Source organism: Erpetoichthys calabaricus, chromosome 16 (assembly GCF_900747795.2).
Source record: "Erpetoichthys calabaricus chromosome 16, fErpCal1.3, whole genome shotgun sequence".
NCBI lineage: Eukaryota > Metazoa > Chordata > Cladistia > Polypteriformes > Polypteridae > Erpetoichthys > Erpetoichthys calabaricus.
In genome coordinates this window covers 49,596,253-49,740,431 of record NC_041409.2, presented here as the reverse complement: position 1 = coordinate 49,740,431, position 144,179 = coordinate 49,596,253, and the positions used below count along the sequence as shown (strand labels likewise).

The 144,179-nt window shown below is 37.6% G+C and overlaps 2 protein-coding genes and 3 non-coding genes across 5 annotated transcripts; 2 read left to right on the top strand and 3 right to left on the bottom strand.

The window, feature by feature from the left end:
* Positions 1 to 5,588: 5,588 nt before the first annotated feature.
* Positions 5,589 to 5,671, bottom strand: trnal-uaa (transfer RNA leucine (anticodon UAA)). The gene has a single exon. It is a non-coding gene; the product is annotated as a tRNA-Leu (tRNA).
* A 5,066-nt stretch (positions 5,672 to 10,737) lies between these two features.
* Positions 10,738 to 10,820, bottom strand: trnal-uaa (transfer RNA leucine (anticodon UAA)). The gene has a single exon. It is a non-coding gene; the product is annotated as a tRNA-Leu (tRNA).
* Positions 10,821 to 16,730: 5,910 nt separating this feature from the next.
* On the top strand, positions 16,731 to 16,813 carry trnal-uaa (transfer RNA leucine (anticodon UAA)). Its single transcript has one exon. It is a non-coding gene; the product is annotated as a tRNA-Leu (tRNA).
* Positions 16,814 to 31,168: 14,355 nt separating this feature from the next.
* On the bottom strand, positions 31,169 to 105,878 carry cdan1 (codanin 1). The gene is made up of 28 exons (XM_028821585.2): positions 105,746 to 105,878; positions 93,095 to 93,732; positions 89,428 to 89,628; positions 89,148 to 89,341; positions 88,852 to 88,962; positions 84,238 to 84,316; positions 82,361 to 82,481; positions 77,331 to 77,440; positions 71,758 to 71,847; positions 70,104 to 70,179; positions 68,844 to 69,046; positions 65,776 to 65,896; positions 64,701 to 64,844; positions 62,586 to 62,752; positions 61,257 to 61,338; positions 59,914 to 60,003; positions 58,332 to 58,386; positions 46,289 to 46,422; positions 43,665 to 43,768; positions 43,427 to 43,579; positions 42,317 to 42,380; positions 41,190 to 41,268; positions 39,438 to 39,634; positions 35,074 to 35,181; positions 33,840 to 33,903; positions 32,864 to 33,054; positions 32,485 to 32,592; positions 31,169 to 31,958 (listed from the first exon to the last, which is right to left on the bottom strand). Exons 1-28 carry the CDS (start codon positions 105,821 to 105,823, stop codon positions 31,875 to 31,877), a joined length of 3,846 nt encoding a protein of 1,281 aa, XP_028677418.1. The 5' UTR covers positions 105,824 to 105,878; the 3' UTR covers positions 31,169 to 31,874.
* Positions 105,879 to 108,308: 2,430 nt separating this feature from the next.
* On the top strand, positions 108,309 to 128,623 carry LOC114666877 (acyl-coenzyme A thioesterase 1-like). Its single transcript, XM_028821910.2, has 3 exons — positions 108,309 to 109,094; positions 115,167 to 115,369; positions 127,869 to 128,623. The coding sequence occupies exons 1-3, from the start codon at positions 108,533 to 108,535 to the stop codon at positions 128,454 to 128,456; spliced, it is 1,353 nt and encodes a 450-aa protein (XP_028677743.1). The 5' UTR covers positions 108,309 to 108,532; the 3' UTR covers positions 128,457 to 128,623.
* Positions 128,624 to 144,179: the final 15,556 nt, after the last annotated feature.

Sequence of the window (144,179 nt, the reverse complement as noted above, 5' to 3'; positions counted from 1 at the left end):
GCTGGGATTGGCTCCAGCAGACCCCCGTGACCCTATAGTTAGGATATAGCGGGTTGGATAATGGATGGATGGATTATGTAACATCATCAACTATTTAATTCAGCTTTGTACACTGTGTTAGGATATCGCAGGTTGGAGAATGACTGACTGACTGACTGACTGACTGACTATTACAGTATATTGTATTGAGGATTACTTGTGTTCTTTTCTGTGTATTGCTTTGTATTTGCCCCCTTTTTTGACACCCACTGCATGCCTAACCTACCTGGAAAGGGGTCTCTCTTTGACTTGACTTTCCCAAGGTTTCTTCCATTTTTTCCCTACAAGGGTTTTTTTTTGAGATTTAAGGCTTGGGGGCTGTCAAAAGGAAGAGCCTGTTAAAGCTCATTGCAGCACTCCTTGTGTGATTTTGGGCTATACAACAGTAAATTGTATTGTATTGTATTATTGTAAGGGAGTGAGCTGTTCAAGAAATCAGAGACTCTAAATATCAATTTTGTAATTTACGTGTCTACATCGGGGGTTACAGGGAGCTGTGCCAGAAAAATGGGGGTTGGGGGGCAACCCTGAACAGGAGGCTAGTCCACCACAGAGCACCGGTACGGATACTGGACCAGTTTACAGTCACCATTGACCTGACCAGCATGAGACATGGGATGAGAACCCGAGGGAACCCTGGGGGGACATGCAAAGTACACACAAGATAGAGACCAGGTCAGGGATTCAAACCTGTGACACTAAAGATGAAAGACACAATCAGAAATCACTGTGCCATTATACATGGCCACCAGTCAAACCTATATTAATTAACATACAGTATTATGGACTTGTATAATCAAGTGTGGACTAAAACAACATTTTATAATTTTTTGAGAAATTATCACCAGTTTGAATTAGCACTTTTGTGGTAATCTGAAATAAGAAAGGACATATCTGAATTAAAAAAGACAGAAAACTCTGATTAAAATCAGGCATGAGTGGAGGTGCCAGAATTGTCCTGTTTAAATAAAAAAACGCTTTTCATAAACTTTTTTTACAAGATGTTACAGTGACTGGTCTGAGTGTCCATCCCATAATGCTTCAACTCAGGTGGACTGAGCATTCACAGATGTGGGGTGACCTGAATGGAGATCCAGTGTTATCCATAGGGAAAATTTAACAGTGAGTCAAATTGGAGAAAATAACAAGACATGGTGAAGAATTGAACTGGGATCAATTGTCTATGAAGGGCCGTTTTATAAGGGAGTTATCAGGTAAGCCAGGATTTGTGCATCTGTTTGGATTTAAGCATCTGGTAAAGGACTGTCAGTGTCATTTTGTGACCTCAGCAGAGGTCAGAATTCAGCTGCCTTGTGGACTCTTTTTAGTGACATACAGAGGTGTAACATACAGACCTTGCAATACTTGATCTCTTTTCACACTTGTTTTGCTTTACTCAAAGGCATGCTGATATATATGGGACAATTGCTTTTCAGTTAGTCACTTTTCATTAGGCATACTGCACATTTTCAATGAATTCAAAGGGGACCAACAAATTTGTCCACGTCGGTATGTGTTCTTCCTACAGGTTTAAGCGCCGCACTGCCTGTTAGTATTTCAGTGTTTTGGCGACATCTGCTGGCTATTTCATGACACTACAAGCTATGTTCTACTCGCCGGCGGCCGTTCTAGCTGTTTGTTTGGGCGGGATGTTCAGTTCAGCTGCTGTGGCTCGTTGTCTGATCACTCTGGCGCAGCCAGTTTGAATTAAAAGGGCGTCACTCGCTCAACACAAGGCGTAAGTATTTGCTTAACATGCAGTTTTAGTCCTCTGTGTGACAAGTTTTCAACAATATTTACTTTTATATTAAGAAAACATGAAAAAAGCATACTGTTGGCGTACAGGACAGGTGTGGTTGTTCTGATGAAATATCCTAACTTTACAGTTCGTCTTACCCTTAGAAGCTACTCTAACAAAAGTGCTTATTGGTTTAAAAAATAATAACGATATATTTAGAGAAAAGTATGAAAAACAAACATTTATTGTGACAAAATGAGTTATTTGCCGAGATGTTTCATCTACTCACTGGAGTGTTGAGCAGACTTTGACCGAAGGTCGTTAAGACGTGCCGAAGAAAGTCCTTCATTGCCCTTTAGCGTCTTGGACTCTTAGGCTCAGAAGAATTTTATCTGTGATAAATTGGCAGGTATTCTTCCAGTTGATACAGCTGTGTTTACTTTATCTTTGAAAGGATGCCGAAAGATTACCATTACAACAAAAGTGCTTTATACCAACGTTTGTCTACCTGGTTTAAATGATGCAGAGAATCTTTAGGAAGCAGACCCTGATCCTCAGTCTCGCACCATGAATATATTCAATTTTTCATGTTCAGATCATGCTTTTTTTACCTTTTTAAGTAGATGTATACTGTAATGCCTTCATATATATATATATATATATATATATATATATATATATATATAGTGACAGTTTAAGGGTCCCCGTGACCCCTTGAACCCTCAGACACCATGCCAGACACCAGATAAAACTCCAATTATTATTTATTATAATAATAAATGTGCACAAAGCACCCTCCACTCCACTATACTCATATACAATAAATCACTAATCAATACAATAACCACAATCCTCCCACTCCCAGACGCATTGCCACCCTTCCACCCAGCTCAGCTCACTTGTCTGGGGTTTCTCCTAGTCTTTTATAGTCCATGACCCGGAGGTGCTCCCGAACCCCTGTCCATGTGATTTCTTAGCACTTCCGGGTCGGATAAAAAACCACTCTTTCTTCATCCCGGAAGCACGTTGTTCCTTTTGTCCATGTGACCAGGACGCACTTTCAGGTTATAGGGCACGTAGTATTCCCTGAGCCTCCCTACAGCATCTCCTGGTGGTCCCCATGGTATCCAGCAGGGCTGGTTGTAACAACTACAAGGTCCATGAGGCCCTGCTGGAATTCGAGGAACTTCCATGCTGCCGGGAGGGCTCCATCTGGCGGCTTGGAGGTGTTGGCCGGAATATATGGCCGGCCATCCCTCACAATATATATGCGCCAGCCTCTGTTTGAGTCACTCGACCTCTCGCCACGAGTTGCTTAGCTAGCAATTAAGGATGGGCGATATCACTGTTTTTGAAATCGATACCGATACAAGTATTTTATGTGTCAGATTTTTGATACTGATACTGAGTATTTTTTAAAAAAAAACATAGGAATTTGTTTTCAAATGATAGTAGTGTTTATGGGATTAATAAAGTATCTATCTATCTATCTATCTATCTATCTATCTATCTATCTATCTATCTATCTATCTATCTATCTATCTATCTATCTATCTATCTAATGGCTAATATTAATGGGTCAGTCTCTATTTAAATTAACTAATGTCACAACACAGTATAAAGGTCACCATAACAAATTTATTACAAAATATATATTAATAGAATGAACATGGCATGTAATTTTCTAACCTGCTCACTCCAGACTAGGGCTATGGGAGGGTGCCGGAGCCTATCCCAGCTGCCATAAGGTACAAGGCAGGAGCAAACCCTGAACAGGGCGACCATTCATTACAGGGCAAACACACCAAACACACAGTATGACCAAGTTAGCTTTGCCAGTTCACCTAACCTGCGTATCTTTGGATTGTGGGAGGAAACTTACACAGCCACAGGGACAACATGCAAACTCCATTCAGGAAGGATTTGGGTAGCAAAGCATGAACATACAAATGTAATAAAGATAATATTAACTTTTTCATTTTCATAAAGATTTGGTTATTTGTTTAATACATGTAAAACAGGCAATCATTTCACAAATGTACTTAAACTGATCTCCTCAGAACACTAACATTTACAAAAAAATAATATTCCCACATTTGCATTTTCTATTATATTCTGCCCTTCTGTTTTATCGAGAAAGATTTCATCATTGTAGTTTTACATTTAGTTAAGTTTCAAGTTTGTATGTAGAGAAAATAATGCTGACATTTTTACACTTAATCCTATTTTGCCTATGCAGGTGTAAGGCAGGAACAATCACCGGACAGGGCAAGAGCCCATCACACACACACACACCAGGGGCCAATTGAACATCATCAGTCCAACTAACTTGTGTATGTTTGAACTGTGGAAGGAAACAGGCGCTCAATGCAATTTTAACAATACAAATTAAGCAGAAAGATTATATATCTTATTACATTAGATGCGTTACTAATGCAATTAAAATACTTTTAAATCCACTAAACATCTTCTTTCAGAAAGAAAAACTACTTTCAGTGAAAGTTTTCATCTTCAAATGGTGGAGTGGTGGCTCTGAGGCTAGGGAGCTGCACTGGCAATCGGAAGGTTGCCGGTTCGAATCCCATAAAATGCCAATATGGACTCTGCTCTGTTGGGCCCTTAAGCAAGACCTTTAAACTGCAATTGCTAAGCGCTTTGAGTAGTGAGAAAAGCACTATATAAATGCAAAAAATTAAGTTAGGCTTAGCTATTACGTATTTTGGATAGTGTTAAGACTATTTAACATTCTTATTTATGTTTATACTGTAGAGTTACCTGAATAACGTCTCGTGCATCTTTGAAACTCTCCTGCAACCTCCCTTATCTGGCACTGATTGCAGCTAAATTGTCAGGTTTCAGACTTGCATCGCTTTGATGTTTTACAGACATCTTTCTGTTGAACAGGCAGGGTGTTTCTGTCAAAATGTCAATCAAACATGATTGATGACTTGATGGCCCTGCCCCCTTTCCTCTGATTGGTGGATTTAAATGATGTGACCCGCCCCCTCTCCTGTGATTGGAGAATTCCAACCTGTCCCCGCCCAGACCCCACCTTAATCTCACCATCTCCACCTGATTGGTCAGGGTTTGTGTCAAGAGCAATTTGGTGAGTGTTGATCCCGCCCAGTTTAATCCTACCCCACCCTCCTGATTGGTTCAGGGTTTGTGTTAAAAGCAGTTTGATGGATGCTGCCTCTGCATTGCCACCAGTCTGCCAACACCTGTTTGTTGGCTGGCACCCCCTTCCCTGCCCCTTCTCCTGAAGGGCAAGCTGACAGGTTCTGCAGTAAAACAGCCTTTCCCAATCTCACAGAAAAGCATGCTGACTGGGGCTGTGTTCATATCTCAGTGTGTGTAGAGAGAGAGAAAGACAGCGAGCAGGCACGTGCAGACCCTCCTTCACTGAGTAAACAGATGCACGTTTTGTGGTTTTTAACTTTTGAAGGTATTGCGTGTAAAGCACGAGATAACTACTTCAATATAAGACTTTTAAAAATCACACAGAGGTAAATAGTATACAACAATTCCCTTTTAAATCAAAAACTCTATCCTTTGCTTTATAATTTGTAATTATAATTATAATTTATAACAATTAATATAATTATAATTTGTAATTTGTATAAAAAAATCTATCTATCTAAAACAAACCCTTTTCTATCAAATACACCACATTTTAAATAATCAAGTACATTTATGTATATATTTTCAGTTGGGCAAAGGATCCACATTGCGGAAGCATTTCGCTTAACTTTCTAAAGGTGAGAGCTGTACCCAGACACACAGAGTGAACAGGCACACTTGAATAACAAGCTACCAGAAGTGGGGATCGAACCCACGCGGGCATCTGCCCATTGGATCTTAAGTCCAACGCCTTAACCACTCGGCCATTCTGGTGGTTGTAAAAGCTGTTTTAAACACTCTTCACCACTCTGTGAAAACTGTGATAATTTTTTCAGCTCCTTCAAAAACAGGTGGAGATTCATCTTCTCTGTACTTGGACAGCTCACGCAAGAACAGGTTCACACATAGGTCTTTTAACATAAGTTCATATCTTCCTGTTGTAAATGTAAAGCGTTCCTAAAACATGTCAAAGGGCACACACCTGCTTAAAGAACTCACTCTCCTTATTATAAAGAATGCTTTTAAAAAATACCGTTATTTTCGGTGTATATGTACAGTGTATCTGGAAAGTATTCACAGCGCATCACTTTTTCCACATTTTGTTATGTTACAGCCTTGTTCCAAAATGGATCAAATTCATTTTTTTCCTCAGAATTCTACACAGAACACCCCATAATGACAATGTGAAAAAAGTTTACTTGAGATTTTTGCAAATTTATTAAAACTAAAAACATTGAGAAAGCACATGTACATAAGTATTCACAGCCTTTGCCGTGAAGCTCGAAATTGAGCTCAGGTGCGTCCTGTTTCCCCTGATCATCCTTGAGATGTTTCTGAAGCTTAATTGGAGTCCACCTGTGGTAAATTCAGTTGGTTGGACATGATTTGGAAAGGCACACACCTGTCTATATAAGGTCCCACAGTTGACAGTTCATGTCAGAGCACAAACCAAGCATGAACTCAAAGGAATTGTCTGTAGACCTCCGAGACAGGATTGTCTCGAGGCACAAATCTGGGGAAGGTTACAGAAAAATTTCTGCTGCTATGAAGGTCCCAATGAGCACAGTGGCCTCCATCATCCATAAGTGGAAGAAGTTCAAAACCACCAGGACTCTTCCTAGAGCTGGCCGGCCATCTAAACTGAGCGATTGGGGGAGAAGGGCCTTAGTCAGGGAGGTGACCAAGAACCCGATGGTCACTCTGTCAGAGCTCCAGAGGTCCTCTGTGGAGAGAGGAGAACCTTCCAGAAGGACAACCATCTCTGCAGCAATCCACCAATCAGGCCTGTATGGTAGAGTGGCCAGATGGAAGCCACTCCTTAGTAAAAGGCACATGGCAGCCCACCTGGAGTTTGCCAAAAGGCACCTGAAGAACTCTCAGACCATGAGAAAGAAAATTCTCTGGTCTGATGAGACAAAGATTGAACTCTTTGGTGTGAATGCCAGGCGTTATGTTTGGAGGAAACCAGGCACCGCTCATCACCAGGCCAATACCATCCCTACAGTGAAGCATGGTGGTGGCAGCATCATGCTGTGGGGATGTTTTTCAGCGGCAGGGACTGGGAGACTAGTCAGGATAAAGGGATAGATGACTGCAGCAATGTACAGAGACATCCTGGATGAAAACCTGCTCCAGAGTGTTCTTGACCTCAGACTGGGGCGATGGTTCATCTTTCAGCAGGACAACGACCCTAAGCACACAGCCAAGATATCAAAGGAGTACGTTCAGGACAACTCTGTAAATGTCCTTGAGGGGCCCAGCCTGAGCCCAGACTTGAATCCGATTGAATATCTCTGGAGAGAACTTAAAATGGCTGTGCACCGATGCTTCCCATCCAACCTGATGGAGCTTGAGAGATGCTGCAAAGAGGAATGGGTGAAACTGGCCAAGGATAGGTGTGCCAAGCTTGTGGCATCATATTCAAAAAGACTTGAGGCTGTAATTGCTGCCAAAGGTGCATCGACAAAGTACTGAGCAAAGGCTGTGAATACTTATGTACATGTGATTTCTCAGTTTTTTCATTTTTAATAAATTTGCAAAAACCTCAAGTAAACTTTTTTCACATTGTCATTATGGGGTATCTGCAGTGGGTTGGCACCCTGCCCGGGATTTTTCCTGCCTTGTGCCCTGTGTTGGCTGGGATTGGCTCCAGCAGACCCCCGTGGCCCTGTGTTCGGATTCAGCGGGTTGGAAAATGGATGGATGGATGGATTATGGGGTGTTGTGTGTCGAATTCTGAGGAAAAAAATTGATTTAATCCACTTTGGAATAAGGCTGTAACAAAACGAAATGTGGAAAAAGTGATGCGCTGTGAATACTTTCCAAATGCACTGTATGTATATATAAGCGTTCGGCTGGACACCAACCCATTACACAGCTGCTCGCTTAAAACGGGTCAAAGGGCACACATTTGCTTAAAGAAATCACTCTCCTTATTATTAAGTATGCTTTCAAAAAAATACCGCTCTTTTCGGTATACAGTAATCCCTCCTCCATCGCGGGGGTTGCGTTCCAGAGCCACCCGCGAAATAAGAAAATCCGCGAAGTAGAAACCATATATTTATATGGTTATTTTTATATTGTCATGCTTGGGTCACAGATTTGCGCAGAAACACAGGAGGTTGTAGAGAGATAGGAACGTTATTCAAACATTGCAAACAAACATTTGTCTCTTTTTCAAAAGTTTAAACTGTGCTCCATGACAAGACAGAGATGACAGTTCAGTCTCACAATTAAAAGAATGCAAACATATCTTCCTCTTCAAAGGAGCAAATAAATCAATAGGGCTGTTTGCTTTTAAGTATGCGAAGCACCGCGGCACAAAGCTGTTGAAGGCGGCAGCTCACACCCCCTCCGTCAGGAGCAGAGAGAGACAGATAAAAAAATCAATACGTGCCCTTTGAGCTTTTAAGTATGCGAAGCACCGTGCAGCATACTTAAAAGCTGCACACAGAAGGTAGCAACGTGAAGATAATCTTTCAACATTTTTAGACGAGCGTCCGTATCGTCTAGGTGTGCGAACAGCCCCCCTGCTCAATCCCCCTACGTCAGGATCACAGATAGTCAGCGCAAGAGAGAGAGAGAAAAGTAAGTTGGGTAGCTTCTCAGCCATCTGCCAATAGCGTCCCTTGTATGAAATCAACTGGGCAAACCAACTGAGGAAGCATGTACCAGAAATTAAAAGACCCATTGTCCTCAGAAACCCGCGAAGCAGCGAAAAATCCGCGATATATAATTAAATATGCTTACATATAAAATCCGCGATGGAGTGAAGCCGCGAAGGGCGAAGCGCGATATAGCGAGGGATTACTGTATTCAGACTGGTCCATTACTCAGCTTGCCGTTAATACTGAAAGATGACTCCGAATTTTGCCGAAAGACAGAACTTTGTATCTTCAATATCTTATTAGAAAAATGTTTTCTATCTATCTATCTATCTATCTATCTATCTATCTATCTATCTATCTATCTATCTATCTATCTATCTATCTATCTATCTATCTATCTATCTATCTATCTGTCTGTCTGTCTATCTATCTATCTATCTATCTATCTATCTATCTATCTATCTATCTATCTACATGTATGATGATTAATGTACAAATACAATGTTCATATTACTGAAGCAAGCAATATTAGTTTTTTCTGTTACCAAAATAGGTATTCCAATCAATTAAGTTTTTGTCTCGACCAGGCTGTCTGTTTTTATTTACGTCTCTACATAATAATAAGTTTTTATCCATCTTGGCGTAGGGATTGCGCGTGCGTTTTGTTAAAGACTACTTTGTATACAAAGCGTAAGCGGATGTCTGTGTAAAGTGTTTCGGATAGTTACAAATAGCCGATAATGTGCAAGAGTTCTGTCTATCATAAAAATATTTATATTTACATACTTCTATCTATCCAGCTGAACCAGTGATGAAAGGGGGTGACGAGGATTAAAATGTGCAGGGGATTAATTAAGCGCATGAACGATGTGTGTGTTTATTTGTGTATAAGGACGGATGTATAATGGAAAATTTGTTGTGACACATTAATAAAGGTTGTTTTTAAAATGAAAATCTATATATCTATCATATAAATAGATGTTGCAAGCCATTTATTTGCGTATGTACCATTGCAGCGACATCCAGCCAGAGCTGTTATAAGACTCATGGTGGTAAGAGGATTACCCTTGAAACTAATATCAGATCATTTTGTTTGAGTTTCTGCGTGCACTGGAGGGGGAAATGAGGTTTTAAAGAGTGCATGCATTTTGTTTTCTAGACCATAATCCTTTACAATCTAAAACAGCTTCTCAAAGGGCTTCTCCTGATCTGTCCAATCGCAGTAAGTATCATTTTTGGTTTCAGTTTATCGAAGAAACATAGGTTGTATACATAACGTCAGATTTTGTGAAAACGTAGTATTAAGGCAGGGTGTTTCTGTCAAAATGTCAATCAAACATGATTGATGACTTGATGGCCCTGCCCCCTTTCCTCTGATTGGTGGATTTAAATGATGTGACCCGCCCCTTCTCCTGTGATTGGAGAATTCCAACCTGTCCCCGCCCAGACCCCGCCTTAATCTCACCACCTCCACCTGATTGGTCAGGGTTTGTGTCAAGAGCAATTTGATGGGTGTTGATCCCGCCCAGTTTAATCCTACCCCACCCGCCTGATTGGTTCAGGGTTTGTGTTAAAAGCAGTTTGATGGATGCTGCCTCTGCATTGCCACCAGTCTGCCAACACCTGTTTGTTGGCTGGCACCCCCTTCCCTGCCCCTTCTCCTGAAGGGCAAGCTGACAGGTTCTGCAGCAAAACAGCCTTTCCCAATCTCACAGAAAAGCATGCTGACTGGGGTTGTGTTCATGTCTCATTGTGTATTGAGAGAGAGAGAGAGAGAGAGAGCAGGCACGTGCAGACCCTCCTTCGCTGAGTAAACAGACGCACGTTTTGTGGTTTTTAACTTTTGAAGTTAAAGGATTTTAGGTATTGCGTGTAAAGCACGAGATAACTACTTCGATATAAGACTTTTAAAAATCACACAGAGGTAAATAGTATACAACAATTCCCTTTTAAATCAAAAAATCTATCCTTTGCTTTATAATTTGTAATTATAATTATAATTTATAATAGTGAATACAATTATAATTTGTAATTTGTATAAAAAAATCTATCTGTCTATCTAAAACAAACCTTTTCTATCAAATACACCACATTTTAAATAATCAAGTACATTTATGTATGTATTTTCAGTTGGGCAAAGGATCCATATTGCGGAAGCATTTCGATTAACTTTCTAAAGGTGAGAGCTTTACCCAGACACCCAGAGTGAACAGGCATGCTTAAATAACAAGCTACCAGAAGTGGGGATTGAACCCACGCGGGCATCTGCCCATTGGATCTTAAGTCCAACGCCTTAACCACTCGGCCATTCTGGTGGTAGAAAAAGCAGTTTTAAGCACTCTTCACCACTCTGTGAAAGCTGTGATAATTTTTTCAGCTCCTTCAAAAACAGGTGGAGATTCATCTTCTCTGTACTTGGACAGCTCACGCAAGAACAGGTTCACACATAGGTCTTTTAACATAAGTTCATATCTTCCTGTTGCAAATGTAAAGCGTTCCTAAAACATGTGAAAGGGCACACATTTGCTTAAAGAAATCACTCTCCTTATTATAAAGTCTGCTTTCAAAAAAATACAGCTCTTTTCGGTGTACAGTATATTTGTATATAAATAAGCATTCAGACCGGTCCATTACACAGCTTGCCGTTAATACTGAAAGATGAGTCCGAATTTCGCCGAAAGACAGAACTTTGTATCTTCAATATCTTATTAGAAAAATGTTTTCTATCTATCTATCTATCTATCTATCTATCTATCTATCTATCTATCTATCTATCTATCTATCTATCTATCTATCTATCTATCTACATGTATGATGATTAATGTACAAATACAATGTTCATATTACTGAAGCAAGCAATATTAGTTTTTTCTGTTACCAAAATGGGTGTTCCAATCAATGAAGTTTTTGTCTCGACCAGGCTGTCTGTTTTTATTTACGTCTCTAGATTTTAAAAAGTTTTTATCCATCTTGGTGTAGGGATTGCGCGTGCGTTTTGTTAAAGAGTACTTTGTATACAAAGCGTAAGCGGACGTCTGTGTAAAGTGTTTCAGATAGTTACAAATAGCCGATAATGTGCAAGAGTCTGTCTATCATAAAAATATTTATATTTACATGTTTCTATCTATCCAGCTGAACCAGTCATGAAAGGGGGTGACGAGGATTAAAATGTGCAGGGGATTAATTAAGCGCATGAACGATGTGTGTGTTTATTTGTGTATAAGGACGGATGTATAATGGAAAATTTGTTGTGACACATTAGTAAAGGTTGTTTTTAAAATGAAAATCTATATATCTATCATATACAGTACAGTGCATCCAGAAAGTATTCACAGCACATCACTTTTTCCACATTTTGTTATGTTACAGCCTTATTCCAAAATGGATTAAATTCATTTTTTTCCTCAAAATTCTACACACAACACCCCATAATGATAACGTGAAAAAAGTTTACTTGAGATTTTTGCAAATTTATTAAAACTATAAACATTGAGAAAGCACATGTACATAAGTATTCACAGCCTTTGCCGTGAAGCTCAAAATTGAGCTCAGGTGCATCCTGTTTCCCCTGATCATCCTTGAGATGTTTCTGCAGCTTAATTGGAGTCCACCTGTGGTAAATTCAGTTGATTGGACATGATTTGGAAAGGCATACACCTGTCTATATAAGGTCCCACAGTTGACAGTTCATGTCAGAGCACAAACCAAGCGTGAAGTCAAAAGAATTGTCTGTAGACCTCCGAGACAGGATTGTCTCGAGGCACAAATCTGGGGAAGGTTACAGAAAAACTTCTGCTGCTTTGAAGATCCCAATGAGCACAGTGGCCTCCATCATCCGTAAGTGGAAGAAGTTCAAAACCACCAGGACTCTTCCTAGAGCTGGCCGGCCATCTAAACTGAGCGATCGGGAGAGAAGGACCTTAGTCAGGGAGGTGACCAAGAACCCGATGGTCACTGTCAGAACTCCAGAGGTCCTCTGTGGAGAGAGGAGAACCTTCCAGAAGGACAACCATCTCTGCAGCAATCCACCAATCATGCCTGTATGGTAGAGTGGCCAGGCGGAAGCCACTCCTTAGTAAAAGGCACATGGCAGCCTGCCAGGAGTTTGCCAAAAGGCACCTGAAGGACTCTCAGACCATGAGAAAGAAAATTCTCTGGTCTGATGAGACAAAGATTGAACTCTTTGGTGTGAATGCCAGGTGTCACGTTTGGAGGAAACCTGGCACCATCCCTACAGTGAAGCATGGTGGTGGCAGCATCATATTGTGGGGATGTTTTTCAGCGGCAGGAACTGGGAGACTAGTGTGATGGATGGCCAGCGAGAGTTTCCGGCCCTCACCCCCAGGCTGCCAGGAGGAGCTCTCCCGACAGCATGGACGGGCCCCAAATTCCAGCAGGGCCTCATGGACTTTGTAGTTTTTATGCACAGCCCTGCTGGATACCTTGGGGACCACTGGGAGTCGCTGTAGGGAGGCTCTTGGACTCTTATATGCCCTATAACCCGGAAGTCCGTCATAATCCCATGACAGGAAGAAACGACGTGCTCCCGGGTTGAAGATAAGGACTGTTTACCCTGACCCGGAAGGAATAAGGACTTGTGGGTAATGGAACAGAAACACCTCCGGGTCAGGGAGTATAAAAGGACTCTGGGAAAGCCCAGACATTGAGCTGAGCTGGGAGGAAGGGTGGTGAAGTGTCTGGGAGAGGAGGAGTGTTTATTGTACTTGATTATTGATTATTGATATTTGTATGTGTAGTGTGGAGTGGAGGGTGCTTAGTGCACAGTATTATTATAAAAATAAAAAGTCTTGGACTTTTACCTGGTGTTTGGCATACTACCTGAGGGTTCGAGAGGTCGATAACAGCCTCAACTGTTACACTAGTCAGGAGAAAAGGGAAAGATGACTGCAGCAATGTACAGAGACATCCTGGATGAAAACCTGCTCCAGAGCGCTCTTGACCTCAGACCTTCATCTTTCAGCAGGACAACGACCCTAAGCACACAGCCAAGATATCAAAGGAGTGGCTTTAGGACAATTCTGTGAATTATAATAATAATAATTCATTACATTTATATAGCACTTTTCTCAATACTCAAAGCACTATCCACACAGGGAGGAACTGGGAAGTGAACCTACAATCTTCCACAGTCTCCTTACTGCAAAGCAGTAGCACTACCACTGCGCCACCTGTGAATGTCCTTGAGGGGCCCAGCCAGAGCTCAGACTTGAATCCGATTGAACATCTCTGGAGAGATCTTAAAATGGCTGTGCACCGACACTTCCCATCCAACCTGATGGAGCTTGAGAGGTGCTGCAAAGAGGAATGGGCGAAACTGGCCAAGGATAGGTGTGCCAAGCTTGTGACATCATATTCAAAAAGACTTGAGGCTGTAATTGCTGCCAAAGGTGCATCGACAAAGTATTGAGCAAAAGCTGTGAATACTTATGTACATGGGATTTCTCAGTTTTTTCATTTTTAATAAATTTGCATAAACCTCAAGTAAACTTTTTTCATGTTGTCATTATGGTGTGTTGTGTGTAGAATTCTGAGGAAAAAAAAATGAATTTAATCCATTTTGGAATAAGGCTGTAACATAACAAAAGGTGGAAAAAGTGATGCACTGTGAATACTTTCCAGATGCACTGTAATAGATGTTGCAAGCCATTTATTTGCGTATGTACCGTTGCAGCGACATCCAGCCAGAGCTGTTATAAGACTCACGGTGGTGAGAGGATTACCCTTGAAACTAATATAGGATCATTTTGTTTGAGTTTCTGCGTGCACTAGAAGGGGAAATGTGGTTTTAAAGAGTGCATGCATTTTGTTTTCTAGATGACAACCCTTTACAATCTGAAACAGCTTCTCAAAGGGCTTCCCCTGATCTGTCCAATCGCAGTAAGTATCATTTTAGGTTTCAGTTTATCGAAGAAACATAGGTTGTATACATAACATCAGATTTTGTGAAAACATGTCTTTAACTGAGAAGGTCAAACTTTATTTCCAGATCCCAGTCCACCGGGTGTTTTAACGCAACTGCTGGACGGTTCAGAAAATCTATCAATCTACCAAAACTGTCAGAACCTACAACCCACGCAATCACCGCCACCCTCTGACAGCAGCTTTTAGCATTCTCCTCTACCCTCTGAGTTCAGCCTTCGTTCAAGTCTCCTTCACTCTCCTCCGCTATTACCGACGCTCTCTGATTGCAGCCACTGTTCAGCCCTCCTGCAATCTCCTTTGTCATCTATGCCTCACTCCAACTACGGACCTCGGCGTAGAATTCGTTATTCACCCGATATTCCCTTTGGCAGTACAACGAGCGGAGCCGCCAAGAAAGACTGGAGCAGGCACATGTGGCTGTGGACCTTCGCCGGTTCCTGGTTCGAATTGTAGAAGCAGAGTCTCCTATGTACATTTCCATACCTGAATTGAGGTTATATATGATACATATGTATGCTTTTTTACATGGTTCTAACCCAAGATTAAAGGATAGGTTTTATATTCCTTTTTTCTTTAAAATAACATCCATCCATTATCCAACCCACTATATCCTAACTATTGGGTCACAGGGGTCTGCTGGAGCCAATGCCAGCCAACACAGGAAACAAACACATACAAGGGACAATTTAGAATCGCCAATGCACCTAACCTTCATGTCTTTGGACTGTGGGAGGAAACCCACGCAGACAACATGCAAGCTCCACACAGGGAGGACCCAGGAAGCAAACCCGGGTCTCCTAACTGCAAGGCAGCAGTGCTACCCACTGCGCCACCGTGCCACCCCATTAAAATAACATTGATTGCAAATTGTTATATTCTGTGTTCATAACTGCAACCTTCGATTAAATTTAGCTCATGCCTGATAACAGGTATAGCGACAGCAGCAGCAGTAGCAGCACTGACAGCGACAGTGACCGTGAACAGCCTGGAGGGGCTAAAGGTAGGAAAAGACCATCCGGTGAAAACCTTAGACTATTAAAAGAGATGTCTGACAACCTTGAATATTCTATAAAGCCCCCTAAAATCCCCACACCGTCGCGATCTCCTTAAATTTTTCAAGCACCATTCCCAATTATACAACCGGTCAACAATTTTTACATCATTAATAATTTGCTCCAGGTTCTAAATTCTGATGAAATAACCGTCTTGAACACTCTGCTGGAGCTAATGAGGAAAGCCTATTCTGAAGATAGAACATCTTCAGATCCTGGGCCTTCACAACAGCCTAGCGCCCTAGACATGATTGTAAAATCCCCACAACCTTCTATCTCAGGTACAAGTAGATCCCTACTTCAACACTTACCTGCCGACGACTTGACTACATTGAATGGTCCAGTAATACAACCTTCCGCCTCAGGTACAAGTAAAGCCCATCTTCAACACTCGCTTGTTGATGACTTAAAAGCGGCAGATAATTCAATCTTACATCCTCAGACCAGAGCCGGAGTGACTAATCTGCCTGGGGCAAACTTGAGTGTCGACGCTAACTCTCCACAGCCATCTACCTCGCATACGGCGAATCCTTTGTCTCCAGAGCCATCAGTGAGCTCCCTGCAGCCCTCTACCTCTAGATTAAATAATTTGTCTATAACTGAGCATCCAAAATTTAACAATATTTAAACACTGTTTCAGTTTTTCAGAGTTTTTTTCAGAGTTTTTCAGAGGCCTACAAACTTGATTCATTTGCTGAAGTTTATAATCATATACACGAGACCCTTCGGACTAGATCCTTAGGATTCAAAGTGTTCGCAAAACTGTCTAATATTAATAGCAAGCTGTGTAATGGACCGGTCTGAACGCTTATTTATATACACCGAAAAGAGCAGTATTTTTTTGAAAGCAGACTCTATAATAAGGAGAGTGATTTCTTTTAGCAAATGTGTGCCCTTTGACCCGTTTTAAGTGGGCAGCTGTGTAATGGGTCGGTGTCCAGCCAAACGCTTATATATACATACATATACACCGAAAAGAACAGTATTTTTTAAAAGCAGTCTTTATAATAAGAAGAGTGAGTTCTTTAAGCAGGTGTGTGCCCTTTGACACGTTTTACCTTTACAACAGGAAGATATGAACTTATGTTAAAAGACCTATGTGTGAACCTGTTTTTGCTTCAGCTGTCCAAGTATGGAGAAGATGAATCTCCACCTGTTTTTGAAGGAGCTGAAAAAATTATCACAGTTTTCACAGAATGGTGAATAGTGCTTAAAACAGCCTTTTCTACCACCAGAATGGCCGAGTGGTTAAGGCGTTGGACTTAAGATCCAATGGGCAGATGCCCGCGTGGGTTCAATCCCCACTTCTGGTAGCTTGTTATTCATGCATGCCCATTCACTCTGTGTGTCTGGGTAAAGCTCTCGCCTTTAGAAAGTTAAGCGAAACGCTTCCGCAATGTGGATCCTTTGCTCAACTGAAAATACATACATAAATATACTTGATTATTTAAAATGTGGTGTATTTGATAGAAAAAGTTTGAGATAGATAGATAGATTTTTTATACAAATTATAATTATAATCATTATTATAAATTATAATTACAAATTATAAAGCAAAGGATAGATTTTTTTATACATGATTTAAAAGGGAATTGCTGTATACTATTTACCTCTGTTTAATTTTTAAAGTCTTATATCAAAGTAGTTATCTCGTGCTTTACAGGTAATACCTAAAATCCTTTAACTTCAAAAGTTAAAAACCACAAAACGTGCGTCTGTTTACTCAGCGAAGGAGGGTCTGCACGTGCCTGCTCTCTCTGTCTGTCTCACTCGCTCTCTCTCGCTCTCTCTCTCTCGCTCTCTCTCTCGCTCGCTCTCTCTGTCTCCCTCGCTCTCTCTCTCGCTCTCTCTCTCGCTCGCTCTCTCTCTCGCTCGCTCTCTCTGTCTCCCTCGCTCTCTCTCTCTCTCTCTCTCTCTCTCTCTCTCTCTCTCTCTCTCTCTCTCTCTCTCTCTCTCTCTCTCTCTACACACACTGAGACATGAACACAGCCCCAGTCAGCGTGCCTTTCTGTGAGATGAGGAAAGGCTGTTTAACCGCAGAACCTGTCAGCTTGCCCTTCTGCGAGAAGGCTTTCTGTGAGATGAGGAAAGCTGTTTCGTTCAAACTGCGGTTTACAGGGAGCAATTAAAAGCGGTTCTGATAGAAAATGCTTTCCCTGTTTTTTACAAATTATAAAGCAGAGGTTAGATAGATAGACATTTGAATCTCGTGATAATTTTAAAATAATAGATAGATGCAGGGGCATGCTCCAGCACCGTTGAGAGGATATGCAGGAGCGGCTATAAGGGAGACCTGGCCGGCTGGGTATGAGCAGGAACATGTCTGGACATGTCGATCAGGCCTTGGGTTCATGGCAAGGTTGTTCTTTTAATATACAGTAAAGGGCCTCAGGAGAAGGGGCAGGGAAGGGGGTGCCACCCAACAAACAGGTGTTGACAGACTGGGGGCAATGCAGAGGCAGCATCCATCAAACTGCTCTTGACACAAACCCTGACCAATCAGGCGGGTGGGGTGGGATTAAGATGGGCGGGATTAACACCCATCAAACTGCTCTTGACACAAACCCATGAACCAATCAGGCTGGTGGGTTAGGATTAAGGTGGGGTCTGGGTAGGACCAACACCCATCAAACTGCTCTTGACCCAAACTCTGAATCAATCAGGTGGGTGGGGGTGGGATTAAGGCGGGGTCTGGGTATAGGATAGGGGGCACATCATTTAAATCCACCAATCAGAGGAAAGGGGTGGGGTGCATCATTTAAATCCACCAATCAGAGGAAAGGGGTGGGGTGCATCATTTAAATCCACCAATCAGAGGAAAGGGGCATGGCCATCAAGTCATCAATCATCTTTGATTGACATTTTGACAGAAACACCCTGCCTTAATACTACTAGCATGTGTGCTTTTTAACTGTTTAAATGGGTTGATTGTTTTGCCACTATACGACTGATTCTTCTCGCTGATAACTATCGGGCGGCTGTATTGTTTTCCATCTGTAAAAAGTAGCAGCATACAACTAACCTCTCGGTCTGCTATCGGCACACAGTCTGCGCTTGAGCAAGGGCCGTGGGTTCATGGTGCTGTTGCGTCACAGCGCGTCTGCTCATATCAGCACGTGAGCACGGAAAGTGTGTTAAAACATTCTACGGGTTTGGTTTGGTCCGTTTATAGGAGATGGACGTCTGAAGCAGAGCTCCGCTAGCAGCGGCTTTATTTTCCCACGTATTTCATATTATTTAGAGGTATCCTGTATTTAACCCGACCAAGGAACTTCCACTACAATATACAAGCATGAGTAACAAGAAGAAAAGTCAGAAAGAACCGGAAAAGAAACTTAAAGCTGCATCGAAGTCCGGACAGACTTCCGGCCTGAGTGCAGGTGTAAGGTATGGCATCACGGAGACTGACCTGGAACAGGCAGAAGAGTGCGCAGAATTCCTGGGGCCCCGCTCCATTGTATCGTCTCCAGTCGAGAGTGAAAATGGGAGCGAATACGCAAGTGATACAGGTCGCGAGGGATCGCCGATTACTGAGGATCATTCGAGACTAGAAAGGGCTCTGCAGGACGTGCTCTCATCTACTCATCGCGAGCCTGTAACAGGAGCTGCATTTTCACTTGCAGAGCACGAAAGCAGAAGCGAACTGTCCGAACTGAAAGAGATGATCGCTACACAGATAGCTACACAGAAAGAGATGAACACTACACTGGCCACTGCCATGGTTACGGCCATGAAGGAGCTTAAGAAAGATAACACAAATGATCTTAAGAAGGTGGCCACTGAGCTCAAGAAGGATAACAAAGATAAGGAAACGCGTCTATTTGAACGTTTTGACGTGAACTTTAAAGGCATGTTGGAGAAATTAGTGGAACACATTGAAGAAACTAACTCCAAACTGAAAAGGCTTGATGATCATATTAATGACGTTTCAGATCAGCTGGAAGACGTTAAGCAGGGACTCACGGCTCGAGTGGAAACAGCGGAACAAATGGCATCTAACGCCGATGAAAAAGCCACAGCTGCGAACTCGGAATACAAAAAACTTGGAGACAGACTTGCAGCCCTGGAGGATGGGTGCAGAAGAAATAATATAAGAATTGAGGGTATACCTGAGAAACGAGAAAGCTCAAGCCCAGTGAAATTTGCAGTAGAATTACTGTCTAAAATAATTGGAGATGACTTTAAACTCGACAATGAGATAGCCACGGCTTATCGCACAAAGATACCAAGCGCCTTTAAATCTAGGTCTTTTATTGTCCGCTTCGAACGACTAAGATGTAAGCTTGATGTGATGGCACTTCTCAGACACAAGCAAGAGATTATATTCGAAAATAATCTTATTCGTATTTTTCCCGACTTCTCACCATCAACAGCTGCAAAACGCAGATCCTACAACGACATTAAAAGGATGCTACGGGAAGCCGATATCAAATACAGCCTCTTGTATCCTGCCAAACTGAAAGTGGAAGTTCAAGACGGACATTATATTTTCTTCAGCAAAGAAGAAGCTGAAAAAGAATTAAAGAAGCTGTTTCCGACACTTTTTTTGAAAGTTAATTAAAATTAAAGAGCCGTATTCTATCAAGGCACGGGAAAGACCCATGATCTGATCGCTGGATCCATGTTTAAAGAGACTGGTATTATAATTATACATCTCTTATTCTCTTTTTTTTAATTTTTTTTTTTTATCTGGACTTTATATGTTATATGTTTATGTTTTAATCAGAGTTATAGAGTTATAGACGTGAGTGTGAAAATGTGGAAGTGATTAAAGTAGGATTCGTTTTATTTATTTATTTTTTTATTTCTTTTCTTTTTTTTTTATTTTTCTTTTTTTTTTTTTTTTTAATTTATTTATTTATTTTTTTTATTTTACTATACCTTAAAGTAGACTGTTTAACTTCATACCCTTGGTTTAATGCTTGTTCTACTATTTATACAATTACCATTATACTATTACAGTATGAATTACCAGGTTTATCCTGGACTAGTTTTTAAAATCACTCCCAGGGTTGTTTTTTTTTTTTTTTTTTTTTTTTTAACCTTAATATCTTAACTTAAAAGCGCTGAAGATTATTTCAAGATTAAATATTGTTAATGAGAACATTTTCGGCAGATAGTATTAAGGATTTAACTGTAAAAGATATCTCTGTTTTAATTCTGTAACGCCGCTGCAGGGTGGGGTTTGTTTTGTTTTGGACGTGCTCTGTCTCTTCGTATGTCAGAGGACTGGAACATCGCGAAGTGGGGTCTAGCCTCATGTGGGGAGGCAAAATGGGGGGGGGGGGGGGATAAAGGGGGGAGAGAAGGAGAGCAGGTTATATCTAATCTATTCTTATAATCCTTATAATTATAAATATCAATGCAGCAACAGGCTAACATGCAACAACTCCTGGGGAATCTTGAAACTAAGATTAAAACTGCCATATTACCAATTAAAACTATAAAATGACATTAAAAACTCAGAATCAATGTCTCCATGATGGGACAGTTAACTTTGTGAGCTGGAATGTTAAAGGCCTGAATCACGAATTAAAGAGAAAGAAAGTATGCTCTCACCTAACAGGCTTAAACGCTAAAATAGTATTTTTACAGGAGACCCACTTACTAACCAAGGATCAGTTCAGATTACAAAAAGACTGGACTGGCCAAATGTTCCATTCTAGCTTTATAAAGAAAACTAGAGGGGTGGGAATTCTCATACATAGAACAGTTCCATTTGTAGCATCAGAGGTAGTGTCGGACCCTGAAGGGAGATATGTGATGGTCATGGGCAACTTATATAACAGTAAAATGATTTTGATAAATGTTTATGCACCCAATGTTGATGATAAGGAATTCATGCAAAATCTATTTGCATCCATTCCCAGTGTGAACACTCATAAAATTATAATGGCTGGGGACTTTAATTGTGTTTTAAATCCACTCTTAGATAGGACTCCTGTGACAGGGGGGACGACATCTAATACTGCAAAGATAATTACACAGTTTTTAAATGATCACAACTTATCAGACCCCTGGAGGTTTCTTAACCCAAACTCAAGAACATACTCGTTCTACTCACCAGTGCATTATAGCTACTCAAGAATTGATTATTTTTTTATAGATAATAATTTCCTGCCTACAATTAAATCATGCAAATATGACACAATTGTTATCTCTGACCATGCCCCTCTAGTCTTGGAGCTAAAATCAATAAGCCCCTCGTACTCACCTCGCAGATGGCGTCTTAACCCTCTTTTATTGGCAGACGAGAACTGCACAGAATTTATATCCAAACAAATCAGCTTCTTCCTAGAGACAAACACGTCTACAGAGGTTTCTGCAGGAACACTCTGGGAAACTCTAAAGGCCTTCCTAAGAGGCCAGATTATTTCATATCTTTCCCATAGAAATAAATTAGAAACCAAGAAAGTGTCAGAGCTAAGAAATGAAATTACTAGAATAGATGAAGAACAAGCCAGGCGTCCAAGTGAAGCTCTTCACAGGAAAAGGCAGGCCTTGCATACAGAACTTAACATCTTAACAACTAAAGAAACTGAACAACTTATTTATAAGTCTAGACAGCATTACTATGAACACGGAGAAAAAGCTAATAAGCTTTTAGCTCAACAAATTCATAAACAAGAAGTTCACAATGCAATACCAGTAATCACCAACAAGAATGGAGAAGAAATCATCGACCATAATAAAATAATGCACACATTTAGAGATTACTATAAGTCTTTATATTCCACTGAGCCCAAAGAAGACAACACGCAATCTAATGCATTTCTGGATAATTCACAAATACCACAAATAGATGCTTTAAGTGCTGAGGAACTAGATAAACCTCTAACGCTAACAGAATTACTAGACGCTATAAAGTCACTACAAAGCGGGAAATCATCAGGCCCTGATGGTTACCCCGTAGAGTTTTATAAGAAATTCTCCACTCAGCTAGCTCCACTCTTATTGGTAACATTTACAGAAGCTAAAGACCACCAAATACTACCTCAAACATTTCGACAAGCATTAATCACCGTCTTTCCTAAACAAAATAAGGACTTGTTACAATGTGCATCATATAGACCAATTTCACTCCTGAATAATGATGTTAAGATACTCTCAAAAATCCTAGCTAGAAGGATGGAGAAAGTGCTGCCCTCGGTAATATCACAAGATCAAACTGGATTTATTAAAGGCCGACATCTATCTTCAAATCTCCGACGCTTGTTTAATGTTATATATTCACCAGCAAAATCAAACACCCCAGAGATATTACTATCATTAGACGCAGAAAAGGCATTTGACATGATCGAATGGAATTACCTTTTCACTGCATTGGAGAAATTTGGGTTTGGCCCGAATATTTGTGCTTGGATTAAACTACTGTATACCAGTCCAGAAGCTTCAGTTTGTATTAATAAAATTTGCTCAGACTACTTTAAACTAGAACGTGGTACCAGACAAGGATGTCCCTTGTCGCCACTGTTGTTTGCAATCGCTATTGAACCACTGGCGGTTCACTGCCAAAATTCTCATCAGATAAAGGGGATTGTCAGAGAAGGACTGGAACAGAAAATTTCTCTATATGCAGATGATATGGTCTTATATATATCGGACCCAGAAAACACTGTCCCTGCTGTTTTAACAGCACTAACAGAATTTCAAAAGATATCTGGTCTTAGAATTAATCTGAATAAAAGTATACTCTTTCCAGTGAACTCACAAGCATATAATATTAAATTAGACACCCTACCTTTTACCATAGCAGATCAGTTTAAATACCTAGGGGTAAATATCACAAGTAAACATAAAGCTCTTTATCAACAAAATTTTGGCGTCTGTATGGAAAAAATTAAGCAAGACTTGCATAGATGGTCAACCCTTCATCTCACTCTAGCCGGAAGAATTAACATTGTTAAGATGAATATCCTTCCTAAACTTCTCTTTTTATTTCAAAACATTTCAATATATATCAATAAATCGTTTTTTTAAACAGTTAGATTCAATAATAACCTCATTCATTTGGAACTCAAAACACCCACGTATCCGAAGAGCGACCCTACAAAGACCTCAGGCAGAAGGTGGCATGGCTTTACCTAATTTTCAGTTTTATTACTGGGCAGCAAACATACAAGCCATAAAAACCTGGACACAAATAAATGCACATACACAGGCTTGGTCTGCAATAGAAGTAAAATCCTGTAGTACTTCTTTATATTCCCTGCTTTGCTCTCCAATAAATGAAAGTTATCGCAAATATACTAATAACCCAATTGTGCTTTACTCACTCAGAATATGGAACCAAATTAGGAAGCATTTTAAGATGGAAAATCTTTTATCAGTGGCACCTTTGCAAGGGAACCACCTCTTTCAACCTTCGCAAGTATATCCAGTTTTTAATACCTGGAAAAGTTTTGGGATTAAAATGCTCAGAGATCTTTATATAGACAACATATTTACATCTTTTGAACAATTACGTTCAAAATTTAACCTCCCAGCTACACATTTCTTTTACTATCTTCAAATTAGAAATTTTGTTAAACAGAAATTGCCCGATTTCCCCCACCTTGCACCCTCCACAATGCTGGAAAAAATACTGCTCAATTCCGAGGAAACAAACACTATTTCCGCAATATATAAAATCTTATTAGAGTCCCTACCTTTCAAAGATCCAAGAGGACATTGGGAAGAAGATCTCTTAATCAATATATCAGAAAAGGAGTGGAAGGTAGCAAAGCAGAGAATTCACTCGAGTTCTATATGCGCAAAGCATAGAATTATTCAACTAAAAATTATATATCGAGCTCATCTGTCTCGCTTAAAACTGTCCAAAATGTTTCCAGGCCAGGATCCAACCTGCGAGCGCTGCAACCAAGCTCCTGCCTCACTGGGTCACATGTTCTGGGCCTGCACCAAACTAACATCATTTTGGACAAAAATTTTTAAGTGCCTCTCAGACAGCCTTAGTATCACAATCCCTCCTAACCCACTAACAGCTGTGTTTGGTGTCCTTCCAGATGGACTTGAATTGGAGAAGGACAAACAAACGGTGATTGCATTCACTACACTGTTGGCACGCAGACTTATTTTGTTAAATTGGAAGAATCCTAATTCTCCTCTTATAAGTCAGTGGGAAACTGATGTTTTATATTATTTGAAATTGGAAAAAATCAAATTTTCAGTTAGAGGATCTGTACAAAATTTTTTCAAAACTTGGCAGGATTTAATCAATATTATTTTAGAATAAGAGAATTAACTATTATTGTATTTAACTCCCTTCTCCATCTCTTATTTATATAGATATTTACTTCTCCCCTTCTTTTGTCTAATGTTGCCTTATTAAAAAGCTTAAAGAAATTTTCCTTTAGCTAAGCTCTCCTTCTCAGGGATGGGGTTTGATTTGTTTTCAAATTTGTTGGGTTATAAATTGATTTGTTTGTATGGAATGATTACAATAAAATTAATAAAATAAGAATATTAAAAAAAAGAAAAAGGATACAAAAAAAAACAAAAAAAAACATTCTACGCCTTTTTCATGAACCTTGCTACCATATCTTACAGAAAAAAAGTAGTAATCGATATTTTTGAATGGTACCTGATACCAAATGAGTACAGTTTGAGTATTGAAATATTGATTACTGTGGTATCGATCTTCCCATCCCAACTAGCAATACCTGTTTGTTCAGCAGACATTATCATCTAGGTTATTAAAGAGTAACATTTTACGTTTTTGAGAAAGAGATCAGAGCTCCGTGTGTTTTAGAGGGTAGCTGCTGATTGCCAGAGATATGACGGCCACATGCTTTTCTCCCCACATGGGGATGCTCTCCCGTCAGAGCTGAACATGATCAGATACAGTGCCAACGTTGGACGCTGGAGTGTGTATACCAGGTTATGATTAAATGTTCACTTCTATTGGAATGTGGTGTAAAAAAAAAACAGTTATTTACTACAAAGGTATACCGTAGACATAAAAATATCGTCACCTTCTTTTTTACTGTGAAGTTCTGGCAATCACAACTGCCAGTACTTTACCGTAAATGTAACATTATTTTTTTTACAGTGCACTATATTAAATATGCCAATCAATAAACCATTAGAAAATAATGTCAGGATAAAACACCTATACACAGTTTGCATCAGTAAAGGAACAACAACTAATAGCTATCATGTATCATTTAATTATACACATTCAGTGTTTTAGGAAGTTATGGCACATTGTCTGGTGCAGAAGTAAAGTTTGCTTTTGTGGTGTATGGTGTCCTTCAGGTGTGCCAGCTTATCGAATACAACCCACCAAAAAACAGCTTCCATAACCTCAAAAAAACCAATAGCACGCAGTAGAAATACGTCTTCTAACTTTAAGTTTTTTTGCTCCTGTTCAAAGGTATGCGGTTCACCAGGAACAACATGGTAAAAGGGGGCGTGTCCTTATGCAAATATCGTAACTTTGGTGATACTGAAACAGCACTTTACCATTTTACATTTTACAGTTGTTTACCTTCGTTATTTAACAGTTTTACACTGTAAAATTAACAGATTTTTCCAGTGTAAATGTAATGTATCAGTAAACGGTATGTAGCATATTTTGAAGGTAGAAAAACATTGATTTTATATAACTTAGCTGTAAAAAATAATGAAATGTATTGTTTAAGACAAGGGTGCCCAACTCCAGTCCTGGAGGGCCGCAGTGGCTGCAGGTTTTCATGCTAACCCTTTTCTTATTTAGTGATCTGTTTTAGCTGCTAATTAACTTCTTTTGAATTAATTTTAATTGACTTGGTTTTTAAGACATGTGTCCCTGAATTTCTTCATCGTTCCACTGAATTGCTTCATTTCTTTCCTTAAATGGCACCCAAACAGAAGTGAAATGTGGAGTGAGTGAGCCAACAGAAGACCAACTAAGTCAGGGCCTCAAACTCCAACCAATTTCACTCCAACCAGTTGCTTAATGAGGTGCTGAGTCTTGTCGTTAATTAAACTTGTTCTTTAATTCCATGGCTTGTTGCTGCTCTCGTTGTGCAGTAGTTGACATTTCCGAAATTTTGGATTTTTCTCTTTTTTTTAAGAGCAGATCAGCATTCCTGAGACCTTCACCTATTTTCAGATATTGTATGATGGTCACAGTTTGCTGGTCCTGTTTTGGCTCATTTTGTATCTCATTATTGTTTGGCTGCTAATTAAGCAAAAGAAACAATTGAGGGGTCTTCAAGAGCAAGTCAATTAAAATGAATTCAAAAGAAGTTAATTAGCAGCAAAAACAGGTCACTAATAAAGTATCTATCTATCTATCTATCTATCTATCTATCTATCTATCTATCTATCTATCTATCTATCTATCTAATTAATAAAAGGGTTAGAATGAAAACCTGCAACCACTGCGGCCCTCCAGGACTGGAGTTGGGCACCCCTGGTTTAAGATATGCAGGTAATTTTCAATAGAACATAAGGTAACTTTCCTTTTTTTCAGAAAAGGTATTTTACTTTTACCATTTACAGTATTTTTACTGTTAAATTTACTAACATTTTTTACAGTGTACCTTCCGCTTGGCCAGCATTAAATTTTTTTTATTGGTTTTTAAAGTTTGTCCTGTATCACTACTATGTGGGGCAGAGCCGTGGGGGACAGCTAGTCAACTATATATGCTAAAGCTGCTGTTGTATATTCATAACTATAAAGGTTTTGTCTGCACAGAGATTTGTTATGCCTGCATGACTTCAGTGAAAGAGTAACATCTGGCATGGTATGCTCCAGAGGTGTCTTTGTTAAATACAGTCCTTATACTCTTGCTGGAGTCCTGAGAGTCTCTGCGTTCTGTTAATGAAGTGAACCTGAGATCAAGAATTTTTCCCTGTCAGATATGATTTTGGGACACCAGCTGGTTAGGTGAACATAAGGCGTGTTTGTGATATTATGCCATTAAGTTTTTTTTTTTGTATTTTTCCTACTGCAAAAACATTTCCCTCTGGGATAATAAAGTCTGCCTAACCTACCTTAACCTAGAAATGCAGCAGTGTTGATATACTGTACATGCATAATTAAAATTGAATGTTAAACAATTTACTGTACATAAAGTACTGTACAGCACAATACTTTATTATGGCATCCATTTGCTTAAATCCTGTTTTATTTTTATGTAAAATGTGAAATACTTTTAATGTAATGACTATACTCTTTGTGTAATTTCTTCAGCAGTTTTGCATCTTCTGATTCAGTAAGAGTCCACAAGGAAAATTCTGCCTGCATTTAATGTCTTTTGAACCCATGTTCAGGTGAGTGATCAGAAGAGTTTAAGTGAGGACAATCTAGTTGTGCTTCTCAAGGCATACTGTACATTATCCTTTGCACAAACAACTACTTTATGTAGTAATCATATACATTTAATAAGGAGTGACCATTGAACAGTTGTAAAAACACCAGGGAAGAGGTAATGAAAAACTCAAGCATGACTGAATGTGGAGAATTTGGCCATCATTGCTGTTACATGTGTGGACGAAAAAGGCACACTGGAAAGCAGACAGATAATATTTTCTCAATTCACTTTATTTATTCATTCAGAGTCGCAGTAAGTAGAGATTCAAAAGAGTATAACTTATTGCCGCAAAGCTCAATTGAACCCTGATCAGAAGCCAGGAGGGGTTTTTTATACTTCAGCATCTCATGATTAATAAGACAGAAAGAACATCCTTATCAAAACAGTAAAGTTAAACAATATGTCTGTTGAGCTAAGCATTATCTGTGTTTTGGAAGCTAAGCACAGGAGAGACGCCTTTGCATAAACTACATGTACAGTTCTGCAGCCTTGTGACCTTGTCCCTGAAACATTCACTCTGAGAAAGGGAAAACAAGAAACAGCTTACATTTTATTCATCTGGACACTATTTCTCCTGAACCCTGGAATAACATATTTTTGTTAGTTCATAAGCCAAAGCGTCTCTCACTGGCAAGTTACAAAATAGTTATTATAAAGATTCTAATTTACTAAACACACAAAATACATGGTGCTGAGGAGAACATTCTTCTTCTACACATGCATTACCAAATCAATTCAAATTTTATTTTACTTGTCACATACAAATTATACACACAGTACAGTATGTAGTGAAATGCTTGTTGCTTAATTCCAATGATTGTGCCTTTAAGGAAATTAATAAAAGGATAATAACAATAATACACTCCTTTTTAAATATCAAAAATCATTAGTATAATTTTAAATCTGTGAGTCATAAATGATAACTTATTAATGTAAGAGAGTTAATAATAGGACATCATGCTGTCCTAGATTAGTGTTCTGTTTTGTGTATTGTATTTACCCCATTTTTTGACACCCACTGCATGCCCAACCTACGTACAAACGAGTTTCCCTCTCTGAATTGCCCTTCACAAGATTTCTTCGATTTTTTTCCTTACAAGGATATTTTTTGGGAGATTTTTCTTGTTTTCTTAAGGAGTCAAGATGGGGTTGCTGTCAAAAAAAAATAAAGCCCGTTAAAGCCCATTGTGTCACTTCTTGTGCGATTTTGGGCTATACAAAAATAAATTGTTGTTGTTGTAGACACTTTCCTTATTCAAGATGCAGATGCTCCTCCTCAGGCTTTCTGAACTGGACTTTAGGCAGAGTTAGGATTAACCTGAGCACAGCACAGAAAAAAAAAATGTTGTTGGGATAGCCAGTGTCATTAATAATTTTCTTTGCCCAACATTGCTTCGTGTAGATATCCTTGAAGTTTGAGAGTGTACACCCAGTGATGCACTCAGTGAACCTCACCACTCCCACTCTCTGCAGGGCCTTGTGGTCCTACTGCATGTGGTCTCCCTACAAGGCAGTAATGCTAGCTGTCAGGGTACTTTTGATGATGGGTGTGTAGAAGTTCTTAAGTAATTGGGAGGGCAGCCTGAAATCTCAGAGGTGTCTGTGGTGAGAAAAACATTTTTGTGTCTTCTTTACCAAGGTGTTTGTGTGTTTGGACCAGGTTAGGTCCTCTGTGATGTGGGCACAGAGGTTTCTGAAACTATCCACCCTCTCTACATGGATGCTATCAATATTTGGGGGTGGGGTAGTACCTCTGCTGCTTTCTCACAAAATCTACAATCCGCTTCTTTGTTTTACTCACATTCAGGAGTAAACTGTTGTCCTAACACCAGTGTGCTGCCTCTCCACTTAATCCAGATGAGCCTGCTCTTTACTGTTAGATATCAGGCCTATCACAGCTGTGTTATCTCCAACGTTACCACCAAACCTGACAATGATGTTTAAGTCTTGTGCAGCAACGTTGTCATATTTGTTGAAGGAATACAGCAGAGGGCTCAGAGCAAAGCCTATTGGAGTACCTGTGTGGAGAGTGAGCAATGCCAAGGTGTAGCCACCCACTCGAACCACCTGGGGTCTGCCTATCAGGAAGTTAAAAATCCAGCTGTACAGTGAAGTGTTCAGATGCAGGTTCCTGAGCTTGGAGATGAGCTTAGAGGAGATTGTTGTGTTAAGTGCAGAACTACAGGATATAAATAGCATTCACACATAATTCCCTCTCTTGTTCTCCAGATGGGCCAGCATTATATGAAGGATCAAGGTGATAGCGTCCTCTATAGAGTTACTGGAGCAATATGCTAGCTTATGTGGATCTAGTTTCTTTGGCAGAGAAGAACATACAGTTATGTGAATTGTGACAATTGGCACATCAATTTGTTGCTGCTAATGTTATGACAGATGTGATACAAGTTTTTCAAGAAAGAGACAGCATTTTCAAGGGTATTTCTACTGAGCATGAAGCCAGGGACTGGCAAAACACTTAAGATATTTGAAAGCATATTCAAAGCTTCTCTTAAATCAACACTTTCTGGAAAACGTTTCCTTCTTAAGAGCCTGATGGTCAAATCATATCAAAAATGAACAATTTACAACTTAACCAATGAGTTAAAGCAATTGCTCATCCCGAGTACTTTTTCGTAGTAAATAAAACAAAGGCTAAAGACAGATAATGAGATGGACAATTTTAAGTGTGTTCTCTGCTTATATCTTTGCTCTTATACGTTGAAGTTTTTGTAACTGTTTGTATAGCCAATATGACGAGATGCAAATGGGCTCAAACTGGAAGCTAAAGCAGATCAAATATTCTGTATGAAGGTTTTTAATAATAGTAATTAGATGGACAAAGATTTGTATAAAGTAAACCGCTGCTCTCATTAGCTGTTGTTTCAGTATATTGCAGTAGGTTCTTTGATTAGATGATTTGATCGCACAATATGAGGCATTAGCATAGCATGGATTAGATAACTGGGTACAGACATTTTTACAATAATTCTGCACTATTAAAGGAGTTGCCAAAAGTTTCTAAATTTAAAGACTCACACATTTAAACAAAAATGGTGAATGTTAAATCCCTGTGTTTAATAAAAACAGTAAAAAGCTCAATATCAATCTTTATTGTTTAATCTGAATCACTTAGTCTATTATTAGGATATGGATGAAGATCAAATTCTTATAGTTAAAATCAATCTAAAACAATTTATGCAAATCCATTTTCTGCGCCACGCTTTTCCATTTCCAAGGTCGTGAGGCGTCTATTTCAGCTCCCTCTGATGCAAGTCAGGAATGTTTCATTAATATTGGCCAGTGCACTTATTCTCATGATTTTGAGGACTCTTCAGATTTCAACACAAACAGTGGAACATTAAACAGTTTTGTACAAGAGCTTTTATTTCTTTGATTACAAAGTGAAATTTATCTTAAAGGATTTACAAATTTTGATATATACAGTATGTCCAATATGAACTACTCAGAAAAAAACAAGACAGAAACGTGTGAAAAACAGCATCTGAAGGACAGAGGTTAGGTGAAATCCAAATGCAGATCTGTCTAAATTTTTCATGTATTGTGAAATCACCTATATGAATGTTCTATCCAGCTAGATGAAGCAAACCAGATAAATAAGGAGCAGACATTTGTCAGACTACCGCCTTTTAATCCAGTAAACAGTAGACATGCTTTCCTTTTAAAAATAAAGCTGGTGGGAAAAACTTCACAGTGCCTATTATTTTGATACAATTTTAAGGTGCATTATCACTTTTCAATATAGGATGTGCTACCAGACAAGCCCAAAAGATATCCTTTAATATTTTGTATGTGGCTTTTTTAAAGTGACTAACAGTTGACCATGTGCAAATTTAACATAAGGTTCATTGCCATTGCATGAAAAATAAGATTTTGTACCGAGATGTACATGTGACATGCTGAAAAGTGCAAAGGAAAATTTCCACTGAATGGCTATCTGGCATACAATATACAGGAAAGTGCTTTTATTTCAGAGAGTCGTTTGTGAGCAGCTTGCATCTCTTCTGCATGGATACAACAACTTGCAAACTGGAAAGATCGACACTCTTCTCTATCAATTTAGAATGGGTTTTTGAAGTGGTTCCTGCACGGCTTGATCTATTTGTCTGGAAGCCTCTTCAATTTTTACAAGAAACTCCTGTTTATGCACAAAAAAAGACAAGAAAAGAGGCGATCATATTTCAGCATCAATAAAACATATATACTTTCCAAAATAATTTAAAATAAGCTATAAAATGTCCATTGCTGGGCCAAACCTACCTGAAACTCAGTTTTACAACATTCTCAGTTACTGTTTATTTTAGAAGTCTATGGCATGCTTTCATATTATTATATTTACTTAAATGGACATATCTTGATGTGAAAAAACTAAGAACATAAACCCTTGTTTTGTAATATAATTTGAACAGCATATACAGTATTTCATTGGGAACTATTATTATTATTGCTTTTATTTAGCATGTAATAAAAACTGTACTTCTGGGAGTTAAATTTTGCATCAGTTTCATATTAAGGTTAGATATTAAAAAAACACTCAAGTCTGATAATAAAAGTGTGACCACTCAATGTTATCGTGGCTCTAGTAGTAGTATATATTTTAATACATTTGTTTATAACATAAACTAAATGCATAAAGCTTTTTTTATTGCTCTACCATGACTTACCACGGGCCAGGAAAATGACTGCAAAAACTCCAAATGTTGCTTCACTTCTTCTGTTGCCAACAGTTGTTGCTTCTGTAGTTCACACATCAAGAATAAGAAGTGGCCCCTCTGTAAGTGTGTAAAGATGAATCAATTATTCTTAAATGTGGATTACGAATTTTGATGATGAATTATGAAATGTTCATTTAGAAATGACATTGTGTCTCAAACACTATCTGGTTGTACATCAGTTACATGCCGAGTGTTTTAATTAATCACATTCGTATACAGTAGATGAACTACTATAAAATACACAGCAGACATAATCTGCCCACTCAATTGTGAAATCCTAACATATTCTGTCATATATTTTAAAATAAAAACAACAGTGAAAGACTACCTCTGTGCTGCTAGCCTCCAGTATAGAAGCTACATTCTTATTGCTGAAGAGAAGCTGGAAAGGGATAAGAGTGTGGAAGTTTTCTTTCCACAGATTTAGCAACTGCCTCAGAAGCATCCGAGTTGGTGTTTGACTGATGGTCCTCTCATCTGCATGGAGCTCAGAACAGAGCAGAGGGAGCTGGCCTGACACTACAAAACACAAGATATGCACTTCGCACTGAGAACTGAATTTCAGGAACTCCTACAAAACTGTTCTTTACTTTAAAAAACAGTTGACCATCTATTAAATATACACATAGTCTGACATAAATCATTAATTTGTTAGATTTTTGGATTTTCTTGATATAAGCAAAACTATAGACTGACTTCCAAACTGTAATTGTAAACTGCAAGCACCACACACTCCCCATATTTGACAAAGTGTATGATGAACATACAAAAACAGTGTGACAAAACTAGTACTGTACTTGCTACATGCCAAACTACTTTTGAGAAGTGTATGTCTACATTTCAGGGAGATAATGGCCTCGGAATCAGCTTTGCCACATCACTATATGACCTTGTTTTAAGACTCAGTATCTCCTTTCACTAATATTTTAAAAGTTCTTAAAGAAATGATTTTTAAATTTGGATCCCTGATCATTTACCTATTTCTCTTACAAAAACAATCTAATGGTATGTAAAGCAGAGGGGCTTTAAAACAAATATACAAAACGAGTATAAAAGATGGCCTACACCTATAGTTTCTACAGCAGACTATTTAAATGTTTTCACAAAAGCAAAAGTAGACAAACAGTTGCACACTACTGAAAACAAGAATTAAAAAAGGAAAAAGCACCAAGTGCAGTATGAAATGGTCTCAAAATAAAAAGCATTTAGAAGACCACTGATTCATGCAGACAAACTAAACTGAATGTATGCCACCTCAGATCCTTCTTAGAGGTCTATATGAAAAAGATCTCACATTTCCTTACCCAATTCACATGCCAGCATCACAGTACATCGAGCCAACATTTGTTCAGGAACAGGCAAGATAAACTAAATAAAAATAAAACAAGACAGATTTTCTTAATGAGAAAAGACCAATTTTTAGAGACTAAAATGATCTCTTAACTATTTTCTCCTGCAGCTAGTTCTTTCATGTCCAACAAGCAAAGTTAACTAATGTAATGCTGTACTATCAGGCCAATCAAACCATTTTACTACTACTTTATAGGTAATCCAATCCAAAACAGGGAAGTGTGAATTATAACTAGACCTAGAAAGAGAGACTATACAACTCCAGTTCTGAAATTTGTATATGTAGCTGGAAATTAATTTCATTTTTAGTTTCAAAAATCAGTTTTAAAATCCAACCTTTGACACATTAAATTGTAAATATCTTAGCCAGGCGTTACTTTAAGGGATGTGTGTGTGAGTATATTATATATATATATATATATATATATATATATATATATATATATATATATATATATATATATATATATATATATATAAACAAATAAATAAATAAATAAATATCATGTTCACGAAGGTTGCAAAAGGCTGGACTTCCTAAAATTCATCAGACTAATAAAATTAGTGGGGGAAGCACAGACATTAATTATAAGGTGCTCACAAACCTTACTCTGATTTACCGTAACTCTCACTATTTATATCAAGAATAGAAGCTTGTTATTTTAGTATAGTGTTCTTTTAATTGAGTTGTACAACAGAAATTACAGCAGTGACATTGAAATTTCAACAGACTTTGTTTTATGCACCCCTGAACATAAACTGAACAATCCAATGTGATGTGTATATCTACATTTATACAGTATATCTCTGTCACATTTTACCACCCTGAAATGCTGCAACAGAAGTGATTTAAAAAACAATGCTAGGGAATATTTAGTTCATTCAGCAGGATTTTTTGTTGGAAGTGACCACAATAAATCTAGAATATATGTTCTAATTTCATTCAAAGCATTTGTCATGTCACGTTATATATGCTGCAATTAGGACCAGAAATTAAACTAAATGGAACCAGAAATTAACTTTTCATCAGTCTCCAATCACATTATAATAGAAAAAACAAACCTACATTTCTCTAATATTTCCTGCTGTTTTACCTGGGACATAAAAACTGTGGTAGTAGTTGTATGTACCAACAAAAAAGGTAGAATTTCTATAGCAAGTAAAATTGTACCTAGAAAGCTTAATCACCTTTCTGCAGATAAGTGTCCCTCTGATATTATGTAGAAGGTCACGGAGATTCCTGTAATCAACATGTTCGTCTTCTTTCCGTGGGCCCAGAGATACACACAGCACCTCCTGTAAACATTGAAACGCAGGGAGTAATGACATGCAAAATGAAGACAGAAGATTGTACCTTTTTGTCCCTCATTTCTACTGTGGAAGATCGGGTAAATGGTTGTTTCAACTTATGAATTGCAACTCTCTTAAGACTAAGGTTTCATAGAGTAAGTCTAGTATTGTACCAAATAATAAACAATGAAAAATCTACTCAACATTTTTGGTTATGAAATGTGGACAAGGGTTATATTCATCTATTTTCTCAATCTGCCAAATCCATTATAAGGTCACCGAGAAAAATAATTAGAAACTTTCAGATGCACCTAAGCCAGGGTTAAATCCAGAGTCCCTTGATTTAGCAATGGTTTGTGTTCCAAAGGACTGGGCAGATATTGCTGAGTGACCTTCTAACAACATTCTCTTGCTTTTTAAAAATTTTCTTGATCATCCAAGTTGTGTCAATCTTATTTGGTAATTAAAATAGTAAATGCCAAAAACGACAAGATGATGAATCCAAGAACATCTTGTTTTATGTAAATAACAGAGACAGTAGAGATACCAAGAGGCATCTTGGCATAGGCTGACAACTAACGTCTTAATGTGTCATCATTGGCTATATGAAGTTTGCACCATCTCCCAGAGAATGTAACAGGTTCTCATACAAAATGTGATGTTCCGTTACAGCAGTGGCAAGACATAGTCCCACTTCCCTGAAGTTGTCCTATTAGCATTAATAAACAACGGGCCTCCACACTAAGCAATAATTTGGTACACAATGTACAAAAGGAAACAAAAAGGTCACTTGTGTGAAAGGCTGCACTTAAGCCTAGTAATTGTACCATTTCTTGAATCAGAGGATATGATAAAGCACTATGATGTATCTGTACTTAAACTATGATATATCTGTACTTAAACTAGGGTGAAAGCTAGAAACACTTCAAAAAAGTTGTCCTAATGTTTAAGAAGTGGGTAATCCACTCATGTAGTAGTTAGCACTCTTGTACCATGGCTTCACAGCCCTGCGTTCAAATCCTAGCCTGGGCACCACCCATGCAGAGTTTGTACATTGAGTCCATGTTCTCATGAGACTGTCTCTAGCTATGCCATGTGTGTTACAAGAGGTTAAACACCTGCACTGAAAAAACAGGCTGTTTTTATTTAGCATCCTATTGCTATTACAGAAGCAAACCTCAAAACAGCAAAAAGTTTAAGAAAGAAAAAAAAAAAGACACTTCGCACACACAAGCTGCTGTACAGGCAAGTTCAATATCATCAGCAACAAAAGAAAATGAGTCTCTGTCACAACAGGATTATAGGCAAGCTTGTTATATGTTTTTCATTTCTTGACTCTTCAGCTCTGCCCATATGGGTTGGATGGAATGTTCTGAATTGAAGTCCAATGTTAAAAGAAGAGTCAAAGCAAAGTGTATTCCCTTTTTATCATATTATTCAAAATGCTGTTTACAAAACAAGTCTAATAACAAAAGGCAACAAAAAATTATTGGTAATCATCAGAGACCACAACACACTTTTCTAAATCAGTTTTTCTGATCTGCTTTCAGTCACGTCTATTATGTTATGAGTAATGTTAGCTTATAGTGTACTTGCATGTAGTTTGTAATGAAATGTAAGCAACAATGAAGTAAATGTTTCGATATCTTCAGTGTGAAGTCAAATAGGTACACACTGCATCAAAGTCAATTTATTTATAGAGCACATTTAAAACAACATCATTAATGCTATAGGCAAAGTGCTTTATAATAAAATAAACAATAAACACGATATGCTGGATAAAATCAAATTAATCCACTAATGATAAAAAGTCATTAATCAAAGGTTTAGACTGACAACAAACATGTATGTTAAAATCGCCAACAATAAGTACTTTAGCATAGGAGACCATAATATCGATTAAGAGATGAGAAAACTCAGAAACAAACGCATCATTAATTACGGGAGGACTAGAGGTGGGCGGTATGACCAAAATTCTATATCACGGTATTTTTCTAAATTCTGCCGGTTTCACGGTATTAGACGGTATTTTTTTCCCCATGCATGAGTGGATGTTAACCACATTTTCCACTGCAATTACTGCAGTAGACTGGCTAAGAATAACTTATTAGACTGTTATGAGAATTGTACATCGTACAAAAAGACATTTTAATGTGCACACAAGTATTAATCCAGGTTTGCATGGCCCCATAAAGTGATAGTTTTTAAGGGGGTGGCACTAAAGAGAAGGAATCACATTGCATGACAGATGCAGTCAAAATATAGAACCTTTAATTGAACAAATTTTGCAAAAGCTTAAACTATGATTTTGACAACATATTTTCAACCATCCAAAGAGGCATTTAGACTTAGTAAAATATCCAGAGGTGTTTGTCAAAAGTTGGATTGCACTGAACACGTCTTAGAAAAGGAATAAATAGTAAATATTTTTTGTAAACCAACTACACTTTCTGTTAATGTTAACAATCTCTGTCCACTGACACGTTTAAGTGACATTTTAAACAATTTTACCATCATTATGCATAATATTTAAACTAATAAATAACAACAATAAAATACATAATAGTATTACTGATAGCTGCACCATTACTTCAAGGCTTCAAGCCCAGGTGCATTACACAGTATTCACCAAATTAAAATAAAATAAAACAAGTGCAATCTTGGTGATGACATCTTACCAACTGTACCATCATTTAGGCAAACTGCATTAATATGGACCTTGCTTCAAGCTAAGCTACATACATAAATAATAAAAACTGCAACTTGTATTTATAATGCTGTTTGTGGTATAGCCCTATGGAATTATTTTATAATTAAAGTAGAATGTTGTAAACTAAACTTCATCCTAAAATCAATGTTTAATTTACTAGATTTTCTCAAACCCCGTCACAAGTTAATGCAGCACATCAAATACTTTGTGTTAAGTGTTCCCCGACCCAGTCGTTAATCACTATGCTTCTTAAACTGACTTCCTCCGCACTAACAGCAGGCGCCTGCAGCAATCACCGCACAGATAAACGTCTTTGTGAAATTAAAACTAGTTATTAACTTAGCCGACGGAGTGTTCAAAACTTTAAAAATATCTTCGTTATACATGTTTAATTATGCCATCAATTCAGAGTTGCGACCATTTCTGAACGAGTCGCCAGCACATCGCAGGATCAATACAAGTAAAACATACACTTGCAAGTACAAAAACAAGTACAACTTGGCTTGCAGTATTATCCAGTAGTATAGAAACAGTATTTACACATCTGACCTTTTAAAACCAAAGTATCTCCAGGAAACGGACGTGATTCCTTTTTTTTTTCGGCAAAACTTCTTCTGTGTCATTATGTTTAACTTTATCGTCTGCTTCAGTTTCAGAATACTCTCTGTCCATTTTCACCGCACGGCATACCTATGCTACCGCCCACTATTTGGTGGTGTAGCAGTGAAAAAGAGCCCTAGTGCAACAAATCTGTGTTTAGCGGTGTAGCAGTGAAAAAGGTCCCCACGTGAACAGTTTCCCGCTGCGCCACGTTCCGAACGTCGTTTAGGCAATTTAAACCGGTGTTGCGGTATAAGAAAAATCCATATCATAACAAAAATAAAAAAGTTTTCGGTATGAACCGGTATACCGCCCAGCACTAAGGAGGACTATAAACCACAGCATACAGCAAAGAAAAGAGCTATACACTTTGAAAAGTTGCAGTTCAAAGCTACTAAATGGACACCTAGTAAAGCTCTGACACAGAAACAAACTTTTAAAAACAGTGGCAAGTCCACCACACCACAACAAGAGCCAAGGAGAGTTCAAAAATGATGATTATTAATCCATAGCAAGTACACAGGCAAACTACTGCAAAGCAAATTTCAAAAGAGATTTAAACCTCTCAAAAACCTACCGTAAGTTCACAAGACCACAAAACTAAAAACTGGTGAGCACACTCAGATCCGTAACCTTTCAGTTGCCCTGGAGTTTTAATAAGTTTTGTTAAAGAGGTTAATTTTAAATTTGAAAACAGTTTTCCACATATTATATGGAAGGCCACACATGGCACTTAATATAACTTTTTATTTTTTCAAACATTGCTACATGGAAGCTAGTAAAACATGTTGCCAAACTTCATAAACTTATCTAATTCTAGGGATAACTCCAGAATTAGATTTATTATTAGCTAATTATTTTGTCTTTAAATTAACCCAGAAGTGTTGAAATATGTAAACAAAAATATATCTTAGGACAGTGGAAATGAGTATAATCCAATAGCTCTGCTTACCTTTAGGGCAATGATGAGCTTAGATGGGAGTGAAACTTTATGTTCACAACCCACTGGGCAGTCAACCCCATTTTCTTCCTGCTTGCTCATTTGCAAAGTTGAAAACTCTCTAGAGGTCTCAGCTTCGCCATCTCCAGTTGGTCGCTGAGCTTTAACAAGCCGATCATAGGCAGATTTTAGCTCTCGCTTTGTCAAGGCTGTTTAAATAAGGGAAAAAAATTCTCAAAAGTAAACCTGTGACATAATTTCTCTGTACCGATTGTGGTTTCTATGCCTGGACGTATTACTACTACAAAACATCCCGAGACTGAAATCAGAGTGTTTTTTTTTTTTAATAACATAAACCAACTGCAATTACACTTGGCTACTAATAAACAAACATTACTGCAAAGTGCTGCGGTGGGCTGGTGCCCTGCCCAGGGTTTGTTTCCTGCCTTGCGCCCAGTGTTGGCTGGGACTGGCTCCAGCAGACCCCCGTGACCCTGTAGTTAGGATGTAGCGGGTTGGATGATGGATGGATACTGCAAAGTGGTCAAGCTGTGTACAGGGGTTACCTAAGCCACTTAAATTTCTTTCAAAACTCAAGAGTTAAAACTTTGACCCCATCAATATACTATAAGAGAGGTTTTGACACAAATTTTAACTTGGAGTTTTCAGTATATTTTCACATTTAGCCAATAACAGCACCATCTTGTCTTTCACTGCTTGATTATACTCAATCGCTGTGTACTACATTGAAGGCTGACAGGAAAAACAGTCAAAGGGATAAAAGCCAGCACAGGCAGACTATTGCACAGGCCCTTCTTTCTCATCCAAGGGCACAGCATGACAACAGCAACAAAAAAACATTACTGCACTGTTTGAAGCCAATAAGCACTAAAAAAGAAATGCCTGTGGATGAATTAAAGAAGACGTGTAAGACATTGAAAGGTTTCATGAATACAATGACACCCTAACCAAAGTTTTATATTTTGCACATATGTAAGACATCAACACTTTCTTTTGATGGAATCAGCAATTTTAAAAATATGACAATAAATGCAGCAGACACATTAAGGACAGGCAACTTTGGTACACATTCAGACTATAACATTTCTCTCTTTATGCCTTCTCCAAATCTAAGCAGATGGTTCTCTACTCTACTCAGATATGAAGCATAAAAATAAAGATTTTCAAAAACATAATTACACAGTGCTTCTTTCTGTCTTGGAATTACTTAAGGAAATTTAAGAACTTTAAACAGTCATTGGAGTTACAAATAAATTGTGTGAATTCTACTCCTCCTGTAGCTTTTAGCTCCTGCAAACAAAAAAATTATTAAAAAATGCTTTAAAATACAAAGAAGTTAATTTGTATTTTTAATTATAGTGCCTGTATGTTGTAATCTGCCTCCTTTAATTTTCTCTTTAAATTTCCAGAAAAAGGGAAAACAGAAAAAAAGTTAATTTAGTACATACTACACTACAATATGTGTCCTACAATATGTATTATTAAGAAGCTGCTACATTGAAGATATTTTTACGGAAAGCTATTTCTCAAAAACATATGGGGAGTAAGCACTCAAAAAATTGGACACTCACAGGTAAACATTTTTGTTTTCTGAAAAAAAGACTGCATTAAATAACCAAACATTAATGCTTATTGGAATAAAAATTGACAATAACAAAAATTACTTGCTAAAGTAATCAAGTTTAATTTTGGAGTATTAATTTTAGTTTTACACTAGGAGTTCACATATTAAATATTACTCACCTATAATGTTTGCTGCAAGCCAGGTGCAAGCTTTCTCTGTGGCCATGCGTATAGCAATATCTTGAGCGGTCTTCAGGACCTAGCGCAGGTTGAAGCAGTGAGAATCAGCACTCTGGTTGTAACAGACTACAGGACATCTAAATGGCATATCATTATGGCAGTCTGACCTTAAATATTATGAAAAAAAGGACAGGATTTTCCTGAGAAGCCTCCCGAATATCTACTGACACACTATATCTACACCCCAATAAAATACCTAAAATCCAACATTTTACTGTACTGTATATCCTTTTATGTCTGCTTTTTATTTTGTCAGAACAGGTCATATACCTCAAGTTAAAGATGTTCGGGCCCAGCCAGTACTTGGATAGGAGACCAACCAGGAAAAACCTTGGACTGCTGCTAGAATAAGTGTTGGTGAGCCCAGCAAGGAGTGCTTACCCTGTGGTTTGAACATAGATCCCAATGCTCCAGAGCAGTGATGGGGACACTGTGCTGTAAAAATGGTGCAGTCCTTCGGATGAGATGTCATGACTCTCTGTGGTTGTTAAGTGTAGTCAATATGGCCTCTTAATTCCCTGTGTCTGACTGGCTATCTCTCACCCCTTCACCATCTTAACACCTAATGTGTGGTGAGCACACTGGCACAAAATGGCTGCCGCTGCATCATCTAGCTGGACGCTGCATATTAGTGGTGGTTGAAGTGCTTCCCCACTAACTGTTTAAAGCACTTTGAGTACGTTGAAAACCGCTACATAAATGTAATGAATTAATCTTTATTATTATATTATTCAGTACAGGCTCAGAGCACTTGTTTTACTGTTAAACATTAAATCACTTACAAACATGAACATATACATTATAATAAAAACAGTGAAATCTAATGGTCATAATTTGATTAACAAAAATCATGACAATACATTAACAACATAATCATAAAAGCAGCATACCAGTGAATGCCACATTTTCCCTTGATACCATTCTAAATTTCATGACATTAAATTATTCTCGTTATTGATCAACAGTAAATCTATGTTGACTGCTAAACATGGCTGGTTTCCCCCACATTTATGCTGAGATATCAGTTTATATTATTAAATTCAAAGAGGAAAAAAACAATGGCTTACCGCTGCTGAAGTCTCTTCAGGCAGCAGGACTTTCACCGCTTCAGGAGCTCTTAGAATGCAAAACCTGACAGGAAGGAAACAAGGACGTCAACTTTTTTTTATTTCTAGTAAGCTGAGATGAATGTGTTATCTATTTATAAACTTCAGAAGGTAAAGACTTGGACAAAAATGCAATCAAATATGTTTTTATAATAACAGTAAAATGAAGACTAAGAGTTCAGACAATATTTGCATCATATTATTGCAGACAAGGTAAATCAAAAACTTACAGAAGAAATGGCACAACTATAATGCAAATGATAACTACATATATCCCCACACAAATATTCTTAGACCTGGTCAGTGTAATTCAAGAGCCTATCCCATCAGCATTGGGGGAAAGGCAAAAATCAGCCTTGAATTCAGAAAATTGTGGCTATCGTAAACAGTACTGATAAATCTGTCCTACTAGTAACTGCCTGATGATGCATTAAAATAATTGTTTAATTAAAACCAAGTTGTGCTAGGTAATTTCAACTGGGAAAAAAATAAATCTTGCAAACAATATTTGTACCAGCTGCAATAAATTTCTGGTGTGTGTGTGTATGTTTTACAGACCTTCTGTGAAAAGCCAAAATTTTCCCCTGGGGACAAATAAAGTTCTATCTTTTTCTACCTCAAAAAAATTAATTAAGCAAACACAGACATAATATACATGTGCCATAGTGATTTGAAGCTTCCAAGTGCTTTCTAAATTTTAAAGCCAGATTGAAAACATTCTCTTTATACATGTAATGTAAAGATGGCAGGTTTATCAAGTACTGTAAATGACGTAAGTAAATACAATTAACCAAGGTATACTAACATGAGACAAATAAGTCTCAACAGCAACTATTGGACCTTAGCTAATTATCCTGTGACTCCCGTTTACTTAAATGTTAGTTTAGTGTGCTGTTAAATTATTTTCAATGTCAGGCATTCTGTAAATATCATATATATACAGAAAATTAACAAAATTGAAAGGATATCTCAATTATACAAACTATCTTCAAATAAAGGACTACACTGTGCCAAGGCAAGTGCAATATTCTTCTAACTATAGAAAACATTGAAATATAAGTATGCCCATACTCCTTGCCAAATGCCAGTGCTTGTTTTCCTCCATCACAAAGCTGGGCACAAACTGCATCCAAAAGCTTGTTCTTTAAGTGCTCTCCATCATCTCTTAGCTTTTCTTTCATAATGGCTTCACCAGACTGAACAGTATCAGCCACTAGTGTTGCTCTACAAAAGACAGGCAAACATGTACAAATTGGTTTACTACATGGACAGATACGAATAACTAAATTTTAATCAACAGACTACTTACTTGATATGCTTAACACAGTTTGAACCAACTCTCTCTGCCACAAACTCCACTGTCCGACGCAAGGATGGTGGCTGATTGTGGAAGAAAGCTTGTTCCAAATCGATCTGAAATGCAGAAAAATAAATGGTAATTAAAGAAAAGTAAATATAAAAACACCAACAGTTTTAATTATTATGAAAGCAGTAGACATTGTGTTTCAATGGTTTAGTGAAGTGGAAGTAGGTTAATGAAAAGCAAGCAGGCAGACATCTTGAAAATTTGTTACTAAAAGATTATACTGGATCAGTTTGACATGCCAATCTAAGTAATGTCTTCTAGCAGGTCTCACACAATTAGTATGAGAAATCTTGAGCAAACTACTTAAAATTTCTTATTACTACTACATAAGCAATAGGAACAGCAGAATAGCAATACATGATCAAGAAGGACTAAGCACCCTTGTATTAGTAACAGATACAACTTCATTTAGAAGAGGATGTAGCAGCAATAAACTCCACCAAACATATCCTACAGCTGCTCAACAGACTTGCATAACATTTATGAGGAATTTTAGACCCCTTTCCCTTACTAAACTGCTTTACTCCATGGATATTTATATGATATTTCTGGAATGAACAATTCTCTTTGCTTCATGTCACAGACCCTGAAGTTGACATTCTTGAAAACAATTTTCTTCAGTTTAAGCCATCCTGTTGTTGATTTACTTTGTGTCATTGTCTTCCTGCATTACCCAATGTGTATTAAGCTTCAAGTGACATTCTACTTTCTTTACAAAATGTTGAATTCATTGACCTGTTTATCATAGCAGGATGTCCAGGCCATGAGGCATCAAAGCAGCTCCAGGTGTTTTTTTCCCCCTCAGCTCCAAACATGGGGCTCAACCTGTGTCTCATCTGTTTACAGAACATTATTGCAAAACACCTGTTGAACCTTCTGCATACATTTTGCAAAATGGGGATGTGCAGCAGTGTTTCTTTTGAAGAGCATTATTTTTCTCCATTTTGTCCTTTCATGAACACCATTATTGTTCAAGCATTTTTAGTACAGTGGAAATATAAAAGATTTTGACAAGTCCTAGTGATGTTTTTTTCACTTCCTCCTGAACTCTTGCTATGACATGGCATGATGACCCCCTCCAAAATGAGTAGCAACAAATACTTAATTTTGGCCATTGGTAGAAAATGTATCTTATGGTGAAGTGATGAACACCCAGGCCAGTGTCATTTGCACTTCAGAAGAGACACCTGAAGCTAAGGGTGTACTTGGGTAAAATTAGGACTTGGAAAGTATTTGGATGGGAGACCAATCAGGAAAGCTAGGGGTTCCTGCTGGGAGTGTTATTTGTGATGCCAGCTGAGGATGCTTATCCTGTGTTCTATGTGTAGATTCCCAAAGACCCAGTACAGTGATGGAGACACTGTGCTGAAAAAATGTGCTGGCCTTTGCAAGAGATGTAAAACCAACATTCTGATGCACTGTGGTCATTAAAAATCCCTGGACATCTTTCGAAAAGACAAGTGTGTTCCCTAATGTCCTGGCTTAACTGCATATCACTGCATCGTCCACTCTAGTCCCCTAATCATTCTCTGTTCTTTAGTGACTTTCCAGGTACTAAGTGGTGAAGTGGTGAAATATATAATGAGTGATATAATATAATGTGATATAATATAATATATAATGATATATATATGGGTTTATTCTACACACTGTTGGTGGTTGAAGTGGCTCCCCACTATCTAAATAATGAAGTCTGAGAAGGTTAGAAAAGTGCTGTATAAATGTAATTACTTTTTTTGCTAAAGACCTGTTTATTTGATGTGGGCATTATTCATGCAAAGATTTTTTTTTTGATAACAGCAGACTTTATAAGTAGTCAAATGTCATGTTTCTTTTTTTATAGGGCACATTACCTCATAACTCTTCACCAATCTCATTTTTCATTGGAACACCTGCCCCATTTAGCTTTGGAAAGTTAGCCTCAAGATTCACATACTTTTTCCTCACCTACACTGAGAATGTTTAAGTGATGTATGCAGTTATGACTAACAGAATTATAATTGCGTGCTATTAGTTTAAGCACCTCATGTTTGTTGTTCACTGTTAATTAGCTGAAGATTAGATCATGTTTATAGGAATATTTAATGCAGAGATCCAGGTAATTCTAAAAGATTTATAAATTCATTTAAATTTTCAAGTATGTTCTTCTGCAGCAACACATTTATGCAATTTAAACCAGAGACTTATTAACCATACTGATAAAATAATCTGCTCATGTTGTAAAAAATATTGAATGTACAGATTTAAAAATGTTTAACAATGAAATTATATTACTAACAATTTTGGTGAAAGTGACAGTTTAACACTACTGCAAGGAAGGTATGACACTAAAATAGAATGCACAATAGTGAGCTTATAAACGGCAATACTGGTAATCGCATACACACTGACAATTGAACTAAGCTGTAAATGCACATATCACGACTGTATTCTCTGCTCCAAAAGACTGATTGAAATGTAAATTTGAAACAAAGAGCAAAAGAATTACATATGAATGTCACATTTTGTCTACATATGAGATGCAAGTTGAATGAGGACTAAGTTCTGTTTAGAGAAGTAGGTCCTACCTGCAGTTTTTGCTGAGACAGAGAGATACACGGCACAAAGGGTTCAGCAGCTGTAGGCGTTATTTTGCGAATTAGCCCTCCATTCTTTGATGAACTGCCAGCTACAAATGCAGCAAGTAGTTTACGGAATTCACCTATTATAAAATTAAGCAAAATCAAAACAGAAAGGAAGAAAGTAAATAAGTAAAATGATTTTAGAAACAAACCTTAGACGACAAGGTCCAAGGTTACCTATCTGACATCATTCCTCCTAATTTCAATTTGATTCTATATCCATCCCACTGCCCATCCATCCATCCATTTTCCAACCCGCTGAATCTGAACACAGGGTCACGGGGGTCTTCTGGAGCCAATCCCAGCCAACACAGGGCACAAGGCAGGAACCAATCCCGGGCAGGGTGCCAACCCACCGCAGGACACACACAAACACACCAAGCACACACTAGGGCCAATTTAGAATCGCCAATCCACCGAACCAACATGTCTTTGGAATGTGGGAGGAAACCGGGGCGCCCGGAGGAAACCCACGCAGACACGGGGAGAACATGCAAACTCCACGCAGGGAGGACCCGGGAAGCGAACTCGGGTCCCCAGATCTCCCAACTGCGAGGCAGCAGCGCTACCCACTGTGCCACCGTGCCGCCCTCCCACTGCCCAATGACTATAAATTATTTTTCATTTTTGGATGTACAGAAGTGTATATGACTAGAAAAATCAACTCAAAAGGCAACTTTGTTACATAATTACGTCATGCACAGTGGGTTTACTTCATACATGTATACATACATATATAAGCCAATGATTTACTTCTTATAAATTAAAATGTATAAAATATCTATCAAATGAGACAGAGGAGGTACAGGGTGTCCGAAAAATTAACACATATTATAAATTACAGTAACAGTAAAGTTGGTACTCTAATAATAAGGACAGGATTTACACACCAGAATTCATCATAAGAATAAGCTTAACAACAGTTTGTACAAATTCAATTATTGTTACAGTCTACATTCAGTGTAGCCAATAAGAGGTGTTAGCCTTAAACATTTTGAAGGAAAAAGAAGTTTGATGCAAGTTTAAAGCTATTCAGTACACACTAACTGCTTTCCAATAAGCAGAACAGCACAATGTTACCAGTAATTTAATATCTTCCTTTAACATTATGCTGTAAATAGAAGCACAACAGGCAGCAACAGAAATGGCATGCATTTCAAAACACAATACATCCTGGTATTACTTAATATTGTATTTTCTGTTCTGTTTGGATGGTGTCAATTTTCTCTACTCAAGTTATTATACTGAGATGAACTAATAGCTCTTTCTTCAGAATAGCCAGCTCTTGATGGTCTTAGGTATCCTTATATGCAAAATTTATTCTTTTCACACCAAAAGCTACCATTTCCACATGTCTTAGTTGACCATCTTCTCAGTCTCACCTCCTCCACCTAGACTACACTGCAACTCTTGGCCAGGTCATTTCTATTCATTTGCTACATACATAAAAATGACAGTAGTATGATTGGCCATATATTTTCTTCATGCTAATGCTTTCTCTCAAATTTGTAGTTTTTATTCCTCCCCTGCCTTAAAATTTGACACCTGATTAATATCACCTCAGTTACAACCCTGTTTCTAAAAAAAAAAAAAAAAATAAAATAAAAATTGCCAACACTTTGTAAAATGCAATAAAAATAGAATGAGATGATTTGCAAATCATGTAAACCCTATGTTTAATTAAAAATTGTATAAAGACAACATATCAAATTTTGTAAGTGTGGTTTTTTTAATATATCCTCATTTTAAATTTGATGCCAGCAACATATCTTAAAAAAGCTGGGACAGGATCATGTTTACCACTGTGTTGCATTACCTCTTCTTTTAACAACACACTGTTTGGGAACTGAGGGGGCCAATTGGTATAGTTTTGAAAGAGAAATGCTGTCCCTTTCTTGCCTCATTTCCAATTTCAGCTGCTCAAAAATTTGGGGTCTTCTTTGTCATATTTTCATTTCACAATGTGCCAAATGTTTTTAATGGGTGACAGGTCTGGATGGCAGGCAGGTCACCTGGAGTCTCTCACTACTGAGCCATGCTGTTGTAATACGTGCTGAATGCGGGTTGGCATTGCCTTGCCAAGCAAGGCCTTCCCTGAAAAGATGTTGTCTGGGTGGCAGAATATGTTGCTCCAAAACATGTATATTTTCTTCAGCATTAATGGTGCCTTCCCAGATGCACAAACTACCCATTTCTTTTGTAAAAATACACCCCATACCAATACATTTTCAAGCTTTTAAACAGTGCAATGATAGGATACGGTGTTCATGATTTCTAAAAACTATTTCAAATTTTGATTTGTCAAACCATAGGACAGTTTTCCAATTTTGTCTCATTTCATTTTAGAGTTTGAAGCCAGAGAAGGTGGCAGTGTTTCTAGATCATATTTATATACTGTACATTTTTTTTCTTTGCATTGTAGAGTTTTAACTTGGATTGGTGGATGCAGCAACAATCTGTGTTCATAAGCAATAGTTTTTGGAACTGTTTCTGAGCCCATGCAGTGATTTACCACTGCAGAATCGTGTCTGGTCTTAATGAAGTGCCACCTGAGGACCTAAAGATCGTGGCCATCAAATTTTGGTTTTCTGCCTTGTCCCTCATGTAAAAAAATTTCTCTGTATAAAGCAGATTCTCTCTGCGTTTCTTTTTCTTCTCCATTTATCTGTATCCGCCTATTAAACTCATCAATTTATTTATTTTTTTTTACTATTTTTAAGTTTTATTTCGTTGGCCATGCTCTCTTTCTCAGGGGTAGGGGTTGATTTGTTTTCAATCCTATTTTTTTGTAAAAATTGATCTATTTGTATGGAATGATTACAATAAAATCAATTATAAAGAAAATAGATTTCTTTGGACTCCCTGAATCTTTTAATGATATTATGTGCCGTAGATGATGAAATACCCAAATTCTTTGCAATTTTATATTAAGGAACATTATTTTTAAATCGTTGCACTATTTGTTCGCACACTCTTTCACTGAGTAGTGTACTCCTCTGCATCTTCACTTCTGAGAGACTCTGCCTCTCTGGGATGCTTTTTTCATATCCAATCATGTTACTGACCTATTGCCAAGTAACCAAATTTGTTATGAGATGTTCCACCAGGTGTTTATTAGCATTACACAACTTTTGCAGCCTTTTGTTATCCCATCCAAACTTTTTTTGAAACAACTGTATCAAACTGAATCAAATTCAAAATGGACATATATTTTTCATAAAACAAAATTTCTCAGTTTCAACATTTGACATGTTGTCTTTATTTTATTTTCAATTAAATATATGGTTTACTTAATTTGCAAATCACCACATTCTGCTTTTATTTACATTTTACACACAACCCAACTTTTTTGGAAGTAGGATTATATTTTAAGCTTCATCAGCCTCATCCTATAACCATTCAACATGCAAACCTGTCATACAGCTAAGGCAAACGTTTCCTTTTAAAAAGTCAGAATGGAACAACTTACATGCAGATCACACTCTTCTTACCACCACCGAACCTGCACCTCCATTCACACTCCACATAATATTTCCACATGATTTTCAATATGTGAATAAAGTCTAGAGATAGTTCCCTCATTCTTGTCCACACTTCACATGGTGTCACTCAGCACTGGGTGTTAAGATCAATTATCTTTATTCTTTATAGGCTGGCATAAGGAGATGAAATGTCAATACCATTAGCACAATATTACTTTTCATTTGTATACTGAATTTATCAGTTTAAGTAAATTATACGTTCCAATTACATAATTAACAAACCCATTTACTCAATTAAATCGGTGGATGAATAGTAATTAGTTTTTAATTTAAAAATTTAACTTTAAGAATAGGGCGGCACGGTTTCCTCCCACAGTCAAAAGACATGCAGGTTAGGTCAATTGGCGATTCTAAATTGGCCCTAGTGTGTGCTTGGTGTGTGTGTGTGCCCTGCGTTGGGTTGGTGCCCTGCCCGGAATTGGTTCCCTGCCTTACGCCCTGTGTTGGCTAGGATTGGCTCCAGCGGGTTGGAAAATGGATAGATGGAACTTTAAGAATAGTAAAGAAATAGGGAATACTGTTGACTGAATATGTCTGAATATTAATTTGGCTAAATTGAACTATTAAGACATTATCTTTGACCCAGACTTAACCCTCAGTATTCATATTTTGTGTTTTCCAAAATTTGCATTTTCTACCTTGAAAATACTGGAAAATCATGTCTGGTTTTTAAACATTTGGGCCTTAGACAGCTAGTTTATTAATTTGTGTTTTGTAATGTTTAAGCTCAGGCTACTTGAATTTATGATGGAGAAAAGCAAGGTGGCAAAATCCCAGATGGAAGAGCAGAAAAATCTTTATGTAACAAATAGAATTAACCAGTGCCCAAACCAGGAAGTGCATTAGTTTATATTACATCTCTTATCATCTATGCAAAATACTCTTCTCTTTAAAACTCTTCCCAACATTACCTAATGTTGATCACTTGACTGAAACTGGCCATCATAACTTTACAGCTTGTGCAGGTGTTTCCATCATTTTACTGAAACTTATTCATTAAACAATGACACACTTTAAGTCAAAGCCAGAAAGAGCGATATATGGAATACTGGGCCGGTCAAATGGGTGTTAATCTCAAGGTTGAAATCTTAAGCTACTGTTCTTGACCTTCATTAGGCCACAGCCATGTCGCTGCATGCAAAAGAAAGTTTAGCATTAAAGCCATCTTTTCATTATGCTTAATAACAAGAGCTAGACTTTTACTTATCACTGTGTAAAATTAATTTTATATTAGTTAGAAATACCAGAAATTGTACACTTACGCCTCTATAGCTAACACAACACACTGCATCAAGAAGCACGGTTATAACAACAACTGTATGACTCAACGTCCTAAAAATGTATTCAGTGGCCTCTAATTATTTTGAGAGCTAATTTTAAAATCTTCCTTCACACATATAAAGCCATAATTGCTTTCCAACCAGACCCTCACCCTCAAACTCCTCTCTTGCCTCATAGAACTAATTAGAACCTATATATAACATATATTAAGTTATTCTTTCAAAACTACCATATTGCACATACATTTGTGTTGTTCAGCTCATACATAAAGTACAAAGCAAATCTGTCCAATGGCACACCTATCTCAGGGCATACATTGTTGAAAGATACAGCCCTCCTTAAACATGCATGGGATAAAGAGCACTTGTTAAAGAGGCAGAGCCTTTAACTTTCAAGCATGCAACCTAGGGAACAATCTGTCTAGTACTATTGCAGAATCCCTTAAATCAATGATAAGATCTCATTATTTTAGCATAGCACATTCTTGTTATGGTTGTTGTTGAGGTTGCTTTATATTGTTCTTGTATTGCTTTTTAATTAAGTGTAGTAATTGCTTTTGATTTTCCATTACATATGTGTTACCATCTTCTTTCCCTTCTCAGTGCCCCTTAGTAACACTTGGTCTGTCTTGAGGTACACTTCCACATAAGTATATGCCTACATAACAGAAAGCACTTGAGGTAGAACAGCTGGAATTTTGACTTTAAACCACTCTGAATATTTCAGTTAACAGTTTTGTATATTTGAGAGGTATGACAAAAATGTTTTGAGCCGAAACTTGAAAGAGTTGTACTATGGTGTTGATTTTTTACGTGGTCAAACAATGCTCCTTTGGAGATTCATAGGACAATAGAGCAAGGGCCTGTCCTGGCTGCATGGAGAGAGAGGAAATAAAAATCAACACTAGTAATGGGTGGCATAATCTGTACCTGTACCTATGCATAAGTTTATTCCAAAACCAAATGTATTCAGTTAATCTTCCAAAACTGCCATATTGCCCAAACATTTGTGTTGTTCAGCTCATATAAGAAATACAAAGCAAATAGGACCAATGATACAACATGTAATAAGCTAACAAAAGCACAAAATTGCAGAGATGGCACAGTTAATGGGCTTGCAAAACATTCTAAAAATGAACCATGAACCACTAAATTTGTGTCCTTCATTCTGTTTTTGAACCTAAGAAATTTTCATTATCGTAACAACTAAAATGTGATAAATGTGTCATTTGTACTGGAGTCCTCACTAAGTGTTATTAACCAGCTAATGTCTCAGCAAGTGTCACAAATATGAAAATGTAATATTTTGATAAAACTTGTTTTAAAAGTGTGTTATTATAAAATGAGAAATAAAGAGTCTGTGTAAATGAAAATATATTCATTTTTATTCTCACTAATTATTGTGTCAATTTTGTTAAAAGTGTTTTATTTTTTCAAAAGATGGATTAGTCGTATATGAAAATGGTCAGATTAATCAGTAGGCCATAATGATCATATTATTTTCTATAAACCCTATGCTGAAATTCTCCCAAACATGTAAAATTCCTCCAATTCCTTACTACACAATATCAATGATACCACTTTATTAAGGTATATATTTATACTAGCAATAAACTTTAATGTACAGTAATCCCTCCTCCATCGCGGGGGTTGCGTTCCAGAGCCACCCGCGAAATAAGAAAATCCGCGAAGTAGAAACCATATGTTTATATGGTTATTTTTATATTGTCATGCTTGGGTCACAGATTTGCGCAGAAACACAGGAGGTTGTAGAGAGACAGGAACATTATTCAAACACTGCAAACAAACATTTGTCTCTTTTTCAAAAGTTTAAACTGTGCTCCATGACAAGACAGAGATGACAGTTCCGTCTCACAATTAAAAGAATGCAAACATATTTTCCTCTTCAAAGGAGTGCGCGTCAGGAGCAGAGTCTGTCGGAAAGACAGAGGAAAGCAAACAAATCAATAGGGCTGTTTGCTTTTAAGTATGCGAAGCACTGCGGCACAAAGCTGTTGAAGGTGGCAGCTCACACCCCCTCCATCAGGAGCAGGAAGAGTGAGAGAGAGAGAGAGACAGAGTTTGTTTTTCAATCAATACGTGCCCTTCGAGCTTTTAAGTATGCGAAGCACCGTGCAGCATGTCGTTTCTGGAAGCAGCTGCACAAAAGATAGCAACGTGAAGATAATCTTTCAGCATTTTTAGACGAGCGTCCTTATCGTCTAGGTGTGCGAACAGCCCCCCTGCTCAATCCCCCTACGTCAGGATCAGAGAAAGTCAGCGCAAGAGAGACAGAAAAGTAAGCCGGGTAGCTTCTCAGCCATCTGCCAATAGCGTCCCTTGTATGAAATCAACTGGTCAAACCAACTGAGGAAGCATGTACCAGAAATTAAAAGACCCATTGTCCGCAGAAATCCGCGAACCAGCAAAAAATCCGCGATATATATTTAAATATGCTTACATATAAAATCCGCGATGGAGTGAAGCCGCGAAAGGCGAAGCGCGATATAGCGAGGGATTACTGTATTCATCAGTTGCATGTGCATTAAGGTTCATCATGTTTTACTCATAAAACTAAATCTTCCACATCTTTCCCCCTTACATAGTGCTAATTCCATTGTACGCGATATGACAATAATTAGCCAGCTACTAAACAGTAGCTGTGCAAGCAAAACACAATGCTTTATTTGAGTAGCATAGAAAAGATCTGTAAAAGTTATAAAAGTGTTCACTATATGTAAAATGAATACATTTCCTCAGTTTCATTAGTGCTGTGCTCCCACCTTTCCCTGGTCAAATGTTAGATTTTTGCTTTTTGTATTTTTATGGAATATAAAAAGACCATCTGTTAAGCACTCCACAGAGTTTCGGGTTCCATATTTTAGCCATACACTTTATGCTCAACATGGAGTTGAGTTGGCTCTCTCTCCTTGTCAATACCCATCTTGGTTTACTGTGTAATCAAGTATCCTATCTCCTCGGAGTACTACCTTTCATGGTCCACAACAGTAAAATCTAGAGCGTCCAACCTGAGACACTTAATTAAAATGCAGTGGGAATATGGCATGGAATTGAGAACAATCTAGTTTTATATTTAATGTGGTACTCATGCACTTTAATCTTTAATAATCTGCTCTTTGGTATTGCTGACAACCCCATGTTCTTTCCTTTGTGACACTGTTGAGGCACATCGACTCTTGGGGATGTTTTTACTATTCCCTCCTCTTGTTTTTTTCTTCTGTTTGCAACTTAAATCTGCTGTTAAAGCTTTTAAAGTCTCACAATCATTTCCGGCTGCTTTCCATCCAATCAATAATCATTTTTATAGTTCTTTACTCTCATCTTTGCAATCTGTGGTAGTTATGTACTTCATCCATTATGTTGGCACAACCTTTTTTCTGCACCCCTCCCCTACTGGAAATGTTCTTAAGAATATCCATTCTGACTTTAAAATCATTACCTTAAATTTCAGCCCTCACAAGAAGATGCCTATTGCCAGTCCGACTCTATTCTGAAAACATTTCCAGGCATATGTCTTTTGCTCTTCCACCATTCATCTTTCTGTCTGCTATTTTAGCCACCCACATCCTGCTTCACAAATTTTTTCTACTGCTCTGTTCTGTCTTGTCTATGTACAGTTACTATAAAGACACTAGCCAGGTTTCCATTCAAGGAGTTTTTGCAAAAAAATATTTAGCGCTTCAAATTTTTTTACCGATATAGCTGATGGAAATGCTAATTATCGATAAAATGTTGTACATGTCGACATAATATTTTTCCGTTTAACTTTAACGCATAAATTCCATATGATACTTCAGATGTCGCAAAAACTACATTGGAAACACTTTTTGTCGGAAAAAAGGGCTTTAACGCAAATAAATGTGTCACATTTTCATCACGTGCAATCAAAACGAGAATGGCGGAGCGGTTCGCATGGTCTGATGAAGAGAGTTTTTTTTTTGATTAAACGTCGTTATTTTGTATTAATTCAAATTAACAGTTTTAATTAAAAACCTTAAGGGAAGCAGGTTACAGTACTAATTCAGTTGTTATCGCACTGAGAAGGGATGTTGAAAGGTAGGCTCACCTGTACAGATCCGATGCTGCAAACACAGCTGCATCATGGGCACTTCCAGGAGTGCCAACGCAATGCACCTGTCATCAACAAGGGCCTGGAGAACAATAGATGGCCACCCTTTGTGATTAATGTAATCGCGGTAGCCTTCCGTCGGGGGAAGAATAGGCACATGCGTGCCATCCAACGCACCGTAAATCTGTGGCACAAGATGCACCAAGGAATTGCGGTATGCAATTTCATTGGCCTCCGCTACAGTCGGAAGTCTGATATAACGCCGCATTAATTTTTCTTTAATAGCGGTGCACACAGCATATACACATCGATGGACGGTAGTTTTACTAACCCCGAAAGTTTCTCCAACTACTCTATATTCGGCGCAGGTTGCCAGCTTGTAAAGGGCGATGGCAATCCGCTTTTGGGTTGGAACCGGTGGTCGGTGGCAACCTGTGATGGGCGCAACATCAGGACTGATGAATCCACACAACATCTCAAACGTCGGCCGTGTCATTCTAAAATGTTGCAGCCCGAGACTTTCTGTGAAGTGTCTCTCCACCACCTCCTCCCAGAAGGTCTTATTCCGTCGTCTCTCCCATACCCGTGGGTTTCGTCGCACTGGGGTACTTTCTTCGAGCTCTAGGGCTATCAGACAAGCAACTGCTTCATTCTGCTGTCGTCTTCGGATATTATGTACAATTCCAATTATTTGTGAAACTGAAATAACAGTAAGCTGGCAAATTTCAAAAAACTGTCTGAATAATCTCTCCATTTCTTTGTTTCTTTGTTTAGTGGAGGGGGTGTAACGTGGAAAACAAAAGGTAGATAATTTGCGACATACACAAAATTATGTATGGAAACGGCTCAAGGGCAGATTTTTTTCGCGATACAACAAAACTTATGCGACAGTTCGTTTTGGGGGGGATGACATCATCACGCACACCATTTTATCGATAAAAAGCCAGTTTGATGGAAACAGGCTGGAGACAGCAAATTTCACACATTTTTTTTACGTATATTCTGTTTGTCGATAACAAAACGTCGCAAAAAACTGGATGGAAACTTAGCTAGTCTTAGCCTCTCAATGCAAATTTGATGACTCCTTCTTCAAAATGGCAGTTTTCACAGTGTGCCATATACTGTAGGTTGCTCCTCTCTGGTTGACTTGCTTAGGCTTCACTAGCTTCATATTCCCGTTCCTTACTTTAACAGGGCAGGGTGCCAAATTTGTCTTTATTTATTGTATTTATGTTAACTGTATATTGCTTATTGACTTTTAAGACTATTATGATTAAAATAAAGCGTGTCTGGGTTTACAGGTACAGCACATACTGTATCTTTAAAAAGTACATTAGAAACTTTTCATCACCCCATTTATATGGCATAATGCTCCTTTATTTTTTATACTATGTTTAGAATAAGTATATTCTGCTCTGAGCTGAAAAATACATCGAATTGAAGATTTTCAAAACCAGTTAATCTACTTCATGGTCATGAGCAACTGTAGACTATAATGAGAGCATTAGGCACAAGACAGGAAACAACAACATAAGGCACACCAGTCCACTGCAGGGCACTCACACTGAACCACTTAACACTGTAATCCTTGAAACATGGGAACTAAAGTACTTAGAAAAAAGTGACACATACAAAGGAACTTACAAAGACCACAGCAAGGACAATGGATCTATGAATCAGCAATGCTAAACACTTTGCCATCCAGCATTCAACATGTCACCCAATTACAAGAACTTCCCTACCTTCCTTTGCCAAAAAAATATCAAAGATTACACATTAAAAGTTATGATTATTGCAAACAAACATTATACTCATTTCCAAAGAACCTTGGCTTGTCGTGTTATTTTGCATATTTAATAGCAATTTAAACTTAGGGTATTTCTTGAAGGGAATCTATTCCTTACTTCAACAACACCCTGTTTAAAAAAATTACTCTTCATTTAGTGTCCCCTAATTTATCCATACATTTTCAATTTTAAAAAGACAAATTGAGGTAGTTTTGCTATCACAATGTTTCAGATTTAAAAAAATGTTTAGAGATCCCCTATTAGCTTTTCCTTCTTCAGATACTATACTTAATAAACTGGCAGTGCCATCTTAAAACTTAGCTAAAAAACCAAGGTGCATTACTAAGTGAAACAACTCAACTTGAAAACTAGAGGACATTTGTCAGGTGCTGTCTTTACTCAAAGTTCTGCTACATTTTGACTGTGTCTTCAACAGTGTTAGCTATTTCTCCCTTGTTCTAGTTTTTTCTACACATTTCAGTGGTTTGCTAACTATGTACACATCCAGGTTAATAATGTATAGCAGAAAGATGGATCCCAGAACTAATAACTAAAGTGCACCACTAAAGAAAAATCACTCCATGCAACACAATCTTTATTGTTTACATTCTGACCTGAATCCAATCAGACACATTCTCTTGAATACCAGGCACATCTATCATTTTTTTTTTTAAAGAATCCTGATAAATAATGTCTTTAAAATTCAAATACACGTACTGAATAGCTCTGCTTATATTAACAGTATACTTGTCAAACATATTTCTAGCAGATGGCACCAACATTTTGTAAGCAGGTGTGGCTTAAAATAATCTAATTTGTCTGTATTCCTAATGCTGCTTAGTGTTAGATATTTGAATATTTTTGTTTTATTTAAACAAACAAATTCAGCTACCTTCCTGCTTATCCATGTGCATCCATACTACAAACCGGTATATAACTACAAAGATTTTGTTTTATATGGGTAAAATCAGACCTAGCATATTTGCAGTTACAAAAAACATTAGGTGAAAAGGATGGGATACATTGCAGAATTTAAATAGGAAAGCTTTGGAAAAAACTAAATACATATTAGTATTTAAATCTGCCTAGTTTCTGGTTAATTCTGATTTTTACTATCTATAATCTGAGCAGAACTGCTGAAAAAATGCAAAAGACAAAAACACGTTACCTCTATAATCCTATCAGTTAATTCTTTTGACAAACTGCAGAGCACTATTTAAAAAAATGACAAATGACTAGCAGTTCAGTTATCACTTTCAGAACAGTTTAAACTTTATGTGTTATACTCACTAAGAAATGGACAGCAGGTATAAAGGAGTTGTTGATCCACCAAAGGAAGAGAATCCTACAAGCCAAAAAGTGAGAAATGAGAAAAGTAACACGATCCTAAATGATTCCTCAGTCTGTTTCCCTATACAGTATACTCTTTGATATAACAGAAGTGATCATATTAGATGGCTGCTTTTTTGAATCACTTCCATAATATTCCTTTAAAACTGCTCCAAGTTCCTAATTGACCCTGGTTTTGAACTACAAATGTTACAGTTCAAATTACACAGTTAAGTTGTTAATCAAGATTTAAACTTATGTCAACTGATTAAAAAAATTAGAAAATGAGAAATATAATAATCAATAACTAACCAACATCATTCTTGGAATAAAACATTTAACAACTTGAATCTAAAACTTACATTTTAAAAAAAATAATTCAGGAGAAAAAAGTGCTTGTAACATTTTTTATAAGAATTTTTTTCAATTTGCATAAACTACATTTTGCTCATTTAAAAACATAAGAGAACATTTTATGGAAAACAATCTAAAATCTCAGGTAAAGGCAATCTAAAACCAGCATTTAGAATTAATAAAGGTTTTTGAACATGAATTATCCCCATTTGAATGTGTGCATGATTAGGTGCTGTGATTGGGTGGTACCCCCATTTTGGCTTATTCCTGTCTTGCATCAGATGCTGCTAAAACAGTTTCTGGCTCCCAGCACACCTAAACTCAATTAAGCATAGATAATATGACAAAATGCAACACTTAGCGATCAAACTGATACCAGAACTCCAAAAATGTAATAGCACTACCAAGTACTATTGGATGGTACACCGGTACAAAAAAAAGTACTGAAATACTACATTTTTGAAATGGTACTATACCACCATTATGCAAAACAAGTAATCATATTACATGAACTGAAATTCAGTGCAGGAGCTGCACACGCAAGTAAGAGAGTAGATAAAAAGACAGAAGGATTTGCATACTTCAGGCTAAAGCAGGTGACAGACTGTACAGGGAAGTTAGTTAAGTCAGGGAGAGACTAAAAGAATAAGGCTCTCACACCGTCTTAAATCTTAGGGTGGAGTCTTGGACGTTGGGCAGTAGTAGTGGGGATGGTGAGTCAGGAGTGCTCAGTGCTGCATCTAACTCACCAGTGATTTCAATTACTATTACATATACCTGTGTTGTTCTTCCTTGCCCGTCAGTGGTTGCTACAATATTTTAAATAAATGAAATGCAACTCTATTCAGTTACTAGAGTCAGTGCTCAGTTAGTGAAAACTTTATTTTTGGGGGTGAGGCTTTGGGTTATGGTTGGCCTTAGGATTGGGGTTATGAGACAAAAACATTAATAGCATTTTATTTTGTAAAAATAAAAAATTATCCGATATATTCTTCAGTATCATTTTGGTACCACTACTGAGTTGAAAATTTTATTATCGATCCAACACTAGTACCAAGTGAAAGTCAAATTGAAGGCTATGACATTTCTCAGATGATTAAAAAATGACAGTTAAAAAAAAAAAAAAAAAATTGTTCCTGCAAATAAAATATTAAGACAATTAAACGACAGTAGTATAGTCAGTGCATACCAAGCCTTGGATGTGAACTGCAGTGTCCCTGCTGTGAACAAGGTCTGTGAAATCACTGCCAAAGAACAGGTCTTCTGGCACAGCTGGAATCTATACCAAAAACATTATCAAAGCGGAGATTATTTTTTTTTAATAATTTACAGTGGTACACAGTCATCTGATATGGATGTGCTTCACAAACTGTGCTGGTTTTAAAGCATTTTATATCCATCATGATTAAACTGAACAATGTGACTATTTTTTTCTTATTATTTTCCATATAACTTTTACAATTGCTCCAAATGTTCCAAAACAGCTGTAACAAATATAACACATAAATCAAACATCAATGAGGATTAAGAGGTAAAGTTATCTAGATGAAAGTGTAATTATATAGCCATACAATTAAAATGATTGTTCTCATCTATAAATTGCTTGACAAAACTATAAACTTACTATTAAATCTATAACCCCAATTGAATGCTATAGCTATGAAGGGCTGATTTTGACAAAGACAAAATGCAGAAATGGTCTTCTGGAGAGATCAGAGTGAAGATCCCAGGATTAAGGTACTGCTGTTAACTAGTAGCCAGGCAAGGTAGTTTTGGCATTTAATGGTGATGCCTATGGATTCTTTGCAAGGACCACTGTGAGAAGACTCACTTCAGGCTGGAGAGATTATACATCTCAGCAGGTCTTTGGAACACTTGGGGATTACCTAAATATAACCAAAGAATAGCCGTAGACTAAATCTGGAGATAGTAAAGCCTGGTCTGTCCTGTTTAGCCTTACCATCATGCTCCTTAAATAAAACAAGAAAAAATATAGGAGAAATGTACTGTTAAACAATTAAGTAAATTTTATATAGTGAATATTTCTGAGAAATATTTATACTTGAAAAACACAAGAGACCATTTTTCCACCATAAGTACAAGATATGTCTAAAATTAAAATGTAAATACTTTTTAAATTGAAATTGATATACATATTGCTAAATAACATTCAATAATACTTTGAAAAGTAAAGGCAAAACACACAAGAATGTGCATTTATGGTTTATAGCATCATGTTAAACTGACCACCATCTTATGATAGCTTATAGGTACAGAAATTAAACAAATGTTTACACACATTCTAATTAATTAATTGCCATAACAAAATTGCTATGCATGATCGATGTCCGGAGACTACCAAAGGTATCAAGGACACCACACAGCCTGTCTAATGAAGATTCCAAAAATGCATTATGTATCCTGCATGACTCTCCACAGTTAACATTCACTACGGGTGTCATTCATATCAATAAATGTGTACAATGAGAAACATAAATGGATACAATACAAAGATAATAAAATCATACAAACCTGAAAAAGCCATCCTAAAACAGCCACAAGTAGTAGTTTGTTCAAGAAACACGTTTCTCTGTCTCTTCCCAGTAAATTGCTCCTATTTAAAGTAAATATATGATATTAGTTATTTATTATGTACCAAAAAAATTCCAGCCCAACCTATGATGCCTTCCTTTTTTGAACTTGAACCTTAGTTAAGCTGTTGTTGCTGTGGTTTTTGTTTCTCCCGACTTTTGTTATGGGTATGTAAACCAATACAGTGGCATAAAAGCCAACCAATGTACTACAGTATATTTATTAAGTACTAGTCATTAAAACCCGTTACAATAACGGGCGCTAGAACAGTAGTGCATAAACATTAGTAGGAACAGTCTATATTAAATGGCAAGGGACTCTGACCTCATTCTTTTTGTTGGTCGTATTTTTCTTTGTCTTTCAGCCTTTCTTTTGTTGATGTTTACTTGCTGAGCTGACCGTTCTTTGTGAGCTGCCGCCGTGTATTGTGTCTTTAATTTTCTGTGACAGTAATACTGTCTTGTACGTCCGCTGGCTTGTACGTCCGTAATATACCTTTAATTTTCTCTGGCAGTAATACAGGCGTTCGTGTCGGTAATATGCCTTTAACTTTCTCTGACAGTAATATCGCGCATCGCACTGTGCCCTGCGCATGCGCACTTCACCAGAAGACACACACACACACGGACACCTGGACGCACACAAGGATTTTATTAAAGAGGATAGTAACTATACTAATATTTGAAGTCTCATAAGTTGAGATTTGTTTAAGTGATCAAACATTTTCTGGGATTTTCTACTACAAATTTATATAAATTCAGAGCTCTGTAGTAATTAAAATCCTGTAATACCAACATAATTTCCATTTCCGTTTAAAGACTTTTGCATAAACATAATTTTAAGTATGTTATAGCTATCATTAATAAAGGATATAAGACATAACCTTGTAAATAGCAAGTATAAGTGTGACTACAGTTGCAGACAGAGCAAAGAAAATGTAGTTTGAAACAGTCACATATTTCTTACAAAACAATAAATGTTGTGTGTACATGCTGGCGCCCTTTTGAATGCAAGGCATATACCACTGATTATGACACAGTATTTGCGGTGGTACACCTAACGTTTTTAAAGTAAAGTAAAACAATAGTTCAGAATATAATCAGAAAGTTGTCATCATCAATTCTGCTCTGTAAAAATTGTTACTCTTTTTAACAAATAGCACATTATGATGTTTTTCTACTAATACAGTATAGCAAATATTACAAAGCAGTGAAAACCAACTCCAAGTTCAACTTGAATTAAATGAAAATAAACAGGGAGAAACATAACCTGTAGATCTGCAGCAGTAGTTTGAATACTCTTCTATAATAAGAGAGAAATGGAGATATATAATCTATCATTGAAAGAAGCTCAACAATCCAAGGAACTGTCAACACTAGCCGCCTCCTCTTCACAGCATTCAGCAGAACCTCACAGATGTTGACCACTGGCAAAGTCTGTGGGCAGAATAAACAAACAGTCATATTTTTGAAGCAACCATATATGAAGTTAAGCATGCAAGCAAATATACTTTGATTCATGCTAGAATTCTGAAACTTGCCAACAACAATGTGATCATCAACTGAAACAAAATATGACAGACATCTAAAGTGCATACATTTAAAGGCAAGAAGACGGTGCATCTTAATTTGTGTTATTTTTACCAAAGGCTGCTGATTGGTTCAGACACTAGGCAGACACTAAATCATCCTGATTAAAAACATATAAACTTGAGGTTATTTGATCTCCTAATTTGGAAGCCCAGCTTGACTCTGTACGGATGTGTTAAAATAGTGCATTAAAAGAATAACAGAGTGCACTGGGACAGTCTTTATCATTATAGTGGAGTGGTGGCTCAGTGGCTAAGGATCTGGGCTGGTATCTGGAAGGCTGTTAGTTCAAATCCAGTTACTGCCAGAAGGGATCCTGTTCCATTGGGTCATTGAGCATGGCCCTTCACCTGAAAATAAGTGAAGGGATGCCATACAATGACTTATCCCTAAAGGTCACGTGAAAAGACAATTTCCCAGCTGCGATTAAAAAAAACAAATCAAAATCAGATATTCAATTAGGTGATTTCTCTTTGGGTATAGCACACTCTTACGTGTGCTAAAAGAAGTCTAAAAAACTTTGCAAATTAAATCCTGCATGGTCACTCTTCAGAAATTAATAAGAATCCATTGTACTTGGTTACAACTGAATTGAGTACACTAAATCAGCAGGATTCAAATCGATACTATTCTGTGTGAAAGAAGACTATGATACAGATTGCAGTAATTTACACTATAGTCATATCAGGATGAGATGCTACCTTTTTATATTGTAAATTCACCTAATCTTAAAGTACTTTTTGATTCTGCCAGCAGGAAAAAATGATAAACATTCAGATTCTTATAGTAGGTTGTCATGAACTCTTTATGGAGTGGCACAGTACTATTTTTATCTCTCTCTCTCTCGTTCAGTCACTCAGAAGCACAAGTCTATTCAAAATAGTTAGACACAATCTCAAAATATTGGCCAAAGCTATGTGTCTTTGTTACCTTGGCTGTGTGCAATTCTTCATTAGAAAATTTCTGAGTCCAAAGATTAAATGTGGTTAGTATAAATTCACCTTACGTGCAGTTCTTTGGCTACTTTTCAAATACACTATATAAGAATCTTACAAATATAACCCTCGTACAACAGTCTGCAAAAAGATTTTGTTTGCTTTTAAATCAGACAGCTCTTTACATTTAGCTAAGCCCAATTCCTATACTTGATTCTTTTGCTCTCCTTTGGCACTACTAAATTTTCTTTAAGTGCAGTTTACATAACTGACAGTGACTCCTGTTGGCTATATTCTACACTTGTAAGATTTCATAGAAAGCTTAACTTTTTCATCAAAAGAAGTGCCTAACTGCTTCTTGCCAGAGTATTTGCTTTATACAGTTCAAAAAAGATATAGTACCTGCCTTACACTAAGTAGACCACCCAGCTGGATATTACTAGTGAAATATTTGTCTAGACTTACAACTGTGACACAAACACCATAATGCATTACATAATATGTACTGGGGAATATGGTAGGTATCATGTCTTTTCAAATTCACAAGTTTTCAAAGAAGCATCTGCAGCTCATGTAGGTTTAGTGAGGGAGTAGTCATGTAGCAGAAGTTGGAATGGTTTAACAGCTTTCCCCACTACTTTCCTGCCTGACTGCATGAAATGCCAAAACAAATTGGCATTACACTAACCAGTTAAATGAGCCTTTTCAAGCATAAAATATATGTTTGTCCCATACACACACACACACACACACACACACACATCCTGTTCTCTAACAAAAAAGTGCCAGTAAACAATGCCCACATGTGAAATGTAATCAAAACAGCAATATAATACATTACAGTAGATAGACAGTCATACCTTGCTACGAACTAAAACAGCAGCTTCCTGAATGTCTTTAGCTGGCCGTTCCCCTGTTTGGTAGGGCAGAAAGGTAAGAAAACCTAAGAATTTTGCCAGGAGACGAACAGTCAGTAGCACTGAGGAAAACCGCTGCTTCTCTCCCTGCAATATGCGACAGTGACAAAGAATAACAAATGTATTACTCTGCTAAATATCAATTACAATGTAGTACAACACATATTATGCCAAAACATCTCATAATTAGATTAAAACATCAGTGTGACTTTTTTCAGTTGCTAGACATTCCTCAGAGTTATCTAGCTGTTTAGATGGCTGAATGTAGAACAGGGTGGCACGGTGGAGCAGTGGTAGCACTGCTGCCTCGCAGTAAGGACACCTGGATTCACTTCCTGGGTCCTCCCTGCGTGGAGTTTGCATGTTCTCCCTGTGTCTGCGTGGGTTTCCTCTTGGTGCTCCGGTTTCCTCCCACAGTCCAAAGACATGCAGGTTAGGTGGATTGGCGATTCTAAATTGGCCCTAGTGTGTGTGCTTGGTGTATGTGTCCTGTGGTGGGTTGGCACCCTGCCCGGAATTGGTTCCTGCCTTGCGCCCTGTGTTGGCTGGGATTGGCTCCAGCAGAGCCCCGTGAATTGGGTTGGAAAATGGATGGACTGATGGATGGATGGATGAATGTAGAACAATCCATATTTATGTACTGTATGTGACATTTCCTTAAGTTCTGATCTATTTAAAACATGCCTCTTCATTACTGTTATATTTATTGACTCATCAACAAATTTGATTTTTTGATTTTTAAATAATCTTGTCAAATAAATTTTGCTTATCACATTACCAGTTTTTTTTTTTATTAAAAGCAAAACTCCTCAGATTTTTTTTTCTAGTTTTTACATATGCTTTTGTTGCAGAGTGAATGGCTTTTCCGTTAAAAAAAAAATTTGGGGTTTATGAAGTTCATACTATTAATGCTGATGCTAAATATTAAGTATGTTATATGGTGATCTTCAATATAAAGAAATTACAGATTAAGCAGTTTCCTTGTTTAACAACAAAAAAAAAAAATACAAACTCCAACCTGTTGCTCTACATCACCCTCTCCTTCTTCTTTAGTGTTGTCTATCCCTATGATATCACTGGAGTCTAGCTGCAGGATCTGTTGGCATAAGTTGTCCATCAAGTGTTGGTTGAGCTGGAAACTGAAAATATTTGAAAGTATATGAAAAGATTTGAGTTAACAAAAAAACTCCTGATCATTACGAAATGTCTATTTGGTTCTGTTTCCTAGCAAATGGTTTCTTAAGCATTTTTTCCCTTAACACAATCTCTCTCTCTCTCACACACACACACGCATGCGCACACACGCACTGTATGCAGCAAACAATGGAAAATTAATACACAAACAAATTTGTCAGTACATTGTTTCTTCATTTTTCCTTTTTCAGAAAGCATTTCTTTTTAATGTCTATAACTTTGAATCATAGGATACTAGACAAAGCCCGTTTCGACAACATAAGATGAAACGGGCACGAGTTTGTGTCAGCAGTGTATGAAGAACAAATGATAAGTAACGAAGAAATTGTTTTGTAATGATTGTAGTCCGCTTTACTCATTACTGTACAGGCTTGTACTGTTAGTTGATGAATTTTCCAGGCCTATAGTATAATATTGAATGATGAATGTTCCAGTACAATATGGAATAGTAATAAGTATAAGCACCACAAACCTGATATAGGTGTATTGAATGAATGCGTAATTGAATCAGAATGCATAATTAGGCCTCAAGCTGTAGTCGAAATCGCCTTTCAGGCCTCTAGAGCTTTAATCGAAGTCGCCTTTCTCTTTGAATTTTTGCGGCCGTAAATCCACCGCCTGCCGCGATGTTGGGGTTGGATGTCGGTCTCTTAAGGTTTTTCGGGCAGCTGCGCAGAAGGCGACTGTGCATTCGGCTTTGGACGGACGTGAATGAGTGAGTGAGGAGGCAGGCAAATTATGTATTAAGATAAAGCAGGCGTGGCACATGAACATTTTCATTTAGAGGTAAAATAAGACCAAGGCATGGTTATTGTCTGATGAGAATTGATGTAATAGACCAGTTGGTGTATTACGATAAATATTAATGTTTACAAAGGGTCTTATGCTGGGAAATTGTCCCACAGCAACATCCCAAATATATGCAATCAACCTCTAATTTGTGTGTCAGTTTGTGTCATTGGCATTCATTTATTTTTTGTAAAATATGATTCTTGAATACACCATTATTGTAAACAGCATGAAGCTTATACATAATGTGTCGATTATAACTTAACTTTATATTTTTCCCAATTGAACGTTAACCTAAGCAATTTTGGGCAAATGTCTGAAAAACAACCATGGTTTAGTGTTCTACATACTTGACAGTCCTAGGTCACAGTCTGCACAAATGACCATTTGGAATACAATTATTGCACCCATATGTCCTCCTTAAAACTTTTACCACTGTCTTATATGCAATTACTTATTTAGGTAGAAATATTTAAGCGACCGTAATGTGAAATGTTATTTTTCTTTGCAACTAAAGTGCATTAAGAAATTCTACTGGGACTTTCCTACAACAACATACCTTTAAAATACTGCCCTGTGGCTGATTTCTTTTTATTAGTCAGGTCAGAAGTTTTCGTAATTTTTAATAATTCTTGTTTGTGTTTAAGTGGGATTGTTGATGTTGTTTGTTATAACACTTTTGTATTTCTTGAGCCTCAGTAAAAGTTAAACTAAAGGAATGCTCCTCTCAAAAATGATATATATTTTATTCATATGTTACATTCTCCATGTAGTTTGTAGTGATGATCGAGAATAAAAATTTTTAATCTCAAGCTTTCATGCGGGGCAGAGAAAAAATGTTTATGATATAATAGAAGCCAACAGTGATCAATAATGTACAATGGCCAACAATTTGAAAAACATCCATGATAAAAGAAACAAAAATCTTGCATTACTTGTCATATCAATTCCTATGCTCAAAAAGTGCAAAAAGCATGTATTTTTGCTAAAATATTGTTAAATTGTTACTTAAGGGAAAAAAAAAAATCAGAGCAGAATATAAATAGGAAATGCATTCCCATAATACTTTGCCTTTGAATTGAAGATCTGCTCTACTTTTCATTTACTGGTAAAGAGTCCCGTCTTCAATTTTCTTTTACCCATGGATGTTTTTCACATTTTTTGCCATCGTAGAGTTTCTCAACATTGGGTTCTATTATATCATAAACATTTTTCTCTTTGTTATGCAGGAAAACAAGATTAAAAAAAAATCTCAGCCATCACTGCAAACTACATGGCTTAAGTAACATACAAAATAAATATAATTTTTATGTGGAATCCCTTGGGACAAATAAAGTACTATCCATATATCATATTAAGAAAAGTAAATGTTAGATCAAAATCTTCTACATACACTGTTGAAATTAACACCATATTTATTCACACAAACCCCTGAGTAGTTTAGTTTATTTAGGTTTCAATCTAGACAGATAAAACTTCACTTGTCCCTAGGGAACTGGCTTTTTACAGAAGCTCTTTAAATACATAAATAAATACACACACACATTATGGTCTGAATATACACACCAGAATGACTAAAAAGCAAGAAAATTAAAAAAAAGAAATAAAACTGACTTGGCTGTCACAGTTCCAGTGAAGCAGGCCAAAATTCAGATGCAAAAATAAATCATGATTACAACCATGACATTACCTGCAACTTCACTTCAAAATCGTGCATAAAAACATACTCTCTGGAGTTTGTATTTTTACTACAAATTTACAAAAAAAAAAAATCATTTTTAACATGTAGTTGTTCCTACCCCAGATCACATGAAATCTTTATTTGCAAAAAAAAAAAAAAAAAAAAAAAAAACCCCCAAAACTCAAAATGGGATAAAGTGAATTAATAAATAGGTTATATTTGAACATGTAAACTATATTTTAGTACGTCATGTGAAAAATTTGCTTAGACAGCAGTTTGAGAAAGAAAAAGAAATCCCCAAGCACAGTACCACTTAAAAAGTATAATCATTTGTTACTATTAATTTAATTGAATCAGCATTTGTTATAACTGTAAAGTGCTGCAGCCAAGTACATTATGAGATATTATTCTTGTAACTATACCTGCCAGCAGACAGGAGAAAATCTCTGAAAAATTCTTGGTGCCCTTGGAAGGAAGGTGGCGGGCAAGGGCCAGTGATGCTCTGAGACTGTATGAATCGCTCCTGCAGTCTTTTCAGTCGACTCAAGTTATCTGTTCCCAGCATGCCTAACACATCAAGGTCAGAAGCATCTCCAGATCGTGAAGAGTGGGGACTCTTACACAACTTTATATTAAAAAAGAAAAAGAAAAATACAAGTTAAAATGGGTAAAAGCACAGGTAATATGATTATAAAGTAAAAAAATATATGTTAGATTTAATAAATGACAAACAGACCAAGAGTCCCACTGACTAAAGGTCTGTTAGTCACTAATATGTTTGTTTTAATTGTTAACTACTAGCAATTTCCAACATCAGTGTGAGCAATTTAGAAAGAAGTACAGGACCAAATAATCTCCTTCAATATTATGACTAACACCCACACTAAAAATTAGTCCACATGATTTTGCAACTACTTCTTTTACAACAAAAGCACTATCAGCACAGCTGTACCGATCTACTAAAAAATGAAAATATGAAACACAGTGGCTTAAATTGTGTTTATTTCTCGGAGAAGTCATGATGCAAGTATACAGTTTCAAATCATGTTTTGTCAGTTATAGATTTATGGAATCCCAGAGCATACCACAGGAGCATTTCACACCAACATGCTTTCTTGTATTGGAAGGCCTTTATTTACAATGCACTGAATTTATTGCAGGTCTTCAGAGATCAAATTTACAGTTTTTCCTATCGTTTTGTAGAATAAAAATAAACATAAGTATTTTGTTAAAACAAAAACCATCAGTGGCTCTTAATCTGTTAACATCCCAGAAAATGTATAAAATCATGACGTAAAATGTATGCTTACATATCCTATAGTGCAGGTGATGCTCCAATCGTTATGCTTTAAAATTTGAGCAAAACTTATGATACTTTCTTTTTACTACTTGCAGTATGATATACTGATATAAAATGCTCAATTACTGGGACTAGCCCTTTGTTTTATATGCTGCCATTTAGAAATTTCATTTGTAAAAAAAATACTATTCATTTTCATTCATATTCAAATTACGCTTAACTATAATAATTAATAATGCCAAATTAATATACTTCAGTTATTTTATCTCATTGATCGCCTTACTAAAGTAAAAATTACACATCCCTTAAATAAAAAATACCTTTCTTGAGTTGCAATTCCAAAAGCAGCAAAACAATACTGATAATGAAGCAGATTACTAACCTGTAGAAGCTGTTTTTGAAAAAGTCGAGCAAAGTGGCAGTGGTTACCAGCAGCATTAAGTTGGCTCACCATCACCCTGAACAAGAATGTTGGAGAGAAAAGTTACAAGGATATATCAAGTAGCTGCACTAGTAGTAAGCATACCAAGATGAATGGGGAAATGGAGGCTAAAAAAAATCTCACATAATAGTACATTAAAATGTTGAATTATTATTCTACAGTAGCTGTTAAGAAAATGCAAAAATGTAGCAATGATCTGTTACAAATAATGGAATTTTTCTATGATATTAAGGATAAAAAAGTCATTACCCTTAACAGACGGACAACATTCTCACTTCAGGAAACAATATATACAAATCGTTTTTTAAATAAGACAACACTCAGTGGTGAGGGATGGGATGTATGTTCCTAAGAAAAAGATGCAATGGGATATGTTTGCATGCTTGTAGATATAAACAAAAAGTATAACTAGTTTATGACAATGCACCTGGAACCAATAAATGTAATATTTTTGCATAGTATATGGTATGAAAAGCAAGTTATTTTCTTAAGCAAGTAAGTAACTCAAAACAGCAGTGGAATTTACACATACAACAATCTTCAACCTTTGTTTCTGTCTAACACATCTGCTAAATGCAATTAGCTATGAAAACGTATTAGATACTACTTACAATGTCAGTCCTAAAGCAAAAGCACAGCTTGGAGATGCATTTTAACATGAACAATTTAAATGTTTAAGCCAGTGTTCCTTAATCTTATACTTAACTTTTAAAAAATAAAAACAATGTTTTACAGTTACCTAAATAATGAAAACAAAAGGTAATTGAAAACATTGACTATTTTTTTTTTTTATTTGTTTTAAAATATTGGATGATTTACTATAGTTTGACATAGAGTATAAAAGGAAGAGGTCTGGTGCAAAGCATACCTGTGACAGATCTAAACATACAAGATACAAGAAACTGAAATTACATCCTTAGGAATGACATGTAAATCCACTGGCAGAAGATGAACTAAAGTTTGTACCCAAATTAATAAGAACCGATTAGACATAGTAAAAATCATGTCCAAGCACTATGAAATTTCAAAACAAGACACACCCGTTTTCAAAGATCAAGACCTAATTAAGACTATGCAGTTCAAATGGTTTGGCTTTTAGATGAACCGGAGTTCTTCTTCATTCTATGTTTGCTCAGCAAAGTGCACAGCAGTGAACGCCGAGGCAGACCCAGGGACAGGCTAAAAGGATTTCATCTCTGTTGGGCCTTGGAGCACCTGGTAATTCTCCTGAACAAATTGGAAACTTTTGATGAGGGTTACAGATGTGCTTCCACTGTGATCTCAAACAGAAAAAAACAATCTAGAAAATGATTAAACTATTAATAAAAACCATGTTTTTACTTCTTTATGAAACTGGTATTCTACATAGAGAATTTCTTTAAGAGAATTTAAGATTAAAAATGATATATAGTAAATGGTGATGGTTTTAGATTAAAATTAAGAATGAAAACCTAAAATTGCCCAGAGGTTTAAAAATGCCAATAGCCCAAAATATGATGACCAAAAAGATTCTTAAGACAATGCCATATTTACATAAGAATACAACAATCAGCCTCATTAGACTGATAATCTAAAAAAAATCTTAACTACCTACCTAATTCTGCTCCCAAGTGCACGGTCAAACTCCCAACCAGGTTCTTTGTGATAGTCTTCCCATTCTCTCAGAAGCTCATAGAAGATATCTCTAAAGCACATAAAACAGAAGAAATACATTTTATTATAACATCTTTGACAATAAATTAGTGTATTTTAAGTGTTTAAAATGGTTTAAATATTTTTATAAAACTGTAGTTTTAAACAGACGATATGCAAGATTATTCACCCATTTAAAAAAAAATAATCAAAAACTTAAAATCACTTAAAGGGGAATAGTCAAGGCAGCGGTTACAGGATGGGTTGGCCATGCACGGAATATCTCACACAGCCTTGTCCACTGTTGAGATGTTCGCTCAATACTAATCCAGTAACATTACTGGGGATGTCATGATACCATAACCTTTGTATTCAAAACCAATATCTGTGAAATTTCACAATACTTGATACCTATTCAAAGCCATGGCAAAAACAAAGTCACTTTCACTGGCTTTTTAATTAAGCATGGACAATATTGTGCCTTTTTCTGTAACAGAATGTAAAATATATAAATACTAATAGTAACAGCAAATTTAAAATACTGCCAAATCAATCAAGTAGTTGTCCAGCTATGATGTACATAAACTACTATTGGCATTCATAAATATCAAATTACAATGCAAGACTTAAGTTTAATTTACGATAGATATGGAGAGTCCTCAAACGTCACAGCAAAATTGAGAGGATGTCATGATAAAGCCAATAAAAAAATGGTTTCATTGTGGACTACCTTATTTATCTTTGTATGTGCATTTCTATTTATCCCCTGACATTTTCTGTCCTGTAACTGAATAACATTCCTTCAAATCAATACTAAAAATAAATAGTCAAATATTATTATATACATACTGATGAATTAGTGAAATAATTCATGACATTTTCATTTAAACAAACTCTACAAACCTGCTTTTTTAACAATATAATTTTAAAATCTGTTTTTTTCAGAGAATACCTCTAACTAGATTTGTAACATTTACTATTGCAAGTAAAAATCCAACAAATTCTGTCCTCTGCATCTTGTTCTGTTACACCCATCACCTGCATGTCCTCCCTCACCACATCCATAAACCTTCTCTTCCTCTTTTCCTCTTCCCTGGTAGCTCTATCTTTAACATCCTTCTCCCAATATATACTCAACATCTCTCCTCTGCACATGTCCAAACCAAGGTTATTATAGTTTTGCCTTTTTGTATTAGTTTTTATTTCTATATTTTTTCTGACCTTACTTGGAAATTCAGTTTAGTTTTCCTTCATCGTGTATTTTTAGTTTTAGTTTAGTTTTCATTTTACAAAGACTTTTCTATTTTATTTTTATATATATTAGTTTCAGTTTTAGTTATAGTAATTATAGTATGGTTAAAGAGCTACTATGGAGTTTAATTTTTGTGTCACAATAAGATAGAACTATACACTTAATGGGTTTGGATATAATATTTTATTTAATTTAGTGGAAGCTTACTACACAACACACTTTACTATTCGGTTTTGTTTTTGTCTGATAAAAACAAGTACAGTATAATCAAAACCAGGTACTGAATATGAACAATTTTACACAATTTTATAATTTTTAAAATATTTTCTATGTCATTTGTGCTGAACAAATCTGTGCTGACTGTTGGCACTTTTTTTCTTTCCTTTCAATGCCCAGAATGGGTCAATCTGTAACGAAAACTAGGTGAATTTTAAGGTTTTAGGGTTTTTTACTCTAAATGTCTACAGCACACAACATATCCTGCTCCAACGACAATGTGCTTATAATGAATGCCTTCAATATTGCATTCAAAAATCTCAAACACTGGGCTTTGTTATTTTCTACCATTCATATTGATCTCTGATTCCATCTCATGGAACAAACAATTTATAGACAGAATTTTGCACCTGCAGGCCTGAAAAGATATAAAAAAAATAAAAAGAGATTCTACTATGTTCTGATAGGTGTGACCATAAAAATCACGGGGGTTAAGGAAGAACAGGGGTCTTAGGCTTGAATGAGTGTGCAGACCCCACATAGCTGTATTGAGGGAAACAAAGAAAAACAAGCATGTAGTGTGAAGGTTAATAGCAGTGAGACTTGAATAACCCACCCATAAGAACAGTAAACCCATAATGAGCAGAGCAATAACAAGTAATAAGAGTATGGACAGGCACAAAATGGCAGAGACAGCATCTGAGACTAAAAACAATTTATACATTATCTAAACCTGTTTATCCAGAGCAGGATCACAGGAACCTGGAGCCTACCCCAGCAGGTTTGGATGTAAGGCAGGAAAAATCCCTGGTATGCAATATGTATGATATGGCTGATGTTAAGAACAAAAAGAATATGATGTTACAACTATCTGTTTTGAGAGACAGAAACATTGAAAAAATGGGGACAGATATTTTAAAGAATAATTCTGCTACTGGATTATTTTCACAATATCAGGTATTTTGAGCTGTGAATATGAACAAAAAAATAAAATTAATAAATTTAGAATAAATACAAAAACAAATTAATATGTTTAGCTTTTCACCACTTAGCAGACTCTCTTCCCCCACTTACCTGTAGTTCAAGAGAGATATTGCCAACTCAGGAATTTTACAAGGTTTGTATTGCTTCATTGTTAAACAACATTTTTAAAGCAAAAGTGGTTGGTCAGCAACAATATGCTGATCTTGTATGATGACCTTGTCAGTCTCTCGATCAGTTCCATTTTATTTTCAAAAATCGGGAGTGGTCTCCCCAGACTTTCTCGTGTACTCAGATATGGGGATGGATATTTGAGGAGTAAACCGGAAGACAAGGATTATATTATGTACATTAAAGAAACCATCAACAACAAATCAAATAAAATTAATAATATATTGAACAATTATTATAAAAGTAAAGTTGAATAAATCGAGAGAGTATGTGTTCAGGTAAAGTACAACTTCCGGGTGATGGATTTGGCCCAAAAGTTAATACACACCTACAATTCTGGTATAACAACCACATGCCAAATTTCATCCATCTATCTAGTTGCGTTTTTGCGATGTCGTGTTTATACACACACACACACACACACACACACAGACATAATTCCAAAAAACGTTATTTTTGGACTCTAACACGTCAAGATTTATCAAAATGTTGAGGTCGAATTTTTTTTCATGATTACTATACTTTCTCTATACTTTGTATATTTATGTGTGAAGTGGCAGGTGAATTACTGTCAACAAAAAGCAGGCACCTGAGAAATAAACTGAAACGTTACACACTCGTGATTTTTCTGTCCATACGGTAAAGTTTTTGTTAAGCAGCACCTTCCGATTTCAGGCGTTTTAATTACATCTTGATATACAACAAGTGCAAAGAAAGGCGACACGTAAATCGCTATGTTAACAGCCGTCACCAGCCACCGATCACTGGATGAATACGTGCGGGCGGCTTGTGGTGGATGGCTTTCAGTTTTAGAGTTAAATGTTATAAGAGTTAAAAACTAAAAGCAAGAAAATTAATTCAAAAGCAAAAACTTAAGTTATGTTTAGTAAATTATTATTTTATTTCAGTTAGTCTTTCCAGCTACTTTAATAGTTTCATTTAGTTTTAGTTTTTCATTTCAGTTTTGTTAATTATTTTATTTCAGTTTACGAAAATGTTTTTTTAATAATATTTTCAGTTTTGATTTTAGTTTTCGTTAACTATAATAACCTTGGTCCAAACCAACGCAATCTCGCCTCTCTGACTTTGTCTCCAAACCGTCCAACTTGAGCTGACCTTCTAATGTACTCATTTCTAATCCTATCCATCCTCGTCACACCCAGTGCAAATCTTAGCATCTTTAACTCTGCCACCTCCAGCTCTGTCTCCTGATTTCTGGTCAGTGCCACCGTAAGTAAGCTGTTTTGTCTGTACTGAAATAACTACGTGTCTCTGCAATGCGCTTCTGTTAATGAATCATATATTGTATTACTAGAGAGATGTGCTTCAAAGCATTGTAACACTAAATAAATTGTAGCTCATTTATCGGCCGTGAACACAAGTCAAATTTCCTCCGATATCCCACAGTCCTATAAGCATTATTAAGGATGCATGTGAGGTTTTCTTCTGAGATCATAAACCGTTTATTGCAATTAGAAACTGGAAGGATGCTTGCATGGACATTATCATGACTGTATAGGTTACAGTAATTAAACACAATTAATCTTGCCATCAGCTAGTTAATTACAACTCACAACTAACTGATCATGTCATGCACTCACAAAGCACGTACAAAAAGCCTAGGTGTCTGATTTTTTTTCCTCAAATGCAAAGCATTTCCAGACATGACTTCTGGTGTTTTTCTTTTTGATATGTGTTAAAGCAGTGCTATAGTAATGTCAGTCATTTTAATGAGTAGTTTTTACTTACACCTTTATTACATAATATTGTGCCTGCAGATGTAATTTGTTTACTTGTAGACACTCATCTTTGCAATACTTACTTTCACTCAGTACTACCAATTCTGTTAAAAAAAATTTGTTCTGTTACATTTTCAGCATTTTGGTATTGATTTGGTAATGGAGTATCTGTTCTGGTGACATGCCTATACAGTACATCACCAGTCTGCTCCTCTCTGGCAATTAATATAAAAATGGCTACTTTTTCATGCTGTAATTTTTAAAAATTATCCCACATGAAACAGCACTTTCACTATAAGAAACAGAAAAATGTGACTGTTACCCATTTAAGTGGATTATTACTAGAATTTTTACAAAATTAGTGCGTCTCCTCTTTTGAGGCACTCAAGCCTGTCATTAAATGATAATAATAAAAACAAAGATGCCATACTGTACATGGGCCTTTCTTAATAGAGTCTTGGTCCCTCCCTGCTAATGAGGATTATGAACTTACTCATTCCTTATATCATACTAGTGTAATCATGAATGGCCACTCATTCCTAACTTTAAACTTTCTCTGTTACAAAAAAGGAGAAAATATTTATAAATTTTATCAATACGATTTTCAGATCCAAAAGTCACACACCAAAAAGGTAGACATTTGAAAGTGGTTTCACATTATGGCTCCTTATACAGCTTCTAAATGCCCAGCAGCTAGAAACTGCCTTATTATTAATTTTTGTGTAAATTGTGTTAATACATAATCTCTTGAAATCCACACAGCAAAAGAAAGGTTCAGCTATTCGTCTAATAGACAATTATAAATACAATTCAGAGCTTCAGACTTGAACAGCTCAACAACCACATTTCTCTAACTCCACATGAATTCTTTTATTAATATACGAAATGCCCAACACAGAGCTAAACCATCTATCAGTATAACATTCCTCTGCTCCGACACACAGAACCCTTACTGAATGGAAAGGCAACTTTGGGCTAAACTTTGTATTCTAACTGCTATAAGCATTCATCACTCAATTGACTGAACCGGTTTCTTATGGAGATATTTTTCCCTTTTTTTTTTCAAAATTCTTGTGTGTGGTTGAGTAGGATAATTATTGTTTGTTATAATATTACTATATTTCTCTCGCTTCTGTAAAAGCTAAATGTTCCCTGAGAACATCTCTTTCTAAGTACCTTTGCTTCTTGAAGGTATGAAATGCCTTATCACTGGAAAAATTGGAGCGGTTGTCAGTTGCTGGTTGGAAAGAAACAGACTGTATCGTTGATGGCACCAAGAGTGACACCTGGAACAGAAAAAAAAAAAATGTTGCTGACTTCAACAGTTATTATCCACCATTATACGTATGTGTTAACTGTTATATATACTGGAAAAACCACCTTAAGCACTCAATTTTTTTATTATATTGCTGTTTTATATTGCTGTTAATTGAGGCTCTGGATATTTAATGATACTTTTCACTTGCCTTACCCTTTAACAGACTACATAAATACCAGCTTACTAAACAGGTTGAAACTACCCAAAAACACTTTTATATGAAGGTTTTCAATAAGGATTTGAATCATATACAATACAAACATTTTTAAATTGTACATCAGTGGTACAATCCCAATTCCTAAAAGAATGCAATGATTTGAAAATCTCATAAATCCATATTTTATTTACAATAGAACACAGAAAACATATCAAATGTTGAAAGCGAGACATTTTACTATTTCACGAAAAATATTAGCTCATTTTGAATTTGATGGCAGCAACATGTCAAAAAAAAAGTAGGAATGGGACAACAAAAAGCTGGAAAAGTGAGTGGTACTAAAATAAAACACCTGGAGTATCATTTTGCAACTAATTAGGTTAATTGGTAACAGGTCAGGAACATGACTGGGTATTAAAAAGAGCATAGTAGAGAGGCAGAGTCTCTCAGAAGTAAAGATGGGCAGAGGTTCACCAGTCTGCAAAAAACAGTGTCCACAAATTATGGAACAATTTCAGAAGAATGTTCCTTAATGTAAAATTGTGAAGACTTTGAATATCTCATTATCTACAGTACAAAACATCATCAAAAAATTCAGAGAATCTGGAGAAATCTCTGTGCGCATAGGACAAGGCTGAAAATCAACAATGAATGCTGGTTATTTTCAGGTCCTCAGGTGGCAAAGCATTAAAAACAGCCCTGATTCTCACATGGAAATCACTGCATGGGCTCAGGAACACTTCCAGAAATCAGTGTGTGAAAACAGTTCACCATGCCATCCACAAATGCAGGTTAAACCTCTGTCATGCAAAGAAAAAGCCATATGTGAACATGATCTAGAAACGCAGCCGTCTTCTCTGGGCCAAAGCTCATTTAAAATTGACTGCGGTAAAGTGGAAAACTGTTCTGTTGTCAGACAAATCAAAATTTGTAAAACATGGACGCCGTGGCCTCTGGAATAAAGATGAGAGGGACCATCCAGCTTGTTATCAGTACTCAGTTCAAAAGCCTGCCATCTCCGATGATATGGGAGTGCATTAGTGCCTATGGAATGGGCAGCTTGCATATCTGGAAAGGCACCATCAATGCTGAAAAGTATATGCAGGTTTTAGAACAACTTATTTTCCCATCCAGATGACTTCTTTTTCAGGGAAGGCCTTGCATATTTCAACAAGACAATGTTAAACTGAATAATGCATCTATTGCACAACAGCATAGCTTAGTAGTAAAAGTCTGGGTGCTGAACTAGCCCGCCTGCAGTCCACACCTTTCACCATTTGAAAACATTTGGTGCATAATGAAATGAAAAATACGACAAAGACGACACAGGACTGTTGAAAAGCTAGAACGCTATATCAGACAAGAATGTGACAACTCTCTGCTCCCAAATTTCCAGCAACTGGTCTCTTCAGTTCCCAGATGTTTTACGGACTGTTATTATATTGTTGCCATCAAATTCAAAATGAGCTAATATTTTTCATGAAATAGTAAAATGGCTCACTTTCAACATTTGATATGTTTTCTGTGTGCTATTGTGCATAAAATATAGATGTATAAGATTTGCAAATCATTGCATTCTATTTTTATTTACATTTTACACAGTGTCCCAACTTTTTTGGAATTGGGGTTGTAGGTTTTTAAATTAAATACAATACAAAATAGAAAAAAGTAATGAAAGCAAAGGGGTGCACCTCATAACTACTTTCCATTAAATACAGTAAAAAACTAAAATTATATTAGTTGGTGTGAAAGAATAATTTTACAGCAACATAGCATTCATCTTTAAGAATTAGCATAAAGGGTTAATAAATGTCAGAAATGAGATAAAGATCAAGTGAACAACAAAATGTACACTGAAATATAAGAATTGACTTAGGAAAAATACTGAGATGGTCAAGTAAATAAAGAATGTACCAGAAGAAAGGTTGAGGTAATATACAAAATGTACTGAAGGAGGACTAAGAAAGCAGCTGATGTCCTATACACTAGAATGGACAGTTGTCATATGCACAGAAATTTTAAGGGTGGTGGCTCATCTCAAAAGGTATAAGAAGAACCAAAATATAATATAATAGACTTTTATTTTATATAAATCAATAGGGTGTAAACCAATGAACCAACCAGAGTAAAATGTATGCATTGATTGACACTGTGTGTAAATTCAACAGTTTATAAAATGAACCTCTTATTCTTTATTTCTCTGACCATTATGTAACAGAACGGATTTTGAAGAATGCTCCCTCCAAGGCATTTTGCTAAGGAGTAAGTAAAAGATACAATTAACAGCTTTTCTTCTGCCTAAATTTCGACCACATTGGTGGGAATGCTGCAAATGGTAATGATACTGTCTGAAATGTCCCGAGCAAGTGACAGTACTACAGAATCATCACATAACTCAAGTTTCAAAGACAGCAACTTAGCATTCCTATTACTAAATGACCCAATACGTGTTTCCTTGACCTAAGAAAGATATGAAATTCAAGTTATTTTCTAATTCATCAAATACAGAAAAGATCATTTGTGTTTTATTTAGAAGCTATTTCAGTCATGATTCAGTATTTCTAGTGTGCTGATAATTTAAAATGCTGACCCTAAATTCATTACTAGAAATAACCTTAGAACTTCTCATCTTAAGTCTTTACACTAACCTCCAGTAAAATTTTAGATCAAAAATCCAATCCTTAAAAGTGATTCAGAACCTTGGAAAGCAACAGTTACTAATGCAACACATAAGTAACATATTATAATGTTATTAGACTTTGAATTCATTTGTGGGACTTAAAGGATAGGTTCTGTATTTTTCAAGTCCAAGTTATTTCATTACAAACATGGTATAAATACATTTTCCACACAAAATGATGTTCTGAAGTTAAGCACTTTGTATAAATAAAAAAACATCTCGCTAGCACTGGTGCTTTACAATAGACTATGGAACACGGAGTATAAGCTTAAACTTAGCAAATACATCCATTTTTCAAGTCAAGGCATTTGTAGAGTAATGACACGAGCCTTTCATGTTTCCAACGCATGTTTGTGACAACAAAAGGGATCTGGAAACAATCATTATCTCATATTCCTGGTACTAGATTTGTACTCGCTTGTGCAAATTCTCACATAAATATGAAGTAAACCAAAAGAAAACCAATCACACGGCATGAAATGTTGGCAGTGATTTGGTCTATTAACAACAGCAACAACATTTATTTATATAGCACGTTTTCATACAAATGATGTAGCTCAAAGTGCTTCTTTACAAGACGAAGAAAGGGAAAAAAGACAAAATAAATAAGAAAATAGAATTAGGGAACACTAATTAACATAGAATAAAAGTAAGGTCCGATGGCCAGGGAGGTCAGAAAAGAAAAAAAAAAACTCCAGACGGCTGGAGAAAAAAAAAATCTGCAGGGATTCCTAGGCCACGAGACCACCCAGCCCCCTCTAGGCATTCTACCTAATGTAAATGACCTCACAATCAGTCCTCATTGTATTCAGGGTTCACATGGAAAAACCTGATGATGATGACCTTCAGGGTGGGTGAAAAACTGTTGTGCAGAAGGACTAAGCGCTGAGCAAACAGGCACAGTTGTTCTTCTTTTAAAATGGTGGAATGTCACAATATTGGTGTCTTTTGTTCAAACAGCTGTCTTGGCTTAAAAAATGTACACATTTGGTAAGTTTTTAAGCTTTTCCTCCATGCCCCACAGCTTACAATGTAAAACGCCAGTGTGGGCAACATATATTTTTTTTAAATTTATGGAAAGCGGTTAACTTTAGAACACAATTTCTCATGGCAAATGCATATATAGTATGTTTGTGAAGAAGTAAGTTTGACGTGAAAATACCAAGCTTATGCTTTAAATATGTCACGTAACAAACTGTAAAATATCTGAACAGAAGGAGAGTGGGCCGTTGGCTTAAGTCAACATATCAGTCTATGTCTTTACTTAATACAACCATGGACCCCAGGAAATTTATTATCTTCAGGAATGCTGTTGACTGAAGTTTCTCTTTCTATCTTGTTTCTGTCTACTAACCCCACCTCACCCAATAAAATACTACAAACTAAAATTTTTTTTATCTGATGCACATTCAAAATATCTCAAAATCAAAGATCACAGACAAAATAAATTAATATCAGAGTGGTCAGTAAATTCTAAATTAACATGTACACCACGTTTTGACTGATCTTTTTTATTTCATGGTTACATTTTGAATTTATATATACATTTACATAAACCAATTCGATAAGGGTCTTCCCAAATCCCTAAACTAGATTAACTGAATTTGAAAAAGTTATTTCACTGTGGCTATCATACTTATACAGCACATTTACAGTGTACTTTTAAAAAAGCATAGTTATTTTTTGAAGATTTGGTTTTTTACTTTATATCAGAATTAATTCATTAACCTGATTAATTAGGTTAATGGGGCATTTATTTTATGTTTGACACACCTAAAATAAAAGACACATAAGCAAAATAGTATTTGAATAATTTTTTTTGTGACAAATAGGAAACAATAATTCATGCAGTACTGTTCAATTTAAAAAGTCTTTTCAAATGAAATAACAGGAAAGTTAAAAGAAATAATATTGACAGCTCCTGCTTTACTCTTTCATTGTGAAGTGCTAGTAAAAGCATTTAAAAATGTAAAGACAATAGAACAATACACAATTATTAGTCTTTGAGAAAAGTTATAAAAGAGATGCACAAAGCGAATAAAGCTTGCTACCTTAGCAATACTTTTCTCATGTGCAGCAAGCAGCTGGTCCCGCAGGCTGGGAGCAAAACAGCCAATCCTCTCATTATCTGCAAGCAGGCGTAGCGTACACTTGTCAAGGTAAGCAAGTACCCTAAAGGAAAAAAAAAGAAAGGTAAATTTAGCATGGGCATTGGAAAATGTGAAATTATTTTAAAAACTAAAAGCTACAGTATGTACAGAAGAGTGGCAGTTTTAGAACACAAAAATACACCTTTACAAAACACTGTATTTTAGTTTAGGTAGAACACTTAAAACTAACTGAAATGTTTTACACAACTTTTGCACACTATCTTGCTTGCACTTTTCCATCTTTTTGGAGAACAGTCTGTACAAAATTTATATCTGTTTTTATTAATCTGTTTTAGCTTATGGTTTTACAATAATCATTGTATGTATATACATGTAATCAAAAATATAAAACATGGGAACATTTACAGCTGTACACTTTGAAATCTGCAAAAAGAGTAGGGATATATAATTATAAATTGAATACATCTGATTAGTGCTACTCCATACTTAAGAGGTTAACTGCACTTGGGGAAACAATAGAATATGCACTACCGGCTACCCTAGTTATCTCTTTCATAAAGAAATGTGAACAGAAACACATACAAAAATGTGACTTCTGTTGTTTACGCCATGTGCTCAGTTCTGTTCCAAAGTAGTAAGTGAGTGTAGAATTTAAACAAGAACAACATTCTCAAATCGAATAAAGTAATCATTTATCAAAAGGAATGATTAACCATACCAGTAATGACTTTTAATTGGTGCTAACTTTTTGACTTATGCATTTTTCAAAAAATCTTTCCATATTAATTATTTTTGCTCATAATAAAGAAACTACCGGTACATATTTACTACTAATGATACATATTGATTCTCCAACTAGATATATCCATCCATCTATTTTCCAACCCGCTGAATCCGAACACAGGGTCACGGGGTCTGCTGGAGCCAATCCCAGCCAACACAGGGCACAAGGCAGGAAACAATCCTGGGCAGGGTGCCAACCCACCACAGGACACACACAAACACACCCACACACCAAGCACACACTAGGGCCAATTTAGAATCACCAATCCACCTAACCTGCATGTCTTTGGACTGTGGGAGGAAACCGGAGCGCCCGGAGGAAACCCACGCAGACACGGGGAGAACATGCAAACTCCACACAGGGAGGACCCGGGTTCGCTTCCCGGGTCCCCAGGTCTCCCAACTGCGAGGCAGCAGCGCTACCCACTGCGCCACCGTGCCGCCCACACTAGATATATTGTTTACATCAAAGTCACTATTAAGCCTTATGGCAGAAGTTGCTTGCACAGCTCTCAATATTTCTTAATAAGAAGATATTGAATGATTTACAAATACCAGTTAATCAGAGATATCTCCCAATTATGGCAGTTAGCTGTGAGTAAAATTAAAAGATAGACAGATCGACAGCATGGAACTATCACTTGTCTGCTCATGTTGTGCACATGGGTGATGTTTTCTTAATGTCTTACTGTAAAAAAGTTTCTCAGAGACTCATTTTTAGTTTTTGAGATTCTTTGTAATTAATACTGAGAAAATATTTTATTTACCCAAACATTTAACAGTTTTATTAACCAGGGACAATAAACTATATTTAAACTAAGAAAATATATGTTTTTTTGTTGGATTTCTGCAAAATTTATGTTTATCCACTTTCTATATTTCCTTAGCATAAAGCATACTCTAGAAATACATAATGATGGTAAAAATGTGTCAAAATATGTGCTGTGGGGGAAAATGTATTTCTGCTCAGTGTATTTGCATTTAAAATATGAATCAATTTACTACTATAAAAAAGGCATAATATTTATACTTACTCAAAATTGGTTTGCAGGACCTTTACAGCAAAATATACACAGTTGTGCACACTCCTAAAAAATGGTGTTTCAAGGACATCTAAATATAAAGCAAAAGTTCAAATATGACTTATCATGCTGAATTTCTAAATTATAACAGGGATAATCTCTTACGTTTATTATAAAGGCAGCATCTATTCTATGTGGGTATTTTAATTTAACAAAGACTTAAACTTAGGCAATAGTAGGTTATTTGCAGCAGTAAAATGTAACTTATTAGAAGTTTTAAAATTAGTATTACCATTACAGTAAAAATTTTAAAAGCCACAAAAAAAAAATTATGAACCTAGTCATCATAATATTGTTACCTCTGAGAGTTAAGAATTAAAATTTCCTCAGCATTGTTTTTAACTTTTAGTTTAAAATATCAACCATGTCTAATAATGACTGTGAGAACAAAAAGTTGTTATAAAAGCTTGCATTAAAAATGGAAGTGAGTGTGATTTAAACATTTGCTCTACCAGTAAAAACAACATGTTTTGAAATTTAATATTCCAGAAGAATTTAAGTGTAAATTCTGAATACAAATTTGTTTACCTTCATTTTTTTCATATTTTACACTGTAAAATTAAACAACCACACAAAATTCATGGCTTTTTTTTAATTTACTGCATTTCTAATATTCTCTAAAGAAAAAAGAATATGTTGTCTTTGCCTATGGTAGTAAGACTAGCTATGTTATATGGGTTGGAGATGGTGGTACTGAATAGAAAGCAGAAAACAGAGCTGGAGGTAGCAGAGTTAAAGATGCTAAGATTTGCACTGGGTATGACGAAGACAGATAGGATTAGAAATGAGTACATTAGAGGGTCAGCTCAAGTTGGACGGTTGGGAGACAAAGTCAGAGAGGCGAGATTGCGTTGGTTTGGACATGTGCAGAGGAGAGATGCTGATGCTGAGAAGGATGCTAAGGATAGAGCTGCCAGGCAAAAAGGAAAAGAGGTAGGCCTAAGAGTAGGTTTATGGATGTGTTGAGAGAGGACATGCAGGTGAAGGGTGTAACAGAACAAGATGCAGAGGACAGAAAGATATGGAAGAACATGATCCGTTGTGGCAACCCATAATGGGAGCAGCCAAAAGAAGAAGACCCTGTCTAGGGCTACATCTGGTCTTGCTAATGCAGGTAGGCATTGGCCCTGGACCAACAATTAAATTGACTGGGCTTTAGAGTGTAATTCTTTTCAATATGAACTCCTCACTGAGTATCTGCCACAATATAAAACTAAATACATGTTAATATAAAATAAGATTTTTTTCTCCCCTATTAAATTATTATGATTTATGAACTACTGTATAACGAACCATGATTTTTTATTTAACAAGGACTGGAGTGAGACAGGGAGGGGACCTATTTAACTGATGGCGTAACTTCCATAAACCAGTTAGTTTATGAACTATGTTCTTTTCATTTGTTGGACTGTTGCCTTTAGGATGTGATATACTTTAAAATGTCAAAAAAGAACCACAGTACAACCACAGTAGCCATTCTATATGATTTAAGGATAGTTTCAAACATTGAAGAATATGTAACAGTACTTTTAATGTGTTGTCCCTCACAACAGACTCTTCATCAAATACTCAACTATTTGCTTCATATATAACTGAGCTTAGATATAGGACATAGGACTGTATGTATTGTTGAGTACGTTTCTGAACAAAAACAATGAATGGGATATTGATGTTCGTTGGGAGAAACAACAAGAAACTAACTGGTAGCTTCATAAGAGGCAGTTTCAAAAGTGTTAAAAAAGCTAAAGATAGGTAAAGCAATAGGCACAAAAACAATACAGTGTACTCTGAAATGTTGAAGGCAGCTGGAGGTTCAGATGTAGAAGAGGTGACAAACCCCTGTGTATGGAACTAGGATTCCTGCAGAATGGAAAAAGTGGGCTCATTCTAGTATATTAAGGAAATGGTGATTCATCAGAGTGTAGGTTATATCGAGTGATCAAGTTTTTGGAGGTGGTAATAAAGAGAGTGCTTGAGAAAATAATTAGGATTCAGGTGCCTCTTTATGAAGTAAAGTTTGATTTCATGTTAGGCAAATTCAGGAAAAGCATCAGGTGAGAGGAATAAAGTTACATTATGCATGTATGCAGACCTGGACAGTATTTGACAGAGCATGATGACTGGGGCAGCTGGCATAGGTATGCCTGGTGCATTGTGGGACGAGCACATATTTTAAAAGCTTGTCTTAGTGGCATGCACATCAAAGCAGTAATTATTGTGACCAGATTTCTTTTCAATAAATAAGCCCATCCTGACAAATGCTTTCATGTAAAACAAATCTTTATTAATTTTTCTAATTAAAAAATTCAATCAATTAAAACTACTAATAGTTTGAATTCAACTACTAGGTGAACTAATTTTAAGGTATTTCAGGGCTGTTATTTCTCTACCATAATAGCAAAAAAAAAAAAATACAAAAGCATACTATTTCAATAAATAAATCTGTCACTTCAGTTGATGAGCCTTTTTTCATAAAATTTGAAAATTTTATGGATTAGATTAATACCAGCTAGACCACTATTTTAGGTCTCTTTAGGGCATTCCCAGGAAAAAGGGGATTCCTGGTCACTCTATCTATTCATCTATTAATCTTTAACTTTTTTTAAACCATATGAAGATATCAGCTTGATCAAACAAGACAGAATTCTGTCAAGAGCACCCAGAAGTTCAACTACACTCTGTTGAAGGTATGGATTGTCATAAGTGCAGGCACAAAAGGTTTATTGGAGTGAAGTGTATTCAGCAAGTGGCGAGTACACCAGTTACTGGTAGAAAGTGGGACAGAGGGGTGCAGAATGCAGATATAATATGCGAAAACCAATATATTAATAGTTTAGCTGTTTTTGATAAAGTATAGAAAATTCTGCTACCTAGATGAGATTTTGAGCACATGTGGTTTTACTGGGCAGTGTGGCAATAACAGAAAGGAAGAAATTCCAGAAGCCATTCCTAGTTTGGTTTTGAAACATGCCTCATTCTCATGTATAAAAATTGTATGTATAGTAATATGCGTCATGAGATTAAGATATCTATGAAGGCAGAAACACAGCTGGAAAGAAAAGACAAAAACAAAATCAGGAGATGGATATGCAGAGTATTATGGAGTGAAAGGAAAATAAAGGCTAAACTGATTGTAAATCTTGGTGTTGAGGTAGTAGTTGCTGTGCTGAAGAGAAAGACTAAGGTAAAGTGGAAGAGGATTAAGTGTACTATTGATGGGTGAACTGAAGATGACATGGATGGAGGTGATGGTGAATAACAGAAGAAATATGGGCCTCATCCCAATGAATCCCACAGAAAAACAAAAGGTAGTTTGCAACAGGACAACCTGGGTAAACCCTGAGAATGTCTGTTAAACTGATGATGATATTTGATAATTCAGAATGACAATGACCAACTGTGCATCTCATCTCCATTTTATATGTGCTTTTTTTCACACCTTTCAAATCTGAAGAAAACATGAAAATGTCTAACATTTAAATGTTAACCATTGTAAAAGATAGCCCGGCCACAGACAGACACGACACCAGATGTCCACAACACACACGGTTTATTTACAATGACAATTTACACAGTCCAGTTCCACAAACTCACACAACTACTCAGTCCTTTCCTTCAGCCGCCTCCACTTCTCTCTTTCAAGCTCCGTCCTTTTCCACCTGACTCTCCGAATGGAGTGATCTGGCCCCTTTTATAACGAACCCAGATCTGCTCCAGGTGCTCCAGATGATCTCCCTGCAGCACTTCCTGGTGTGGCGGAAGTGCTGCATGGGCACCCGGAAGTACTCTGGGTGTACCTGCTTCCTGGTTTGGCTGCACTTCTGTCCTCCAGGGCTTCAGGACTGTCCAGGCGCCTGCTGGTGGCGGCCACGGGTCCCGACAGGGTTGGGCTTCCCAGCTCCATCTCCATGGCCCTGATGGAATCCAGGGAGGCTGCCCTCTTACGCCCAGGGAAAAACAGTGCCCCTCTTGTGGCCTGACCTTCTTCCAGGGGTCCCAGTTGGGCAAGATCCCTGGTCGTCTGCCACACCATAAACGGAGGCAATGATGACTGTTCTAGAATTCATTCTTCTTTTCAATTGCTAATGGGTTGAAGATTATGCCAGATAATTGCCGAGTGTTCTTTTTGGCTAAGAGTATAATTAATTATACAGATTATCACATTTAGAATTTTGAGCCCACATAAACCAATTTGGGGTGAAAAGGTTCTGAGTTTATCCCAACAGTACTGGCTGCAAGGTGCAAACCTACCCTGGGTGTGAAGCTAGTCTATTAAGGAGCTCACAAACACATACTTCCACTTAGCCAATTGTATGGGATAAGAAAAAAGCAGCACTGCTGATGAAAAACACATTGAAATTTTGTTCTAACCATATGCATATGTTGCCCATGGTAATAGCTAAAAACTTCCTTTGCCACAATAGCAACTTAAAACAACTCTGTTATTAAACAAATAAGATAAAATAGTAGAGGATATGCTCCAGGCTACCACTTTAATTAGATAACATAAATAAAAGGAAATGGTTAGCAGCATTAAAATATAAAATAACCCAATGTACTGCTGACCTTTGTAAAGATCCGTTTTTCCATTTTCATCATCTAAGATACCACAACTCCGTGATGTCAACAACTGCAGCACAAAGAAGAGCTCCAAAAAGACATTTGGCACCAAATTTTCTACAACAGTAAAAAAAAAAAAAAAAAAAAAAAAAAAAAAAAAAAATCACAGTGTAAAAATGTAGGCTTTATAAAAAATAAATAGAGTGTGAACATAATACTAGAATTTAAACATGTGGACCTAACAGAAAGAATGTCATTAGGTGAACTACACAACTGTCTCCCAAACAAATTTGAAAATGTACCTGAGATGCAGACACAGTACAGTTGTGCCAAAATGTCCAGCTGCTGTGCATAAGAGACCTTATTAACATCAGCCAGGATACAAGCAGAATCCCCTGGAATGCTGGGCCTCATTCTGCTACACCCAAGTTTTGTGGGAGTTGTTGGGTCAAGTACAGTAGTCACAGGAACACTAATTTGTTGTGCCATCTTTGATCTAGAAAAAGTAACAATGAGTACATCATATCACATGAATTATGTTGAGGAATAACCAATTGCTACAGATTAAAAAAAAAAATTCACCTTTCTCTTCTCAACATCTCCCGCTCTTCTTGCAGCCCCATGGGCACCACACAATCTGACACAGAAACTAATGAATCTGCATTTTCTTCAGCCACAGACCTCTGACTCACAGGTGTTGAAGTAAAGCATGTTTTGGGTTTGGAGAATGACCGCTCCACACTGACAGGAGTGGGATTGATTCTCCGAGATGGTTTTGTCCTGCTGTAAACCAAAGAAACAGAGTAAAGGACTCAAAGTTTTAACAATTAAAAAGATAATCTAATATTTTGTGGGATGCTGGCAGATCCTGCCTGGCCTGCAAAAGCCACTTCAAATTCTTCTTCCACATCTGGGCTAAAAGCAAACAATTTTAGTACAAAAAAAATCATTCCTATTTACAGTCAAACACAACGCCAGAAAATACCATGCAAGAACTGGACATTGTAGAAATGCAGTCACAGTTGACTATATAGTAACTGAGTAATCTATTGATTATTTTAACAATAATTCAATTACTAGTGTAAAAACAAAGAAAATCTATACATTAAATTAACAACAAGACATCTCATTTTAAGTTCTCCAAATACTTTACAGGAAAAATATAAATAAAGAAGCCTTAAAAATTGATAAAAAAAATAAATATTTATATATTTAAAAGGCTAAATTAAATCTCTAAAAAAAGTACCAACAAGCACTTTCAATTCAAATGGTGTGCCTTCTTAAAATGTGACTGTTTGAACCACCATGCGGTACAAACTAAATCATAATGAAAAACTAGAACAACACAGTACTTTTATACAGGATGATAATTGTTTTTTTTTTTTTTTTTTAAGTTCTGCTTCCTGAGAAATTTGTGCCGATTATTATAAACAGCTTAACACAAGCTAAACACAAATATAATACTCAAACTGACCGTACGATGTAGGAATTGAGAGAAACATGAAATTAACTTTTATTAAATTTAGTGTTTTAATAGCTTAATGATGCAGACACAATGCATTAGTTCAATTGGGCTAAACATTTCAGTGTCCAAAAATAGCTGGCCAACACTGATGGATTCCATTCAAATCTTCTGGTTAAACCTTTCAACATGTTTGTCACGGACTGTACCAAAATCACAGGGGAAGGAAATGATTCTTTAGCAACATTTTGCACTTCATGGTTTTGTATGCTGGAAGCAAGTTGCCAATAAGCTGGATGCAGTCTTCCCAATTCCTAGCAACACCCTTGATTACCTTCCATATGATTTCCTACAGCCCCAATAGCAGAAATTCAAACTGCTTGACACTGATATGTTTGATTTGTGGACGAATAAAAATGCCTCTCTTAGTCTTGGCATTGGTTATTCATGGAAACATCCATCTCATACATTGAAATCGTTCACCCTTTTTCTTTATTGCTTTCATAAAATTTGTCATCACTCAAAAATATCACTTTTCTATATTGGAACCAAATGCTTATGGAGCAGACAGTTGTTATAAATGGAATGAGCCTCTTTAGCTTGTCCATCTCATTCACACATGAAACAGTACTTCTTGCATCTGAGCCGAATTCCTAGTAGTGGTGTCACTACTTTTATATCACTACGAATGTTCCAGTTGTAGTTGTTGAACTGCATATGTATACTTATGAGAGAAAATCACAAAAATTGAGGAATTCAATAAGACAGTACATGCCAGTAAAATTTAAGGGTGATTTTCGTAATCAGCACACCAATATCCATAAGATACACCAAAGTGTTTAGGAAGAAAAGTTTTCATTGTACAGAGAAATTGGTGTATTAAAACTCCACAAAAAGTTAATATTTTTTAATATTCAAAACTCTATAACACAAAAGCCATTTAAAAGGATTAACTAGAAAAATAATTTGTATGGATGGTGTATGTGCCCTTTAAAAAGTGCTCTCCTCGGATTTTGCTAACCTCAAGTGCAACCAAAGACAATAAAAATAATTCATTATAAAAGTATAACAGCATTATTTTGAGGTGGTCAACTTTTAGAGAAGTTCAAGGCTCTTATTAAGGAAAGTGACCAAATTAAAGTCCTCCAGGGTTAAACGTGCACAACGTTAGGATACAATGTTCCCTACAACAGACCAGAAGTGTTAGGAGGGTGTCAAATTAACACAAATGTCAAGAACAGATTTGTTCAGGAGGGTGAGAATTGGAAAGCAACATGTTTTAGGTTTCTACCACAGCATGGTATTCTCATGGTAACGCGCTTCGCTCTAAAACACACAAGCCCTTCGTTTTGTCTTATCTGGTCATCCTGTTGACCCTCCTGCTCTTCACTTATGCCAAAGCATAGAATTTAGGACGAAAATGTACATTTAACATGTGAAGCTATATAAAAAGATTGAAGTGATTTCAAAATAACAATAAAATGAATGACAGATTGCACTGAAATGTTTAGAGCAGCAGACCACAAAACCATGGTTACACATGGTACAGTGTAACTTTATTCATTTTTTTGTTTTTACATCAGCCTACGTATCAACACACACTGTTACAATGAACTAAACAGACTTGTCTTATGGATCATTTTGAATATTTTAAAATATTGTGTGTGGCAAGATTTGTATTTGGTTGCTAAAATTTAAGATGGTTTGTTGTTATTTTCCAATGTACAGTATGTTTTGTCATAATGATGCTCCCCTGGTTTTCTGTGCTACCTTTTCAATTAACATTTGGAGATCCCACAAGGTCAGAAAGACAGGTTAAGTTGTGATCATCGCAGTACTGTTTTCTCATTACAAACTGATTGTAGAAGAGCTCAAAACCCTTGTGTAGTGAATATTCATAACTTTTGTTGTAGCTTTAGACAACCTGAAACAATCCGATTAGTTGCTGGGTACTTGGAAAGTAATGAGTAGGTGTTGTTGTCTTTTTTCCACAGCATAAACATTTGAGAAAACTACAGATTTATAGGCTTGATTTACCTTTTTTGTTAGCCTAGAATGCATTCATAGATACATGTAAAGAGCTAGTACCTACATTTTTCAAAGTGTTTCATATTGTTTAAACAAGTAAAATGAAATTCTTTTGCAGATAATTGGAAATATCTACACAGTCAATTTAACATTTGACAGAATTTCAACTAATAGTGTCATAAGTTGTATTAGTTTAACAGTTTAGAACAACTATACATAGTTAGACGTTCGCCATAGCTCACCCCATGGTGTTAGCCAAGTGTTGGTGCCCTTTTAGATACTGCTGCACAGCTGTTGTTCTATGATGATAAGCCAAATTGTTTAAAACGCATCAGCAAACAAAAGCATTTTCCTTTATCTGTAATGTGAAATGCTCCTAAACCATTACATTGGGTTGCTTGTTTGCAGTGACTCCACCATGCCTTCTTTGCCTCCTGCATATTACCAATTACCCAAAAAAACTGTCTTTTGTTAAGGATTTTTTTGAGTTAATGGAGTAACACAATTATAAAACAGAACCTTCTATTTTAAGCACAATATTAAAAAAAATACACAATTCTGTAAAAATTCCTCAAAGGCAGCAACTTTGATCATTATAAGAAAGAATGCTCTCCATTTTTTCTATTTTCTAACTGGTTAATATAGTCCATTACATTTTGATTTTCTAAAATAAATTATACAGAAAATTATTTTTTATAAGGAACAATCTTACAGCACAGAATGCAATTTTACAGATTAATTTAATACTTCAATACTTACCCTGCTGAAACAGAAGCAGTCAAAATTGGTGGAAAATCATCCAGATTGTTGAGATTTAATGGAGAGTCAGTACATATTTCAGAGGTTTCTGTCCTGATTCTCCTTCCACCTCCAGCCAAAGGACTCTCCCATTTGGAATGTTCATTGTCCTGGTTCCGGGATGGGGGACGGCCTCCTCCGTTACACGAGGGACCACTCCTCCTTCGCCCTCGCCGCTGTCCATGATGAAGATCTGGAGAGGTCGTCAAGAACTCCCCCAGACTATTACGTTGTGCAGATCGTTTTTCTGGATAAGACCGATGCATGGGACTTGTTGTAAAACTAGGGCTGCTAAAAAATGTGATTCCACTCAAAGACTGGGACCCAGGAGTTTCAACCTCTGCTTCTGGTGAACTACAAGGAACAGGTGAAAACAACTGCACCCGGCTGGCCCCTCTGGATGGAGTCGAACTACTCTGAGGAGCCCCACCACGCTCAACAGTGGTTCGCAAGCTCTTGGAATTTGGAGTTTTAGCTGGCGTGGGTGGCCCATGAGAAAGAATCTGGCTTGTTTGCTCTCTAAGAAAGTTGAGTAGACACGGAACAAACTCTTTGAGCTGCAAGCCACTACTGGCCAATCCAACAATGCCCCCATCATCCTATTATAAAAAAACAAAACGAAAAAAATTAAGTATTTTAGAATATAATACATTGTAAACCCGTCTTCATGCCACAAATGAGGTAAGCAAGACAGGTAAGGATAACAAAGGGACATTTAGTACTCTACTACAGAAGTGCAGGATTCTTTAGATCACATATGTATACATACAATTTCAAGAGAAGTGGTTGAATACCAAGGCAAGTTTGGTTAATCATTTCATAGTGTCATTACAGACTTTAGAAAGGCGGAGTGCTTGCCAAACCAACTGCACTTCAAGAGACAAGAAATAACATGACATGTGCCTGTTACCTAGCAACAAGATCAGAGAAGAGGTCAGAAACTAACACCAAGGCCTGCCATTACCCGTTTTATGTTACAAATATCATATCTGGACAGAAATCTAAAAGGTTATAAAAGAACAAATTCATAATAAAATCATATTCATTAAAAAATGCAAACAGAGTACTAGGGTCTGCTAAAATTTAAACCACTGAGGTGAATGAAAAAAATATGGAATACTATTTACATAATAATATCTCCATATTAATACTAAACCTTTGAAAAATCTTTTGTATTTTTTCATTACCCTGTACTCATTAATATATTCTGTAGTAACATCCATCTATCTATTCCCGGTACATGCAGCTTAGGGTGCAATCCAGCCCATCAAAGATCACACTTGCAGACACACTGGGACTCACTCATTTCCAGTTTATTTAAAGTTGTCAAAGAACCTAAAAGGTATACCTGTGAGAAAAGCTGGAGTACCCAAAGAAAAACAGTAAAATTCCACACAGGAAGGAACTAGTCTAAGTGCTTTATGGCATGAGCACTAACCACTGAAAAAGTACTTCTGCTCTGACAGAGGCAACACTGGTGGAGTGATTTATTTTAAAAACTGTTGAATATAAATCAAGGGACATTATGCTTAGGCTATATAATGCACTAGTGAGACCACATCTGGAGTGCAGTGTGCAGCTCTGGACACCATGTTACAAGAAAGACAGAAAAGCACTTGAAGCTATGCAGACATGAGCAACCAGGATGATTGTGGAACTGAATAAAATGTCATATTGTGACAGGCTTAGAGAATTAAACCTATTTACACAAGGAGACTGCATTGTGTGTGTACTTTGCAATAGACCAGGATTCTCTACTAAGCTTTTCCTCACATTGCATCTGAAACCATGAATTGGATTATTTGGGTTTTAGAGTAGATTTATGTGCATTATACAAGCCTCATACATGAGTCCCAAACCTCAGAAACAACTATGTGAAGACACTTTTGAGTCCAAATACATTGATTTTCACAAAAAAATATCAGACAGGCTTCTACTCAGCAGTACACAATCTAATCCTTTTGTTTTATTTTCTTTTCTTTCTCCTCTAGTCCTCCTAAGTGAGTGTTTTCCTTCTCTCCCAACTCCGACTCCTGGGGCAATGTGAAGGGTTTTCTTTTATACTCAACACAGGAGTACTTCTGGTGCCCAAACAAATGTCTCTAGGAAGCACTTCCGGTTCAAGTGGAACCACCCTGCAACAGGGCATTCATCTCCTGTTAGCTCCTTCTAGCGGCCCCTGTGGAACCCAACAGGGCAGCCCTATGGGACCACAATTCCCTTGCTGCCCTGTGGGAGTACATGCAGAAGATCACCACAAGTGATCTGGCTGGCACTCAGTGTATGGGGGAACAAGCTGCTCATAGGAGGCAGTCTCTGACTGCCCCACATTTCTTCTGGCCTCCCGACCAAGACAGGGACTGCTACCTATCCAGGTCCCAAAGTATTTGGAAAAAAAAAATCAATTTACTAAGTCTTTAACTCCCCCCCCCCCCCCCCCCCAAGTATACAAAGGTGTGAGGATCCCTCAGATGTTGTCAACAAAAGGGGTGGCACTTTATGCAAAATATCACACTTTATGCAAGTATGGGATAGTCATGTGCATAAAACTTGACTTTTTTAAAAATTAATTCAACTTAACTGTGTATAAGGAATACACGTGGGAATACCATGTTTTGAGGATTTGAAAAGTATTAATTGTGATCAAGAGTAACATAAAATGAATGAGTAATGACAATAATCCATGAGACAGATTATACTTCTTTTGAAAGAAAATAATTTATGTTGAAATAATGCAATCAGATTAACTGTGGTAGTGTGACAGCTAACAGATTAAAGTCACTGTAACTAGAAAAATGTACATAATTCCAGAATACATCATTATTTTAAGTTAAAGTAATTTAAAATAGGTACATAAAGTGAACATCCCCTATAGTTAATTATTTTAAGTGCAAGTTATCAAACCATTATGCTGGGCTCCCAGCCACGTAAGGGACTCGCATCTATTGCTGCTGGGATGCCAGTCCAACTGCACTAGCTGCCACAGTGCCCCACTATGCCCACCTCCTGGACATGGGCATAGACTATCTATTGACCATCTGTTATACTGGCATCCTGGACAGGTAAGGGTACAGGATTTGTCCCAGCTTGGACGCCGGCCCATTCATCACTAAATATATATGATGTTGGTGCCCAGAAGGAAGGATGGGCATCCTGACTGGGATAACGGAAGGTTTCATTCCTGGCCATTAAGACATAATAGGAGGACCAGGATAACAGCTTGCCAGGAGCAGGTCATTCCCTCATACAGCATGTGGCAGTGTTCTTCTGAGCTAAACCAGATTAGGACACCCGCAAGGTTGCATGGAAAATGGAGTCTGGAAACGCAACTCTGTTAGAGTTTAGGGACAGCCAGATATCACTGTCCTGGTTTCCACATGACACAGAGTTGCTCCAGTAGAACTTAAAAAGGGACATGGAGCATTTCCGGGGTTGATTTTAAAAGAAAACCCACTGCTTCATTTGTGTTGAGTCAGATTCGGGAGGCAGCAGGCAACAGTCTGGAAGGAGTAAGTAGAATTGTGATTGGTATATTTCTTGTGAAGAAGGTGTTGGGGCTTAATAAAATTTCTTTATTGGAGCTGAAAGTGTAATTGGGACTTCTTTTGTCTGTGGCTTGGAGCTCAGGGGCTCCCTTTGTGGTTACAATAAGTATATACTGTATATATACTCAATATTTAAGAAAAATCAATATGCAGCAGGTGTGGGGCAAAATATGCAGAAGCAAGGACAGAAGAGGAGTTTAGAACATGTGGGGTTAACGCTGCTGTTTGCAAATGGTTGGGTTTTACCCAGGATGACAGTTCAAGAAGCACAACATCAAAATATAAAACATGCTAGTGCATATGAAGAGTCCATTGTGGCACAGGCAGCGCTTGCAAAATGACCTCCTGCTTCCCAGGCAAAACAGGTGCCTGCTAAGCAAAGCTACATATAATGTTTGCTGTTCCACTTTATACTGTATATGTGAAACACAGTTTCAACTACTCAGATTAGTCCCCAAAATTTCTTGTACTTTGTCAGTGATCAGATAACATTAACAACTAATTCAGATCACATCAGAAGAGAAACAACTGTGCAGCGTAAGCCCTCTGTCTATTTCAAATACTGTTTATTGTTTTTTTTTTTGGTGAATTATATAATGCTCATTAATCAGCTTTGGGGTAAACTGCATTATTGGCAATTTTATTTTCATTTTGAGCTTTTATTTAGCTACTGAACTTAGCTTCCTAATTACAATAAAGGATATTTAAGGTATAGTGCATTCACTTTGCATTATCTACTCTATACAGTGGTGTGAAAAACTATTTGCCCCCTTCCTGATTTCTTATTCTTTTGCATGTTTGTCACACAAAATATTTCCGATCATCAAACACATTTAACCATTAGTCAAATATAACACAAGTAAACACAAAATGCAGTTTTTAAATGATGGTTTTTATTATTTAGGGAGAAAAAAAATCCAAACCTACATGGCCCTGTGTGAAAAAGTAATTGCCCCCTTGTTAAAAAATAACCTAACTGTGGTGTATCACACCTGAGTTCAATTTCCGTAGCCACCCCCAGGCCTGATTACTGCCACACCTGTTTCAATCAAGAAATCACTTAAATAGGAGCTGCCTGACACAGAGAAGTAGACCAAAAGCACCTCAAAAGCTAGACATCATGCCAAGATCCAAAGAAATTCAGGAACAAATGAGAACAGAAGTAATTGAGATCTATCAGTCTGGTAAAGGTTATAAAGCCATTTCTAAAGCTTTGGGACTCCAGCGAACCACAGTGAGAGCCATTATTCACAAATGGCAAAAACATGGAACAGTGGTGAACCTTCCCAGGAGTGGCCGGCCGACCAAAATTACCCCAAGAGCGCAGAGACGACTCATCCGAGAGGTCACAAAAGACCCCAGGACAACGTCTAAAGAACTGCAGGCCTCACTTGCCTCAATTAAGGTCAGTGTTCACGACTCCACCATAAGAAAGAGACTGGGCAAAAACGGCCTGCATGGCAGATTTCCAAGACGCAAACCACTGTTAAGCAAAAAGAACATTAGGGCTCGTTTCAATTTTGCTAAGAAACATCTCAATGATTGCCAAGACTTTTGGGAAAATACCTTGTGGACTGATGAGACAAAAGTTGAACTTTTTGGAAGGCAAATGTCCCGTTACATCTGGCGTAAAAGGAACACAGCATTTCAGAAAAAGAACATCATACCAACAGTAAAATATGGTGGTGGTAGTGTGATGGTCTGGGGTTGTTTTGCTGCTTCAGGACCTGGAAGGCTTGCTGTGATAGATGGAACCATGAATTCTACTGTCTACCAAAAAATCCTGAAGGAGAATGTCCGGCCATCTGTTCGTCAACTCAAGCTGAAGCGATCTTGGGTGCTGCAACAGGACAATGACCCAAAACACACCAGCAAATTCACCTCTGAATGGCTGAAGAAAAACAAAATGAAGACTTTGGAGTGGCCTAGTCAAAGTCCTGACCTGAATCCAATTGAGATGCTATGGCATGACCTTAAAAAGGCGGTTCATGCTAGAAAACCCTCAAATAAAGCTGAATTACAACAATTTTGCAAAGATGAGTGGGCCAAAATTCCTCCAGAGCGCTGTAAAAGACTCATTGCAAGTTATCGCAAACGCTTGATTGCAGTTATTGCTGCTAAGGGTGGCACAACCAGTTATTAGGTTCAGGGGGCAATTACTTTTTCACACAGGGCCATGTAGGTTTGGATTTTTTTTTCTCCCTAAATAATAAAAACCACCATTTACATACTGCATTTTGTGTTTACTTGTGTTATATTTGACTAATGGTTAAATGTGTTTGATGATCAGAAACATTTTGTGTGACAAACATGCAAAAGAATAAGAAATCAGGAAGGGGGCAAATAGTTTTTCACACCACTGTATATACAGTAGACCCCAGCGAAGTCACAGTTCAGGGTTCACGGCCTCAGTCGTTCGCACATTTTTCCTTAGAACCTAACTAATAATTGTTAGCGGAAACTGCAAATATCCTCCGCAATTTTTTATGGCTTTTTTCGTGGCAATACTGCACTGTAGAGAGAACAGGAAGCAACCGTGGAGGAAAACGCAGCTTGGGTTGGTGAAAGTAGCCAATCTGAGAGCATTGTACTCTACTAGAATTTCAAACTTTAACTCCCAGCAGTTCCTGCAGTGGCTTTGATTGGTCTTCTGCTGAGGGTGCAGGGGCTGTTGGGGTCAAAGGATGTCAGCGCGGCTTTTAAAAAGGGGGCCAGTGACCAAAAGAAAAAAAAAAGTTTTTGTAAGTTGTGTTTCAAGGTCATGCCTCTGTGCCTGCCTTCTGTTGGCTTACCTGTACTGTAGTTATTCATTTTGTCCTGGATTGTTTCGTGGTTCGGGGACTGGATTGTCTGCCGTCTGTCTGTGTACATGAGGACTGTAAGTGGATTCATTGCTATCCTGCGAAGAAAGGAGCACCCCTAAACCTGTCCACCCGTCTTCACCATTTCAGGAACTACCAGTAGGACTATCTTTACATTTCCATTCAATATACGGATATCTGGACTATCTATTTTCATCATTACATTTTATCCGTTGCCGTTTTTCGTGATTTAATGTGTGTGTTTTGTTGGTGCTTTGTTGTATTTAATGTACAATAGTCGTAAGGGGAACAGGGGTGGTATCGTTGTTTTCAATTATTTCATTTGTTTTCATTACATTCTTTATTTGCTGTTTGATTACCGGTTTGCTTTGTTTTTGTCTCTGTTTGCTGAGTGCGTGCGGGTCGGGTCAAGGCTGGGTGTGTCCCTGGAATCTCCACCACAAAAATAAATAAATCACCATCTTCTCGACGGTGTGAATCTTAGCGGCACCGGACTGCTACAGCTTTATTAATTTCTCCTTCCTGCTAATTGACTGCTGCCCTGTGACGCATCTCCAGCTGAGTGTTTTTCATTCTGTTCTTCTTAATCCTTAAACTGCAACAACCGGCTATAGTCGTTTCCAAGTGCCATTTACCAGCAAGCAGGAGCAGAGTGTATTCGGTGACGTACATTCATTGAACGCCACAACTAGCTATTGTCGGTTCCCAGTGCAATTTACCAGCACGCCAGAGCTGATCAGTCAGTGCCGTACATTCGTTGAGCAGCCAACTCATTACCACTGCCGCCCCCTACAGCATCACTGTCCCTGGGATTCAGCCGCTGCACTAGACTCGCCTGCAAGCATCAGCGCTTACCTCTGTGCTTGCGTGCAGCCAGTTCAAGAGCAGTTGGCTCGGTGATTTACTGAATTTCATCAATGGCATCAGTTGCACCTTGTACATATTGTTCCAGTAGTTTTTTTTTTTTTAATAGTTTTTACAGTTCATTAGCAGTGTGTAAAATGATCAGTGTTGCAGTAATTGTGATGCTCTTTGCATGAAAAAAATGTGTTCCATTAAAATTACACTTTTTCTTTGTGAATCGTGACGTTTACTTAAAAAGTGCAGCAAAAAAGTATTTGGCGTCCAGGAATGCATTAACCCTATGGCAGTTTAAGGGTTAAAGCCCAAAGATGCTGTCGAAACGCCTTGCACCTTCTAAGTTCTGGTAATGAAAACGCGCTTGCATGAATTACAGTACATATAGCGGTAACATCACTATTTTACATTTTAGCACTGTGGGAGACATAGCAGTACAGTACTGTACAGTATACGGGTTTACCTTTACATTCTTTTTTTAGGTAATGTATTAAGCGGAGATTGAAATGAAATTCAAGTGTTTTGGGGGCATATTTAGGGTTTAAACTATAAAAATAGGCATTTTTTTAACCACATCCATAACTTTCGGTTTTTCACAATTCGCGGGTGTTCTAGGAACGTAACCCCTGCGAAATTCATGGGTGAACCGTATATAAAATCCTAAGCCTAAAAGTGCAAAGATTTTATGTGACATTTTTGTGTCATGGTTTTTGTCACACTTTAAATCAGGCTTATTTTAAAACCTACATATATATGTTTGATATCATTCTTTTCAGAATTTATCGAACTTTAATGTGATGTTGTTAGATTTTCAGATTCTTATTCAGAAGAGACAAGACTTTGTGCCAAGAGATTTAACCACGCTCGGGGCTGGAAATGAAAGACAAAGAGTAGGACAGCTGCTGTACAGGCTTTTAAATGTTCAAAGCACCGCACGAGATGCAGATCACTCGGCAGCAGCAGCAATCCAGCAGCTGATGGAGCAAAGAGGAGGTTTTTTAAAAAAAAAAACCTATTTGTTTCCCATTGTATCACCATTTAATAGGGAGTTTCAGAGGAGCGACCGTGTCTCCATGGGGTGTGTTCAGCCCCCCTCTTCACAACATGAGTGGCAAAAACGGGGTTGGCGAGCGAAGTGAGCAGGTGGTGAACCCCCTAGTTAATTATAAATATGTAAAGCTAGTGATCTCTGAATCCGATACAATTTAAGGCAATTGTATTAGAAACAACACCATTGGCGCCTAACAGGTGCATTCATGTCTATAGACAAAAAAATAATAAGTTTAACCCACGATACCACTTACCCTCTCAGAACCAAGTCAACAATCTAACTGACTTGATTTACAAGGAAAGGGATGAGAGAATGGCATAGATAAAAGGACCGTGGTGCTAGCTTGAAATGTCATAATGAAAATAATGGATGCAACACAAGAATATGATGATTTTGAAGTGTTATGAAGGGCAAGTGAATAGGGTGTGGGTATGTACTATTTTTTGCCATGGCAGTGATGTATGCTAAAAACAGTTTCTGAGGCCAGTCAAGGCTGGTTGCTACATGATCGCGTGTTCCTTGTTACAGAATAGGAAGAGGAAGAGAAGGAGCTGCACCTACCAAATGACGAACCACCTCATGATCCCAAATTAGGACCCGAGCGCAGCCATGCAATGTGTGACAGCTCAGCACCACACTAGCTTGAATGGAGAGGAACAGTGTGAGGTTTTTTATAGTGGCCTGAGATTTCCTTGCAAGTTGGAGGACCTGCTTGCCGGGCAGGATACAGCTTAATGTCATACCCAGGACAGAGCAATTGCAGGTAAAGAGTCTTGCTCAAGTGCAATCACTTCTGGCACTTACGGGATTCGAACCAGCAACCTTTTGATTCCCAGCGCAGATCTCTAGCCTCAGAGCTACCACTTCACCCACATACAGAATATATTAAATCTAAATCTGTAACCGAGGTCGATATTTTAACATCTTCAGTGAGAAATAATTCCTTCTTGTAACAATATTTTAAAGGAGCAGAAAATATCAAAAGCTTGCGGCAAGGCGTAGACATTCAGCACAATGTCAGTTGACAACATTAAACATTTCATAGTGGACTGTTTAGTAAAATATTGATAGATTTATCCCATCACTGTAGTGAATATGTTTTTTTAGGAAAAACTTGGATATTTTTTTTACTCAGTTTACTGAATTGTTAAATGAAAACTATTTGCGAACACATTTAGAAAAATGTATTGTCAGTGGTGATGCTAATTTAAAAAATGTCATTTTTTTAATGTTATTTAATACTAGGTAAATAAACTGCCTCAATTAATTGTTTTTTATTATTTTATTCCTTACCTGTTCTAAAGAATCAAGTGACTAAGTTAAGTGGCCATTCATACTGTCCTTTCAAAAATCATCACATTGTCACGCCACACCCATTATAAAGAACTGATTTTGTCTCAGCTTTACTAAAGCTTACAGTAAGTATTTACACTGCCAGCAATATACCTCAGGAATCTTTTCCCTGTTTAGAAAGATAATTATTGTTTTATTAACAATATATTTGCTTTCCACTTTTCATTCTTAATAATATTCACATGAGAAATATGTTTGGAAGGAAAAAAAACATTTACAGTTTTTTTTATTGTATGGCCATTGTTATTTGTATGGTTCTGCAGTCATTACAGTAGCAATCGTCTTCCTGGGTTCAAGTATGATAATATTTTTCTTATTTGGGTCCTCACGTTAAATTGTTTCAGATCCCCTGCCATAGAGAATCAAGGAGCCAAAAAGCTGATAAGAGCAATGGATGTAAAATACGAGTTGTCTAAACACAAACACAGTAGTACTTCCTATGCTGGTGAATGTTATACAAGAAATAACGCGTATTTATCATATAGACAGTTACAGGTGAGAAAAAACATTAATATACAAATAAAAAATCTGGAACCATTACAAATGATGTAAATCATAAAACAATATATTTATAATAAACATGTCAACGTGTATTATGTTATGTGATTAGGCTGTTAATGTTTCACGGGCTTTGTCATTGCTTAAGTAAAAATGACTTGCAGACACAGATACCAGATATTGAATACAATTTAAGCTGACTGCTTCTTTGGGGCACAGCTATTCATGAAATTATTACATTTTGAATAAAAAAAAAAGTTTACTAATATTTCATATTATAATTTGTAACAGAGTATACCAGGTTTTTGACTGTATGAACGTGTGTGTATGGTGCTGATCATCGATCTTTATGGTACTTTGGGAGCATTTTGAGAAATACTGAATGTCAGATTTTGGTTCAAAACAATCACAGTATCAATTTAAGTTCATATAGTGCAGCCCTGCCTACAATATAATAATTATAATAATAATATGATGATAAAGGAGTGGTGTCTATACAAGAAGGTGAGGCATAAGTGAGTGAGCTGGATCTTGCTTGTCCACCACACAAAAGCAGAGTCTCATAAGTAGACAGGAGTCAAATCTGTTAGAACGTTACTGTTTCTGTTCAAATTTCCTGCACCACACAGTGCCCTTTGTAAGTACTCAGCCAGTGACCAAAACTGATATTTCTGCAGTACAAACAAAGAGGTTGAATAATGAATATGAAAGTATAAGATGATTTGGTTTCTGTGCCAAGCTCACATACATGCTGGAGCATTTTTAAAATTATTCCAGTGTTTTGCGACTTATCCACTATGTCAGCCAGTCAGATTTTTCCGAATCCAGTTTGTGCTGAAGCCTAGCCCAGCTACCATAAGAGGCAAGGCAGGGAACAAACCTGCAGAGGGTATCAGTCCATCACAGAGCAAACACACACCCAGTACACACTATGGCCAATTTAGGATCGCCAATCATCTAACCTAAATCTGAGAACTGTCCAAGTACCTTTAACAAAAAGCTATAACAATAAAGCAATGCATATAAGTAAAATAAAAGACATACAATTTTAAAACTAATAACCATTACATCAGAAAGTAAGTTACATTACATTATTTCTTGGAATGTGATTTAAAACAGTACTTGATTCTGCCTCACAAAATAGCAGAACAGTGTTGTGAGAATGACAGCCTGGAGCTGCTGTCCACATTAAACAAATCATTGCTGCCTTGCCTTCAGTTCAGACAAGAGAACAATAGAACAAACTGGGTATGTGCAGACAGAAGCTGTGTCCTAATGCACTGAGTCCTCAGGTACCAATGTCACTTGAGATTTTTGCTTCAATCATTTTATCACTCAGGGGCCAGTACCTGTGAGACTCTGTTACCCATCATTTAAGTGAACATGTAGTTAATTGTTTGTTTCTACACTTGTATGATTAGACATGAATTCCCATTGTTTGTTAAGATTTTCAATGGTTTCAATAGACTTGAACAAAATACACAGTATATATTTATATATTGTGCACAAGGGATTGCTAGTTCACTTAACATGTTTTTCTTTCTTGTTTCTCTCCGAATTATCATCAGTCAGGCAGTGTAGTCATTAAGGCTTTGGACTTTAAACCCTGAGGCTGTGGGTTCAAATCCCGCCACTGACACTGTGTGACCATATGCAAGTCATTTCACCTGCCCGTGCTCCAACTGGAAAAACAAAATAAGTAACCAGTTTTATCTCAAATATTGCAAGTCGCCTTGATGATGATCGTACAAAAGTTAATTAGCGTTCTCTCTATTAAGACAGATATTGGCACTGCTGTTTGTTAATTCTTATATGCTCTATTAAGACAGATATTGGCACTGCTGTTTGTTAATTCTTATATGTGTCATATTCCCCTAAGAACTGTACTTGCCACACGTGAAATGCTTGCTGGACTACGTGTACAGTTCCGAGTTGAAGGCAGCAAGGTAGCAGCTCTGCGCATGCGTGACAGACATTAACAGTATTTTCTTTTTCCTACACACAGCTCGTCTATACTGTAGTATAACGGCTTATTATACGTTTGGGTAGTTTTCGCTGGCGTCACCTAACAGCGTCAACTACTGCGTATTAATGTAGTCGCTTCTGAAATACCAGTAGAAGTACTATTACGCTGCTCGAACAGACATTACAGCTTCGATATGCCTGCTGTATATTTTGGAAGATATCAATAACTGAAAAACACACCCGTAAATAGTTATCTTTAGAACATGAATACACAAACACTTATTGCTGTTTTAACACCTTTCGCATACTCAGCCCTTCAGAAAATCGAAACCTTCTGATGTCCCGCACACCGCCCTCTGTGATTAAAGTGACATTTCAAACTTTTTTGCCATTTTATCTTCTCCCCCTCCTATGCCGATAACAGGCCGTTCCTGCACGTGACGATAAACCAAAAGGTCAGCTGTAGATTTCGTAGTAATGAGTTCAACGGATTAACACCGAGACAGTCGCTGTCACTAACCTGTGCATTTCGAATCCACTGTACAATCCGGCTTGGCGGGTCCTTCTCCCGCAGCACCGATTCCAAAAGAGCCGCCATTCTGCGCGGCCCACACTGAGCACGCGCGACGACACGCAGATGGCGGGAGGGGAAGAACGTGCGCGGTCACGGGGCTGCGGGAGCGCGTGCTGTTGGAAATTACGGAGTAGCGGGTAAAAAAATGAAACGTGCTCGATCTAAACATCATAAAACTCCTTCTCGTTTACTACTTAACTTTTTGTTAATAACTAACTATTATGAAGTGATAGCATTAAAAAAATCATCCAACGAGAAATGTCACATATCACAGTATGCGTTTTGTATATGGCACACCTAGCACTGACTTGACACATACCGAACCCCTTATTGACCACATGGTATAATCATTACGCCATTGATGCCAGTATCATGATGTGAAAACCCCTTTGAAATGAAGTTGCTTAACTGCATAATCTATCACTATGCAAAGAGTGTTGTTGTGTACAATAGTGTGCCCGGACTGACAACCTGTTCTGGGTTGTTTTCGCACTTTGAGCTACTGCTGCTACCAACACAGGCTCCAATCCTGCCTCATTACACTGTATTATGCAGGCTAATAATGTGTATATAACTCTAAACGAGCCTAGTAATTGTGAATGTGAATATATAAGTAAGAGTGTCCAGAGATCAACTGGCATCCCATCTAAAGGCTGGTAACTGTCTTGTAGCTAAAGTAAACTCTGAATCCTCATCATCTTGAATTAGATAACAGACTGTGGATGGGCGGATGGATGGCTATGTCACCAGGTAATGGAAAAAGTGGCTTTGGAAAATGGATGCTTGGAATTTCCCATATATGAACAGTGCATATTGTCAGGGTATTGCCAGCTTAAAGCTGCTGCATCTTCACTTATAGTATCTAAAAGAGTCACATACAACAAAACTGTTTTATTTATCCAGAAACAAGTGAGTGATTATTTATAGGATCTCACTTTGTGGCCTAAAACAAAGTAACCTGAAATGCAAGCCATTGTGAAACTCCACAATTCAAGCCACTTACTGCTGAGAATCTCTCTCAGTTTATGTCTGCCATTGCCCTTCTTCTGGTCAGAACAATGAAAATAAATTCTAAGTAAAGTGCTTTGTATTTCTGTTGTCAAAGATTTATTTTTTAAATTAATAAATTAGTGTAAGGCTTAGTCCTAGCTTTAATTTCTTTTTTTGAGCCATATTGCACTTTGGTTAATGAGGTCCCTAATTAAACATTGTCAATTTTAATTGTACTCTTTATTAGTACTAAGATTAGAGGTGATAATATGTCCTGGTTTCTAAATCTGACCTTTCCTTATTGGATGTGCTTGTAGATCAGTGCATTTCCATGTCTCAAAAGTCTTCATGATGGGGGAGGTAAGTGCCATTAGTTTGTAGTCATTAGATGAAGAAGCATTTGCCTTCTTTGGGACTGGAACAATACATGATGTTTTCCATTGCAGCAACACTTTCTGGAACTTTAGTGACAGGCTGAAAAAAGTAACAGAGGATATCACAATGGTGGTCAGCATGTATTTGAGTCTCTTGTGACAGACCACTTGCAGATTGTATATCGCACAAACACTGCATTGGAAGATGCAGTTATCTCTCTGCTCCACAAGACTGGACAAAGCTGGCAGACTGGGAAGATTACGTTATTTTGTTTCTCCAGTACCTTCAAAACTATCCAGCACCATCCCTGTTGATTGGTAAACATATTAGCCTATGGTGTCCTCGATAATGGACTACCTGTTGGCCAGTCGACAGTTTCTGGGGATCAAAGATTTTGTGTCTGGTAAGCATGCCAGCAACACTGGAGTACCACAAGTAACAGTCCTGTCTCCTTTTCTCTTCACACTGCACAACTTGTGCTTCAAATATAACATAAGATCGTGTCACTTGCAGAATTTCTCAGATGTTTCTGCATTAGTGGGGTGTACTGGCAATAGGGAAGAGGCTTTTTTACCTTGAAATTAACCTCTACCCGCTTTTTAATTGATCTAACCGTACTTACAAATTGACCACTGGAGGGCACTAAACTTCTATGTAGGTAAACGTGATAAAATAGACACTAGTGATTTAGGCAAGTGGCTGAGTTTCAGGCGTTATCCACTTTAAGTATTCCAGTTATTGGGGGGTTCAAATCCCACCACTGGACTTCTATGTGGTCCTGAGTAAGTGGATTAAATGTATGTTAATGTGCAAATATTCTAACACTCCACAATTGATTCGAGTGGGTGGGAAAAATGTGTACAGACTGCTGTCACTGTCCTGCTCCACTGACAGATTGAGGAGATCGTTCCTCCCCCAAACTATGCGACTCTTCAGTTCCACCCGGGGGGGTAAACGTTAACATTTAACATTATACAAAGTCATTGTCTTTTTCTCACCAGCATTATTATCATTCTTTAATTTAATATTATTTATTGTATCAGTATGCTGCTGCTGAAAAATGTGAATTTCCCATTGGGATTAATAAAGTATCTATCTATCTATCTATCTATCTATCTATCTATCTATCTATCTAGTCATGAACTTGTAAAGTGTCCTTCGACGGTATTTAGCATAACAGTCGGTATACGAAAAATAAGTCGTTCAGACCAGCAGCTTTGGCACATTGCTTTTTCGTTTGTGAGTCAGATGAAATCGATTCCGTAGGGGAGTTCGGTTGAATCTTTGCTCTACTGTATTTGCCTGGATTGTTGACTCCGCCCCTGTCATTCTTGGAATGTCCACGCAGTGCTCCTAAACTTAACCAACATGATCGCGTTCAGATATTCCGCAGGCGCGACTGTCTGCCGTTTGGTTTCTCTCGCTTCTCCCTGCACTTTAGCTCGGCTCAGCTCCACATCGGTGCGCGTTGGTGTGAGTCCCCGAGTTGCTCTGGCTGACGAGCGCGTGCACATCACAGTCAGTGGACTGAGCCCCTCACAGGAGGTCACCCTGCGGGCTCTGGTGACAAGTGACGATGACACGCTGTTTGAATCTTGCGCTCAGTACCGAGCCTCCCAGGAGGGGGCGCTCGACCTGTCCAGAGATCACTCCCTAGGGGGATCCTACAACGGGATCGAGGAGATGGGGCTGCTGTGGAGCCTAATGCCTGCCTCCATGGAGATGCCCCACCGGCGGATTTTCCACAGAGACCCAATGAGAGGCCCGCAGCTGCTGGAGTTCATCGTCCATGCCGGCTTGTCGAATCGTGGTAGCATTCCGGGGTCGGTGCTGGCTAGGAGCTGCTGCAAAAGGTGGTTCTGCAGTCCTGGAGTGACGAGGACACGGATCCGGGAGGGTCGTGTGCGGGGCAGCTTGTTTCTGCCACCCAGTGAGTTAAAGTGTTTCGCAAGGTTTATGTAGCAAATTGACAAGTGAAATGTTAACTACAACTCCTTGTTATCCGAACACAAGAAGCATCGCCTTAGAATAACTGGATATTATGGAAATAACTAAATTACTTTAATGCATCATGTTGACTATATAGTGGAAGTAGTGCTTATTGTTAGATGCAGGACACGATTAATTAGAGCTCATGTGTGGTACATTCACTGCGAGGTTTATTTATTTAGCTGGTATTGGTGTTTCATTCCCAGTGACTTACAAATCACTAGTGTATCATAAAATTGTTTTCATGTCATTTCACTGAAGTCCTGGAGATTTAAGTCATTAACCACTTTATAATTACAGTATGTGACAGGAGGTATGTTTAAACTAGGAAACAATTTATAAATTGATGAATTACAGATAGATTAAAATACTACTGACATTTTAAGCCACCTGAAGCTCATGTCCAGTTATCTCAGAATATTTCCTTTACATTTTAAAATATAAAATTCTTAGAAATCTCAAATGCATTTCAGGATTTCTCAAGTACATTTTCAGATATCTCAAAATAAATTCTTCTGCATTTCAGGATATCTGAAATACATTTTGAACAATGGTTGCAATCAGAAATATTCAGCATCCCAAAGATTGTAAGGATTTACCAATGAACATTTTTTCAAGGAGCTAAATTTTGCTTTGGACAACTTCTTTATTAGTTATATTATACATAAAATCAACAAAGAAAGTGTATGATGTAGAATCTGTGAGTAACAGCATATTTTATTAATACAGCCATGTCACAATTATTCAAACTTATATAACATTGCTGTTTTTAAAACCTTCTGCTAGTTTTTATGGCTTAAAGTAGAGTTAAAACAAAATTAAGCCTTTGGGAATTCCATAATTATCCTTAATTGTCTTCAATTTTGATGCCCATATAAGCCCCACCCATGAAAGTGTTGAAGGTGAGCAGCAATCATGTGTAAGACTAAGGAGCTTTCACAAAAACTGAGAGAGGACCTGAAGGGCATCTGGTATAAGGAGATCTCCCAAAAATTGAACATTCCAAGAGGTATGGAAAATAAAAAGTCATTATATTCATGTATTAATAGATATAAAACTTATAAGCATTAAACTTAGTGTGACCTTTAACACAAATTAGGTATGACAAGCAAACAGTTAAAGAAAGGTATATGCTATATTTCTTATTTAATTGAGCTCAAAAGTGAAACCACCAATATTTGATTAACCCAGAAGGACGGCGAAGGGGGAGAATGATGAATGGAGACAGCCCGAGATGGGAGCAAGGGGGGCACCTGAAAGTTGAAAGCTGGCCAGAAAATAAGCAAAGCAAGAGGTGAGGGTGAATCTCAAAACATGGTGGTTTCCATAAAAAGATAATAAAAAAGCCAGCTGCAGAAGGGAGTCAGAAACAGCAGCGAATGAAAGGTCTTGGGTGAGGTCAGGATGATAAGAAATGATTATATAAACTGTAACTTTTGGCTTGCTCGGGGCTCAGCTCAGTTTGGCCTAATTTGGTTGAGTCCGCGTTATTGTTTTATTGCAATAAAGCTAATTACTCTGTTGGCCTATCCTTCGACTCCTAGAGCCTTCTGTCAAAGTGAGAATCTGCGGCGTATTTTACACTTCCACAGTGGCACCATTGGGAGCATTATAAGGAAGTTTAAAAGTTATGGCACATCTGCAAACATGCCTGGCTGAGGGAGAAAGCGTAAAATTTCATCAAGAGCCCTGAACAACTTAGTCAGGGCAACTAAGAACCCCCCCATGTATTACTTCAAAACACCTACTGGATCACCACATGAAGGCCAGGGCAAGTGATTTGATGAAAACTATAATATAAGACAAGCACTGAATAAACAAGGACTTCATGGCCGCACTCCAAGATGCACTTCAGTCTTGACCACGAAGAACATCAAAGGTCAACTAGAATATGCCAGGAGAAATTTGGATAGGCCTGCAGAGTTTTGGAAACAGTTTTATGAACTGAGGAAACTGAATTGGAACATTTTGGATACATTGACCAGCGTTATGTCTGGTGTGAGAAAAGCCAGGCTTTTGAACAAAAGAATACCATCCCCACGGTCAAGCATGGAGGTTGGCCATTGATGATGTGGATATTTTTTTCTGCTGCAGGAACTGGCAATTTTGAGCATGTAACCTACATCATAGACTCCCAGAAATACCTGGCCATTTTAAAGTGGAATGTGATGCCTTCTGTTCAGAAATTAAATCTTGATAATTGGACTTTTTAGGAAGACAGTGATCCCAAGCACATGTCCAAGTTAACAAAAGCTTGGATGAGAAATAGATCCTGGAATGCCCTGGAGTGGCCTTCTCAGTCCCTAGATTTAAATCCCAAAGAAGGCAGTTGCAGAATGGAAGCCATCAAACATCAATGAGCTGGAATCTTTTGCACGTGAAGAATGGGCAAAGATTCCAACACAGAGGTGTAAGAAGCTTGTCAGCACTTACCAAAACAGTTATTAGAACTTAGAAGTGCTAAAGGATGCTCCACAAAGTACTGAAGCTGTAGGTTGAACAATAGTGCACTTACACATTTATAAAAAGAGTTATATTTTTCATTTGAACTCAAACTTAAGTCAATTTATGTTACAAAATAACCTCGGTTCACATCACTATAAATACCTTATGAGGTGAGGTTATGAATATTTCTGATTGCAACTGCATCTCAAATTAACCTTTGTTGCATTTTAAGATATATGCCTACAGACTTATTTTAAGACACCCTGAAATGCATTTAAGATATCTCAAAATGCACAGAAGCTTACTTTTGAGATATTTTGAATTGCATTTCAAATATCTGAAAATGGACTGGAAGCTATTTTGAAATATGTAAGGCAAGCTGACTTAACATTTAATATTTCAAAATGAATCTTAGATATCTTGAAATGCAGTTTACGTTTTAAGATATCAGAAACTTGATTCCAGATTCTCAAAATGTTTCTTTACATTTTAAGATATCTGCAATAGATTTTGAGATATTTCAAATACATTTCAAGATATCTTAAATACATTTCAAATATTTACTTAAACTGTAAAATTTCCTATTCTTTCAGTTAGACTGCCTGTTTTAAGATATCTTTGATATATATGAAATACATTTAAAATATCTTATAATACCTTACTGTCCATTTTCAAATATGCATAAAATCTTGCTCGTTTTGCAATTTCTCAAGTTAATTTCAAGATATCAGAAAGCTGACAGACAGTCCCATTGAAACCATAAGCAAATGTACATGGAGTCATTTTGAGATAATTTGATTTTATTTCAGATATCTCAGCATGCCTACAGACCTACTTTAAGATATCCTACCATCTACATTTGGTGTCTCAAAATGCATGTGAGTTTAGTTCAAGATATCATGAATTGCATTTGAAATATATATTTCAACATAACTTGAAATTTATGTGAGATATTTTAAAATGCATTTAACATATCTTAAAATAGAAATGTTTTTGGTATCTTTATGAGATATCGTAATTGTATTTCCAGATACCTTGACATGCACTTTGAAGTTTCTCTAAATGTTAATTTAGCTTAACATAAGCTCCAGATCGATTGTTATATTTATGACAATGATCATATTATTTCTTCTGTAATGGCTGTGCATCTGGATCAGTTAGATGAGGTATCATCTAATCTTTTTCAGATGGCAGTAGAAAACTTACTCCACGTGAATGGACATTAGTTTTAAATAATAATACAAATGTTTGTTTAGCTACAGTCAATGGCAGTTTCATTTATGTCCTATTGGGTGCAGGGTTTGCTCTTACATGCTGGACAGAGAATGAGTAGCGCTAGTTCAGTTCAAACTATTACATAGTTTTTGCACAGTTCTAAGTGTTTGTCCGAGCTTGTCTTCTACATTGTACTTCTGTAGGTCAGATTTAATTTTTTTTTTACTGATCACTTCTCTGTTTTGATTCTCTCCATAACTGCACATTTACTGCAGTCAATATGTGACCAGGCAACCTGAAAATGTACTCATTTTGTAGCATAGATATAATGTTTTGGTAGTATGTAACACTAATCCGGATCCAGGATAGTGTAAAAGTACTTAGCAAATCAGTGGTCTGGGCTTAGCAAACATCCCATTGATATAAGGTGGGATTTCACCTAAGCTTTTAAAGGTATCAGTGCTTGATGTTGGCAGAGCATTTAAAAGCAGATATAACCAGAATGGTGCAGGTGGCACAGTCCAGATCCAGGACCTGATCCTGGTCTGTTTGGAGTTGGCATGTCCTCCCCTTGTCCAAGATGGTTTTCCTCCAGTATCTTCAAGACCAGTATGTTGAGCTAATTGATAACACTAAAAAGAGTGAGTGCAAGTGTGTGTGAGCTTATATGGGGGGCTTAGTAGTGGGGTTAGTGGTGTCCTTGTGTTTGGTGCTGCTGGGCTTTTCTCCAACGCCAGGAAGTTTAAAAGTAAATTGGGTTCGATAACACTGGTCTGCACCAAAATCCCACCTCACAAAAAATTGTTTCTCCACCTTTTCTCTAATGTTTCCTTGAGACATCGGATTCAGTGAAAGCACAGTTTGGAAAAGAATGTTTTGTTTTATGGCAAAAGTATTTTTAGTGCTTGGAATATTATTTGAAGTATATTTTGAGCTGAAAAAATGTCAGTCTTCCTTTTTCTTAATGTTGGTAGAAAGATTTGCTACACTTTTTTGCTCTTAATCAGTCAGTCAGTCAGTCAGTCATTCTCCAACCCGCTATATCCTAACACAGGGTCACGGGGGTCTGCTAGAGCCAATCTCAGCCAACACAGGGCGCAAGGCAGGAACCAATTTCGGGCAGTGCACCAACCCACTGCAGTGCTCTTAATCAGTATTTTTTTTTTCTCTCTTCTTATTCCTTCACAATATCTTGGAATGAATATTTAGAAAGTTAGAAAGATAACTTTTTGTTTTCTGGAAGAGTGAAAGTTGTTGTTAAAATGGTTTTTACAGAAATATTTCCCGCCTAGCACTTGTGTGCAACATGTCTTTAAAAGTCCATTTCCTACACTGTTAGTTGGATTTTTTTCCTCCAGATCACAAGAGCAGTCTGTGATGAACATGGGAAGAGATTAGACAAGAACTTTGTTCAAATGAGAGACGTTACAGTGGAAAGTGGAGTGAGTCTATGTTAGCAAACATCCACCATGAAACACCTTCATAATATTATAAAAAAAAAAACAAGTGTCTATTGTTGTAATTGTATTTAAAACAATTACATGTGTAATTTATCATTTTTTCAACTGAAAAAAATTCATTTGAAAAATATATTATTTTTTCTCTTAATTGTAAATTTTCATATGTCAAAAATTGGATATATTACAATAATTCTTTTGCCAGATTTGGACCCCCACATCTATAAAAAAACCCCTAGGCTTTTTGACAGGAGTGATTTTTTTTTTTGCAGCATAATGGATGGATGGGTAAAAGCTTCAAAAAAATTTGATCACACACCATGCATTGTGAGAATATTCAAATGATCTATCTAGAAAACATAAATATGAGATGTAAAAATAATTTACTTGAAAACATAAAATGCATATTTAATGAGGTTCTTGCACAAGGAGATGTGACATGTATCTCCTTCAGACTTAACTGGGAGTACAGTTAGCTGTTCTAGTAGACATCATTATACAAAGCAAGAGATTGAAGCAAAGCCAGCAGTCGTATTGTGTGTTAGCAGGCCAAGGATAAAAGACATGTGTCCTCTTGTTGTGCTTCCTGGACACATACTGGAAAACTCTTAAGACAAAATGGGCCTGGGTCTAAAAATTGGAGAGCTCTGATAGTGATAAAATGACTTATTTATTTATTTATTTATTTATTTATAGATGTATTATTTTAATAGGCAGTTAAATAGCTGAACACTGATTGACATTTTACAATTTCTGACTGTAGATTAGTTCTTGTCAGGAAGCACTAATACACTATTAATGGACCTCAAAATGCCTTTTAAGAGTCTTGATACCTTGAGTTTTTTTTCAAACCTTTCTTTTATGGTCTATCACTATTTTCTTTCTTCTTTTCTCAGATGAAGGCCCCTTCCCAGGGGTGATAGACATGTATGATGATGATGGTGGACTGACAGAGCACAGAGCCAGTCTTTTGGCAAGCAGAGGGTTTGCCACTTTGGCACTGCCATATGTCCGCTTTGAGGACCTCCCAGAGTCGATTGCAGATGTCAGGTTCGAATACTTTGAACAGGCTGCAAGCTTACTAATTCATCATCCGAAGGTACAATTTTGTGGGTCCTGCAAGTGGGGCTTTCTCCTCATGATTATTTTTTTTGCACTTCTAATGAGAGCTTGATTACTTGTTGTGGAATTCACTCATTCAGTGACACCATATTTTTAAATGTAGAAAGGTAGAGATTTGAGCTTTCTACAATGATTCTTTATGTAAGTGTCTGCAGATGATTTTAGCTGTCATTAAATAAAATAAGAAGTGTCTGACTCAATTCACTCTACTTAGAAAAGAACAGCTTTACAAGTTATAAGTGAATTACTTCTTATAACATGATAGCACCCAATGCTCCTGATTATTTAATTCTGAAATGTTCTGAAAGTTACTTTGTCAGTGTGCTTATTCTGAGACATCTACACTTTACTTCGTGTTTTATTCAATAGAGACATATAGTAGATCCAGAAAGTCTTCAGCCCCCTTTGCTTTCTTCACATGCTGTTTTGTTGAAGCCTTGTTGTAAAATCATTGAAATTCACATAAAATGAGCTTCACACATTTGGATTTGGGGATTGTTTGCCATTCTTTCCTGCAGATCCTCTCAAGACCTGTCAATTTGGATGGAGACTGTCAATACATTTATTTCCTGGTCTCTTCAGAGATGTTCAATAGGGTTCAATTTAGGGATGTGGATGGGCAACTCAAGGATATTTCCAGGGTTGTCTCTAAGTTAGTCCTGTGTTGTTATGGCTTTGTGCTTAGGTTCATTATCCTGTTGGAAGTTGTATCTTTGGCCTTGTCTGAGTTTCAGAGAACTCTAGAGCAGATTTTCCTTAAGGACATCTCTGTACTTTGGTCTGTTCAGCTTTCCCTCAACACTGTCTAGTCTCCCAGTCCATGCCGCTGAAAAATAACACCACACTATGAATGATGCTGCCACCACCATGCTTCACCATTGGAATAGTATTGCCCAGCTGATAAGTGCTGCCTGGTTTCCTCCAGGCATGGTGCTAATCTTGGTTTCATCAGACCCGAGAATCTTGAATCTCATAGACTGGGAGTCCTTCAGGTGTTTTTTTGCAGCTTCCAAGTGGGCTTCCATATGTCTCTTAGTGAGAAGAAACTTCAATTTAGCCACTCTGCAATGAAACTCAGGTCGGTGGAGTGTTGCATTGATGGTTGTCCATTTGGAAGTTTCTCCCATCTCCACACAGGTTTTCTCCAGAATGACCATCAAGATCTTGGGTACATTTTCCTTGACTACAAAATTTGGCCTGGTGGCCAGCTCTATAGAGAAAGAGTCGTGGTTGTTCCAAGCATCTTCTATTTAAAAATTATGAAGTCCACTTTGCTCTGGGGAACCTTCAACACTGCAGAATGTGTTGTAGTGTTCCCAAGAACTGTGCCTCAACATAGTCCCATCTCAGAACTCTGCAGGATATTCCTTTGACCTCATATCTTGGTTTTTGCCAAGCTGTGGGACCTCCTTTAGACAGGTGTGTGACTTTCCTATTCAGCGCAATCAATTCAATTAACCATAAGTGGACTCCAAAATCTCAATGATGGTGAAGAGAAAGGGATGCATTCAAGCTAAATTTCCAGGGTCATAGCAAAGGGTTTGAATACTCAATGATATATTTAAGCTTTTTTATTTTTAAGAAATGTACAGAAGTTCCAGAAATCATGTTTTTGCTTTGTCATTCTTTTTTATTCAATGTTGCTTGATAAGGGAATATTTTGAATTTAAACAATTTTATCATAAAGCCATAGCATAACATTGTGAAAAAGTGAACCTGAATACTCTTATGAATCCACCGTGTGCTCATTTATGGTGCACACTGTCACAAGGCACTTTAAAAAACACACAAGAATACAATTTAAGGTAACAAAATTACAAACATAGCACTGTTGCACATCAAACCCTGCAAATGTCTGTTGTCGAGCCAGTTTCAACTTTTGAACCATTTTTTGCTTTATTTCTTTTCCTGGGGTCATTGCTTCATGTTTGCTTATGCATTTTCACCATGATTTTTATATGATCCTTGTTTTTACTTTTGGCATAGTTTTTGACTATCATCACAAAAGTGTAGTGACATTTTCCTCTTTGTCATGTTTACATGTTCTTCTGCCACATTTCTCACATTTCTACCTTGCTACTGTCACGCCTTTGGTGGCACATATGCTTGCATGTTTGACTAAAGGGAAATTACAGAAATACTGATCCATGACACAGATATAATATTTGTCTCCATCACTATTTATGGTCGCTCAGCTCTTTATTCAGGCTTATATTCTCTGCAACACACTGTTGGTCAGGTGCTGTGCAGCTGTGATCAAACCTATCTAACACATGTCAAGTGCTGCTGTCCAGCTTGTATTCTCTCCCTTTCTATATCCACACTGCTTCTCAGCTGCCTCACATTTAGTTCAATGCACTTGTTCCAGTCTCCAAGTCCATGCATAACTGTGCTCCTTAACTTCCTCTGATCTCTTTGCTCTCCTTAGTTACTGTTCCTATTCACTCCTTATGAGCAGAACATGTATATTTGTGACTTTTTGTTCCAAAGGTTGTGGAATAAGCTTTCCATGACCATCCAAGCTGCTCTCGTCCTCCTGATGTTCAGATGTCTCCTTAATACCCACATCTTCACAATGCACATCAAGATTTTTGAAGATATATGTCTCTTCTTCCCATTGTCTTTTCAGGTGGTGACAACCCTGTCCACCTTTAACCAACTCTGCTTTTTCATGTTGCTATTCACAAAGGTGACAGGTGTAAAAGGCACTATATAGGCGCCCGACCCAGCACTGAGTGACTCAGAGGCACGTATAAAAACAAAGAATCTTTATTTTTCTTCACCTGTGGGGCACGTCTTCCCTGTGGACCCCACAGACACAACACAGTCACAAAACAGACCAACACCACAACACACTCTTTTTCTGTAAGCTTCGTCCTCCTCCTCCCGACTCTGGTCATTGAGTGGTGGTTGCTAGCCCCTTTTATAGTCCACCCGGAAGTGCTCCAGGTGGCTGACTGCTGAGTTACGGTTGCACTTCCGGGTGTGGCGATTAAACTGCCCATAAGGGCTCAGGAGTTCCAGCTGCAGCACCCCCTGGCGATGCCTGCGGGACCCAACAGGGCTGCACCCAACTCCAATCCCCATGGAGCCCTGGGGGAAACCAAATCACTGCTCCAACCCAGGGGGCTGCCATCTAGCGTCCAGAGGGAGGTATTGCACAGTCCATGGCTGCTCCCCCAGAACATATAGTGAAGGGGCATCCCGGCCAAGCATGGACCCCGGCCATTTGCCACACAGGAAATTTTTCAAATAAAGGAATGGGGGAAGAGGCATTTGCCAGAAAACAAGCAAAGATTTATAGCCAGGAAGTCAATAAACCATCTATGCATCAAGCCAAAATGAAAAACCCATACTTGTAGTCAAAAATACATGGATCAGAAGTCTTTTACCAGAAACTCCTAACTAAATAAACACACACTATTCTTTCCTTATTTTTATGCAAACTTAGATAGGAAGAAAATGTTTGGTAAGAACTTAATACTATTGACCCTGGAAGTGTATCCCAAACACTTATGAGTTGTTTATCTAACAATACCATAACAAAACCAACAAAATGGCAGTGGAACAAAATTCAAGATGACTTCCAAAAAGTCTCTTAAATAGTTATAAATGTTCTATAATACTTTTCTAGAATGATAGTAACCACACAAATGAGTTCTGTAACCTCTAAGACCTATATTTACATAAAACATAAAGCAAAAATAGGTCTCAAGTGTGCACAATTCTTCTTCTCCTTCTTCCGGCTACTCCCGTTAGGGGTTGCCACAGCGGATCATCCTCTACCATATCTTTCTGTCCTCTGCATCTTGTTCCCTTACACCCATAACTTGCATGTCCTCTTTCACCACATCCATAAACCTTCTCTTAGGCCTTCCTCTTTTCCTCTTCCCTGGCAGCTCTATCCTTAGCATCCTTCTCCCAATATACTCAGCATCTCTCCTCTGCACATGTCCAAACCAAGCAATCTCTCCTCTCTGACTTTGTCTCCTAACCGTCCAACTTGAGCTGACCCTCTAATGTACTCATTTCTAATCCTATCCATCTTCGTCAAGCCCAGTGTAAATCTTAGCATCTTTAACTCTGCTACCTCCAGTTCTGTCTCCTGCTTTCTGGTCAGTGCCACCGTCTCCAACCCATATAACATAGCTGGTCTCACTACCGTCCTGTAGACCTTCTCTTTCACTCTTGCTGATACCCGTCTGTCACAAATCACTCCTGACACTCTTCTCCACCCATTCCACCCTGCCTGCACTCTCTTTTTCACCTCTCTTCCACAATCCCCATTACTCTGTACTGATGATCCCAAGTATTTAAACTTATCCACCTTTGTCAATTCTACTCCCTGCATCCTCACCATTCCACTGACCTCCCTCTCATTTACATACATGTATTCTGTCTTGTTCCTACTGACATTCATTCCTTTCCTCTCTAAAGCATATCTCCACCACTCCAGGGTCTCCTCAAGCTGCTCCCTACTCTTGCTGCAGATCACAATGTCATCACCAGACATCATATTCCACAGGGACTCCTGTCTAATCTCGTCTGTCAACCTGTCCATCACCATTACAAATAAGAAAGGGCTCAGAGACATATCCCTGATGTATTCCCACCTCTACCTTGAATGCATCCGTCACTTCTACCACGGACCTCACCACGGTCACACTTCCCTCGTACGTATCCTGTACAACTCTTGTGTACTTCTCTGCCACTCCTGACTTCTTCATACAATACCACAGCTCCTCTCGAGGCACCCAGTCATATGCTTTCTCCAGGTCCACAAAGACGCAATGCAACTCCTTCTGGTTTTCTCTATACTTCTCCATCAACATCCTCAGAGTAAACATCACATCTGTGGTGCTCTTTCTTGGCATGAAACCATACTGCTGCTCACTAATCATCACCTCACTTCTTAACCTAGCTCCCACTACTCTTTCCCATAACTTCATGCTGTGGCTCATCAATTTTATCCCCCTGTAGTTATTACAGTCCTGCACATCCCCCTTATTCTTAAATATTGGCACCAGTACACTTCTTCTCCACTCCTCAGGAATCCTCTCACATTCCAAGATTCCATTAAACAATCTGGTTAAAAACTCCACTGCCAACTCTTCTAAACACCTCCATGCTTCCACAGGTATGTCATCTGGACCAACAGCCTTTCCATTTTTCATCCTCTTAATAGCTGTCCTTACTTCCTCCTTGCTAATCCATTGCACTTCCTGATTCACTATCTCCACATCATCCAACCTCTTCTCTCTCTCGTTCTCTTCATTCATTCATCAGCCTCTCAAAGTACTCTTTCCATCTGCTCAACACACTCTTCTCGCTTGTGAGTACGTTTCCATCTTTATCCTTTATCACCCTAACCTGCTGTACATCTTTCCCAGCTCAGTCCCTCTGTCTAGCCAATCGGTACAGGTCCTTTTCTTCCTGCTTAGTGTCCAATCTCTCATACAACTCGTCATACACCATTTCTTTAGCCTTCGCCACCACTCTCATCACCTTGCGCCTTAACTCCTTGTACTCTTGTCTACTTTCTGCATCTCTCTGACTATCCCACTTCTTCTTTGCCATCTTCTTCCTCTGTATACTCTTCTGTACTTCCCCATTCCACCACCAGGTTTCCTTTTCCTCCTTCCTCTGTCCAGATGTCACGCCAAACACTCTTCTTGCTGTCACCCTTACTACTTCTGCTGTAGTTTCCCAACTGTCTGGCAACACTTCACTACCACCCAGTGCCTGTCTTACCTTCTCCCTAAACACAACCTTGCAGTCTTTTTCAAATTCCACCATTTGATCCTTGGCTTTGCCCTCACTTTCTTCCTCTTCTTGATCTCCAACGTCATCATACAGACCACCATCCTATGCTGCTTAACTACACTTTCCCCTGCCACCACTTTACAGTCTTCAATCTCCTTCAGATTGACTTTTCTGCATAGGATGTAATCTACCTGTGTGCATCTTCCTCCACTCTTGCATATAACCTTATGTTCCTCCCTCTTCTTAAAATACGTATCCACAGCCATGTCCATCCTTTTGGCAAAATCCACTATCATCTGACCTTCTTCAATCCTCTCCTTGACACCATACCTACCCATCACCTCCTCATCTCCTCTGTTCCCTTCACCAACATGTCCATTGAAATCTGCTCCAATCACCACTTTCTGTCCCTTGGGTACACTGTTCATCACTTCATCCAAATCACTCCAAAAATCTTCTTTCTCCTCCATCGCACACCCAACTTGTGGGGCATATGCACTAACAACATTCATCATCACACCCCCAATTTCCAACTTCATAATTATTACTCAGTCTGACACTCTTTTCGCCTCCAAAACATTCTTGACATACTGTTCCTTCAGAATAACCCCTACGCCATTTCTCCTTCCATCCACACCATGATAGAATAATTTGAATCCACCTCTGATCCACTTGGCCTTACTCCCCTTCCATTTAGTCTCTTGCACACACAATATATCAACCTTCCTTCTCTCCATCATATCTGCTAACTCTCTCCCCTTACCAGCAATACTGCCAACATTCAAAGTTCCTACCCTCAGTTCCACTCTCATTATTTTCCTTCTCTCCTCCTACCTCCGGACACATCTCCCCTGTCTTCTTCTCCTTCTTCTTCGGCTTCTTTGGCCAACAATAGCCCAATTTCTGCCAGCACCCTGTTGGCTAACAGTACTGGTGGCGGTCGTTGTTAACCCGGGGCTCGACCGATCCGGTATGGAAATTTGTATTGTTGTCCGCATATTGATTTGGCAAAATTTTACACCGGATGCCCTTCCTGATGTAACCCTCCCCATTTATCCGGGCTTGGGACTGGCAAAAAGAAACACACTGGTTTGTGCATCCCCTGTGGCTGGGTTGTCTCAAGTGTGCACAATAAAGGAAAAAATAATACCAGTCATAACAGCTGCTAGATTAGCATCACATTTCAAGATTTTACTACTTGTATTACCTTAAATGTCATTCTCACTTGACAAACACTGAGATGTGTATATTCACATTGAGTTTACTAGCATACTGTTGTCTGCTGAATCAAGATTTTTAGTAGTTGGTAAAGACTCAGCAAAGATGTATTGATATTTCAAACAAACACTAAACTCCAGTGATTTCGGAAGAGCTATATTCTATCCTCAAAAATGTTTCCTAAGTTCATTTATAACAGTTTTGAAGCCACATAATGCATGTAAACAAAAGTCAATTTATATATTTAAAGTAAGCACTCACAATGTTCAAATCTGTTTGTTACACTCCGATTGCCTTGATTATTATCATCTTGGACCCTATCAAAAGTAGTAATGATCACAGTTGGTTTGCAACTAGCTATTTCTGGACTCTTAGATATGACTACAGCATTTACCGTCACCAGCCTTAAGTCTTTCGACAAAAGAGAAACAATAAATGATCAGGGCTGCTGGGCCTTCTGCTGGTATAAGAGTTCCTTCTAAATTTTCTCAAGATAGAGTTTGACTGAACAAAAGTTCAGTTCTGTTTGATTGGGGCAGCAGTTTACGGGGCTCATTGTAATTCTGAAAGGCCTGTCACACAAACATGTCCAATCACTGCTCCACCAATTTTACAAGAAATTAGGTCCGTGTTTCTTCATTATGTTTTATGTGAACACCATTTGTAGCTTTTTTTCCTTTTTAATAAATGTACTTTAAAACACATCAATGTTCTAAGTCAAATAAATATTTTTCATTTGGTTTTCAGCAAAAACAAGCTTGGAGGAGTGCAAAGGCACAGAAGGCAATGCTTTCAAAATAGACGACCCCATGACCAATCAAAGTCTTACTATAAAATCCAAAGAATGGTCAAAAAACAGATTAAATGGTGGCAAAAACCCAATAATCAAGAAGAATCAAAAAAAGTAATAGAACACAGAAGAACTCACCGTACTGCAAGAGCATCCACAGTGAACCACAAGGAACTGTGGGTCTTCAACAGCCTTTATAGGGCTGAGGATAGTCACTTACAATAATGAGCAGGTGGCCCTGCATCTTGGGGGACCACCCACAAAACAAAAGAAACAAAAAAAGATACATAGAAACTGAATGACCAACAATATTAACATGAACATAGGAATGAAAAATAAACAAATATGACATAAAAATGGAACTCAGGATGAAATATAGCAATTCTTTTTGTTGTTTTTCAAATATTATTTTTCATGTTATAATTCTTGCCACTCACAAAGAGCAGACAGAGGTGCAGGCCTCAGAGAACAATGGGAAGCCAGACCTTCTATTGTCCCAATAAACAAAGAAAAGGTTGTTTAATATTTAAAAAAAATTATTAAAGAAGTCAAAGAATATGCACAAAAAGGAAATGCAGAAATAAAGAGCAAAAATAGATTTTACCTAAAAGGTAAACCTAAAGCAAACAAAATCAATCCAGAAACAATAAACAGTACCTTAGAGCAAGTAATGGTGGAAGCTGCAAAGGATCAGAACATTTAAAGACAGGAGTCTGCAACAAAAAATGCAATACCAAATCTGCAGTGAGAAGTGTGTTTTTTCTTTTTAAATATTAGATTGGATTAGGTTAGATTAGATTAGATACATTTTATTAAACCCATGGGGAAATTCAGAGTTTGGGACAGTCATCATCAGGTGGGCCCACACTCTTAGGCACTACATAAAGAGAACAGGGTAGAAAACAATTGAAATGAATGCATAAAATAATATACTGCAAAATGATAAAATAATAAGGAACACAATATTAACAAAAATCATATTACATAAATACACAAAAATCAAAACAGTATTCATAACATAATATGAAAATTAATATTTAAAAAACAAAATAGTTAAACAAACAAAGAACATCCTTGAACCAGGGAATAGTCCCCAGATGAAATATAATGCTGGATCTCCAATATTCAAGATTCAGTAAAGTGTGTAGCATTAAATAAGAGGAACATCTCAGAAATGTCAGGTTTAAAAGATATTTTAATTACTACTAAAATGAAGTTGTGTCTCTGCATTACGGGCAGGTGGGGCCTAAGCAAATTAAATAAGTACTAAATCTGCCTCAATATTTTACCTTCATGAATTACATTCAATAATTTTAGATATTGTTATAATGCATAGCAAACTCAATTTAGTAGTCATGATTTTCCTATTTATGAAGCCCTTGGACCCTTAGTGTTCTCTCCATACCTTTGCTCAGGTGTGTGCAACTGTAGCATCATTTTTTCAGGTCCATTTTGAGGCTTGAATGCTGGAGCCCTTTCAAGTGGCTCTGTTATATTTAAGCCAGGTTTCCTCTCTTGGCTTATGTGTAAATTCCTTTTTTATGTCTTTTTTGTTCAGTTTTAATTTAGCGATCACCATCATTTATGTCAGTATTGTATATTATTTGGTAATACTTTAGATTAGGTGTCCATAATTATGCTATACACAACATGTAATTACCGATATAATTACAGAGTAACTAGATGTTATTACCTTGTACTTACTGTGTAATACAGTGTAACACTATAATTAAGGACTCAAGTTAGTAATTGTTTTTCCACAATTTTTCTAAGGAAGTTTATATATTGTTACCAGTTATACAAGTAATTACTTGGTAAGTACAGCATAATTATCCATCCATCCATCCATTTTCCAACCCGCTGAATCCGAACACAGGGTCACGGGGGTCTGCTGGAGCCAATCCCAGCCAACACAGGGCACAAGGCAGGAACCAATCCCGGGCAGGGTGCCAACCCACCGCAGGACACACACAAACACACCCACACACCAAGCACACACTAGGGCCAATTTAGAATTGCCAATCCACCTAACCTGCATGTCTTTGGACTGTGGGAGGAAACCAGAGCACCTGGAGGAAACCCACGCAGACACGGGGAGAACATGCAAACTCCACGCAGGAAGGACCCGGGAAGTGAACCCGGGTCCCCAGGTCTCCCAACTGCGAGGCAGCAGCGCTACCCACTGCGCCACCGTGCCGCCCACAGCATAATTATGGACACTTAATTTAAAGTGATACCTTTGTGTCTAATTATGTATTCTATGACAAGTTTATAACTTGGTTTCTATGTCCATAGTTTTCTTCTGCTATTTTCCTGTGTTTAATGGGTGGAACCCCAAGAGGCAGGGCCACCAATACCTCACCACAAGGAACCTCCCTTTCAGTCTTTAAAGACAAGCTGGGATGTGGAGTTTCTTGCAGTTCATTGAATGTGATTTGGTGGAGTGTTGGATCTTCTCTGTGAGTTTTGATTTATTTGTTTGGTGACTGGTTTTGTCAATTGTTTTGCATCTGTTTAAAAATTTTGATTAAGAATTTTATTTTGGAGTTGTTTGCATTCAGATTACTTGTTTAACAAATCACTTTGCTTCTTTTTTGCTCTTTAGTGCATTTGGGCATATTTTTCTTTTTTTTGTAAATAAGTCCTTTTTCAGATTGATTATTTTTTTACCAAGCCAGGGGTTTATGGTATCCCCCTCTTTTACAGGGTATTTTGATTCTAATTTGGGACTTTGCTTATATATTTTTGAACTTTTAAAGCTGATGCCCAGTTGGATCAGTGTAGGCTACAGCCAGCTAGTTGAGTAGCCACTCAGACTGTAGAGGTGTGTGAAAGAAGCGCTTCACCAGCGCTGACCCGACACAGACTGACACCAGAGGCACGTGTATAAATAAAAGAAAACATTTATTTTTCTTTCTTTAGCTGGGGGCCCACATCTTTCCCATGTCCCTCAGCTCTAACACAGTCCCAAAAGCACAAGCACACCAAAACACAAATCAAATGCAGAAATCCTCCACTCCTCCCAGGCAGCTTTGTCCTCCTCCTCCAAACTCTGTCGCCCGGAGTGGTGGCTACTGGCTTCTTATATAGTCCATGCGAATGTGCTTCTGGTGGTAATTAGCCTAAAAAGGCTGCACTTCTAGGTATGGCTGCATCACAACCCAGATGGGCTTGTTAAGCCATTCAACTCCCCCTCGCGGTGGCTGCGGAGCCCAACAGGCATGAGCACCAGTGTTCCATGATTGTGGGCTGCCACCAAGTGTTCCGGGGAACATAATACGCCTCCCATGGCGATTCAGTGCCAAAGGGGCATCCCGGCCCGGCATGGGTCCTGGCCATCTGCCACAGGGGTAAACCTTTTCTGGGCAGACTATTTTGAACCCTGGCCTTTTTGTAGTAATATTATTTCTTCTCACACAACACAGTCACTGATTGACTTTTGTGACAAATTTAAAAGGTGTGCAATTTTGCACATCTGTCTCTTTTGTAGTTTTCATCATTATTGTGATTCGGATCAACTACTTATGTACAATACAATTTAGAATTCTGCCCATTAAACAAAAATTGTAAATCCCTTAAAATTCATTTATGTTTCAGTTTTCAGTGTTGAGTACTTGATGATAATATTTAATTTTGTTCATTGGTGGTTGTACTGTATAATAATGTGCTGATAGATCTTCATTTTGAGATTTTTTTACAGCATTATTGAGCTGACACATTACAATCATAGGTACCTGTAACTTAGTGTCTCTCCCTTGCTTCCTTACTCAAGTTTTACTGGAGGCTGTCTATTTCCTGGGCTGTCTTACAATCCTATTGCTGCTGCTCTGATCTTCCATAACTCTTTCCACGAGGCCCCAATGATATTTTCGCTTCCACAGCCCCTACCTGCTCATTCACACCATTGACTACACCTCACTCCACTTACTTGAAGACAAAGGCAACGCCATCTGCAATTGCTTTCTTCAATTCAATCAGCCGATCCAAGCCAGGATCCTTCCCGTGACTCGCTAGTAGCCATGTGCCGAGGACAATGAATTTAAACAGAGGTGTGAGTTTCATTGGTTCTAATGTTTAAGTGCTTTCTGTCGCCCACTCTCTTTATCTCTTTTACACACACATGCATACATACATACATCCGTAGTCACAAACACCACCTCTGCATAATGTCTCAGGATAGCTCTAAGATTTATTAAAGTGTCTCTCTCTTCCAGATAGATGTGATCCAAACAAAATTTTCATTTAGAAAATACCACTGCCAAAATATGCTGGATGTTCTTGTCTTAAATATCCAACCATTTTCTGTAACCGCTGCCTTATACACAACAGAGTTGCCAAGATTCATTCAGAAGAGTACCTGACATTTGAACCAGCTCTGGATGTGATGCCAGTTTGTCATAGGGCTCAGATACACACTCACTGATAGTGGGATGGAAACTTACCAATTTATAAAACTGCATGTTTTAGACTCTCCCTGTTTTACAATTTAATATGCCAAAAATAATAAGAATGTAGAAACTTATGTTAACTTTAGTATTTTTTCTTTTTTGTGTCTCACTTGCATTTTTCTTATTTCATGAGATTCAAATCAATCTTTAGAAGTAATTGATTTTGAAATAGTCATGATTTCATTAGTAAAATGAATCAAATATATAACAAATATTAAATGTTTGTGTGTCGCTTAGTAATTTATTTATTTTTTCAGGTGTTGAATTCTGGCGTGGCAGCAATTGGAACTGGCAAAGGTGGCGAGCTGGCCTTAGCCATGGTCACATTTCTCCCCCAGGTGGTGGCTGCGATTAGCATATCTGGCTGTCATGCTGTTACTGGAGGAGAGCTGAGATACCAAGGTCACATCCTACCAGGAGTTGGCTACACAGCTAGTCGTATCCGACTACTTCCCTCTGGGATACTGGATCTGTCAGAAACCTTGAATGATCCCTGTGATCAGGTGTACCAGAGTAGTCGAATCCCTATTGAAACAGCAGATGGACATTTCTTGTTTGTGGTAGGAGAAGATGACAAGAGGTGGAAGAGCCCATTGTATGCTGCTGCTGCAGTCCACACATTGGACCTTCATGCACGCAACAACTATCAAGTACTAACTTACCCAGGAGCTGGGCATCGCATTGATCCTCCTTGGTGTCCTTTTGCTCACACAGTCCTGGATCCAGTGCTTAGAATTCCAGTAATGGAAGGAGGGCAATCTGCTCCACACAGTCATGCCCAGGCTCACTCCTGGCAACAGATCCTGGAGTTTCTTCATTGCCACTTGGTGGCAAAACAATCTTGAGACAAATGTCCAAAATCAGTGACCCTAAAATTAAGGGATAAAAGCATAAGTGGACTTTAAAACTAGGCTGATTCATGTGATGAAGAGTTTTGGGAGTTTTGTAAATGAAGGAAAGTGTCAGTATCAGTAACAAATACAGTTTCCCGCCCTGTTTATATGCATTTTAACACATGCTGTTTTCTTATTTGACAGATGCTATCGGGGCCTGGAAGTTAGAAGTCATTTGAGATGCTGGTGTCCAATTCTATTTTATTAATTTTTTGTAATAAATGGAGGTTGATGGTATTTGCACATGTTTACAACAATAATGCACTAACAGTGAATTATTAAACCATAGAACATTTATATACATAAACACCCACTAAAACAGAAGGGATATCAGTGATTAGACAAATCATGGCAATAAAAGGTCTTTAAATATTATCAATGAGATATAGCAGGTTTGACGATGAAGGAAATGAAAACAAAAAGTACTATTAGTTGCATTCCTGGAGATAATAAACCTCTGGGGTGACCCAAAGTTGATATTAACCGTCAAAAGTTACAGTTCCATTTGACGGGCCATCTCGCTTCTGTGGTTTCCGCAATATCATAATCACATGCAGAAAACTAATAAGTAATAGAGCCTAAATTCTAGAATGTAATCCTCCAAACTACTGACTATTTAGGATGTTTGTCCGCCACATCAGAGGAAAAACAAATTGAAGCTGTGTCACATACCGTGTTCAAATATTTGTTGCTGTTGCACATCAGGCTATCAAAGTTTGCCCTGCAAGTCATGCATGAAAATAGAACCTGCACAAATTCCTCTAGGCTTTTCTCAGAGAGCTTCAGAATAGCCTTTCTGTTTGTTTTCTTCACCTACATTGTTATCAGATGCCACATCTCATTAACAGCAGGTGCAAGGCAAGGCGTTGACAAAATAATTTTTCTCTGTGTTCTTTCTGTGCTCCTATATGTACAATATACTATCTCCCTATCATTTCTGAAATTGTGGTAGGCAATTGAGATTGATTTCAGTTGATCTCCACATTTCCGTCTTTCTTGTCTGTTTGATGGAAATATGTTTCTGGGTTACCAAAAGGGATTCATGCCATATGTTCAAAATCCAAGGCAGTGCAAGGGAACGACTGGGGAATGTCAGGCTCCCACATGCCAATTAGTATACCCTGGATGATCAATAATGTCATTGTCAATTCAAAACTTTAGTTACACAAATCACTGAGAGTCCCCTTTCATATTAAATAAAGTCAATGATGGTGCCTGTTCTTTCCTTGTGGATTTTAATTTTATTCCTGTGTTGGTAAGCCTTGTGTTTATTCTGCCTGGTCATTTTTATGAAGGTACCATTTTATTTACTTCAATATTAGTTTATTTGATACTATTCTGTATTTATTTTCATTGTATATGATATCAGATCACCTTACATAGTCTTTGATTTGAGAAACTTCCCTTCTGTCAAGTGTCTAAAGGTTTTGTTATTCCCTATTGCACACAAATCCTTTTTTAGTAAACAGAAAAGCTGTGCCTTTAACTTGAACTTAGACTAAGTTTTCTATAAATAAACTAGAAATACACTTTTTATAAAATTTCTGAACCTGCATTTTCCTTTACAAGTTGATTGGGAGTAAAAGACCACCCTAGCAGCATAGAGTGTAAGGCAGGAACCAACTGTGTGTTGTGATTTGGGTAAATTAAAAGATGAATTACTTTGCAAATACATTTTTATCACTAGTTTTAAGTTTTGGGGTTTTCAATCATGGAGATTATTAAGGTGTTGCTTTCACAAATCTAAAATTAAAATTTACAGAACTCTTTTTTTTTGTTTTAGGTTTTGATTTTTCCATAGTGGTGTTTTGGTTGGAGTTTGGGTGCTGCCATTTTGTGATGCCGTTGTCAAGACGCGCTGATCTAGGGGTGTGTCACGTGACAGTATAAATTCTAACATCAGAATACCAGTGGTATCTTAGAGAGTTGGATCTTTCTAAAAGAATTCTTTGCACAAGTGATTTGATTTTCATACTTCAGCTACTGATATTTTTGCTTCATTTTCAATCTAGTCTTTTATAATGATTACAAATGTGTAATAAAATGAGTAGGCTTAATATCTAGCATGTAGGTGAATACATATTTTGTATGTCTTTATTTATAAAATTTGCCTTATCCATATTACTAAACGAGAATGGTAAACCAGATATGGACGCAGGGACATGGGCCATGGACGCAAAAGACGTAGTGCACAGGCGCCACACAAAGCCCCCCTCCAAGCAACGGAAAATAAGAAATGAGGCGCCGGGCCCATAGCACACAAAAAAAAGGAGTTAGACGCAGGCGCCACACAAACCCTTGGCACACAGTGCCATACAAAGCCCATAGCACACGAAACGGGACGCACACAAAAAAGAGGCTTCAGACCCACGACACACAAAGCCCCCCTCCACTAACAGAAATAAGAAATGAGGCAACGCGCTCCTAGCACACCAAAAACAAACGAGTCAGACGCAAGCGCCACATAGCACATGAAACGGTACGCACACAAAAAAGAGGATTCAGACCCACAACACACAAAAAAATAACAGAAATAAAAAATGAGGCAACGCGCCCCTAGCCCCCCTGCCCAGAGTAAAATGAGAAAGACTACGAACCGTCTGACATGCCGCACGCAGGATAAAGCGAGGTCAGAAGGAAATTCACATTCTCCAGCAGCAGCATACTGATACAATAAATAATATTCAATTAAAGAAAGATAATAATGCAGGTGAAAAACAGACAGTAACTTTGTATAATAATGTTAAATGTTAACGTTTACACCCCCACGTGGAATTGAACAGTCGAATAGTTTGGGGGAGGAACGATCTCCTCAATCTGTCTGTGGAGCAGGACAGTGACAGCAGTCTATCGCTGAAGCTGCTCTTCTGTCTGGAAAGTGATCAATAAATAAAAATAGAAAAATTAAAGTAAAAAAGCACACATACACATATGCCACACAAAGCCCATACCCCACTCGCACCAGAGCAAAACGGGAAAGACTACGAACCGTCAGAGTAGGAAACAAAGTAAAACGTCATAAAGAGGTTAAAGAACAGGGACAAACACATAGAGAGCAGGTTACAGAACAAAGCCACCCTGCCCAGAGTAAAACGAGAAAGACTACGAACCGTCTGACATGCCGCAAGCAGGATAAAGCGAGGTCAGAAATAAAACACAGAGTAGATAGATAGATAGATAGATAGATAGATAGATAGATAGATAGATAGATAGATAGATAGATAGATAGATAGATAGATAGATAGATAGATAGATACTTTATTAATCCCAATGGGAAATTCACATTCTCCAGCAGCAGCATACTGATACAATAAATAAGATTAAATTAAAGAAAGATAATAATGCAGGTGAAAAACAGACAATAACTTTGTATAATAATGTTAAATGTTAACGTTTACACCCCCGCGTGGAATTGAACAGTCGCATAGTTTGGGGGAGGAACGATCTCCTCAATCTGTCTGTGGAGCAGGACAGTGACAGCAGTCTGTCGCTGAAGCTGCTCTTCTGTCTGGAAAGTGATCAATAAATAAAAATAGAAAAATAAAAGTAGAAAAGCACACATTCACATACAGTCATACACGGAGCTGCTGGAAACGAAGTAAAACTTTATAAAGGGATTAAAGAACGGGGACAAACACATGGAGAGCGAGTTACAGATGATGAAAACTGAAATGCAACAGCTTCAAAAAAACCTAGGCACGAAACACATGCACACTGAGATACAGAATATAAAGGCAGAAACAACGACAGTTAAATGTCCACACCACACAGCGCAGGCGGACCCGTACTCAACAATGCACCGCATAATAGTACGGACGGAGCTCCATTTTAACAGACATGGGCGAACGCTGCCCAGTGGGCATGGGTTCAAAACGCCGGGGGTAGGCGAGCAGGGGGCAGAGCCCCCTTGTACTTCTATAATGCTTAACGGGAAGAAAATTGTGCAACCAGTTGTGGCTTTAATACATTTATGACCCTACTAGATCAGATAACATGACATTATGTTATTTATAATGAAATGATGAAATTTTTAATAGTAGTTCAAGAGTAATGGATGTATCAGCAGTTTTGCTCTGTAACCGTTGACCATATTTTGGCCCACTCAGCAATAAAGCTGACTGTAAAGAATTTGGCTAATTTGTCCTGCTCCTTTTCTTCCTTTAGTTATCTTTGAAGAGGGTTTTATTTGGCTGAAACTGTTAATGGATTAGAGTAGTGTCTGCTACTTCACTGTTCCTCTATACCACCAGTGTAATTAGTGACCTGAGACTGATACAGGTTTGCTGATTGGTTTGCACTTTGCACATGAAATATGCAGCAATTTCCAGTGTTGAAAATGCTGTTTGGAAAGCATTCATCCCAATGAACTAAAAGTCATTAGTGGTTTACCCCCCAGAGGTCAATAATGTGCATTTAAAATGTCTCCCAATGTTCTGTCTGAGGTGTGTTGGAGAAAATTGCAGTACTACTTCTCAGTGCTTGAATTGGACTCCAGTTTAGGTCCAGGACATGATGATCTCTTGGTAGCCTGCTGTTAGGAACTGTGTATTTATTTGTACAAATCAGGTGTTCTTACACTTGGGTTGGGGTTTTACTTTCTTTTTTCTAATTTTCCACCACTGTTTCAAGAGCTGCTCTCATTAGGATAGCTATTCTTGCTGTTAGTGGCATGTCCTCAGAGGTTGTGACCATTAACTGATGAAACAACTGGTTTAAAACACCATGGAAAGAATGAGTTCCTATCTCAGTTTGTGGACAAGTATTAAATACCTGCATCCTCATCTAGTGATCATGCTTGTTTACTTCAGTAACTTGTGTTTCTGCAGGAGTGGCAAATGTAATTTGTGTTTGTACCCTCTTAAGGACCTCATCAATGATTGGGTCTTGCCCTTTCTATAATTTTAACAGGAAAGGTTGTATCTCCACATGCCTAACATTGAATTAGATGGCTAGATGTTTATAACTGAGCTCCTCACTCACAGTTGTTTATTCTCCTGACTCTTACTCTTTGAGAGAGTGAATTGATGGATTGTGTTATTGTTCAGTGAGTAGAACTCAACAAGTTTGTTTTACTCTTGCTTTACTCTTGCACACTCAGAACCTATTCATTTAAACATTGATTATGAGTAAGGCTGCAAAGCATATCACTCATCAGTACCTTTACATAGGGACTCACTATCATAATCATGAACAACACACAGGTGTCTCTGGATGTAACCTAGACCTAAAGACTACCTTGGTCCCCGGTAATAACCTAGAAACATGGAGGCGGATACCACTTGGTTAATTTCAGTTAACATCCAACAATGTGCAGCTCCCATTGTGAGATTCTCAATTGCGGACATCTCTCCTCAGCATGCTAACGCAGTGAGAAAGAATGTGGCAAATCTCCTCACACCAGTTGCTATGTGTCAACTTTATTACTTCAATTATTCCCAAGATATGCAAGAAATATAGGCAAAGATGTGTCATTCCTTTGAAATTAAAGAATACTTTATGTAAAGACTTGGAAACTGAAGATTACCAGCATAGAAAACATTAGCATTAAAGGTGGTGTGTCATTCTAGGCAGCTTGTTTAGATTCTGCAATCGGGCTAATGTGTTTTTTATTGTCCAAATGGATAGTGTCTTCTCTGATGGAATGGAGTTTATCAAGTGTCTCAGAGTAGGAAAACAGTTCTAACTGGCTCAAAAATCTCAGGGTGAATCAAATTTGGTCAAACTCTTAGGAGTAAAAGCATTTGATCAGTTTTCCTAACTTAGGAAACTACTCCTAAATCCTGGTAATGGACTCATAATAATATTTCATTTTGGCAGAGCAAACTTTACTGTAGTAGCCAACATATTTACCCTGATGATATGCGGTGCTGGATGGGTGATTGACAGCAAATTTCACACAAGTACAGTGAGCTCTGCATTTCATAAACCCCTGAAACTTTCACATTACACTTAAAGCCTAGAAGTGTTCAAGAAGACAGGTAAAGACTCCTGGAGCATTAGATAAAAAGAGCCTCAAGGAAGATAAAGGAGTGGGAATATCACCGAGACAGAAAGAAATGGCACACAACTCTGGAGGACAATCGGGAACACTGCAGGAGTGAACATAACTACAGTAGGAGTGCAGGAATAGCTACGGCTAGTTTCAGTAACTTACTTTACGAGGTGTTTCCCTTCTCACATAACCACATGAAGGTGATTCTCCTGAAAGTACGGCTGTGGATCATTCATTGATAAATAAATGTACACGTTATCAGGCTTAACTCTTATTCAGTGTGTGTGGGTCTCACACTTTCTATCTCAGTGTTCGTTACAATATTATTAATTATTTGCAAAGTTTAAACAATTGTGTGCAGCTTAGTACAGTGCCCTACCTTATTATGTTTTCCTTCTTCTTTTTCTCCTTCTACTATTATTATTATTATTATTATCTTTGTGGTGAAGCCTCAGCGTTAGTGTAGCTGCGTTTGTTCAAAATTACCAAAGTTCTGCAGCTTTTAGTTTACTTTATAGATTAATTCAGGCAATAGTACAACGCTTTTCCAAATAAATCCACAATACAATATACTATATTCTTTTTTAAAAGTTTAAGTAAAATTTAAAGCAAAACAGTTCACACAAAAATAGAGAAATAAAAGATTTTACAAAGAAAAGAAAAGCTCTTGATTAAGGAAATTTTTGTTCAAGGATTACTTATCATGTTTCATATTTCTTTAAGTTTGGTCATACAGTTCATATGAAAAGTGGTAAGCACAATCATAAAACTGTATTCCAATGCTCTATTTATAAACTAATCTACCCATACATGCTAGCAGTGAGACTATTTTCTAACAGACAGTTTTACAGATATAGCAAAGAAAGTTCTATTTCATGACTTCATAATTTACAGGGGGTAAAAGACTATACCATATTGTAAGTAACTATGACAAAATGGCATTCTTTTGAAATTAGATGTGAATTTAACACTAACATTAACGCTGTAAAATTGATTCTTACAGTTAGTATTAGAAAACTAAAAAACATCATCTTTCATGTTAATTTCGTTCATTCTCAGCCATGGCCTGAGGCTGGGACTGGGATGCTTCTTAAATAGTTCTTATGTCCTCTGGGATAGAACACATTCTTATACTTCTTCACTCCTCAGGCATCCTCTCACTTTCCAAGATTCCATTAAACAATCTGGTTAAAAACTCCACTGCCATCTCTTCTAAACACCTCCATGCTTCCACAGGTATGTCATCTGGACTAACAGCCTTTCCATTCTTCATCCTCTTCATAGATGTCCTTACTTCCTCCTTGCTAATCCATTGCACTTCCTGATTCACCATCTCCACATCATCCAACCTCTTCTCTCTCTCGTTCTCTTCATTCATCAGCCTCTCAAAGTACTCTTTCCATCTGCTCAACACACTCTCCTTGCTTGTGAGTACGTTTCCATCTTTATCCTTTATCACCCTAACCTGCTGCACATTTTTCCCAGCTCAGTCCCTCTGTCTAGCCAATCGCTACAGGTCCTTTCCGTCCTGCTTAGTGTCCAACCTGTCATACAACTCATCATACACCATTTCTTTAGCCTTCACCACCTCTCTCTTCACCTTGCACCTTATCTCCTTGTACTCTTGTCTACTTTCTACATCACTCTGGCTATCCCACTTCTTCTTTGCCATCCTCTTCCTCTGTATACTCTCCTGTATTTCCTCATTCCACCATCAGGTTTCCTTTTCCTCCTTCCTTTTTCCAGATGTCACGCCAAGCACCCTTCTTGCTGTCACCCTTACTACATCTTCTGTAGTTTCCCAACTGTTTGATATCTCTTCACTGCCACCCAGTGCCTGTCTCACCTCCTCCCTAAACTCAACCTTGCAGTCTTCCTTTTTCAACTTCCACCATTTGATCCTTGGCTCTGCCCTCACTCTCTTCCTCTTCTTGATCTCCAACGTCATCCTACAGACTACCATCCTATGCTGCTTAACTACACTTTCCCCTGCTGCCACTTTGCAGTCTTCAATCTCGTTCAGATCAACTCTTCTGCATAGGATGTAATCTACCTGTATACATCTTCCTCCACTCTTGTACGTCACCTTATGTTCCTCCCTCTTTTTAAAGTATGTATACACCACAACCATGTCCATCCTTTTGGCAAAATCCACTATCCTCTGACCTTCTTCATTCCTCTCCTTGACACCATACCGACCCATCACATCCTCGTCTCCACTGTTCCTTTCACCAACATGTCTATTTAAATCCGCTCCAATCACCACTTTCTGTCCCTTGGGTACACTGTTCATCACTTCATCCAACTCACTCCAAAAATCTTCTTTCTCACCCATTGCACACCCAACTTGTGGGGCATATGCACTAACAACATTCATCATCACATCTCCAATTTCCACCTTCATAATCATTAATCTGCCTGACACTCTTTTCACCTCCAAAACATTCTTGACATACTGTTCTTTCAGAATAACTCCTAGCCCATTTCTCCTCCCATCCACACCATGATAGAACAATTTGAATCCATCTCCAGTTCACCTGGCCTTACTCCCCTTTCATTTAGTCTCTTGCATGCACAATATACCAACCTTCCTTCTCTCCATCATATCTGCTAACTCTCTCCCCTTACCAGTCATACTGCCAACATTCAAAGTTCCTACCTCAGTTCCACTTTCTTTACTTTCCTCCTCTCCTCCTGCCTCCGGATACATCTCCCCCCTCTTCTTCTCCTTCTTCTTCTTCGGCCAACAGTAGCCCAATTTCTGCCAGCACCCTGTTGGCTAACAGTACTGGTGGTGGTGGTTGTTAACCCGGGACTTGACCGATCCAGTATGGAAATTTGTATTGTTGTCGGCATATTAATTTGGCCAAATTTTACACTTGATGCCCTTCCTGACGTAACCCTCCCCATTTATCCAGGCTTGGGACCGGCACGAAGAAACACACTGGTTTGTACATACCCTGTGGCTGGGTTAGAACAAATTCTTATACTAGTTAGACTTTTAGTGCAATTCAGAGAGAATTGATAAATATGGGTACTGATTTCAATATTATAAAATAGTCATAGCAGCCCTGGGGAAAGTCTAAAGAAGGATTATTAGATATTTATATAAATATAAAAAAGTATGTCTTCATTCAGATATAAATGGAAATTTCAACTTTGACTCCACCACAATATACTATATAAACCAGGTAAAGATTACTTAATGAGCTGCATTGGCATTAATGATTCCTTCTTTACAAAGTTCTTAATGATACCAAAAGCTAAGGTCTCCTCTGTGTTTGGCATTTACAATTAATGCTTGCATTAGACAACACTACTTTCTGCCTATTAGGGCTAGCAGATAAATGTTAATTAATAAATAATGTTGGAATAAAATAGTTGCTCTTCCCCAGATATTTAAGGTTTTTATGAGTTCTGTTTCTTGAGGTTTAGAGGATATAACTAATACGTGTGCCCACCAGGCAGCTTGCAATCTATTTCACATCAGGCAGACATCAAAAACATTCCCTAGACAGACGTTAAACAAACTTTATTTTATACTAGCGACCTGGCGCGCGCTACGCTGCGCGTTGGATGACCACAGTTGAAGGACTCCCTGTTTAAACGCGGCTGCCAGTCGTGAACTGGGTCCTTCATCGCACCGCATTTGATTTTTGCATGGGAAACAAAATTTCAAAACAAAACCCATGATTCACGAAGTGTGGGACGCAGACTAATCAGAAGGAGTTTCAGTTGCCTTTCGTTATGCGGCAGAGACGCGTCGTTGAGCTAATCTGTGTGAATGCTGACTGTCCGTTTCTTGCGAGCGACTGGCACGCCTTTGCCTCTTTGCTTCGTGATGACGCTGTAATGTGTCCTCTCTCGCAGCAGCAGGTTCAGTTGCCTTTCGTTTCGGCATTGTTCCGTAAGGTCTCCTCCGTACAAGTGCACATGGGTATCTGAAGATGGAAAGGCATAGTGGGCCGGAAAGGAGAAAATAGAAAATCGCGGCTTGAAACACACGAATTGGTGACCAGGGGAACCATCCGACTCAGACGCGGGGCTCGAAATACTCACGTGCACAAAGGGGAAAGAACGGAGGGGGGTAAGCAGGAATTCTGAGAGGGGAAGGACTGGGGCTTTTCTACGGGGGCGGCTATACAGCCAAAAGGAACCCGGACCCGGTCACGGACGCTGCGCTGGGCTTTTATTATATAGATAGTTTCTTTCTACAGCGAACAGTATTCAAAGTCCATTTATGTGCTTATTGTAATATCACTGTTTTCACATGCCAGCTAGATGAATGCCAGACACTTAAGTGATTTACAAAAGGTCATGCATTAAAATGATGAGTGTGAAGTTGTAACCTTCTACTTTTGAGCGTACACCATGGAGCCACTCAGCCCAGTTATTGTGCGTCAGGCTCCCCTGGTCCGAGGTACACCTCCATAGTGCATGTGCTAAATATTAAAGAAAACCATTCTGATCACTGACTGCAGGTGCAGAGTCCAGATGGATTTTCCTTTATATGAGTTCTTTAAAGCAATTACATTTTTTGATATTTGCGATATTCTAAAAGTGGTTTAAAGGTAGTTGTGTTTTTTTTTGGGAATGACCTCTAGAAAATTCAATTCATGCAAAATGCAGAAATACATTTTATGGTTAGACGGTCAGGACATATTTAATGTTTTAAAGCTGTGGACTTCAAACATTTCACTTAATCTGAGATAATGGAAAGGTGAAAAACTGTAGAAAACATGGTATCACTCACAGCGAGAGACCACTGGTGTTTCCAAGTAAACCTATGGCCTAGAGTTCCCTCTAAGGGTTCCACTCATTTTGCAGCATTCACCTCCTAGTGTCTGTGTTGGGTGTTTTTTCCTTCAGAGTGTAAGAGCTTTGTGTGTTGTTGATTTTCACCACCTCATGTTCAACAAATCTGTGCAAGATAAATTCTCTAAGGCACTTTTAGACTCTTTTCACTGTTAAGAAACAATAAAATGCTGCTGCCTGAAATATTCTCACAGCATAAATCAGGTAATAAGTATTTCATTTACCTTTCACTTTTTCCTGTGGTTACCTTCAATAACTACACACTGAGTGGTATGATGTTTAAGATGGGGATTCCCCTGGCTTACAGTATGTTCAAATTCTTTTTTTATGCCTGTTTCGTTAATTTTTAATTCTTTACTTATTATTATGCTAGTGTTGTTGTTTCTTTCTATTCTTTATATAATTACATATTTTTGAAGCCTGGTATAGGTTGAAGCCCAGCATTAGAGGAGGAAGTCAAACTGCCTGGGAGTGAGCTGTATCTGGGCTGGTTAGTGGAGAGACTGGCCTTCTTCTTGGCTCTGTTTAGGAGGTCTCACACCTTTTTTTACCATTTTTGTGTGTGAATCACAGCACGTGGTACATGTTTTGTCAGTATAAATTATCCATTTAATCTGCTGTGGCAACCCTTAACCGGAGCAGCCAAAAGAGGAAGGAAGATTTTCATGTAGCTGATGGTTGTGACAATTATCAGGCTTAACATTTAAAAATCTCCCATTGAAAATCTGCAAACTCATCTCTCTTAAAATGGAGGAACATTTTGTACAACTTCAACTACAGATTTTTTACAGTTTCAATTTTAACTTGACAGCAGTTACACCAACTTATATATTTTGTAGGTTTTCCTCTTTTGCACTTCAGATATCCGCTACTAACAGCAAACAAATCCCCAGTACAAGTTTATAAAACACCAGTAGACTGCTTGCGCGGGCTGCTGTTACTGGCAGTTTGCTTGTAAACTTCATCATCACCAAGTTGTTTCTGCTACTTTCAATTTCATAATAAAACAAGTTCATCATTATATTACTGATCAGCTTCATTGTGCACAAACCATACATGGAGGAGGTGGTGAACTGCTCAAAAAGAGCAAACTGGCAAGAACATTTTGATTTTGTGCGTCAGCTTAGACGTGCAGTTGGACTCATGAAGTCCACTTTAAATATTCTTAAGACTTGAGGTCACACTCTTGGAGTTTGAGAGGTAGTGTGGCTTTGGGTCTGACTGCATTAACAATTGTTTTTAAATTATAAGCAACCTTAAATTGTGTGACTCAAATGGACCTTGATGCTAAAATGCACAGAAAACAAAAAACATGATTGAGAGATTTGGTGCTATTTCAAATTCTATTCATGACCACCAGAGGGCTCCATTTACACACCCTTATTCTTTTCTTACCACGCTTTACAGTACAGTATATACAGTATTAACTTCACCTGTTTGTTGGCTGGTACAAATCTTGTAATCGATATTTAATCCACTTCCTATTGTCCAAATGACTTGAAATTTTGCACACTTACTCACTTCCAATGACAATACATGAATCAATAATCAGTTTCACTAATTGATCAATTAATCCATGTTAATTAAGAAATGAAATTTTCATATGAAGAATACTTCAAGATTTCACCAATGGATGGTGCTAGTAATGTATAGAACTAAAATAAACCCAAGACTAATAAGTTGAAAATAATATATATATATAAAAAATACTTTTTAAAAACCATGCTTAAATTAAGTTAAAAACTGTACTAAAAAATTAAAAATAAGTCTCTCATACATCATTCATAAAACAAAAGGTGGGCGCTTTTCATCAATCAACATTCAAAAAACACTTCTTACAGTCTTAGCAAAAGCGCCCACCTTTTATTTAGTGATGTATGAGAGACTTATTTTTTACTTTTTAGTACACTTTTTAACTTAATTTAAGCATGGTTTTTAAAAGTATTTTTTATATATATTTTTTATTATTTTTTTCATATCATTAAATAGATACTTCTGGAAATATCAGCACACATCATCAACATTAAAGGCATTCCCGTAATACTGTGCTTTTGAACTGAAGACCCTCTTCCCTTATTCAATGGCCAACAGTCCTGTCTTCAATTCAAAAAGTTAGTCCCATGTGACTTGCATTTCCTGTTTATGACATAAGCTGATGCTTTTGAAAGTATCTATTTAACTCTATTACTAATATGTCTGAGTTTTGCACATTTTGAGTATACAACTGGATAACCGACATGTGGATGATGCGACACGAGTAATGTGAGATTTTTTTCTTTATTTCACGGACATTTTTCACATCATTTGCTTTTGTACACCATTGGTCACATTTGACTTGTATTTTATCATAAACGTTTTTATCTCCATTCTGAATGAAACATGACATTAAAATTTTTTTCCTGTCTATCACCACAAGCTATATTGGATTAGTAAAATGTAAAAACATAATCATCGAGTGGAGTATTCCTTTAATTTTATCTCAGGAAAGCATGGTAGCACAGTGGAGAGTTTGGCCAGCATAGTTGACAGTTGTGTCCAAGGTCACTTAAAAGACCACCACATCAGTATAGCCTCATGAGAACTGGTTCAGTTTCTCCTTCCCCACAGACGTCAGTTAATTTGGCTGAGTTTGGAGAATTCCCCTATCGTTTCCATGATTTCACCCAACTCGAGGTGAAGTAAACTCAGCAGGGTTCACTAATCACTACTCACCATTCATTAACAGACATGATGGTGTCAGAATATAACAAAAGGCCTCTGATGTCGGTGTGTTACAACACAAAGACAAATATGCACTGGTGCTCTACTTTTTCAGGTCTTCATGTTCATTTTAGAGACAGAAGCCTGGTGGTGGAGACTGGCAGCAAAGTGACGAGTGACACTACAATGGTTACTGGGAATTTCATTGATGCAGTATTCAGCAGGACCCACATGTTTATTCTTGGGAGATGTGCAAATCTGATGTGAAAATGTCCAAAAATTCCAGCTGAATGGCAGCTGCATTCACAAATGGAAGCCAATTTGTCATCTCAGAGCCATCTGTAAATGTGGACAATAATAAAGAAACAGGTGAGAGCCTGAAACACTGCTAGGCGTGTTGTCATCTAAATCAGAGGAGCAAATGAAATGATCTGACCTGACCTGAGACCACTGGGGGGATACTTTATGACTAAAATATTAAATAAATCATTGTGATGTATAAGTCACTTTGGATCAAAGTTTCTGCCATATAATTATAAACATTATCTCCAGCTTCAATAGGGACTCTTCACTCCCCTTAAAGATACATTTGAGGAGTGTGAGTGAAGTATACAGCTGTACTTAAAATTTAAATGTGTTTACAATAATTATATTATTTATGAATAAACACAGTCTCTAATATTAGGAACTAAAATAAAGAAAATACCTTGAGAATAGACAGTGTCACACAAATGAGTGGCATTGAAATGATGTTCAAATGAATAAATGTGTGCAAATGGCGCCCTCTTATATATGTGAATAGTCTTAACAGAAAAAAATCAAAATCCAAGTATTTTCTGCCTGGATTTTTTTAGCTGACAATTTAACAGTAAGGCCACATAAATATGATTATTTCAATACTTTAGAAAACAAAATGGTTGTTTTTTCTATTTCCTCACATACACATCCTTGAAATTGGTATCATTAAAAAATCTAGTAGCTTTGGTCAAGACATAAGTTTGAATGTTTTGGTTGTCCACAGGAAGAAGTGCATGAAGTTCCATCTAACTGGCGTATCTGGGTAGGCTTCCTTAAAGTAACAGTTCGGCCTTGTCACCTGTCACACTTTGTTCTGCTGCTCCTTATTTTCTTTGTCAGCTGTTTTACTTTCTGGTTGTAATTATTCAATATACAGTAACTGTTTTATTTATTCATGTACTATAGAACCTGACAGCTTCTTCTTACGAAATATTCCTCCAGTATTCTCCATTTCCTTCATTGTATGCCAAACAAGAAAGTAGAAGATGGACAAATATTCAAGTTCAAGTTTATTCACAAGTGTGCAGATTACAGGAAACTCTGACCTGTCTGTTTGACAAACTTGAAACTTCACGTTTACAATTTCATTAATATGTAAGAAAGTCAAAAATACAAGCAGTAACACCAGTGACATGTGTGTGGTGTTGTGTGCAAACGAGAGCAAAGAATGCGATTAGTGACAGGCAGAACATGAAGTTCATGCAGATGACATGAGTTTATCCACAACTTCAAAGTCACTCAGCAAATCTTCAACAGAGTCTTCAACTTTCATGCTGCAAGCTGGTGTGCATTTGCAGTTACATGCTTTCAAATCAGCAAAATTACAAGGGTACCCAAATTTTTGCACAGCCAGTTTTTAACATTTGATTTAATTTCATACAACTAAATACTGCTTCACTAAAAATCTTTGTTGGGAAAACACCCCAGTACTCAGATGTTCCAAGGAAATGAAAGACATACCACTGTTATCTTTTTTGTTGAAAGTAGAGTAAATTATTATGCCTGCTGAGAGGAGTTCCCAAGCTTTTTCATATGACTGTATTTACATTTTTGGTGTTTTAGTCAAATTTCCCTGCATAAAGACCCCTTGTTAATAGACAGCAGAACAATGGACGTGAAAATGGCTGGAGTGCCAAGCACAGATTGAAAATGGATTTCCAGAATTAACATCCTATAGGCCATTGGCTGTGAATCTGTGTGACGTCTGATTAAACGGAACAGAATGATTTATGCTTATTAGGAGTGGATGTTCTACCAGTGATACTTCTGACCATGTTTCGTATTCACAGAAACATAAATGAATGCTACAGGTGTAAATTAGTGTGACTACAATGTAGTAAGACACGTGCCAGTCATTGTAACTGTGGTGC

Excerpts from the sequence above, each read along its gene's own strand:
- LOC114666877 (XM_028821910.2), top strand. The coding sequence starts at position 108,533 with ATGATCGCGTTCAGATATTCCGCAGGCGCGACTGTCTGCCGTTTGGTT. Across the intron at positions 109,095-115,166 it reads CAGCTTGTTTCTGCCACCCA|ATGAAGGCCCCTTCCCAGGG; the intron begins GTGAGTTAAAGT and ends TTCTTTTCTCAG. Across the intron at positions 115,370-127,868 it reads TACTAATTCATCATCCGAAG|GTGTTGAATTCTGGCGTGGC; the intron begins GTACAATTTTGT and ends TTATTTTTTCAG.
- cdan1 (XM_028821585.2), bottom strand. The coding sequence starts at position 105,823 with ATGGCGGCTCTTTTGGAATCGGTGCTGCGGGAGAAGGACCCGCCAAGC. Across the intron at positions 43,769-46,288 it reads TGTCTCAGCAAAAACTGCAG|ATCGATTTGGAACAAGCTTT; the intron begins GTAGGACCTACT and ends TCTGCATTTCAG. Across the intron at positions 31,959-32,484 it reads AGTCATTTTCCTGGCCCGTG|GAGTTTCTTGTAAAAATTGA; the intron begins GTAAGTCATGGT and ends GTGCATAAACAG.